General features: G+C 39.9%; 3 protein-coding genes and 2 pseudogenes across 10 annotated transcripts; 4 read left to right on the top strand and 1 right to left on the bottom strand.

The window, feature by feature from the left end:
• Positions 1 to 31,242: 31,242 nt before the first annotated feature.
• On the bottom strand, positions 31,243 to 32,337 carry LOC123817694 (annotated as a pseudogene).
• A 493-nt stretch (positions 32,338 to 32,830) lies between these two features.
• Positions 32,831 to 33,667, top strand: LOC123817686 (annotated as a pseudogene).
• A 25,959-nt stretch (positions 33,668 to 59,626) lies between these two features.
• MPZL2 (myelin protein zero like 2) lies at positions 59,627 to 70,100 on the top strand. 3 transcript variants are annotated; one of them, XM_045836518.1, is made up of 6 exons: positions 59,627 to 59,872; positions 60,847 to 61,013; positions 61,297 to 61,534; positions 65,022 to 65,169; positions 68,302 to 68,377; positions 69,899 to 70,100. In XM_045836518.1, exons 1-5 carry the CDS (start codon positions 59,821 to 59,823, stop codon positions 68,363 to 68,365), a joined length of 669 nt encoding a protein of 222 aa, XP_045692474.1. In that variant the 5' UTR covers positions 59,627 to 59,820; the 3' UTR covers positions 68,366 to 68,377; positions 69,899 to 70,100. The 3 variants fall into 3 exon arrangements, with proteins under 3 accessions (XP_045692474.1, XP_045692463.1, XP_045692481.1); XM_045836507.1 differs by having other exon boundaries at positions 59,628 to 59,872; positions 69,823 to 70,100; XM_045836525.1 differs by having other exon boundaries at positions 59,631 to 59,872; positions 61,297 to 61,507; positions 69,823 to 70,100.
• A 3,128-nt stretch (positions 70,101 to 73,228) lies between these two features.
• On the top strand, positions 73,229 to 98,360 carry MPZL3 (myelin protein zero like 3). 2 transcript variants are annotated; one of them, XM_045840392.1, is made up of 6 exons: positions 73,229 to 73,363; positions 80,541 to 80,707; positions 83,532 to 83,742; positions 87,123 to 87,288; positions 91,119 to 91,182; positions 95,588 to 98,360. In XM_045840392.1, the coding sequence occupies exons 1-6, from the start codon at positions 73,291 to 73,293 to the stop codon at positions 95,612 to 95,614; spliced, it is 708 nt and encodes a 235-aa protein (XP_045696348.1). In that variant the 5' UTR covers positions 73,229 to 73,290; the 3' UTR covers positions 95,615 to 98,360. The 2 variants fall into 2 exon arrangements, with proteins under 2 accessions (XP_045696348.1, XP_045696338.1); XM_045840382.1 differs by lacking the exon at positions 73,229 to 73,363 and adding an exon at positions 73,484 to 73,620.
• On the top strand, positions 73,262 to 132,881 carry JAML (junction adhesion molecule like). 5 transcript variants are annotated; one of them, XM_045840361.1, is made up of 10 exons: positions 73,262 to 73,363; positions 107,626 to 107,687; positions 110,798 to 110,952; positions 112,235 to 112,460; positions 119,605 to 119,717; positions 122,267 to 122,501; positions 125,202 to 125,340; positions 127,302 to 127,410; positions 130,609 to 130,695; positions 132,381 to 132,881. In XM_045840361.1, the coding sequence occupies exons 2-10, from the start codon at positions 107,645 to 107,647 to the stop codon at positions 132,462 to 132,464; spliced, it is 1,191 nt and encodes a 396-aa protein (XP_045696317.1). In that variant the 5' UTR covers positions 73,262 to 73,363; positions 107,626 to 107,644; the 3' UTR covers positions 132,465 to 132,881. The 5 variants fall into 5 exon arrangements, with proteins under 5 accessions (XP_045696317.1, XP_045696309.1, XP_045696298.1 ...); XM_045840353.1 differs by lacking the exon at positions 73,262 to 73,363 and adding an exon at positions 98,851 to 99,883; XM_045840342.1 differs by lacking the exon at positions 73,262 to 73,363 and adding an exon at positions 99,897 to 100,798 and having other exon boundaries at positions 127,302 to 127,362.
• Positions 132,882 to 140,991: the final 8,110 nt, after the last annotated feature.

Genomic DNA, 140,991 nt, shown 5'->3' with positions numbered 1-140,991 from the left:
TGGGCATTGTAAACTTTAAAGGCTATGTCCATCAGCTGAGAGGGATTCATTTCCAATGCCCCATCTAAATTCTGGAATTTCCTTCTAATATCCAGGGCACTTTGCCCAATAAAAGTCATTTTTACCATCACATTTTCTGGCATCTCTTGGTAAGGACATTGTCTTCTTCATTAGCCCTATTTATAATCAGCTGTCTCTCACCCATAGTTAGCAAGATATTTAGGAGAACCTGTACATCTGCCCAGTTTGGATAATGAGTGGCAAAAATGGAGTCAATAAAATCTGACATTCTCTGAGGATCACCCCTATATGAGGGGTTGGGACTCTTCCAATTCAGTAAGTCTGATGTGGAGAACACATCAGACCTATTGGGCCTATTAGTAGCCATTGGGCTGGCCTTGCTGATTTACTCCACCTATAGGATATTGCCTCAAAGGAAACTGTCTTGCTCCAGATAGGGATGCTCCCTGGCCAAATTAGGTGCCCTGATGGGTCTTTGAGGGGAGACCCATCCCTCATCATTCAGGGGTGAAGCTGTTTGCTTTGTGGTCTCTACCTCAGGGGCAAGCTCATGAAAGGGGTGGTGGTGAGAAAGCTCTTCCTGCCACCAACCCTGAGTCCTCTGGGTTCAGAACATTGATGAGGTTTATCTCCTCATTCTTCCTTTCTTCCTGTGTTTTACTATTGGGAAGAGGTTTTGAGTCTATTTCCCTTCTCTGTGCCAAGGGGTTCTCTGTCCCTGGAAAAACCCTATTATGCAATGACATACATGTATTGACTTAATGGATTCATCCCTTCTTTCTAACTGTTGGCAATACTGTTTCAATTGCATGATGGTATAATAACTTAGGGAGCCATGCACAGGGCACCTTTCCTCACAATCTGAAACATATGTAGGCCACACAGTATTATAGTAATTAATCAATACCTCCTTGGACATTGGATAATAACAGTACATCTTCCAGTCTGCCAAAATTCTCCTTTAGGAACCAGCACAGAACTGCCCTTACTGGTCTGAACACACAGGCCAAAAGCTATAACCAGAAAAATCCAAGAAACCTGAGAACATATAAACAAAACCAGTATCCACGAATCCATTATTCCAAAGAGTACTCACAAGCAAATCTTCTGCCAACCAATCTCACAAACTGGTCTCCACAGAATAGCTTTCCCAAGCAGTCCTCACCTGGACATTTTCCCCAGCCTTTTCCCAGATCTGTTTCCTTTTCACTAGGCAGGCATGTTTTAGGTGGTTGATGCCTTGAGCAGGTGTGCAGAAAAATTCCCAGAGAGTGAGAAATCCCATAGTCCCTCTCTTGGGGTCAACCAGCCACAAGCAGTTAGGGTTCTATCAGAGTCACCATTGCTGTTGCTGAACAGCAGCTGAGGTCCTGCTGCTGGCCACCGCCCTTTAGGCAAAATTCCAGAGACAAAGGTTTGGTAATAAAGGAAAGAGTCTTTATTAAAAAGCTTCACAATTTTAGAGTAACAGCTTTCCACATGAATCAGTCAGTTAAGCCTATCAATTAAGGCTAAACTTTTTAACACCTGAATTCTCCTATTATTTTCCCCTGTTAGTTTTAATTATCTTATTTCTATAGGATTAGTTTACAAACTAAAACAACATAAGATACAAAAGCAACACAATTTTGGAAGAATGACAGGCTTCTATCTCACAGCTCTTTTCCTCTAAAACACCCAGAGAAGAATAAACCTGCTACCCTTTGCAGGCCAGCCCAATCCTAGGCTGTGTGCAGAGTTCCTTCTCCCATCCAAAATTGCACTTGTTGGGGAATGGGAGCAGCTGCAGCATGATCATCCAGGCATCCTTGAGGAAGAAGAGAGAGCCCAAGAGAGCCACAAAGCCAGCACCCTCTGGGAGCCCCAGAGCCCTTCTTTTAGTTCAAACCTTCTATCCCATAATTCTATGCATACTGGAGGCATTCAGCTTCTCAGCCAATCTCATCCTAGACTGCTTACCATTACTTCCTCCTATAGCTCCTTCCCACTTCTCCCCAGTGATCTGATCAGATCTCTCGGTACCACAGGCATCCTCAAAGAAGAAAGCCTGAGAGCCAGAGCCTGCCTGCCAGTGCCCATCTGAGAGCCTGAGAGTGCTTCTTTTATTTCAAATCTTCTAGCCCATAATTCCATGCTCTCTGGAAGCATTCAGATTCTAGGCAATCCTGTCCTAGATTGTTTATCATTGCCTCAGCAAACTCCTCCTACAGCCCCTCCCTACTCCTGCCCAGGGATCTGATCAGATTTCTCTGTTTCAATTTGAAACAATGCTGCAACAAACATTCACATTCCTATCTCTTTCAGCAACCATACTTGTGGGATAAACTCCAACAAAACAGATTTCTGGACCAAAGCATATGCGCAGTTAAATTTCTGACATATATTTTCAAATTGCCCTCCCTAAACATAGTACCAATTTATACTCAACTAATATATGAATGCCATTTTTTTTTATCATAACTTTGTTAACACTGGGAATTTTTCTCCCTTTGAAAGTTTATTTAGGCCCTGACCAGGTAGTTTAGTTGGTTAGAGCATCATCCCAGTACTCTAAGGTTGCAGGTTCAATCCCCATTCAGGGCAAATACAGGAATCAGCCAAGGAATGCATAAACAAGTGGAACAACAAATTGATGTTTCTCTGTAAAACTCAATTTTAAAAGTTTTAAAAATATTTTAGAATTAACTTATAGTTTTTATCAAAATAACACAACAGTCAAATAATACCACAGACTTATAATAAAAACCAATAATTTCCTGCCTGCTTCATCCATTCCTTAAGTCATCTGGAGCTGACTTATGTTTGTGATATAAATAAGAGATTCCATTACTTTTTTTATACAACATTTTTCTAAGTTCCATAATTTTAAAGTCTTTTCTTTCTCCATTGATCTGACATGACATCTGTATTACATACCAAAGTTTCATATATTTAAGGTATAACTAATGGGCTATGCATTGTTTCACCAGCTAATTTTTTCATACCTACAATAATACATTGCACCTTATTTATTATAGCTTTATAATAAACACTGCTATCTAACAGAAGAAGTTCTCTGCCATGCTTTTTCATTTTGGAAGTGTCCTTGCTGTTCTTGGCTTTTTATTTCTTAATATAAATTTCATAATAATTTCTATGATTTCATAAAAACCCTGCTGTGATTTTGATATAAAATGGGATAAATGTTTAGATCAATTTGGGTAAAATCAATATCTTTGTGATAGTAAGTCTTTACATAAGCATGATATATCTCTCCATTTATTTAAGTATTTTTAAATGCATACTAAGACTGTTTTATAATTTCCTTTATCTAAGTCATATATAATTTTTGTTAGATTTTTATTGGATATACTCTGATATTATAGTAGATAGTATCATTTATCTTAGCTATGTCTTTAGTTGATTGTTGTTGGGGTATAGAAATATTTATTAATATTATGTATGTCATCTTATATCTTTATTGCTAAATTGTCCTATTATTCCTAATCACTTTCTTATATTCTTTTGTTTTGGTAGTGTGGAAAATTGTGTCATCTGCAGAAAATTACAGCTTTAGTTCCTCTTTTTGTTCCAAAGGTCTCTAATTTTGTTTTCTTCTTCAACTATACTTGATAGGGCCTTAGATACAATAATATTCTGAATAGAAGTGGGGATATTGGGCATTCTTCTCAATCCCTAATTTGGGAATGAATCTGCTATTTCTCCATTTAGGACAATATATGCTGTAGAATTTTAATAGTTACTCTTTATCAGGCTAACAAATTCCCTCTAATTCTAAGTTACAAAGAGTTTTTATCCCAAATAGGCATAGGATTTTATTAAAAGTTTTTCTGCTTCTATTGAGGTTGTCATATGGTTTTCCTCTTAATCTGTTTATGTAGTGAATTATATTTATAGGTTTTCTGATACTAAACCATTTTTTGTGTAATTGGATAAATACTATTTTGTACTGGTGATTCTTTTTCTTTCTTTCTTTGCATGCTTGCATTCAATTTGCTAATATTTTGTTTAGGATTTTTGCCCCTATTTTTATTAGTGCAATAGGCTTAAAATTTCTTTGTTATATAGTGTCTTTATCGAATTTTTGTATCAGGATTATTATGCTGGCCTCCATGAATAAACTGAATAGTATTTTATTTCTTCAATATTGTGAAAGAACTTAGTTTTCCCGGCATGTTAAACCATTTACTACTCTTTCACTTGTTGTGCAGCTTCTAAACTTTTGTCCCATTTCCTATCTGGTATTATCTTCATATTTTCCTTGTCTTTTATGGGTATATGCTATTTTAGTAGGACTTCAAGACATAAATGAGATAAATATGTATGTGTTCAGTTTATGTTTAATCCAAAATCTGATATCTCTATTTCCTTCCCTACTTATGCACTTATCTGTAAATTTGAGGTCTGGCTGAATATTTAATTTTAAATTATTCATTTTAATAGAAAAACTAAAAAGCCTGTGTAACATAAAACAGTACATAATTCAAAAAGTAATATACCAAACCAGTACCAGTAAGACACGCAATGCCGACTGAACCTGAAATACGATACTGTTTCCCACTAAAAGTAATTAGATATCCATCAAGGACTGTGGACAGTTTCAGGTCTAGGAGAAGGAGTGTACAAGATGAGCCTGGAACATCTGTGGAGGATCAGCTGTGCAGGGGCAGGGTGGTGGTTCTCTTAGGTGGTCGTAGTTGTCCACTAGGTGCATTGGCCTTGACGTTCCCTGGGTGATGCAGGCCAAGGTCAGTCCCCAACCTGTGTTTTGCCTGAACTATCATGTAATTTGAGACGGCTGCTACTTGTGCTGGGCTTGTAGATTACTAGGCAAAACCAAGCTGTGAATCTAGGTTGGCTGCTGCTAGTGCTGGGCCTGTGGCTAACTGAGGCCAGCTGTGGCTAATATGAGAAGATTTAGGAAGTTGTGCTGCATGAATCAACGCCAGCCATTCCATATGGAAAAGCAGCTTGGGTGGGCCCATAAATTAACTGGTCTTAAATCCTGGACCCATCTGTACTCCCCTGTCAATTTAAGAGTGCGGAGGATTGAAACATTGCAGATCGATTGACAGGGCACTAGTAGCCTGTGTGTTACAAATTTTTCTGTGATAGGCTGCAGACCCTCTAGGGTCATCTGTTTGATAGGATACAGTTTCCTGTGGGGATAGGCTGTTCCAGGCCTTAAGTGAATTTGAACTGGTTGGGCAGTCTTAGCCTTTTCAGGAACTCCAGAGTCCTAAACTACTTTCTGTAAAATTTGTTCTGGGATGTCATTTCCTAATTTTCTTTTATTGGCTAACATAATTTTAAAGATCTTAACTGCGACCTGCTGAAACAATGGGCCCTAATCTGGCCAAGAGATCTTGTCCTAGCAATGGTATAGGACATTGCAGAATAATTAGGAAAGAATGTTTAAAAATTTGGTTTTCAAATTGATAGCTGATGGGGTATATAAAAACAAGTTGGAGATTTTCCTTCAACCTCTGTAATATTAATTGAATTAGAGTTGAATTAATGTCCAGTATAAGAATTGAGGACAGAGTAAGAGGTCCCAGTATCAACAAGAAAGTTAATTTTCTTACGTGCCACATCATGGGTTACCTGGAGTTCCTTATTAGAGATCAAAATACTGGTGTATGTAGGCTGGGACCATTCTGTTCCCCAGGCACCCTCAGTACTCAAGTGCTGCCATAGCCTTAGGTGATAATCCCTTTCTGCTCTGGGAATGGGGACAGTCTATCTTTCAATGCCAGGGATCAAAGTTTGCACCTTTACACGTGGGACATGACCCTGGGGGTGGCCTAGTGTAATCCCTTGCCCAGTGTCCAGGGCATTTAAACTTAAAACATGTTTGATCTTTTTGCTCTTGACATTTTTGTGGCTTTCCTGGGTTACCTTGAGGTGGCTGGACATTATTGCCAATGGCACTGCTAACAGCTAGTGCTATTAACTTGGCTGCCTTTCCTCCCTCTTTTTCCTATGCTGGATCAGTTTCTTCCTTTCCTCAAGGTATTGATTGTTAAAAACCAAGAAGACAGTGTCTATTAGTTGGGCCATAAAAGTTTGTGGACCCATTTGTAATTTCCAAGGCTTTCTACAAATATCTGGTGCTGACTGGCTAATGAAATGCTGCCCCATTAATACTTGACCTTCTGGAGAGAATGGATCTAGATTAGTGTATTTCCTAAATGCCTCAACCAGCCTGTTACAGAAAAGAGCACAATGCTCCTCCTGTCCATGTGTTATATCTCTGATCTTGTCATAATTTACAGGCTTTCTAATGCATTGTTTCACCCCAACTACTAAACACTGAATCATTATGCTCCTGTTTCTAGTTCCTCCCTGAGTATTACAGTATCAAGAGCTTGATCAGGGACTATTTGAGTTGCCAGTTTTGAACATGTTTACAGACCAATTTTGTTGGTCTTCCCAAAATTTGTTGTTTTTATTCTACAGATCAACAGGTGGTCAGGATTATATGAAATTCTCTCCAGGACATATCAAAGGCAATGGTTAAGTTTGGAAGTTACTAGAGAAGCATGGGTGATCCTTAGAGAAGCTTCCTAGTCTATCTTTGCACTGCTGCAGGTTAGTTATTAAAAAGGGCACAAGTACTGTAATAGGGTCTTCTGTACCTGCTACTTTCCTTAGGGTGAGGCAGGCAGGAGCAGCGGGGAGATATGAAGCTCCACTCCAAGTATGCCCCACTGGACTAGGTTTCTGGTAGTAGGATGGAGGAGAGATTAATTCCTCTGAGGTAGGAACAGAGGCTTCAGGATTCTGGGACCCATTTGGTTCCCCCTGAGAGAGAGGCAGATGTCATTGTTGACCCCTAGAGGGGCTGTCTCCCTTGGCCCAGAACAGAGGGCTAGATTGTGACACAGTGCAATGAAGGCTTGAACATAGGAAACCTCTGGCCATTTGCCCAACCTTTAAAAAACAGGTCTGACTAAGGTATGGTGTTGTAATTGTTGCTCTCATTTTCAGGCCAAACTTCTGCATCACCTAGTTTATACTAAGGCCAAGCCATATTGCAAAAGAAAATTAGCCTCCCTTTCTTGAGATTTTCAGTTCTTTTCCCCCCAAATTCTAAGAGTGCATCCTAATGGGGATCCTGAGGGAATAGACGGTGGATTACTCATCTTGTCCATGGCATAAGTGACTGGAACTTCCTGGCTCCCTAGAGGCACCCCTCTTTGTGGCTCAAGGAGTTCCCTAGTGGGTTACAGGGCATCCCCCAGTATCCCACCATTCTAAGCTAGTGAGCTGCAGGGCACTTCCTGTTATCCCACTGTTTTAAGCTACCAGACATCTCTGGTGAAACTAGGATAGAAAACAAACTAGAGTTGCCATGGGCTAATAGTACTCTCTTTCCTGGTACTAATTCAGAGGCTTCAGTAAGAAAATTAACTTCTTCTGGTCCCCTTTGCTCTTAATTGATTGATTAACTTGGGCTAGTTTCCTCTGCTACTTAGCTTGGGCTAGTTTAATGGGCTAGTTTCCTTTGCTTTTCATAACTTGGGCTACTTTCCTCATAACTGATGATTAACTTGGAAATTGATTCTTTAAGTTGGACTCCTGCAAGGGGTTGTAGGAAGGGGACTGTAATTGATCAACTTGGGCTAGTTTCCTCCTTGTAATTTTTTAATTCAAACTAGTTTCCTCTGAATTGATGAACTTGAACTAGTTTCCCTGCTTAACTTGAATTAGTTTCTTCTACTTCTCTGCTTCTCATAATTGATTAAATCTCCACTTCATAATTGATTCCTCTGCATAGGGGGCAGGAGCATTGTAGTTTACAAACTTAACCTGGGTTGGGAAGCCCTCCAAAAGGATCTAAAGGGATTACAATCCTTGACATACAATCAGCAAATGTAGCAAACATGTACAGGGAAGCGGTACAAAATAGAGAAGCGGTAAGTAAAACAAGTTTTGGAAGGATCATTGTTGACTCGCAAAAAAGAGAGGTGGATCCAGCAACACTTTTCAAGAGTTACCATAGTTCTGCATGGAAAGCTTCAGGGAAGGGATGGTGTTATGTTTAACAGTGTGCCTTGTTGCGTGGATATTGTCTTGGGCCTGTTGGGGAGCTAGTCTCTCAACCCAATTCATGACAAGGTAATCTTCATGTGGGAGTCCTTTAATGCACTGGGAGCTTTATTGGCTTTTAACTGCCTGTCCCATGCCTGTGCAAAAGTGGCAAACTCTCTTCAAGGAGCCAGGGTGTCCAAAGCATAAAGGAGACAGAGAGAACAAAGGTCTCCTCCAAAGGAAACGGTTGTCTTACCACTCCAGTGTCTTCACAGCTCTTCTGATTGGCTCACCAAACTATTGCAGATGGAGATAGGGTGTAGGCTCTTGGTGGTCATGAACAAAGATTAGACCACACAGATATTATAAAACAAAGCAAGTGGGAAATTTATTAAGGAAACTACACTTCCCAAGACTTGGGAGCAGGCCATCTCTGATCAGGGAATGACACTCTTCTATTGAATGGCTACAGGCTTTATAGGGTTTTTATTTATGCTTCTACACATTGTAATTTCCCACAATCCTCCTTGATTGCCCACTCAGGGAGGAAACCACAATGCTAATTATTATCAGGTGTCACAAGGTGATTCTCAGAAATCAGGATGTTGACTGATGAGAGCTGCAATGTTTCAGGGTTTCCTATTCTAACTCCTGCCTCAATATGACCTGACCCACTTTAAAAAATTTTAATTGCAAGGAAATAAAAAAGAGATAAAGGGGGGCCCATAGATGAAAAGATATTTAGGAAACTTATGGATCAATTGCAAATTTTGGACCTTATTTGGACCCTAACTCAAATAAAGAAACTATAACAGTATGTAATAATATTTATGAGATAATTGAAAGTTTTAACATGACATTTTACATTTAGGAAATATTAATTCTTTTTAGGAGTGATAATGGCATTGAAGTTATGTTTATGAGTGAAATGATATGATGTCTTCAAGTTATTCAAAATAACATTGTATGGGTAGTTGAAAGTAAAATGGAAAAAGGTTGACAATGGTTGATGACAATTTGACTGAGTGGCAGGTATTTAGGGTTCATTATACTGTTTTGTTTACTTCTATACATATTTGAAGTTTTCCATAGTAAAAAACTTAAAAATTACCTTTAAATTTGTGGGGCTTTGTGTGAGCCTACAGAAAGAGCTTTAGATCTATATGTAGAATGCCCAGAATGAGCTCTAGTTCTATCATTTATTTTGTAGTGGTAGTTAGCTGTGTAGCTGGGTAAATGACTTCATAGCTATCATTCTCTTTTCTTCATCCGTAAAATAGAGTAATGAGAGTGAAATGATACAATGTATTTAAATGTTTTGCAAAGCACTTTGCAGATGGAAAGTGCTAGTTTCCACTAGCTCTTTGAAGCTAGATATGACATCTAATATTTCTTCAGCACGGTATTTGGCCTATAACTAGTGCTCTATAAGTGTTTAGCCTCAGTTTTATTATTCAGATAAATCATTATCTATTAAATGAATGAATGGGTACATTCAAAATTCTAGGTTTCAACCCTGGCTTTGTAGCTCAGTTAGCTGGAGCGCTATCCCAATGTGCCAAGGTTGCAGGTTTGATGTAGGGGTTGATGCACATACAAGAATCAATTAATGAGTGCATAGATAAGTGTAAATCAAAATTGATATTTCTCTCTCTCTCTACAAAAAGCTGGGACTCAGTTTTGGGTCTTCACTTTTAGAGGTTTTTTTTTTAAGGGGAGGGGGAGAGTTTCCAGCAGAGGAAGATCCATACTGTTCAGCTTCACTGGAGACTATAAATAAGCGTATATATATTCATTTAGCAAGTGTATATAGAGTGACTACTATGTGCCTAGTGGTTTTAGGTGCTGAGGATACAGAGATGAATAAGAAAGGGATACTACTGACTTCCACCCAAGATGGAGGCATAGGTGGATGCACTGTGCCTCCTTGCACACCCAAGATAGGGATGACAACAATTTAGAAACAGAATAACAGCCAGAACTGACAGAAAATTAATCTGAATGGAAGTCAGACAACCAAGAAGTTGAAATTGACCCGTTCATCCAGACCGGTAGGAGGGGCGGAGTCGGGCAGCCCGGCGCAGGGAGCAGAGAACGTTGGGACCAGCGCATAAGGCATCCGGGGGCATGTAAGGCATCCAAGGCGCACAAAACTGCGGTGGGTGGATCCTGAGTGCACAACTGGCAGCTGGCAGACCCAGCTGAGGGGTGGCAACTGGCAGTCCCAGTGAGGCTGCAATTGTGAAGCAAAGCACTGTGCACAACCCAGGATCCCAGCACTTGGAAATAGAGCCTCAGGACACTGATTGAGGACACCTGTGGGAGTTGAGGTGCGCGGAGAGATACCCAGCCTCACAGGAGAGGTCCTTGGAGGGTCCCACGGCATGCACAAACCCACCCACATGGGAATTGGCACCAGAGGGGACCAGTTTTCTCCGGGGAAGCAGCAGAAGGGACTGAGGTCCCAAGGAGAACAGAACAAGCACTATTGTTCCCTTTCAACCCCACCCCCACATACAATGTCACAACCCAGCAACTGGGGTGCTCAGCCCTGGTGAACACCTAAGGCTCCACCCCTCACCATAACAAGTGTGACCAAACCCCCTCCCCCCCAAAAAAAAAAGAGAGAGAGAGAGAGATGGCTCAAACAGAAGCCCAAATAAAAGCCCCAGAACGCATCCTTTTAAGCAACCAAGAGATAGCCAACCTATCAGATGCACAGTTCAAAACACTGGTGATCAGGAAGCTCACAGAATTGGTTGATTTTGGTCACAAATTAGATGAACAAATGCAGGCTACAATAAGTGAAATGAAGAAAATACACAAGGAACCAATAGTGATGGGAAGAAAGCTGGGTCTCACATCAATGGTGTGGACCAGATAGAAGAAAGACACAACCACACAGAAAAGAATAAACAGATAAGAATTCAAAAAAATGAGGAGAGGCTCAGGAACCTCCAGGACATCTTTAAATGTTCCAACATCCGAATTATAGGGGTACCAGAAGGAGAAGAGGAAAAGCAACAAGTGGAAAAGTTATTTGAACAAATAATGAGGAACTTCCCCAACCTGGCAAAGGAAATGGACTTCCAGGAAGTCCAGGAAGCTCAGAGAGTCCCAAAGAAGTTGGACCCAAGGAGGAACACACCAAGGCACATCATATTACATTAGCCAAGGTAAAAATGAAGGAGAGAATCCTAGAAGCAACAAGAGATAAGGAGACAGTCTCCCACAAAGGAGTTCCCATCAGACTGCCAGCTGATTTCTCAAAAGAGACTTTATAGGCAAGAAGGGGCTGGAAAGAAGTATTCCAAGTCATTAAAGGCAAGGACCTACATCCAAGATTGCTCTATCCAGCAAAGCTCTCATTTAGAATGGAAGGGCAGATAAAGTGCTTCTCAGATAAGGTCAAGTTAAAGGAGTTCATCATCACCAAGCCCTTATTTTATGAAATGTTAAAGGGGCTTATCTAAGAAAAAGAAGATTTAAAAAACATGTATAGTAAAATGACAGCAAACTCACAATTATTTACAACCACACCTAAAACAAAAACAAAAACAAACTGAGCAGACAACTAGAACAGGAACAGAACCACAGAAATGGAGATCACATAGAGGGTTAGCAACAAGGGAGTGGGAGAAGGAGAGAGGGGGGAAAAGGTACAGAGAATAAATAGCATAGATGGTAGGTAGGAAATAGACAGGGGGAGGGCAAGAATAGTATGGGAAATATAAAAGCTAAAGAACTTATGACACATGGACATGAACTAAAGGGGGGAATATGGGTGGGATAGGGTGTGCAGGATGGAGGGGAGTGAAGGGGGAAATCAGACAACTGTAATAGCATAATCAATAAAATATATTTTAAAAAATAAAAATAAATTTTTTAAAAAAGTGCAAGTGTAAAAAAATGGGTACTACCTTCAAGGGGCTCAGTCCAGCATGAACAAACTGTAAATAAGTAATGATGGCATAGTACAGCAATAGTATAACAAAGGAGGCACTCATCTCTTGTGTCAGGGGTCAGGGTAGCCTCCACAGACTATTAGCTTAATTGTGAAAAGCAAATAAGAATTCATTAGGTGGATGAAGTAGACAGAACAATACATACAGATACATATTTGGAGTTAAGAACAAGCATGTGATTAGTTTTCCATGGCCAGGAATAAAGTTCTAGGTGCCTGGAAAGTGGGGAGGAGGAGCTGGATAGTTGGCAGGAACCAGATCATGAAATGAATTAATCTGTGAAAAGAGAAGAGCTACTTAATATGTATATCCAACTCAATAACTATATAAGAGTTCTTAAAATAAGTTCTATAAGGAATTATATCCTTATCATAATTATACACAAAACAGTGCTTTAGGGTTTTTTTTTTCATCTTTTGAAGGATCCTCAGGGACCATTTACATACTTCACAGGATCATCATTCTCACAATTTTACAATCAGTGCCCAGTTTGGTCACTCATTTTCTTACTTTCTTCAGATTATATCTATATAACTTTTAAATGCATGCCAAAAAATAAAACTCACTCTCAAAAGCATGAAAATTTGCTGGGGTAGGGGGCACAGAGCTGGGGGGTAAATGCAGACAACTGTAATTGAACAACAATAAAATAATAATAATAAAAAGAATTATTGACCAAACCAAGTATTTTAGACACATGCACGCACCCAAACACACATGCGAACCTCAAGAACTCTGACAGATGTGGCTCAATTTGTTGGGCATTGTCTGCAAAGTGAAAGGTTGCCAATTCTTTGCCTGGTCAGGGCACATGCCTAGGTTGTGGGTTCGATTTTAAGTTGGAGCATGTACAAGGGGCAACCCATTGATGTTTCTCTCTCACGTCAATGTTTCTCCCCTTTTCTTTCTCCCTCCCTTACCCACTCTCCTTAAAAAAAAATCTCAAGAAAAATGATGGTTCAGTCCTCTAAGGCAATTCCAAAACAATCATTCTAGAAATGTTTGGAATAATGTAAGCATCATTATAATAAAAACTTGCACTCAAGGTGACAGCTTTGAATGATAATTTTTGCTCTTTCTTTAAAAGAATACATTTCTTCTGGTGTCTGCTAGTGTAGCAGACATTGACACTCAGGGGCACATAGAAGAAAACAGCAATTGTGCTAAGACTTTGCTCTGTCTTCCCATTCTGAGGCTGGGTTAGGAGTGCTGTCCCTCTGTTGTTATTACTCATCTTAGAAGACTTACATCCCATTTGCCTGGACAAGCAGCTGGCTGTCCTTGCCACACAGACATGCTTCTGAACCAACAAGTCCAACCTGCTTGCTCCCTTGACAGCATCAGGCCTTAATGGGAAATGGAAGAGAGGGTAGAGAGGCTGAAATGCCTTAGCTAGCTCAGCCCCTTTGCTTCTCAGTATCCAACAAATCTATAATGAAAAAAATTGGTCCTGAGGCCTGTGGCAGGCTTTTTGGTGGAAAAACAATCTGAAATTGTTTTGTTTCTGAGTAAGACTGAGTTTTAAGGATGAAGAATTTTTAATCAGAACAGAAGACTCTTAGAATGCAAAGAGCTGGAAGGTTTTGGGAAGCCATCTGGTCCAATTCCCTCATTTTATAAATGTGGAAACTGAAGACCTGAGAGTTTAAACTAGGAAACAGCAAGAATGGCAAAATAGTAACGACAACAATAACAAAACAGGGTTTCTGGGACAGACTTGGATTATGCTTGTTTTTCCAGTGTAAATATCAATAATGCCACTTTTACTCTCAAAAGTGTCCCAGTTTGGATGGTAAATTTTGTGGTCACTCACATCCCACCGTAACAGAAAAGAAAAACTGTAAACAGGCAAAGAGCAGTTAGAAGAAATGTCAGAGGGAAGAAAGTGTGAAAAAGGCATAGAGATGAAAATAAAAATGAATATAGCATATAATATCTCCTTTTCAGTGATTCTGTTGCTAAAATACATTTTATTTCATGAGTTTTTGCTTCTCAAGATAAATAGGGAATAATAAATATAAATTTTAAATCTTAGCTGATTTGGAGTTTCTTATTACTAATGCTATATTAAATTAATACAAATCCTTCATATAAAAATACTAAAGAAACAAACTAGATTAGGGAAAAAACTGAAATTGGTAGTGGTTTTTGATGGGAAACAAAAGAAACCTGATTTTGTTTTTGTCAAGAAGAAAAAATTTTTAGTCAAAAATTATGCTTCCACCATTAATCTAAAAATACTCACTTCTACTAACTCAAGATTAGTTTACTCCTTCACCAATGTTACTGAACAGCTAATGTTTTACATATTATAGTTTTTCATTCTTGTTTTTAATATTTATTGTTTTTTAGAGAGGGGGAAGGGAGGGAGAAAGAGGGATAAAAATATTGATGTGAGAGAGAAACATCCATTGGCTGCCTCTAGCATGTGCCCTGATGGGGAACTGAACCCACAACTGATGCATGTGCCCCTAATTGGGAATTGAACCAGTGACCTTATGCTCTGTGGGATGACACCTAACCAACTAAGCCACACCAGTCAGGGCTTAAGTTTTATGTTTGATCAATGAAACAGGACACTCTTTTCAAGAAGCTAATAAATTTTTATGTCTTTACTTTTAATTTTTAATATATTTATTTATTTATATTGTATTTTCCCATTACTGTTTGGTTCCATTATACCCACCCCCTACAATTACCACACTGTTGTCCATGTCCATGAGTCATTTTTCCCTTTTGCTCGATCCCTCCATCCTCTAACCTTCCCCCACCCAATAACTGTCATCCTGCTCTCTATGAGTCTGTCTCTATTTTGCTTGTTAGTTCAGTTTGTTCATTAGATTCCACATATAAGTGAAATCATATGGTATTTGTCTTTCTCTGACAGGATTATTTCAGAGTGTAGTGTTCTCCAGGTCCATCCATACTGTAAACAAAGAGTAAAATTTTCTTCTTTTTTTATAGCAGAGTAGTATTCCATTGTATAAATGTCCCATAGGTTTTTTTTTAAGATTTTATTTATTTACTTTTAGAGAGAAAGAAAAGGAGGGAGAAAGAGAAGAAGAGAAACATTGTGCAAGAGATATATCAATTGGTTGTATATTATACATCTACAACAGGGGACCTAGCCCACAACACAGGCATGTACCCTGACTGGGAATCGAACTGGCAACCTTTTGGTTTGCAGCCTGGTATTCAATGCACTGAGCCACACCATCCAGGGCCCATAGTTGTTTTATCCACTCATCTACAGATGGACACTTAAGCTGCTTCAATATCTTGGGATATGGACTGAACATAGGGCTGCTTATGTCTTTCAAATTAGTGTTTTAAGTTCCTTCAGATATATTCACAGAAGTGGGTTGCTGTCAAAAGGCAGATCCATTTTTACTTTTTTGAGGTATCTCCATACTCCTTTCCACAATGGCTGCACCAATCTGCATTCCCATCAACAGTGCAATAGTGTCTGCCTTTCTCCACATCCTCTTCAGATCTATCTGATAAAATATTGCTACAAGCTATATCTGAGGTTTTGCCGCCTATGCTTTCTTCTAGGATTTTTGTGGTTTCAGGTCTAACATTTAAGTCTTCAATCCATTTTGAATTTATTCTTGCATATGGTGTAACAAGGTGATCTAGTTTCAATTCTCTGAATGTACCTGTCCAATATTCCCAACATCATTTATTGAATAAACTATCTTTAGCCCATTGTATGTACTTGATTCCTCTGTCAAATATTAACTGATTATAAAGGTGTGAGTATATTTCTGGGCTCTCTACTCTGTTCCTCTAATTTATGTGTCTATTTTTATGCCAGTACCATTCTGTTTTTTAAGTATATTTTATTGATTATGCTATTACAGTTTTCCCAATTTTTCCCCCTTTATCCCCCCTCCACTCTGCACCACCCCACCCTCCAGCATTCCCCACCTTAGTTCATGTCCATGGGTTGTACACATAAGTTCTTTGGGTTCTCTGTTTCTTATACCATTTTTGACCTCTCCCCATCTATTTTATGCCTATGAATTATGCTTCTCATTCCTTATACCTCACCCTCATCCCCCCCCACCAAGAAATCTCTCCATATGATGTCCATTTCTCTGATTCTGTTCCTGTTCTAGTTGTTTGCTTAGTTTTTGCTTTCATTGTCTTTTCTTTTAGGTTCAGTTGTTGATAGTTTGACTTTGCTGTCATTTTACTATACATGTTTTTTAAATCTTCTTTTTCTTAGATAAGCCCCTTTAACATTTCATAAAATAAGGGCTTGGTGATGATGAACTCCTTTAACTTGACCTTATCTGAGAAGCACTTTATCTGCCCTTCCATTCTAAATGAGAGCTTTGCTGGATAGAGCAATCTTGGATGTAGGTCCTTGCCTTTAATGACTTGGAATACTTCTTTCCAGCCCCTTCTTGCCTATAAAGTCTCTTTTGAGAAATCAGCTGGCAGTCTGATGGGAACTCCTTTGTGGGAGACTGTCTCCTTATCTCTTGTTGCTTCTAGGATTCTCTCCTTCATTTTTACCTTGGCTAATGTAATATGATGTGCCTTGGTGTGTTCCTCCTTGGGTCCAACTTCTTTGGGACTCTCTGAGCTTCCTGGACTTCCTGGAAGTCCATTTCCTTTGCCAGGTTGGGGAAGTTCCTCATTATTTGTTCAAATAACTTTTCCACTTGTTGCTTTTCCTCTTCTCCTTCTGGTACCCCTATAATTCGGATGTTGGAACATTTAAAGATGTCCTGGAGGTTCCTGAGCCTCTCCTCATTTTTTTGAATTCTTATCTGTTTATTCTTTTCTGTGTGGTTGTGTCTTTCTTCTATCTGGTCCACACCATTGATGTGAGACCCAGCTTTCTTCCCATCACTATTGGTTCCTTGTGTATTTTCTTCATTTCACTTATTGTAGCCTGCATTTGTTCATCTAATTTGTGACCAAAATCAACCAATTCTGTGAGCTTCCTGATCACCAGTGTTTTGAACTGTGCATCTGATAGGTTGGTTACCTCTTCGTGGCTTAGGTATAGTTTTTCTGGAGCTTTGATCTGTTTTGTTTGGGCCATTTTTTTTGTCTTGATGTATCTGTTACATAGTAAGGGGTGGAACATTAGGTGTTTACCCAGGCAGGGCAACCCAGTCACTGGGTTGTAATGCTGTATGTGGGGCAGGGGTCTGAGTGGGATCAATGGCACTTTCTCTGCTCTCTGCTGGATTTAAGTTACTTCCCTCACTTCCCACAAGCAAATTGGGCTCTTCTGGTGTTGATTCCCATGTGGGTGGGTTTGTGTACATTCTAGGACCCTGTGGGTCTCTCCAACGAACTCTCCTGGGAGGTTGGGAGTTTCTCCCAGTACCTCACCCCCCACAGGTATTTTCAATCAGTGTTTTGAGGCTCTATTTCCCTGAGCTGGGACCCTGGGTTTCATGGTCTGTCTCACCCCCAGTTTCACCAGGTTTATCTGTGCATGAATGTGGGACCACCCGGTCTGCCAGCTGTCTTGCACCGCATACATTCCACAATCCTCTGCCTTGTTGGGTCTGCCAGCCTCCTCCTTGTGTGCCCAGGGTCTGCCAGCCACTGCTTTGCTGCAGGCCCTTTCTGTTCCAGCTGCCTGACTCCAGCCTTCCTATGGATCTGGATGAACATGTCTACTTTAACTCCTTGGTTGCCAGACTTCCATACAGTTCAATTTTCTGTTAGTACTGGTTGTTTTTTTTTGTTTTTAAATTGTCCTTCTTTTGGTTGTGTGAGGAGACACAGTGTGTCTACCTATGCCTCCATCTTGGCTGGAAGTCCTGAAGTTTCATTTTTCTTTTTTGCATGTAGTGTCCAGATCTCCTAACACCACTTGTTGAAGAGGCTATTTTGACTCCATTTTATGCTGCTGCCCCCTTTGCCAAATATTAATTGACTGTAGAGACTTGGGTTTATTTCTGGGCTCTCTGTTCTGTTCCATTGATCCATGTGTTTGTTCTTGTGCCAGTATCAGGCTGTTTTGATTACAGTGGCCTTGTAATACAGTTTGATATCAGGTATTGTGATTCCCTCCTACTTTGTTCTTCTTTCTCAAAATGGCTGCAGCTATTTGGGGTCATTTATGGTTCCATATAAACTTTTGAAGTGTTTGTTCTATATCCATGGAATATGCCATTGGTACTTCAATAGGTATTTCATTGAATCTATAAATTGCTATGTATAGTATGGACATTTTGGTGATGTTAATTCTTCCTATTCACAAACATGGTACGTGCTTCCACTTTTTTGCATCTTCTTAAATTTCTTTCTTCAGTGTCTTATAACTTTCCAAGTGCAGGTATTTTATATCCTCAATTATAAAATTATTTTTAACCAAGATATTTCTAGGTATGTAATTCCTAGGTATTTTACTCTTGTTGAAGCAATTGTAAATGGGATTGTTTTCTTAATTTTCCTTTTTGTCAATTCATTATTGGCATATAAAAATGCAAATGATTTCTGAATATTAATTTTGTATCCTGCTACTTTGCGGAATTCTTTTATCAGTTCTAGTAGTTTCTTGCTGGAATCTTTGGGATTCTCTATGTACAGTACTATGTCATCTGCAAATGAAGACAGTTTTACTTCTTGTTTTCTAATTTAGACGTATTTTATTTCTTTTTCTTGTCTGATTGCTGTGGCCAGGACTTCCAGTGGTATATTGAATAAGGGAGGTTAAAGCAGACATCTCTATCTTGTTCCTGATCTTAAGGGGAATGCTTGTAGTTTTTGCCCATTGAGTATGATACTGGCAGTGGGTGTGTCATATATGGCCTTTATTATGTTTATGTGTGTTCCCTCTCTTCCCACTTTGCTATGAGTTTTTATAGTAAATGGGTGTTGTATTTAATCAAATGCTTTTTCTGCATCTATTGATATAATTATGTGGTTTTTATATTTCATTTTGTTTATGTGGTGAATCACATTTATTGATTTGTGAATGTTGTACCAACTTTGTATTCCCAGAATAAATCTCATTTGATTGTGGTATATGATCTTTTTGATACATTGCTGTATTTGGTTTGCTAATATTTTGTTGAGGATTTTAGAATCTACGTTCATCAGAGATACTGCCCTATAACTTTCTTTTTTTAAGTACGTAAGTCTTTATCAGTTTTTGAAATTATGATAATTCTGGCCTCATAAACTGAGCTTGGGAGCTTTCTCTCCTCTTGGATTTTTTGAAGTAGTTTGAGGAGAGGTGTTAGTTCTTCACAAAATATTTGATAAAATTCACCTGTGAAGCCATCCAGTCAGGGCTGTGAATTATTGGGAATTTTTTGATTAATGCTCCAATGTCACGAGGTATAATCTGTCTATTCAGATTCTCTGATTTTTCCTGATTTAGTTTTGGAAGATTGTATGTTTCTAGGAATTTATCTATGTCATCAAGGTTGTCCAATTTGTTGGCATATAGTTGTTCATAATATTTTCTTACAATCCTTTGTATTTCTTTGGTGTCAGTTGTTATTTTTCCTCTTTCATTTCAGATTTTATTTTTTGGGGTTCTCTCTATTTTCTTCTTTATGAGTCTGGTTAAAGTTTTGTTGATGTAGTTTATATTTTCAAAGGACCAGCTCTTGTATTCATAGATCTTTTGTATAGATATTTTAGATCCTATTTCATTTATTTCTGCTCTGATCTTTATTGTTTCCTTCCTTCCACTCACTTTGGGCTCAAGTTCCTTTAAGTGTCAAGTTAGATTGTTTATATGAACTTTTTCTTTCTTTTTTTTTTTTGAGATAGGACTGTAATGCTATGAATTTCCATCTTAGGATTGCTTTCCCAGTGTCCCACAGATTTTGGATTGTTGTGTTCTCATTTTCATTTGTTTCAAGGTGTCTTTTGATTTCTTCCTTGATCTCGTCATTGACTATTTCATTGTTTAATAATATGTTATTTAGCATCCAGGTCTTTGTGCATATTTCAGTGTTCTTGTGATTGATTTCTAGTTTCAAGCATTGTGGTCAGGGAAGATGCTTGATATGATTTCAGACTTCTTGAATTTATCAGGACTTGTTTTGTATCCTAACATGTGGTGTATCCTAGAAAACATTTCATGCACACTTGAAAAGTATGTACTGTATTTTGCCATGGCTAATGTCCTCCCATGTGTAATGTACACCCACATTTTTGTGTGCATTATACATGAGATTATTATGTCCATTACTATACCCATTGTATGTAATCATTATACCTATGTAAAGTGAGCATCCTTATTTTTCTCTCAAAAATTTAGGCAAAAAGTGCACTTGTACACAGCAAAATATGGTAGATTCTGATGCTTTAGGGTAAAATGTTCTGAAGATATCAATTAAATCCACTTGATCTAGCATGTTGTTTAAAGCCCCTGTCTCCTTGTTGATTTTCTCTCTAGAAGATCTATCCATTGAAGTCAACGTGGTGTTAAAATCCCCAAATATAACTATTTCTGTTTATCTCTCCCTTTATGTCCATCAGATTTGCTTTACATATTTAGGTGATCCTATGTGGGGTGTGTAAATATGTACTGGAGTTATGTCCTCTTGTTGTATTGTTCCCTTTACCATTATGTAGTGTCCTTCTTTGTCTCTTTACTATAGCCTTGTTTTTAAAGTCTATTTTTTACTTCTGGCCAAGATGGAGACATAGGTAGATACACTTTACTGTTGGGAACCACCCTGCCTGGTATCAGAAGCTGTAACCCCCATCTAGGCTAAGGCTGAGGAGTGGCCTTGGACCATAAGCCAGCAAGAAGACAAAAGCTTATCTTCCCGGCAGGAGCGTTGCTTCTGCTACTTCATTCATAACTGAACCCCAATGCTTGGTCAGTTAGCCAAAGACAGGTAAGATTCCCCAAGGGGGGAATGACTTAAGACAGGCACGATCACGTGGGAGGCCCCCAAAAGAAGGACTTTGGGGGCTACAGCAAAAGGGGGTGATGGACCCTCGCTCCTCAGCTTTGACATAGCCTGAGTTCTCATCGTCTGGGAGAAAATCTCCTTATCTCTTGGTTGCCTTAGTTCCCTTGCTTCACCTAAGCCTGAAACAATGACAGGGTGGTGCAGCTCTGTGCTGAAAAGGGCAGATTTCCCGGGTGATCAGGCCTAAGAAAGAATATGTAAAATCCTGTGAAACCTGCTTTGTTTAGAATGCTCTCAGTTGAATGAGAAGGGTCCAAGGAGGAAGTTAGTTTATTCCTTAAAGTTTTACAGCTCTTTGACCCTGACTCAAAATAGGCCCTCAGACTTCCTTGTTATCTATTGTTTGATCCTTACTTCCTAGCAATGAGTAATGAACTTTTACCTGAATTCTTGTTCAAATGAAACCAATAAAAAGCCTCTCCGGAGGGTGAATGGCGCGCTCTCCCCACCAGGGAGGGTGGCTATGGCGCCCTCCAGGAGAGAGGGTGGCCAAGGTGCTCCCCACGTGAGGATTGGCCCTGCTGTTCCTATTCCCCCACAGGACCTGGTTGTCTCTGTGTATGTTTTTCTCGCGTTTCAACAAGCCATCCACAGCGTTCCGTGATCACTGCTGGCCGGTGACCCACACATCACTTTACCCCCTTGCAAAACCAAAAGGACAACAACAAATTTAAAAACAAAAAATAACCAGAACTGCCACAAAATCGAACTGTATGTGTTACAGGGTGCAGCCAAGAGGGGGGACCCCAAATGGGCATTTGAAATGGGGTCCAGAACTTAAGGTGTCCAGGAGATTTTAAGATGTCTCCACACCCCCTGCCCCCAGGGTGTGGGTTGGGGGAAGGGACAAATGGAGCAGGGCCATTGAGAACTGTTTTGCATAGCAACAGCCTTGCAGCTACCCTCTGGCATGGTCATTTAACATATCTATAGCCTTTGGCTGGTTGCATGGATATGTTAAATAGCTGTGATCATCTCTGAGCCAGGGGAATGGAAGTAACTTCCCCACCAAGACGTGACTGGGGGCAGATCCCCCCAAGCTACAGCGCCTGCGTGGGAGCTCAGAGAAGATTGGCTCCAGGACATGGGGCCATGCCTGCCCAGACTCAAGATGGCAGCCCAGTAAAGCTGGAAGGATATGAATTCTGGCAAGTGAAGCCAAGTGTGGGAGGAGTCGGAAATGAGGCTGCAGAGGAAGATTGGCTGCGGGGATTTAAAACCCAGACTTGGCGGCCATTAGGAGAGAGAACTATGCGTCTTTAACAGAGTGGAGAGAGCCATGCTCAGCCCTGAGAAGGAGAGAACCATGCTGCTTTAGGAGAGAGAACCACGCGGCTTTGGCAGAGTGGGGACTCTCCCCTTCCTGCAGCCCTGAGAGAGAGAACCACGCGGCTTTGACGGAGTGGAGACTCCTGCATCCCAAAGAGAACCATGCTGCTTTGAGAGAGAAAGCCATGCGCAGCCTTGGGAAGGAGAGCCATGCGCAGCCCTGAGAGAGAGAACCACGCGGCTTTGACGGAGTGGAGACTCCTGCATCCCAGAGAGAATGGTGCTGCTTTAGGAGAGAGAACCACGCGGCCTTGACAGAGTGGAGACTCCCGTGGCCCTGGGAGAGAGGACCACGTGCCTGTGCCAGAGTGGGGACCCCCACAGCTTTAGAAGGGGGAACCACCACCTGGTTTTAGCAGAGATCCTGGCAACTCAGCCGAGGGTGCTGGGAACCCAGGGAGGTCTCCCAGTCGAGATGGAGGACTAACTAAGAACCAGAGGACTGTCTGAGCCATGGACTTCGTTTTCCTTTCCTGAGATACGGTACTCTGGACTGGGCAAAGGGGGGAGGAAGGAAGGACTGTGTCTGTTTGTGGGTGTTTTAAGGGACTTTAAGATTTTTGATGAAGACATTAGGTCACTACTTGAAGTCTGTATAGCATTAAATAAACATTTCCTTTCCTTTTCACGAATCTCTGGCATTGAGAGACATCTTTCCTAGGGCGGTGGACATAATGGACCCGGGGCCTTCTTTCAATAATAGTATATGGTCCCAGGCCCCCCTTGTTGTGTTCTGTAACATATGGAAGTACAACAACCAAGGAGTTAAAGAAGAAACATTTATCCAGGCTGGTAGGAGGGGTGGAGATGGGCAAGGGTGTAGCTGGTGGACAGGGCAAGGCAGCAGCTGGTGGAGCTGGTGGTTCCACATTTGTGTGTGGATAAATTGGGGGGGGGGAATAACTGAGGAGCAAGATAGACCATACAACCCAGGGTTCCAGTGCAGGAAAATAAAGCCTCAAAACCTCTGACTGAGAAAACCTGTGGGGGTTGTGGCACTGGGAGAAACTCCCAGCCTCACAGGAGAGTTCACTGGAGAGACCTACAAGATCCTAGAACATACACAAACCCCCATTCCCAGGAATCAGTACAAGAAGGGCCCCATTTGCTTGTGGGTAGCAGAGGAAGTGACTGAAAGTGGAGCAAGAGCTGAGCAAGCAGCATTGTTTCTTCTCTGGCTCCCTCCACCACATACAGCATCACAATGCAGCAAAGTAGGTTACCCGGCCCTGGCAAATACCAAAGGCTCTGTCCCTTACAATGTAACAGGTGGGCTAAGACAAAGAAATATGGCCCATATAAAGATCAGATCAAAACTCTAGAAAAAGAACTAAACAATGAGGAGATAGCCAACCTATCAGATGCAGAGTTCAAAACACTCATAATCAGGATGCTCACAGAAATCATTGAGTACAGATGCAAAATAGAGAAAGAAGTGAAGACTATAGAAAGTGAAATAAAGCAAAATATACAGAGACCCAACAGTGAAGGGAAGGAAGCCAGGACTCAAATCAATGATTTGGAGCAGAAGGAAGAAATAAACATTCAACTGGAACAGAATGAAGAAACAAGAATTAAAAAAAATGAGGACAGTCTTAGGAACCTCTGCAACAACTTGAAATGTTCCAACATCTGAATGAGAGATACCAGAAGAAGTAGAACAACAGCAAAAAAACTGAAAACTTATTTGAAAAAATAATGAAGGAAAACTTCCCCAATCATATGAAGCAAATAGACTTCCAGGAAGCCCAGGAAGTTCAGAGAGTCCCAAATAAGTTGGACACAAAGAGGAACACACCAAGGCACATCATCATTAAGTTATCCAAAATTAAAGATAAGGAGAGAATCTTAAAAGCATTAAGAGAAAAGGGGATAGTTACCTACAAAGGAGTTCCCATAAGACTATCAGCTGATTTCTCAAAAGAAACCTTAAAGGCAAGATGGGGCTGGAAAGAAGTATTCAGTCATGAAAAGCAAGGACCTACATCCAAGATTACTCTACCCAGCAAAGCTATCACTTAGAATGGTAGGGCAGATAAAGTGCTTCCCAGGTAAGGTCAAGTTAAAGGAGTTCATCATTACCATGCCCTTATTATATAAAATGTTAAAGGGACTTATCTAAGAAAAAGGAGAAGATCAAAAATACAAACAGTAAAATAACAACAAACACAATTATCAACAAGTGAACCTAAAACAAAAACAAAAACTAACTAAGCAAACAGCTAGAACAGGAACAGAATCACAGAAATGGAAAGCACATAGAGGGTTATCAGAGGGGAGGGGGCTGGGAGAGAATGGAGTAAAAGGTACAGGGAGTAAGAAGCATAATTTGTAGGTACAAAATACGCAGGTGGAGGCTAAGAACAGTATAGGAGATGTAGAAACCAAAGTACTTATGTGTACAACCTATGGACATGAACTAAGGTGGGAGTATGCTGGTGGGAGTGGAGTATAGGGCAGAGGGGGATAAAGGAGAGGAAATAAATGGCCATAATAGTATAATAAAAAATACTAAAAAAGAAATAAACTAATGCTTCCCCCACCAAAAATAACATTGAATAAAATTTCCATTATTTATGTTATAATATTTTCTTCATATTATTAGAATTTAACTGAAAATTCTTGTAATACAGTGCATAAAAGAATGTAACCTTTAATAGCCCATTTCGTGCTGTTGTTCCTCTTACATCAGAAATTTGTTTTGTGGAGCAAAGGTCATAGACTTTAGAATTGAAGCCCAGCTATACCATTTTTTGGCTATGTGACCTTGACAAATTACTAAATCTTCCATCTTCAATTTCCTCATCTCTAAAAATACTCCCTAAGGTTGCAAGATATAAAGATATTAAAAGTAAGTTATGTAACAAATGGTAGTTATTACTATTACCACACTCTAGTATCCTACCTAGAGTTCCTGCACAAACTGATTTGTTTCACCCCTAACTTCAGACCTTGACCGAGAGTGCCCTGCCCTTTTGTGAAGTGGTCTTCATTTTTCAGGAAGCTTTATGTTTAACCTTTCCAAAGAAGCCCTCCCTTGTGCCCCCAGGCAGAGCATGTCCTTGTTCTTGCACTACCACTTGTATTTGGAAGCTACTTTATTACTGCATATCAGCCTGTATTGTGGCTTTTTTAAGCTAATCACTCTTTAGGGCTAAGATATTATCATTTTTTAACCCTTGAATTTCTGAAGACAGTGCCTGACAATAGGTAGTTGCTCACAAGTATATTTTTAATATTTTATTTGTTTATTTTCTGTGAGAGATTAAGGGAGGGAGAGAAATCTCGATATGTGAGAGAAACATTAATTGGTTGCCTATTGCACACCCCCAACCAGGGACAGCCAACAACCCAGGTAGGTGCCCTGACAAAGAATTGAACCAGTGACCTTTTTTTTTTTTCCGCAAGACAATGCCCAAACCACTGAGCCACACCAGTCAGGGCTAAACACTAGTTTTGAAAAATAAATCAGTAATAAGACACAGAAGGAACAAAATGAGATTGTGGAACAATCCAAACATTACCTTACACAAAACTTCCAAGTATTTTCTCATCAAATCTTTTATTTTAGGGGAGACATTGAGAAGATGATGTCTAAATTTTATTTCATTTTTGCTTCAAAAGTCTTTTATAGTTGTGGAGGTGGTAGTGGTTACGAGAGAAGGAAGGTACTATACTGGTCAGAGTGGCCTGTGCATATAATTAAGGGTTGACTAAAGATCCATTTGATAAAATTTTAATGAGGAAGGAAGACTGGTATTGTAGAAAGAGTTCAAGTTGGCTCTGAAGTTGACCTGAGAGTTAGGCAGGCCTGGTTTTGAATTCTGACCATGACACTGGGTAGGTAACCATGAGTTGGATACTTGATCTCTAAGTCTCAGACTTTGACTAGTTTTCTTTCTCATTCCTATTACCAACCCTGTCAGACCTTTCTTTCAGACTCCCCCCCATCTTCTTGCCTCTAGGACAATGACCCTTCGTCCTAAGTATAAAACTAAAGTAGTAATCCATCAGATGAGAACTCCCTGAAGTGGGGAAAGGAACTTTATAAACACACACACAGATAGAAAAAAAAACCAATAACCCTTCAATTTTTGGTCTCTTTTACCTTCAAAGATGGCCATATGGGTGCCCATCCTGAGGTCTCTCCTTATCTAGGTTGACCATATAAATGATTTTCCAAACTATAAAAGAGTGTGAAAGGAGTAATATTAATCATTATAGCAGGACAAGAGGTATAAACCAGCACTGTTGTGAACAGCCAGAACATCCTTAAGCTCTTGTTAACAAAGAAAGAGGTATACTTCTTCCTTTTCACTGGCTCATTTCTATAAGCATTTTAACATGACAAGACTTGCCCTTCTTAAAACTAACAAATGAGCCCCCAAACTAAAAATCTTCTTTCTGCCCATATCCCATTGCAGTTACCCCCTTTTCTGCTCCCTTCACACAAACTTTGTTCTTTGTAAACTACTTCCTCACCTCCTACCTACCCCTCCATCTACTGAAAAATGGCTTCTGCCTTCATGACCTGGTGAAACTGCTTTCACCAAAATCACCAACTGAAGGATCTAGTAGATACTTCCAGTCCTATTTTACTTGAATCTCGGCATTTGATATTTTGTATGGTTGTTCTGTTTTGAAACTCCCTTCTTCCCCTAGCTTCTGTTAAAACACTCTCTTATGTTATTTTCTTCTCTCCCTTCCTTTCTTTTGGACACACTTGTTTTTTTCACAGATCTCCTTTTCTTTCTTACTCCTTAGGTATTGTTCAGCCTGTAGATCTTGTCTTGGGACCTTATTCTTTCTAACTCTTCAGTGGTCCTGGAAAATCTTTATTCTCATTCCTGCAGTTACCTTCTAGAAGGGCTAAAGATCTCAAACATGTCCCTACAACAGGGGTCCCCTGTTAGGAACTGGGCTGTTAGCAAAGCTCACCTGAGCTCTGCCTCTTGTTCTGCACCTCCTCCCCACGAAACCAGTTTCTGGTGTCAAAAAGTTTGGGGACTGCTGCCCTATTGTCATTTTCTACCCTTACTTCCCCAAGGACAAACATTGTTATAATTTTTTTCTACCAAATATCAGTTTTATCTGTTCTAGACCTTCATAAAAATGGAATCAAAGGGTATGTAGTACTTCACATCTGGCTAATTTTATCCAACATAATACTTTTGAGATCCATTTATAGTTTGTATGTATCAATAGTTTGCTCCTTTTTATTGTTGAGTAGTCTCTCATCGTATGAGTATTACACAGGGTATTTATCCACTTTTCTGTTGATGAACCCCTAAGCTGTTTCCAGTTTGGAGATACTGTGAATAAAGCTCCTACAAGTGTTCTCACACAAGTCTTCTTTGTAGACTTATAACTTCATTTCTCTTGGATAAATACCTAGAAGTGGAATTGTTAAATGGTTAGCTTTACATGAATCAGCTTTATAAGAACCTGCCAGGCCTTTCCCAAAGTGGTCATGGGAACAGTTTTGAATATCTTAAGTATTGTATACCTACAAACAACTAGATTTACTGAACATATTCTATGGGCACTGAGCATAGAGCTATATTTAAATACAACATTTCCCTGATTATTATATGAAGCCTATGGGGCAGATATTATTATTCTCATTTTACATGGGAGATAATTAAGGCACAGAGAATTAAATCACACAGCTAGTAAGTAGCCAAGCTTGGATTGGGATCTAAGCAGGTCAGTCTCTAGCTCCTGTGCCTCCTGCCTCTTAATTACAGTAGCAAAAAAAGTTGGTAATTCTTTTCTCAGGAAATGAATTACTTTCCTAAAAATGAAAGTGGTCATAGTAACCAAGAGATGCTATGTCCAGCAATAAAAACAATATAAATGTAAACTCTCATCCATTATTTAGATATGGTATGTTTAGTGAATAGAAAGAGAGACAATTGTATCCATCAAGGGCACTTTATCTCCCAGGAGATTCAAAGTTATCTTCAAAGACACACCATCACCCTGTGCAAATCCATCTAACTTCTCTACAGAATAAGTGAAGGTTAAACTTCAGAGCCTCTTGAGCTGGTTAATGAGAGCATGATCTCTCCTCTATAATTAAGAAAAGCCTAAGGCTTTACTGGAGAGGTATATATGCTGCAGTGGGGTGAGGAGATAGGCCAGTGGGTCCTCCCATGGTGTTTCTATGCTATTAGAGCTCAGTTTCAGATCCAGACCTACTTTGGGCTATCTCTAGGAAATGTCAGGCAAGGAGGAGGATGAAAGAGAACACACATCTTTTGGGGCTGAAAGCCACCTCTCATCTAGGACTCACATCTTCACCTCTCTCATTTTTGAAAAGTTATTTAAACCAGAGAAAGTTTTTTTCAAAGGAGTTATAAATAGGAATTGTTGGTAAGGGAAGACTAGGAGTCTCTGAATCTTTTGAAAACTCATATTAAGTTTCTACCATGGACTTTATGAGAAAGCTGGTAGAGTAGGTGGTGGTTGATGTCTCAAGGCTTTCTTCATTATTTTCCCTCATTATTCGTCATGGTTAATGAGGATCTGTAACATCTCAGCTTGCCTCTCTCCTTAGCCTCCTGGCCTGCTACTCCTCTACATTTAAGGGATTATTTGCAGATCCCAGTGGCTATGACATTCCCACACATTTGTCCCAACAGAAATGACTTTGTTTCTTTTTTTTAACTTAATTTTCATTGTTGACCCTATTACAGATGTCCCCATTTTTCCCCTTTGCCCTCCTCTACCCAGTCACTGTACCCCATTCCCTAAGGCCATTACCACACTGTTGTTTGTGTCCATGTGTCATGCATATATGTTCTTTGGCCAATCCCTTCACCTTCTTTCATACAACCTTCTTGCCCCTCCCCTTTGACAACTGTCAGTCTGTTCCATGTATCCATGCCTCTGTTTCTGTTTTGTTTGTCAGTTAATTTTGTTCATTAGATTCCACATGTGAGATCATATGGTATTTTTCTTCCCTGATTGGCTTATTTTACTTAGCACAATGCTCTCCAGATCCACCCATGTTGTCACAAAAGGAGAGTTCCTTCCTTTTTACTGCCACATAATATTCCATTGTTTAAATGCACCACAGCTTTTTTATATTCTTATCTACTGATGGGCACTTGGGCTGTTTCCAGATCTTGGCTATTAAAATCAACACTGCTCTGAACATAGGGGTGCATATATTCTTTGGTGTTCTGAGTTTCCTCAGATAAATTCCCAGAAGTGGGATTTCTGGGTCAAAAGGCAGATCCACTTTTAATTTTTTGAGGAAACTGCATACTGTTTTCTACAATGGCTGCACCAGTCTACATTCCCAACAACAGTGTTTAAGGTTTCCCTTTTCTCTGAATCTTCTCCAGCACTTGTTTGTTGATTTATTGATGGTAGCTAGGTGTGAGGTGATATCTCAATGTAGTTTTAATTTGTACTTCTCTGATGATTAGTGACTCTGAGTATTTTTTCATGTGTCTATGGACCATCTGTATGTCTTCTTTGGGGAAGTGATTATTCAGGTTCTTTGCCCATTTTAAATATTGGATTGTTTGTATTCCTGGTGCTGAGTTGTATAAGTTCTTTACATGAGTTCTGTCCAAAAAAAGTCCAGCCATTGTTAGTATTATGAGAATGGTTTCCATGACATTGATGTAACCTAGCAGCCAAGGAGAATGGACTGGAATGTGCATGCATGAACAATGACAACTCTACTGTACTAGTCATTGGGAGTGGTAGATGACAACTGAGTGAGCATGTATACTGTGTTGCCATTGCATTCAAAATGACAAAGCAGGTAGAGCAATGAATCTGCATCAGATTTTTCATTAAGCTTGAACATTCCTCTGTGGAAATTATTCAGATGATTCAGAAGTCTGCAGCTGTGGGCACCTGGTGATTGGCAGCTTCATTATGACAACATGCCTACGTGCAGTTTTTTGGGGGAAATATGAAATCACCTGGGAGATGCAGCATCCCCCTACAACCTAGATTTGGCACCCTACAACTTCTGGCTTTTCCAAAAACTAAAATCACCTTTGAAAGGGAAGATTTCAGACCATCAGTGAAATTCAGGAAGATATGACAGTGAAGCTGATGGTAATTGGGAGAACTCTGTAGGTCCCAAGGTGCCTACTTTGAAGGGGACTAAGGTGTCATTGTTGTATGTACAATGTTTTTGTATCTTGTATCTTCTTCAAAAAAATGTCCACTTGTTATGTTACATGGCTGGATGTCTTTTAAACAGATCTTGTGTAATTTGAAAATTAAACCATTATCAGATATATCATTGGCAAATATGTTCTATATAGTGGGTTCTTTTTTCATTTTGTTGATGGTTTCTTGACTTGTGCAGAATAACTTGTAGACCCATTTGTCTATTTTTCCTTTGTTTCCCTTGTCCCAGGAGATATATTGGCAAAAATTTTGCCTCCCAAGATGTCTGAAATTTTCCTGCCTATGTTTTCCTGTAGAATTTTTATGGTTTTGTGACTTACATTTAAGTCTTTTATCCATTTTGAGTTTATTCTTATGTATGGTGTAAGTTGGTGGTACAGTTTCAATTTTTGCATGTACCAGTCCAATTTTCCCAACACCATTTATTGAAGAGACCATCTTTGCTCTATTGTATGCTCTGCCTCTTTTGTCGAATATTAATTGACCATAAAGGCACGGGCTTATTTCTGGGCTCTCTGTTTTGTTCCGTTGATCTATATACCTGTTTTTATGCCAGTACCATGCTGTTTTGTTACAGTGACCTTATAGTATAGTTTGATATCATGTATTCTGATACTTTAAAAAAATTCTTGGGAACCATGAAATCCTTACAAACATAGCTCATTTCTGCAGATTATTATCCAAACGTGTACAAAATGCAACCAAAATGGTAAATTCCTTAAGAACTTGAAGAAGTGCAACATTGAAACCTACAATTATCCAGCATCAAGTGTTCCAGCTTTCAGTTGCCACCTACTTCCTCTTCCTCATCCCAAGAGTTAGTGGGATGAAAATGTCTTCACATTGAATATTTTCATCTTCCTTCTTGGCATCTGGGCATGGCTGTCCAGCACCTTGAGGAAGTGGGATATTTTTGCCCACATACGTGTGTGAATGTAGGCCTTAAAGCACTTGATGTTGTAGTGCAGGTGGTCCCAGCATGGGTGAAACAGGTGGATGATATTGTCTCCAGCACTGGAATTGGTGTGGGGAGGGAACAGCATGAAGGTAATATAGCCAATGTTGTCACCCACAGCAGCATAATTGCCTTTCAGCTCCAGAGGAGTTTCTCTGTGACTTAAAAGGGTCTGTGGGGTTATGTGGCTGGCTCTATGTTCTTCTTTGTACTCCTGCGTGAACACCTCCCAACGACCACATCACTGTCATCCTTAAATACTGTGATAAAGTCTACTGTGATTCTGTCCTTTTTAGACTCAACATGCATGGTTTCATCATCCCTATTATGGATAACTACCCTATTCTTTCCTTCCTTGCCCTCTTCTTGGAATTGGAAGTATTTTTCAAAGATAGAGGCAAAACAATTTCAGTGTGTACAATGGAATCCTTGGATGCAGTCAGATTTTTTTCAAGGTCATATAGCAAAGAGGTGCTGTATCCTGATTCTAGATTTACCAAGAAACGCTGTATACTTTCTTTAGTAACTTATCAACACCATGTGCCTGAAGTTCCTTGTAGAATTTTAAAGAAATACTGATGAACACTTTTGTTTTATCTCTAGTAGGATTTGAAACATGATAGAGGACACCATCAGAATCTGTAAATGTTACTTCCACTGCTTCTGATTTGTTTCTGGTGGCTGTGTTCTTGAACTTGAGCACAAGTGTCTCTTCAGTGATGTGGTTTTATACCTCCAGCAGGATTGTGGCAGTGGCTGCCCTAGAAGCCTAAACTCACCTGAATCCACCTGCCACTGTCTCACCCACAAGTAGGAATGCCTTTTTTTCTTCTCTCTCATTCTAGAGTTCCTATTCATCCTTTAAGGGTTGAGTTCAAGAGTCACATGTATGGTAATTATTTATTACATATATACTTCTCTTTCTCTTTAGATTCTGATTTTCTTCCTTGGCAGACATGTCTCATTCTACTTTAAGTTGATTAATTTTAGAGAGGAAGAGAGAAAAACACATTGACTTGTTGTTCCTCTTATTTATGCATTCATTGATTGATTCTTGTATGTGTCCTGAATTGGGATCATACCCACAATCTTGGTGTATGGGGATGATGCTCTAATCAACAGAGCTACTTGGCCAGCACTTATTCTGCTTTATATGTCTAGCCCAGCATATAACAAAATTTTAATACAATTTTTACTAGTTAGAAAGACATGGACAAAAACCTTTGAGTAAAAGAATGCTTCATTTGAACTAACTTAAGAGCTAATTTGTTTCCCTTGCTTCACAGAATGCTAATTTTATCTTGTAGTGAGAAAAACATTTTTGCCTAGGATTTTAAGACAACAATTTTTACAAATATTGATACAGGCCAGTTGTCCTTTATGTCTTTTGGGTCATTGGTGACTTTCCTAATGGCCAACGTCTAGGTATCCACTAGAAATATTTTTGGGATATGTGTAGGAGGTTGGGACAAATTAAGTGCTTTCAAAAGTGTTGGTATGGAGATATGTTTGTTAGATCACTCCTTTCTGCCAGTAGACACTGCTGATTAAGCATCATTGGTCTCCCCTCCTGCAGCCTTTATGTCTAAGTCAGAGTATCCCAAAGACCAGAACAGCTGTGGAAGCTCTTTTTTTTAAATTTTTAAATTTATTTTTATTTTTATTTTTAGAGAGGGAAGGGAAGGAGAGAGAGAGAGAGAGAGAGAGAGAGAGAGAGAGAGAGAGAGAGAGAGAGAGAGAGATAAACATCAATGTGCGGTTGCTGGGGGTTATGGCCTGCAACCCAGGCATGTACCCTGGAAACTCTTTATTGGAGGTTTGAACTTTGAAACAATAGAAGAGAGCCCTAGGAGTCATTTTGAGCAATGGGGAATGCTCACAGATTGTGTGGTGATGAGAAATCTAAACATCATGCACTCAGAGGCTTTGGGTTTGTCATGTATGCCACCATGTAAGAGGTAGATGCAGCCATGAATGCAAGGCCACACAAGGTGGATGGAAGAGTTGTAGAATCAAAGATAGTTGTCTCAAGGAAAGATTCTCAAAGACCTGGTGCCCACTTAACAGTGAAAAAGATTTTTGTCAGCGGTATTAAAGAAGACACTGAAGAACATCATCTAAGAGATTATTTTGAACAGTATGGGAAAATTGAAGTGATTGAAATCAGGACTGACTGAGGCAGTGGCAAGAAGAGAGGCTTTGCTTTTGTAACTTTTGATGACAATGTTTCTGTAGACAAGATTGTCATTCAGAAATACCATTGGGTAAATGGCCACAGCCCTACCTAAGCAAGAAATTGCTAGTGCTTCATCCAGCCAAAGAGGTTGAAGTGGTTCTGGAAACTTGGAGGAGGTTTTGGAGAGAATGGCAACTTTGGTCATGGAGGAAACTTTCAGTGGTCTAGGTTGCTTTGGTGGTACCCATGGTGGTGGTGGATATCATGGCAGTGGGGATAGCTATAATGGATTTGATAATGATGGTGGTTATGGAGGAGGTGGCTCTGGCTACTCTGGAGGAAGCGGGAGCTATGGAGATGGTGGACAGGGTTATGGAAACCAGGTCAGTGGCTATGGCAGGAGTTGCAGCTATGACAGCCATAATAAAACAGGGAATGGAGATGGTTTTGGCAGTGGTATTGGACATAATTTTGGAGGTGGCAGAAGTTACAATGATTTTGGCATTCACAATATTCAACCTTCAAATTTTCTACCCATGAAAGGAGGAAACGTTGGAGGCAGAAGCTCTGGCCCCTTTGGTGGTGAAGGCTAATACTTTGTGAAACCATGAAATTAAGGTGGCTGTTCTGGTTTCAGCAGTAGCACTAGCTATAACAGAGGCAGAAATTTTAATTACTTCCAGAAAACAAAGCTTACTAGAAGAGGAGAGCAGAGAAGTGACAGAGAAGCTACAAGTTACAACAGATTTGTGAACTCAGCCAAGCACAGTGGTGGTAGGGCGTAGCTGCTACAAAGAAGACACGTTTTAGACAAACTCATGTGAATAGGCAAAAACAAAGACAAAAACAAAAAAAACCCAAACAGTTTTAATGTGTTTTTTTTTGTGCCCATGCTGTTGATTGTTAAATGTAATAGTCTGATCATAATGCTCAATAAATGTCTTTTTTAAAAAATGTGCTCTATAAAGTTAGTCTGCTCTGAAGCCATCAGGATCAATTACCCCAACAGTGTGAAGTTAGAACTCCTTCAGGGCGATGCCAGGTTCCATTTAAAATTTATTTACGACCTGCTTGGGCACACAAGCCACTGTCTTCAGAAATCTTTGGTGTAGTTGAACTGATTAGTTATTGTGTTGTGACCTTCAGTTCACCATTAAAAGGGTCCCTCAAGCAGTAAAAAAAAAAAACAAAACACAAAAAACCCTACTGGTATTCCACAAGTTTTAAAAATTATTTATTGTTGTTCAAGTACATTACCCCCCACCACTCCATTCACCCCCACCAAGCCATCCCCACCTCCCCCCCTGCTCCTTCTACCCCCCTTGGTTTTGTCCATGTGTCCTTTATAGTTGTTCCTGAACCCCCCCCCCCCCCCATTATCCCTTCCCACCTCCCCTCTGGTTACTGTCAGATTCTTCTTAATTTCAATGTCCCTTAATTATATTTTGCTAGCTTGTTTGGTTTGTTGATTATTTTCCAGTTAAAGGTGAGATCATATGGTATTTATCCCTCACCACCTGGCTTATTTCACTTAGCATAATGCTCTCCAGTTCCATCCATGCTATCACCAAGGTAGGAGCTCCTTCTTTCTTATTGCTGTGTAGTGCACCAAATGCATCAAAGTTTTTTGATCCATTCATTTACTGATGGGCACTCAGGTTGCTTCCAGCACTTGGCTATTGTAAATTGTGCTGCTATGAACAATGGGTGCATAGGTTCTTTTGGATTGGTGTTTCAGGGTTCTTAGGATGTAATCCCACCAGTGGAATTGCCAGGTCAAAAGGCAGATCCATTTTTAGTTTTCTGAGGAAATTCCATACTGTTTTCCACAGTGGCTGCACCAGTCTGCATTCCTACCAACAGTGCAGTAGAGTTCCCTTTTCTCCACATCCTCTCCAACACTTGTTGCTTGTTGATTTGTTTATGATGGCCATTCTCACTGGTGTGAAGTGGTATCTCATTGTGACTTTAATTTGCATCTCTCTGATGGCTAGTAATACTGAGCATCTTTTCATATGTCTCTGGACCCTGTGTATGTACTCCTTGGAGAAGTGTCTGTTCAAGTCTTTTACCTATTTTTTTTTAATTGGGTTGTTTGTCTTCCTGTAGTGGAGTTGTGTGAGTTCTTTTTATATTTTGGAGATAAAATCCTTTTCTGAGGTATCATTGTATGCCACAGATTTTAATGACAATCAGTATTTTTCTCTCTGGAAAACTTTAGAGAAAGTAATGTCTCTGAAAACATTCTTTTTTTCCTCTTAATCTCTACAATTCCTCTTCCTTTTCTTTCATTTGCCTAGACACTAACTATAACTTAGACCTTACCTAAATGCCTCCAGCTTTGATCAAAGTCCTGCTGACTGGCATCTGGGGCCTCTTATGGGCAAATGTCCTTTTTATGTAGTGTTTTCTCTACTTAGTCCAGCCCTTGGCCTTCTCCCTCCCAGCCTAGGGAGGGAAACTGGGTGGTTGAAACTACTTCTGCTAACTAGAAGGAATTGGGCATTGCTGGACACAACGCCAGGAATTTGAACTCTGCTGAGGAATGGAATGAGGGTAGCTGCTAACTCTCAGAGAAGAACTAGGAGCCTTCTCTCAGGGTGGCTGCCTACATGAGGGAGAGATTCTTCTGCTTCTGACAACAGACACCTTGTTCAGTTTTTGTCCTGATTCTTCTCCTGCTGCTTTTCACTGTATCCATGAGCTTTTTGGTAACTTTACTTCTCACCAAACTTTGCAATTTGCTGTAGATTTCAAAACTCAGGCTCCACCTCTCTTTCCTCTAAAGCTGCATTTCCCCAAAAGTTGAAAGCCAACAAAGACGATCATGTTTCCTTAACTCCTTCTTTCAGGGTCCTGGAACTGAACTTTTTGGACCCATATGCCAGAAAAGCTCTCTTTTATCCCATCACTAATATAAAGGTTCCCAAAGCATTTTGATTTTAGGTTGATCTCCAACCTAGAAGCTGAGAAAAGAGTTAAATACTCTTTTCAGAAACACTCATAATAATACATTCATGCTAGGGCACTGATGATCCTCCGTTTGGGATAGCCCCTGGATTTCTCAGTTTTAACAACTGATTTTTGATGTTGTTTACTTTTTTCTCCATTACCTTGATATTTTTGCCCCACTGTTTTTTTTCTTTCTTTTCTTTTCCTTCATGTCTGTAATCTGCTTCTCTCTTGATAGAATTTTCTCTTTTCTTCTTGATTTTTTTTTTTCTAGTCAGGCTTCCCTTTCCTCTCTCTTGTGGTAACCTCTCCATTCCAGGATTTAACTTGTAGAATTTTATGAATCACTAAAAAGTGATTGCTAATCAGGGATAAGGGCAATTCATTCTGTTTGAGTTTAGATTCCTGGTCAGGCCTAACTCTTAACTGCAAGTGTAATCTTTCTGTATCTCCCTCCTACTGCTGTTTCAGCGCTTCTTCTTAAATCTGTTACCCACACTTTTCTGGAGAGAGAGGCACCTTTTCTCATTTAAATTCCTCTACACTTTTGATTTCTCAGACATATGGCTGCCCTAAAAACGGCCCATAAACCCTGAAGCAAAAAACAGTTATTATGAAAATCTTTTCCTTGAGAGTCCTCTGTATGATTGCTCACATTAGCTGTTATTTTGTAAAAAAGAGCACTAGATTTAAGAGTTAGAAAAGTTCCAGTTTTGCTCCCTATTGGCTGTGCAACTGAAACCAGAAAAGTTGGCATTTGTGCTGCCTGTCACTACCAGAACCAATAAGTAGAGACAAGGATTGAATCTTTATGAGTGCTTTATTCAGGTGCCAGTGAGCTGAGAAGACAGTGGGTTATATACCCTATAAGTGGTCTTAACACCTCATCTCAAACTGACCTTTTTTATAAGGAGAAGAAAAGGGTAGGTAAGGGGTTTGGAATTTGGGGGAAAGGTTAATCAGATAAAAGTTGCAGACCAGTGATGAAAATCTAACATCCTTTCGTCTGCTGACCAGTGGTTCATTATCTGCATCCTGGTCAATGAATGTTCTTTCCCTGGAGTACAATGGCTCAGTTACCATTTTGATCATTTGCAGTCCTCCTGGGACACAAAGGTTGAACTGGTTGCATTCTAGTTCCTGGAATAAGAGCTTTCTATGTGCATTAATCACTAAACCTATTAATTATAACTACAGCTAAAAAAAGTTAACTCTTGTGTTTCCCCATCATTTCCCAGTTAGTTTTAACTATCTTATTTCTATTAGATTAATTTCATATGGAAGTAATCATTTTGCTTCTGAGCATTAGAAGGTCTCATAATTGCAGACCCACATAAAGGACACACTGTGTGCAACAAGAAGCTATGATACAGAAAAAGATAAAAAGGATAAAAACAACAAGTACCTCTCTAAGGCCAGTAATACTAGGCAGCTAGGAGGTTAGATTAGATAAACCAACAACAAAGAATCCCTCTCTTTATATTGAACACTACTTCATCTACTTGCTTTACGTTATGCTGTATGAGCTGTGGATTATTAGTCAGGTTGAAGCAGCAGAGTCCTTTAAATTCTTCACATTCATGATTAAGTCTTAAAAGGAGGTAGTTTATAACCACATGATTTTCTAATACTGCTTCTCTAACTTGTCCTAGTTCTTCAATAATGTCATGAATGGCTTGAGGGTGGCATTCAAAGATTTTACCACAACACAAGCTAACCTACTTTTATATTCAAAGAGGTTACCATGATTACAAGTACAGTCAAAGTATTACAAGTATTACAAGTATAATCAAAGGTATATATTCAGTGAGGCTAAAAAAGTGCAAACCAATGTTATAATCAGGTACAAAAAAAAGTTCACATCAAGCCCAAGTGGTGGGGGGCTTCTGAGGCATAAACACCATCAGTCTTCCCAGAGAGCATGGTCCCCTAGAACTTTTGCTGGAACATATAAATAAACAGTCCTACATATGTAGAAACCATCTTGCAGGCAATTTGATGTGACTAAAGGATAAGACACATTAGTGGTGGTGTTGTAATTCATCTCCCCATCTGCTGAAAGCACAAAACAATTTTTAGTATAGTTGACAAAAGTTGCACACTTTCCAGCTTGGGCTACATTAGTGACTTTTAAGAAAAATATTTCCCTGTCCTTTAGAGTTACCACAGGTCCCCAGTTATAAATATCAAAGCAGGTGATGGTCTTATTGATATGGAGAAACAAAGTATAATTTTGAAGGCTTTCCAGCGGGATACAAACACAAGATGTGAAATGAATGTTTGTTTGACATAGGTTCATCCTTCAATACAAAAATAGACATTTAGAACATTTTTTTGCTAAATGTGCCCAAAATACTTTTATCTCATTTGAAAGGAATAAGTTCTCTGCAACGTGGGATTAAACAAAAAATAAGGAAAATAATATAAGTCATTGTTTTCAAAAGATGACTTTCAGGTCTTCTTGTGGTTTGGTGGTCCATTGTTCTGGTGCTTTCTTTAGTTGGTGTGATGAATGCAAGGTTTTTATTTCTGCCAATTTCACCATGGTTGGGGGTAGTGAGGAGTACATTCCAAAGCCCAGTCCACTTTTCTTCTAGTCAGATTTCTTGGGATCCTATCTTCCAAGTCTTGAGTAGGAACTTATCTGAAGGCTCAAAGGAGTGTAGTGAACCTGTGTGGCAGATGTCTCTAATACAAGCTAGGTCATTAATTACAGCTAAGGTCTGACTTAAATGTTGTACATAGTTCTTTTTTTAAAGTATATTGTATTGATTATGCTATTACAGTTATCCCAATTTCTCTCTCTCCTTTATTCCCCTCTTCCCTGGTTTGCCTTTCTCACCTTCCAGCATTCCTTCTCCCTTCCCTCCACACTTCATGTCCATTGATTTTACATATAAGTTCTTTGGCTTCTCCATTTCCTATATTATTCTTAACCTCCCCCTATTTTGTGCTACCTACTATGCTTCTTATTCCCTGTACCTTCCCCCGTGCATTCCTTCCTCCCCCTTCCCACCAATAACCCTCCATGTGATCTCCATTTCTGTGATTTGGTTCCTGTTCTAGTTGTTTGCTTAGTGTTGTTTTTTTTTTTTAGGTTTAGATGTTGATAGTTATGAGTTTGTTGTCATTTTACTGTTCATAGTTTTTTAAAAATTGTTTTATTGTTGTTCAAGTTCAGTTGCCTGCATTTATCCCCTATCACTTGCCCTCACCCCAGCCATCCTGACCTCCCTCCCCTGCTTCCACCCCACCCCTTGGTTTTGTCCATGTGTCCTTTATAGTTGTTCCTGAAAACCCTCTCCCCTTCCCCCCAATATCCCCTCCCACCTCCCCTCTGGTTACTGTCAGATTGTTCTTAATTTCAATGTCTCTGGTTATATTTTGCTTGTTTGTAGTTTCTGGTCTTCTATTTCTTAGGTAAGTCCCTTTAACATTTCATATAATAAAGGTTTGGTGATGGTGGACTCCTTTAACTTGACCTTATCTGGGAAGTGCTTTATTAGCCCTTCCATTCTAAATGATAACTTTGCTGGATAGAGTAATCATGGATGCAGGTTCTTGCATTCATGACTTCAAGTACTTCTTTACAGCCCCTTATTGCCTGTAAGCTTTCTTTTGAGAAATCAGCTGATAGTCTTGTAGGCACTCCTTCGTAGGTAACAATCCCCTTTCCTTTTGCTGCTTTTAGGATTCTCTCCTTATCTTTAATCTTGGGTAACTTAATTATGATGTGTCTTAGCATGTTTCTCCTTGGGTCCAATTTCTTTGGGACTCTCTGGGATTCCTTGACTTCCTGGAAGTCTATTTCTTTTTCCAAATTGGGGAAGTTTTCCTTCATTATTTGTTCAAATAAGTTTTCAATTTCTTACTCTTCCTTTTCTCCTTCTGGTATCCCTATGATTCAGATGTTGGAATGTTTAAAGTTGTCCCAGAGGTTCCTAAGCCTCTCCTCATTTTTTTTGCATTCTTATTTCTTCATTCTGTTCTGGTTGGATGCTTATTTCTTCCTTTTGTTCCAAATCATTGATTTGAGTCCTGGTTTCCTTCCATTCACTGTTAGTTCCCTATATATTTTGCCTTATTTCACTTCATGTAGCCATCATTTCGTGATCCAGCTCAATCAATTCTCTGAGCATCCTGATTACCAGTGTTTTGAACTCTGCATCAGACAGGTTATCTATCTTCTTTTAGCTTAGTTCTTTTTCTGGAGTTTTGATTTGTTCTTTCACTTGGGCCATATTTGTCTCAGTGCACCTGTTACATTGTAAGGGATGGAACCTTAGGTATTCACCAGGGTGGGGCAACCCTCTTTGCTGCATTATAGGGCTGTGAATGGGATGGGGTCAGAGAGGGCACAATGCTGCTTGCTCCACTGTTGTCCCACTTTGCATCACTTCCCTTGCTCCCCACAAGCAGATTGTGCCCTTTCAGGTGCTGATTCACAGGCAAGTGTGTTTGTGTATGTTTTCTGTGGGTCTCTCCAATGAACTCTCCTGTGAGACTGGGACTTTCTCCTGCCACCACAACACTCACAATTTTTTTTACAGCTTGGGGTTTTGAGTCTTTAGTTTCCTGCGCCGAAACCATGGGTTCCACAGTCTGTGTCACTCCCTCATTGTTCCACCATGCTTGTCTGTGCACAAATGTGGGATCTCTTGTCTGGTCTGCCAGCTTCTGCCTTGCCTGCCCGGTCCTCCACCCACCACCTTGCTGCATGTCTTCTCTGCCCGGCTGCCTGACTCTGTCCCTCCTACCATCCAGATGAATGTTTCTTTCTTTCACTTCCTGGTTATTGGAGTTCCATGTAAATGTTTTTTCTGGCAGTTCTGGTTGTTCTTTGTATTTAAATTGGTTGTTATCCTTCTTTTGGTTGTATGAATAAGTGAAGAATTCCTGCCTACACCTCCATCTTGGCCAGAACTCTGTACATAGTTCTTTACTTTCACTTCTTGATCTACATACATATCTCCCACCCCAATCATAGTCTGAAATGGTAATCCATACACAATTTTATAAGGACTCATTTGAATCCCACTTCAAGATGCCACCCTTATTCTGAGCAGGTTACTAGGTAAAATTTGATCTCAATGGAGATGAATTCCTTGGCACAATTTGGCTATATATTTTCTTCAAGGTATGGTTCACCTTTTCTACCTTACCAGAAGCCTGAGGTCTCCATACTGTGTGGAGTCTCCATTTGATTCCTAAATATTTACTAACCTTCTGTGTAATTTGTGAAGCAAAAGCAGGTCAATTATCATTCTGGATGCTGCCAGGTAGGCCAAAGTGAGGAATTATTTCCTTCAGTAGATCTTTCATTTCTTCTGAGGATTTCTCAGTTCTAGTAGAATAGGCTTCTACCCATCCTGAAGAGGTATCAACAAGGACTAAAATATTTCCACCTCAGACCCTTAGCATCTGGTAAAGTCTATCTGTCAGTCCTCAAGTGGGCATTGTCCTTGGTATTATTTACCTTCTTTCTTTTGATGGGGATCTGTCTTGGGTTTGTTCTTATGGCACAGAACACATATAACCATTACTTTTCACATGGCTTTAAAAATTCCATGACATGTGAGCCACAATTTAATATAGGTGGTTAATGAATCCTTTCCATAGTGAATGGTCTCATGCAAATGCTTCATGACTGGCTCTGTTAAATGTTCAGGAAGGAGTATGACTCCTTTCTTATTCTTTCTCCATCTGCCATGGGGACATTCTGCATCAAAACTTCAGCCTAACTTTTTCTAAGTCTGTAGTCAAATATTCAAGATTGGATTGTGACACATCTATGACAGGTACCAAAGACATTATAAATCTTCCTTTAGCAACCCCTTTTGCTGGTCAATCAGCTAGATTGTTTCATTTAACCATTTCAGTGACCTCTTTTTGATGCAGTACATAACTACCACGTGTAAAGGTACATAGAGAGCTTCTAATAATCTTAAAATTTCTTCTGCATGCTTAATTTCTTCCTCATTGGAGGCTAATAGTTCTCCTTCCTTCCAGATAGAACCATGTACATGCAAAATTAGGAAAATGTACCTCAAGTTGGTATACACATTCACTCTCTTTTCAGGTGACAATTCTAGTGCTCTTGTCAGTGCAATTAGTTCAGCTTTCTGAGCAGAGGTTCCTGGCACTAAGGCCTTGGCCTCTACTATTCTTTCAGGAGTCACAACTGCATATCCAGCCTTTCTATTTCCTTTGTCCATATAATTGCTTCCATCTGCATATAGAATCAGTCTTTCTCCTCTAGAGGATGGTCCTGTAAATCAATTCTGTTTAGAGTAAACTTCATCAATTATTTCAGCACAGTCATGCATTAGCATGGCTGAGTCAGCCTCCAGGAGAGAGGAGGCAGGATTTAACTTAGAGTTTTGAGGGAGATGTTGGGATTGTTGAGAAGAATTGCCTGGTACCTGCCCATTCTTCCAGCAAATTTCCTTTTTGCTCCATTAGGTTCAACAATTGGTGGTGCATAAATGGTGATAGACTGTCTCAAGGAAACTTTCAGCTTCCTGTAAAAGCTTGTAGGTAGCTGCCTCAGCTCTCAAACAGGCTGGCCACCCCTGAACAGTGTGATCTATTGATAATTTCTTTGACAAGTATGCAATAGATTGTGGAATGTCACCAGGCATTTGGGTGAGGACTCCTAGGGCAATGCTCTGGCTTTCATGAACATGTAATTGTTCATGTAATGCTTTAGTAGGTTTGGAAGCCCCAAGTCTGGTGTAGAAGCCAGATGTGCCTTTAGGGACTCAAAAGCCTGAGTGCACTCTTTATACTTTCTAAAGGACATTCTGGTCCTTTCAGAGCTTCATACAGTGGTTTAGCAATGAGCCCAAAGTTTGGAATCCAAATGCAGCAGTAGCCTGCCATTCCTAGAAATCCTGTTAACTGTGTTAAGAACTCTCATTTGAGAATCCTGGTATTGGGAATTCTCATTTGAATTAGGTCTCTTTTCTTATTTATTTATTTAAATTATTTTCTTTTTGTTCAATTACAGTTGTCTGTGTTTGCCCCCCACAACTACTCCTACCCCAGCCATCCCCACCTCCCTCCCCTGTTTCTACCCCCCATCCTGGTTTTGTCCATGTATCCTTTATAGTTGTTTCTGAAAACCCTTCCCCTTTTCTCCCCATTAACCCCTCTCACCTCCCCTCTGGTTACTGTCAGATTGTTTCAGCACAGTTCTTAATTTCAAAATATAACTCTGGTTATATTTTGCTTGCTTGTGTGTTTTGTATTAAGTTTCTTTTCCATTTCAAATAAGTGTGCTTTTGCCAGGCTCAAGCAGGAACCCAAGAAATATTACTTCTTGCTAGAAAATCTGTGTCTTCTGTGCTGATACTTTATAGCCAAAAATACCAAATGATTTGAGGTAGCTATAGTATTAGTTAAATATTGTTAAAATAATATTTGGTAATTAAGAGGTCATATACATTCTGTAAATGAGTTCATCCTTCTAGTTTTAGACCCTCAAAGTCCTGTCTCAGGTTTTACCAATAAATCACGGAGGAGTTCTTGAACCCTTATGGTAAGGTTGTCCAGCAGTGCTGAACTTTGACCTGAGATTCTGGGTCCTACCATTCAAAAGCAGACAATGGCTGAGAGTCTCCCTAAACTGGAATGCAAAAGTAGGCATCTCTTAAGTCCAATACTGAATACCTGGATGTACTGTTCACCAAAATATAAGGATTTGGGACAGTGGGGTGAGTGTTCTGTTCCATTGAATTTATGACTCTTAAGTCTTGTAAAATTCCTCTCATTTGAGTGGGGTTTCCTTCTCTTTCTTTAAAAATTTTTTTCTAACCATTTTTTAATTTTATTAAATTTATTGGGGTGACAATGAGTAATCTAACCCTTTGTTTTATTGTTGTTCAATTATAGTTGTCCCAATTTTCCCCCTGTTGTTCTCTCATGACTTGCCCCATCCCTGCTCTCAGTTAACCCCTACCCTGTTGTCCATGCCCATGAGTCCTGTATACATGTTCCTTGACTTGCCCCTTCCCATTCTTTCCCCTGTTAATCCCTGTGCCTCCCCTATGGTTGCTCTCAGTTTGTTCTTTATTTCCATGTCTGGTTCTATTTGCTCATTTCTTTTTTTTGTTCATTAGGTCCCACTTATAGATGAGATCATTTGGTATTTGTCTTTTGCTGCCTGGCTTATTTCACTTAGCATAAAGCTCTCCAGTTCTACTCATGCTGTTGCAAAGGGTAGGAGTTCCTTCTTTCTTTCAGGTGTGTAGTATTCCATTGTGTAAATGTACCACAGTTTTTTGATCCCTTCATTTACTGATGGACACTTAGGCTGTTACAAGCACTTGGCTATTGTAAATAATGCTGCTATGAACATTGGGGTGCATAGGTTCTTTTAAATTGGTATTTCAGGATTCTTAGGGTACAATCCCATCAGTGGAATCACTGGATCAAAAGTCACTTCCATTTTTAGTTTTTTGAGGAAATTTAATATTGTTTTCCACAGTGGTGGCACCAGTCTGCATTCCCACCAACAGTGCAGTAGGGTTCCCTTATCTCCACAAATTTGCCAGCACTTCTTGTTTGTTGATTTGAATATGATGGCCATTCTGACTGGTGTGAAGTAGTATCTCATTGTGGTTTCAATTTGCATCTCTCTGATGGCTAGTGATGCTGAGGATCCTTTCATATGTGTCTGGGCCCTCTGTATGTCCTCCTTGGAGAAGTGTCTGTTCAGGTACTTTGCCCATTTTTTTCATTGGATTGTCTGTCTTCCTGGTGTGGAGTCATGTGAGTTCTTTATATTTTTGGAGATCAAACCCTTGTCTATGGTATCATTGTCAATTATGTTTTCTTCTATGGTTGGTTCCCTTTTCATTTGTTGATGTTTTCTTCAGATGTACAGAAGCTTTTTAATTTGATATAGTCCCATTTGTTTATTCTCTCCTTTATATCTCTTGCCCTAGGGATGTATCAGTGAAAATATTGTTGACATATTTGTGACTATGTTTTCCTCTAAGAATTTTGTAGTGTCATGACTTATATTTAAGTCTTTTATCCACCTTGAGTTTATTTTTGTTGTAAGTTGGTGGTGGAATTTAATTTTTTTTTGCATGTATCTGCCCAGATCTCTGAACGCCATTGGTTGATGCTTTTGATTTCTGAATGTTGACTTTGTATCCCACTGTTTTGCTCAACTTACTTATTAGGTCAAGTAGTTTTCGGTGTAGTCTATAGGGTTTTCTATGTACACTATCATGTCATCTGCAAACAATGACAGTTTTACTTCCTTCTTTCCAATTTTGATGCCTCTTTTTTTTCTTGTCAGATTGCTGTGGCTAGAACTTCTAATATTATGTTGAATAGAAGTGGCAGACATCCTTGTCTTCTTCCTGATCTTAGAGGGATAGTTTTTAGTTTTTGCTTGTTAATTATGTTGTTGGCCATAGATTTCTCATATATAGCCTTTATTACATTGAGGTATGTTACCTGTACTCCCACTCTGCTGAGTGTTTTTATCATAAATGGATGCTGTACCTTATCAAATGCTTTTCTACAACTATTGATAGGATCATGTGATTTTTGTCTTTCCTTTTCTTTATGTGGTGTATTATGTTTATTTTGAATATTGTGCCATCCTTGAATCCCTGGAATGAATCCCACTTGATCATGGTGTACGATCATTTTAATGTATTGCTGGATGTGGTCTGCCAACATTTTGTTGAGGATTTTAGTGTCTATGTTCATCAGCAATATTGGCCTGTAGTTTTGTTTATTTGTTGTGTCTTTGTTTGGTTTTGGGATTAGGATGATGCTGGCCTGCAGTTTGGGAGTCTTCCTTTTTCTTGGGTTTTTGGGAATAGTTTGAGAAGGATAGGGATTGCTCTTCCTTAATGTTTTGTAAAATTCTCCTGTGAAACTGTCCAGTCCAAGGCTATTGTGTGCTGGTAGTCTTTTGACTACTGCTTCAATTTCACTAGCTGTTATCAATCTGTTCAGGATTTCTGCTTCTTTTTGATTCAGCTTTGGAAGATTATATATTTTATAAATTTGTCCATTTCACCCAGGCTTCAAATTTCTTGGCACATAGTTGTTCATAGTAATTTGTTACGATCCTTTGTATTTCTGTAGTCTCAGCTGTAATTTCTCCTCTTTAATTTCTAATTTTGTTTATTTGGATCCCCTCTCTTTTTTTCTTGATGAATCTCTTTAAAGGTTTGCCAGTTTTGTTTTTCTTTTCCAAGAACCAGCTTCTGGATTTATTGATCCTTTGAACTATTCTTTTAATCTTTATGTCATTTAATTCTGCTCTGCTCTTGATTATTTCCTTCCTTCTACTCTCTCTGGACTTTGTTTGTTGCTTTTCCTACAGTTTTTGTAGATGTAGGGTTAGGTTGTTTGTTTGAAATGTTTCTATCTTTTATGGGTAGGCCTGTATTGCTTATAAACTTCTTTCTCAGGACTGCCTTTGCTGTGTCCCTTAAGTTTTAGGCTGTTGTGTACTCATTCTCATTTGTCTCCAGAAACCTTTTTTATTTCTTCCTTGATTGCATTGTTAAGTCATTCATTGTTTAATAGCATGCTATTTGGTCACCATGAATTTGAATTTTTTTGAGTTTTTCCTTAACGTTGGTTTCTAGTTTCAAGCCTTTCTGGTCTGCGAAAATGCTTAATATGACTTTAATTTTTTTTCAATTGCTGAGGCTTGTTTTGTGTCATATCATATAGTTTTTCTTGGAAAATGTTCCATGTGCATTTGGAAAGAATGTGTGTTTTTGCTTTTTTGAGATGAGAGGTTCTATATATATCAGTTAAGTCCATTTGAACTAGTTCATTGTTCAGTGCCACAATATCTTTGTTGATATTTCGTTTGGAAGATCTATTGTTTACATTGGGGTTTTAAAATCCCCCACTACAATTGTGTTGTTGTTTATATCTTTCTTGCAGTCCTCCAAGATTTTCTTTATATATTTGTGTGCTCTTATGTTGGCTTTGTATGCGTTTACAATGTTTATGTCTTCTAGATGGATTCTTCCCATGAGTATAATGAAGTGCCCTTCTGTGTCTCTTTTTATGGCCTTTGTTTTGAAGTTCATTTTGTCTGATACAAGTATTACTACCTCAGCTTTTTTTCCTGTCCATTTGCTTGAAACATTTATTCCAACCCTTTACTTTCAGTCTGTGTAGGTCTTTTGTTCTGAGATAGGTCTCTTGTAGGCAGCATATGTGTAGTCCATGTTTTCTTGTTGTTTTTTTTAATATTTAATTTATTTATTCTTAGAGAGAGGGGAAGGAAGGTAGAAAGAGAGGGAGAGAAACACCAACGTGTGGCTGCTTCCCATGTGCCCCCCACTCGGGACCCTGCTGGCCACCCAGACACGTGGTCCAACTTGGAATCAAACCAATGACCCATTGGTTCACAGACTGGCACCCAATCCACATAGCCACACCTGCCAGGGCACATTCTTATCTATTCAGCTACTCGATGTCTTTTGATTGGAGCATTTACTCCATTGAAATTTAAGGTTATTATTGAAAGGTACTTATTCATTGCCATTTACCCTCTTTCTCTCACTCTTTTTCTTCATTTTAAAGTAGTCCCTTTAGCATATGCTGGTTTGGTAGAGGTATATTCTTTTAGCCTTCTTTTGTCTGGGAAACTTCTTATTTTGCCTTCCATTTTAAATGAGAGCCTTGCTAGGGAGGGTAGTCTTGGTTGCAGGCCTTTGCTTTTCATTACTAGGAATATTTCTTGCCATTCCCTCGTGGCTTGTAGTGTTTCCATTGAGAAGTCAGCTGTTGGTCTTATTGGCCTCCCTTGTATGTTACTTCTTGTTTCTCCCTTGCTGCCTTTAAGATTCTCTTTGTCTTTGTCTTTGTCTTTTAATTATGATGTGTCTTGAGGTGGGCCTCTTTGGGTTCCTCTTGATTGGGACTCTCTGTGTTTCCTGGATTGGTGTGACTTTTTCTCTCATCAAATTAGAGAAGTTTTCCATCATTACTTTTTCAAACAGGTTTTCTATCCCTTGCTCCTCTTCTTCTCCTTTAGGTATCTCTATTATACAGGTATTATTACATTTCATGCTGTGCTGCAGTTTCCTTAACCCCACTTTGTTCTTTTTGAGTCTTTTTTTCCTTTTCTTGCTCTTTCTGAGTTTTTTTTTCCACCTTGTCTGCCCGCTTGCTGATTTGATCCTCTGCTTCATCAAGCCTGCTTTTGATTCCTTCTACTGTTTTCTCCAATTTGGAAACTGTATTCTTCATTTCCTCCTGGCTCTTATTGATAGTTTCTATTTCCTTTTTCATGCTGATGTAGTTTGCGGTAAGTTCCTTGGAGGTTCCCTGTAGTTTTTGGTAATTGTCACTGAGCTTTTTAAGTATCTTTATAACCATTGTTTTGAACTCAGTATCTGATAGTTTACTTGCTTCTATTCCATTTATCAATCTCCCTGGAGATTCCTCTTTTCCTTTCAATTGGGGGTTCTTTCTCTTCCTATTATTTGTAAGACACTTATTGTTTACTTCTGCTTTCTGAATTGATCTGTTTTGATTCCCTGACTTTATGGTGTGATCTTCTATAGTAGGAGACCTGTGTGATTCAGTGGTGCAGGCTCCATTACCTCCTGAACCTGATGTTCTTGAGATGCCCTTTATGCCATTTATGTTGGCTTTTTGGATATAACTGGGTTTTGACTGTTGAGTCATTGTTTGGTGGGCCCTTCCCTCTAGCTAGTTGACTGAGGGTAACTCCACCCACCCTATCTTGTGCATGAGCTGCCAGTACAATACTACAAAGCCCAGGAAACAACCCCATACTGGGAAAAATAACCCCCACCTGCAATCCCACTATCTATAGTAAATGAACCAGTATTAATAATGATATAAAAAGACTGAGACTATGATAAGAAAAGAGAGTGAATATGAGATGACCTACTGAAAGAAAAATGATTTTGAGAGGGTAGAGGGTGAAGCACTAATAAGAGTAGGAAATTGAAGCAATGCAAAGAGAGAAAGTAAAATAACATTATAATTAAAAAGGGGAATGAAGAAGACAGAATGGAGTAAGGGAAGGGAAGTGTATAGGATTAGGTTTAAACAGAAATTTAAAAAATAGGAGTTCTGGCCAAGATGGGGGCATAGGTAGAAACCCCTCTCTTCCTTGCACAACCAAAAGGTGGATAACAACCAATCTAAAATCAATAAAGCACCAGGAAATCAAACTGCAAGGAAGTCTGACAACCAAGGAATTAAAGAAAAAATTAACCAGAACAACCAGACCAGTAAGGTGTCAGACCATGTGGACAGACTCGGAAAAACTGTGGAGAGGCAGCTGAGGGGCCTGGCTGGCTGCTGAGCTCAGTGGCTGCATGGGAGGGGCTGACATAAGGAGAAAACTGAGACTCAGAGCTGACTGTAGGCTAAGGCTGGGGTTGCTGCGGTAGGAGTTTCTCCCAGTCTGACACAAGAGTTTGTTGGAAAGTGCACTAGAGACGAGCAGGTGAGCTGAACTGTTCCCTCTTTGGCCCCTCCCCTATAGGCAGTACTGAAGTGCAGCAAAGAGCATTGCCCTGACCCAGTGAATACCTAAAGCCTTGCCCCCTTATAATTTATCAGCTGCACTAAGACAAAGAAATATGACCCAAATGAAAGAACACAGCAAAACCTCAGAACTAAGTGATGAGGAGATTGCCAACCTATCTGATGGAAAATTTAAAGCCCTGGTAATCAAAATGCTCACAGAACTCATTGAGCTTGGTCAAAAAAATGAAGGAACAAATGGAAGATACCCAAAATGAAATAAAGCAAAATATTCAGGTAACCAACAGTGACAAGAAGAAAACCAGGATTCAAAGCAATGATTTTGAACAAAAGGAAGAAAAAAATCCAACTGGATCAGAATGAAGAAACAAGAATCTAAAAAAATGAAGAGAGGCTGAGGATTCTCTGGGACAACCTGAAACATTCCAGTATCCGAATTATAGGGGTACCAGAAGGAGAAGAACAACAGCAAGAAATTGAAAACTTAGTTGAACAAATAATGAAGGAAAACTTCCCCAGTCTGGTGAAGGAAATAGATTTCCCGGAAGTCCAGGATACCCAGAGAGTCCCAAAGCAGTTGGACCCAAAGAGGAACACATCAAGGGACATCATCATTAAGTTACACAAGATTAAAGACAAAGAGAAAATCCTAAAAGCAGCAAGAAAAAAGGAGACAGTTACCTACAAAGGAGTTCTCATTACATTACCAGGCGATTTCTCAAAAGAAATCTTGCATGCAAGAAGGGGCTGGAAAGAAGTATTTGAAGTCATGAAAGGCAAGGACCTACATCCAAGATGACTCTATCCAGCAAAGCTATCATTTAGAATGCAAGGGCAGATAAAGTGCTTCCCAGATAAGGTCAAGTTAAAGGAGTTCATCATCACCAAGCCCTTACTATATGAAACATTAAAGGGACTTATCTAAGAAAAAAGAAGATAAAAAAATATGAACAATAAAATGATGACAAACTCATAACTATCAACAAATGAACCTAAAAGAAAAGAAAAATAACAAAAACAAAAACTAAGCAAACAGCCAGAACAGGAACAGAATCAGAGAAATGTACATCACACAGAGGGAGTTCAGTGGGGAGAGGGAAGGGAGGAATGGGGGAAAAAGGTACAGGGAAGAAGCATAATTAATAGGCATTAAATAGATGGGGAAAGGTAAAAAATGGTATAGGAAACAGGGGACTCAAAGAACTTATATGTACAACCTATGGACATGAACTAAGGGAGTGGGGAATGCTGGAGAGTTGGGAGGGCAGGGTGGAGGAGGGAAAATTGGGAAAAATTGGGAAAACTGTAATAGCATAATCAATAAAAAATACTTAAAAATAAAAAATAAAAATAAATTAAAAAATAAAAGCAAGAGAAAGAAAAAGGAAAAAAAGTAAATAAATAATTTAAAAAATAGGAACCAAATTGGAGAAGAAGATTCAGCACAGCACTATTTACAACAAATGAGCTAAAATTAATGTAGGTGGGATTGGAATAAGAGGGGAAAAGGGAAGAAAGAAAAGCTTAGGAAATGTTTAGAGGAAAGGAAAGTAATTTTCATATGCTAGCAATGAAGTAAATACTAAGAATGAGGAATGAAATCCAGGCTAAGACAGCAAAGAATTAAAATTTGAGATGAAAAGAAAAAGAAAAAAAGGGCAGAATGAAAGAGAAAAAAGAAAAAATCAGGCTAAGACAGGTAAAAATTAAAATTTGAGACAAAAATGTAAGAGGTGGATGGTAAAATTTGAGAATTGAAATACAAAAATAGTGAATATCTAGAGGTAAAATTAGAAACATGCAAAAAGAACTACCCAATCCACAACCAATGAGCAAAGATTGCTGGAAGTGGAAAGAGAATGTGGGTATTTTAAAAGGGGGAAATGTGAGATGACCAGTGACAAAAAAATTGGTTTTGAGAAGCTGGACAGGGGAGAAATAGCAAGAGTGCTGAAGAGAAACAAGTTGTGATGAGAGAGAAAAACAAAATTTAAAATGAAAATAATAAAAGGAAGAAGGTAATATGGGGTAAGAGAAGGGAGGAGCAAAATATGTGAATTAAAATAAGCTATAATATAAAATCTGGTGACTTAATATGTACAAACTTGAGGGACAAGGAATGAATATTAAACAGCTATGCAGGAAAGAAAATATCGCAAATCATGGATAATACCATGGTGGATTTCATCGTGGTGTTATCTAGTATTTACCATTGTTTTTTCTCTCTGGATCCATCTCTGGTGATGTCAGATGGTGACATCTGACCTTCTGGCCTTAGGCAGTCTGTTTGAGACTTCCAGGGACTTACTGTCTGTGGCTGTCTCCTTCAGTTGTTAATCTAGTCACTCTGCACTCAGCAGTCAGGCTTAAGCACTATAGGGCAGGGCAGAATCCCTTCTGGGGTTGGGGCTACTGTTTCCCCTCAGGCTGCTGCAGCTCAGAGAGGAATAGTGTGCCTGAGCAGGATGGCTACTTCTGTATGGGGGTTGACTGAGCACTGGGGTCCTGATGGCTACTCTCTCAGTTCTCTCCCCAAAGCCTCTGTCCCCAGTTTCTCCTCAAGCATCTCTAGTTTACTCTGCCCCGACCTTTGTAGGAGCCCAGGGTAAGTGGCTGCATATGAAAATTTATATGTTGGTCCTTTAAATGGCTCTTTGCATCTCAAGCAGTCCATCTCTGGCAGAGAGAAACCACTTTTTGCAGCTGGATATTATCTGTATACTTTTTGAGCTCTGATGCTCTAGGCTGGGGATTCCAGCATAGGATTTAGACCCCACACTTCTCAGAGGGATCCAACTGGTCACTTAAATATCCCTCCAGCACTTCAGCTGCCACCTCTGGGTGCCCAGCCAGCCCTCTAGCGTGTCCACCACACTCGCTACCAGTCACATTGTGCTCAGTCTGTTTCTTTTGTGTCCATGGTTATAAGGCTTCCCTCTCGCTATTGTTCAGTTGTTTGTTCTGGATGCTTTCTCCACAATTTAGTTGTAATTCCAGATTGGTCCTGGGAGGAGATTAGTGTAAATTCCACTCACTCCTCCACCATCTTGAATCCCTCCTGCTTTCCATTTTAAATGACTGTCTTGCTTGGTAGGGTACTCTTAGTTGCAGGCCTTTTTCATTACTTGGAATATTTCTTACCATTCCCCTGTGGCTTGTAGTGTTTCTGTTAAGAAACCAGCTGCTAGCATTATCGGGTCTCCCTTGTATGTTACTTCTTGTTTCTCCCTTGCTGCCTTTAAGATTCTCTCTTCATCTTTGAATTTTGCCATTTTAATTACGATGTGTGTCTTGAAGTGGGCCTCGTTAGGTTCATCTTAACTGGGACCCTCTGTGTTTCCTGGACTTGCATGACTTTTTATCTCATCAGGTTAGGGAAGTTTTCTATCATTACTTTTTCAAACAGGTTTTCTATCCCTTGCTCCTCTTCTCCTTCACGTATCCCTATTATATGGTTATTTTTATTTTTCATGTTGTCCTGCAGCTCTGTTACCCCTCTTCATTCTGAGTCTTTTACATTTTGTTGCTCTGCCTGGGAATTTTTTTCTACCTTGTTTTCCAGCTCACTAATTTAATCCTCTGCTTCATTTAACCTGGTTTTAATTCATTCTACTGTGTTCTTCATTTCAGATATTGTATTTTTCATTTATTCCTCACTTTTACTAATAGTTTCGAGGTCCTTTTTCATGCTGGTGTAGTTTGCAGTAAGTTCCTTGAAGCTTTCCTGGAGTTCTTTGAAGACCTCAATGAGGTCCTTGGGCATCCTTAAAACCATTATTTTGAACTCGATGTCCGATAGTTTGGTTGCCTCAATTTTGTTTAGCAGTCTTTCTGGGGCTTCCTCCTTTCCTTTCAGTTGGAGGTTGTTTCTTTGTCTCCCTGTTTTAGGTGACTCTTTTTGTTTTCTGCTTTGACTCCTTGTCTCTGCGGTGTGAACTTCTATGGCAGAAGACCCATGGGACTCAGTGGTGCAGTCTCCTTGATCACTTGATCTTGATGCTCTTGGGCTGCTGTTTATGCCATTTATGTGAGCTCTCTGGTTGTAGTTGGGTTTTGGTTGTTGTGGGGTCATTCTTTGGTCGGTCCTTCCCTCTGAATGACTGACTGAGAGTCACTCTACTCACCACATCTTGTTTACTGTTGTGTAGGTGTTGCCAGAACAAAAACCAAACTACCCAGGAAACAGACCCACACCCAAAAAATATCCCCACCCCCAGTTACACTATCAACAATAAATAAGTCAATATTAATAAAGGTGTAAAGGGATTAAGACTATTATAAGAAAAGAAAAATGAATATGAGAAAACTTATGGAAAGAAAAGAGATTTTGGAAGGGTAGAAGGAAGGACAAGAGTAGGGTATAGAGAGAAGGCAAAGAGAGAAAAAAATGTTACATAAATAACAAGGGAGGAAGGGAGGTGGATTGGAGTAAGAGAAGGGAGGCAGGTAGGTTAAAGTAAAAATTTACAGAAAAATATGTATGTATATATCTAATGAGAGAAAAAAACAGATAACCACAACACAGACACACACACATTAAATAATATGAACCTAATTGTAGGAAAAGCTCCCCCACAGCAATATCAACAACCAAACCACTAAGATTTATGTAGGTGGGATGGTAATAAGAGAGAAAAATGAAGGAAGAGCTTAAGAGATGTCTAGAGGAAATAGAAGTTATTTTGAGAGGATAGAGGGAGAAGGAATACTAAAGACATGGGATGAAAACTCTGCTAAGACAGGGAAAGATTAGCATTTAAAAATAAAAAAAGGAAAGGGCAGGAGGAAGGCAAAATGGAGTAGTAGAGGGGAATGGTGAAATTTGAGATTTGAAATACAAATGTAGTAACTTCCTAGAAATAAGATTAAAGAAGTTGTAACAACAACCTCCTTATCCACAACCTATGAGTAAAGGTTGATAAAAGTGGAGAGAGAGTAGTGGTATTTTAAGAATGGAAAAAGAAATGTGAGATGACTAATGACAATCACAAATGGTTTTGAGAGTTTGGAGAGGAGAGCAATAGTAATAGTGCAGAATAGAAACAAGTCATAGCAAAAGAGAAAATAGAGCTTAAAACAAAAATACGAAGAGGGAGGAAGGAGGTATTATGGAGTAAGAGAAGGGAAGAACAATAAATGAGATTTGAAATAAACTATATTATAAAACCTGGTGCCATATTATTCCCAAACTTGAAGGATATGAAATGAATGTTAAACAGCTCTGCAGGAAAGAATATAGTACCTTGTTGCATCTGTCTCTATTTTCTCTGTTCTGCTGGATTTAGTAGATTGGAGCCTGAGGAAATGTATGTAGCAGGAAACTCCTGACCTTGGCCTAACTGATCTGTGGAGCTTGTAATCCCACAGGCGGGGTTTGGGTTCAAGTCTGTGAAAGGATCTGGCCGACTGCAGCAAATCTCAGACACTCAGTTCCTGTCTTCAAGACCCAGGCCTGCTGCTCTCTTGCAGGAGGTCCAGCCTGAGTTCTCCATTCTGAGCTGCGGTCCTCTCATGAGCCATGCTGGGTTGGGTCCTCCTGTTCCTTCAGTGTATTCTCTGCCTCTGAGTTTTTTTGGTTAGCAATGCTGCTGTGCCCCACCCTCACACACAGGCCTGCAAGATGTGGGTTCCTTTGAAGCCTTGGATCTCACCTCAGCTCTCCTTTTAAAAAAAGTTTCTGTATGGCCAGCACTGTAGCACTGGTCCCTGGGTGTCCTGTTCTCAATATGCTCTGAGTGGGTCTTCTTAATGGGCAATATGGGTATATTTTATGGGGAATAGCAGGGATAAATAAATCTATATTCCCAAAACTTCTAAATTATTGGGCATATTCCTTCTAGGGTCTCTTTTCTCAAGGGATATAGCCTCTTACCTGGAGTCCTCACCCCTGGTTTGAGGTCAACTTTAACAGGGGATGCTTGCTTAGCCCTCTCTGGCTTTTCCAGCAGTCCACACAATGGTGTTTACCTGATTCTCAAATTCTTCTGGCCACAATCGCTTTTCTTCTTCTTCCCGTGGTTTCATAAGGAACTGCCAGGTGTGCTCTGGAGGGACCTATAGGTGGAGCTGTTGTTCTTCTGGAGAGAAAGTGATTTGTGCACGGAGTTTGGACAGCAAATCCCTTTCCAGAGTAGGAATTTGACACTTAGAAATATATGAAAATTTATGAGTTAAAATCTTATCTCCCATAGCACATTCTAATGGCTTCAAGAAAAATTGGCTTTCAGAACTTCAGAGATTCCAGTTATAGTTACAGTTTGCCACAAGGACTCAGAGTTCTATTGACCACTTAATATGTTGCTCTGCTACCAATCAAAGAGTCTACAATTTGCCCCCCACCATTAGTTTACTTAAGGTTCCTGCGGGGGGTGACTTTAATAGGTTGTTGCAATTATTGAACCTCTGGGCTCCATCATTCATTGTCAGAGTAGTTTCCTTTCCTCAACATAACTCTCAAGTTCTCAAACTCTAACTTCCTTTTCCCTCATTTGGGGCACTCATTTTTCCAGTGCCCCATTCCTTTGCAATACATGCATTGATCAATGGCAAGCATTTTAGATGGGAGTTGGAATCCTCTTGCTTGCCAATGTAATTTCCCTGAGGCCTATTCCAGGAAAATAGTGGCTGCTTGGGCCCTTTTTTGTTCAATGTTATTATAAACTTTTAAGGCAATGTCTACTAATTGGGAAGGACTCTTGCCTATTCCTCCAGCTTCTCAAGTTTCTTTCTGATGTCAGGTGCATTTTGACAGATAAAGGTCAAATTCACCATTCTAATATTTTCAGGGGCTTGAGGACCCAAATCAGTCTACTTTCTGTAGGCTTGGTATGTTTTTTAAAAAAGAATTTTATTTATTTTTATAGTGAAGGGAAGAGAGGGAGATAGAGATGGAGAGAAACATTGATCAGTTGTCTCCCACACACCCCCAGCTCAAGACCTGGCCCACACCCCAGGCATATGCCCTGACCAGGAATTGAACTGGCAACCTTTTGGTTTATGGGATGCTGCCCAACTCAGTGAGCCACATCAGCCAGGGCAGGCCTCGTAGATTCTATCAAGAAACTCCAAGGGGTCCTCTGTGGGCTTTTGTTGTACTGCCTGAACAATATTCAGACTTTTCTGCTTAGGGACTCCTTTCTTCAGTCCCTCAAGAATACACCTCTTATAATGCTCTAAGAGAGGAAGGCCATTTTCATTATGGTCCCACTTGGGCTCGATTAAAGGTATTATCTTAGTAGGGTTGGGAGCCCCATCTGGATTTTCTTGATACAGTCTCCTCTGAACCTCTTCATTTGCCTATCCAATATCAACCTCTGCTCATCCTCCATAAGTAAAATATAGCAAGGCTTGTATATTTGACCAGTTGGGATGGTAGTAGCAAAAACTGACATAACTAAGTCAGTTATTTTAGTATGATCATTCCTATAAGAAGGATTTAAGTGTTCTCAGTTTAACAAATCTGATGTAGAAAACGGAGTATGTGCCCAATAATATCTAGTGAGCTGGCTCTCTGGTCCTACTCCCACTGGAAGTCTTTGTAAATGGTATTGTCCTGCCCAGGTAGGGGATTGTCCTCCACTGAATTTGGTTCCCTGATGGGTTTGGAACCGAGAGATTAGTTTAGGCTCACCTCCTCTGGCTCTCTCAGCTGAGACAGGAGAAAATCACCCAGTTGTGGAAGGGCTTTGGGAACCCTGACCATGCTCACAGCAGCCATAATATCCTGTTCTTCCTGGTTCCTCTCTTCTGAGCTTCTGCTGTCTGCCACAGGCAAATTCCCTTTTTTCTGAACCATTTATCTATTTATTTTTAATCCTGCATCTTTATTATGCAAAGCCATAAAGCCTGTACCATTTCCCTGATCTTTGAAAAAACAACTCTAATTGCAGTATAATATAGTAATTTAAAGATGATTTCAGAGTCCAGTACTTTCTTGAGTCCAAAATATAAATAAGCCAAACAGTATTACAATGAAAAAATCATTTTCTTTTTAGTCATAGGTTCATAAGCATATGTCAACCACTCAGTAAAAATTTGCCCCAAAGGGCTGTTTCCTAGCTCTTACTACACTCTAAAAGACAGAGCTCTGTAATATCACATAAACCAGAAGGCACTTTTATTCCTGATGACCGATCTACATCATGACCTGGAACTGTAATCCTGAACCAGAAAGCACAGCAATTCAATTGAAAGTAAAGGTGAATAGGGAGTGCTGAGAGTTGGAGAAGAGTTCCCAAGTAAAATCACTTGGTAGCTGCTAGGGGGTCTCCAAATCTGCACCCCAGAGGTCCTCCAGTGTAGGTAACCAACAGGAGTCCCTGTAAAATATCCAGACTTACCAGAGAATCCCAAACCAGTCCCAATACAGTCACCAGAATGTGAAACTGGAAAAGTTGGCATTCGTGTTGCCTCTCACTATCAGAACCAATAATTAGAGACAAAGATTGAATCTTTATGGGCACTTTACTTAGATGCCAGCAATCAGAGAAGACAGTGGGTTATGTACCCTAAAAACATCTTAACATCTCATCCCAAGCCTACCTTTTTTTACAATGAAAAGAAAAGTGTATGTAACAGGCTTGGAATTCAAGAAAAAGGTTAATCAGATAAAAGTTGCAGTCCAGCAATTTTCTTAGTATCCCTTCATCTGCTGGCCAGCAATTCTTTATCTGCATTCTGGTCAGTAGACATTCTCTCCTGGTAGCACAATGGCTCTGATAACATTTTGATCACTTGCAGTCCTCCTAGGGCATAAAAGTTGAATTGCTTGCAGGCCTCCTGGAGTCAGTATGTTTCTGGTCATGCATTGCAGTTCCTGGAACAACAGCTTTCTACATGCATTAATCACTAAACCTATTAACTATAACTAAAGCTACAAATTTTTAATTCTTGAGTTCCCCCATCACAACTTTGGGCAAATCACTTACCTCCTCTGGGGTCTGAGTGTCCTCACTGATAAAATGAGTATACCCCATAGGAGTATTATAGAGATGAAATAAACAGAAAAGCACTTTGCAAACTGTATTGAGATGGTAGGGTAAATAAGCATGAATATCTTGATTCTTTAAATCCTTCAAAAGTGAAGGCTGATTAAACTTTAAGATTTGTTTTGGTCAGTTTATTTCAGGTGTATCTTAGGGAAAGCTACAAGCTAGAAAAGGCTCAGAAATCCTCATGGTAATATTTGGTTAAAATTAGGGTGTAAACTGTAGGACGTTTTGTCCACAGAGGGTGCTAAGGAATCCTGATTTGAGTTGTTGTGAATCTGGCCCTAGGCTAATATAGCCTTAGGGAGGTGCTTTAGAAAGTTAAATCACTGCAAGTTAGTTTGAACATGCACTTTCCAAGCAAGGCTAAAGCCCGTTTTTTTAAAAAAGTTTGTCTGGGCTAAATCCAAAGCAGCATGGGACATTTCAGACTGGCACCACCTCTTCCCGCTGTTTCTGAGGCCATCCAGAGGCCAGAGGCCAGATTAACTAAAAAGTAAAGAGAGGACTGCAGAGTTTGGGACTTTGTGCAGACACGTTCAAAGCGTAGAGAGAGGGCGGGAGGGAGGAAAGGAAGGAGGGAAGGAGGGCGTTGGGAGCTGAGGCCCCACCTTTCATTCCAGCAAACTGCACCAGCCGAGCAGGAATGAGTCACAGACACAGGCGCTCAGATTCCCATAGGTGAGAGACTGACTTCTCTCTCTGGGAAAATTCGGGTGCTCACTCCTTGGGAACGGCCTTGAGAGGGTGTTGGAGCCCTCAGTCTGCCTTGTCTGGTCTCTCCGGTCAGGGCTGGGTTTCCCTCATGTATGGCAAGAGCCTTATGCGTGCTGTGCTTCTTGGCATACAGCTCACAGGTAAGCTCACTGGTGGGCTTCCCTCAGCATTTCCTCCCTCATTGACTATCCTGGAAAGTTAGCTAATTGTCTATTGAATCACAAGAGGTTTTTTGTTGTTTTGTTTTGTTTTTTGAGCCTGAGCCACAGTTGCAGTTCACTTTAGTTTTGAGTTTACAGAAACCAAGTTGGTGACTTGTTTTGGGGGAACTGCTTTTGGACAAACAGGTTTAGGTGTGTTTCAGCTGCCAGTGATTCAGGCACAGAGAGGGCTTTCAAATCTCAGATTACAAACCATTCTTTTGTGGCTACTTTCAATCTCTCACTGCAGGCGGGACTTGGCATTTGGATTTCTGTGTGTGAGTCTTTTATGAGACTCTCAGTGGCACTGGGAAGGCCAAAATTGTTAAGGAGAGAGCTCCACTGTGGTTTTGAAACTGCCCCAACATGTGCATTCTAAATGTAAATATCATGGTAAAAAGTGCCATTTGGTATGTTTCAGGAGTTCAGGCAAGCATAAACTCTCTGGGGTTGATTAATTTAATTTCTGCAGAAGAGTAGGAATAGTGCAAAATCCACATAACAAGAAACTTTTCTGGAAAACTTACCTGCTAAAGGACCATTAAACATACAATACAGAATGCTTAACTTGTATACATATGTAATTCATGTTATGATTACATTTTTGTTTCTGCTTTCAATTTTTATTTGCTGATGTTTGTAGTTTTGAAGTGGGCACCGTGAGGCTAGCATATCATACTGTGGAGAAAGTGAGAGCACTTAAAGAAGTTCACTGTGAAGTATTTTTAGTTGTTACACAGAAAGGGAGGGTCAAGGTAGTATATAGATAGGCATGCAGACTCTGGGTAAAAAGAAAGTATGAGAGCTGGGTCATTTCAGTTGTTTTATGCCCTAAACATTTACTTTGGTTGAGTCAGCAGTTCTCTTTCTACACACACCCAGGTTAACCCTTCTTTTCCTTTTCTTTATTGCAGCTCTTTGGCCTATAGCAGCTGTGGAAATTTACACCTCTGGAGTGCTGGAGGCTGTTAACGGGACAGATGTTCGGTTAAAATGCACTTTTTCCAGCTTTGCCCCTGTAGGTGATGCTCTGACAGTGACTTGGAATTTCCGTCCCCAAGATGGGGGATCTGAGCAGTTTGTAAGTAGATTATTGTCATTTTGTAGGGGATCTATAGTTAGGAAAACAAGCCGGTCTATTTCTCCTTGCCCTTCCTGCACTTTTTAGCAATGGAGGGTAAAGCTCGGAACAATTCTTGGGACAGAGACTGACAGAACTGAGACTGAGAGGCCAGTGAAATGGAAAGAAAGTTCTTGCAAGAGAGCTACAGATAGGGCAATGAGGCTTGCTGGTGTTTCTGCCTCCACCCTCTCAGCCTCGTTGCCCAGGCACTGAATGACCTTTTCCCAATTCTCCTTTCTAGGTATTCTATTATCATGCGGATCCCTTCAAACCCATGAGTGGACGGTTCAAGGACCGGGTAGTCTGGGATGGGAACCCTGAGCGCTATGATGTCTCTATCATCCTCTGGAAGCTGCAGTTTGATGACAATGGGACATATACCTGCCAGGTGAAGAACCCACCTGATGTTGACGGGCTTGTAGGGGAGATCCGGCTCAGCGTTGTGCAAACTGGTAGGTTACGCAGAGGAAACGGTTTTGGTAAGTGTAAGAGATTGTAGAAAAGAGAGGGGCATCTTTTGTGATGGCTGGAAGAACAGAGAGGAGGACTAAACCCTTCAAATCTAGAAACCATGGAGGGAAAGTGAAGAATCCTGGGGCAAAAAGAGAATGGCTTTGTTTGTGGAAAGAAACAGGAAGTAAAGCAAAGGGACCTAGGGAATCTGTTACAAAAATGGCACTGAGATCGTAAAAGGGAAAGGAAGCAACTTTCTGATAAAAGGGTAACAATAGGTTTGTTCATTCACTCACTTACTTACATGGTGCTTATTGAGTGCCTCCTCTGTAAAGTACTGTCCAAAGTGCTCGACATTACTCTCATTTAATCCTTACAACCACCCTAAGAGGCCAATACCAATAATGGTAGCTGTTGTTTATTGAGTTGTGTTAGGGGCTTTGCATATTTTATTTAATCTTTACATATCATGTCAGGTTACTGTGCTCTTAGTACCTCCCCCCAATTTTACTAAAAGGAAACTGAAGCTAATAGAGGTTAAGTCACTTGTCCAAAGTCATGTAGTTGATAAAAGGAGTCACGCAGGACTCAAATCCAAGCATCTTTGACTCCAGAATTGTGCTCCAAACTAATGCATTGTTATTGCCCATAGTCTATAAAGGACAACCTGGGAAGCTCTGCCACATAACAAAGTGCAAAGACCATAAAACTTCAGAGTTGTAAATTTGGATCTGTAAAAGCTACCATTTACTAGCTGTAAATACATCTTTTTTCTCCCTCTCCAGTAAAGTAAAAATAATATAGCAAGGATTAATGAGGATAAAATGACATAATGTAAAATTTTCCCAAACTCTGAATTGTATTGAAAATTGTAACAGCTACTATGTATTGAGTGTTTATTATGTGCAGGCACAGCATAGAACAATTTAAATGAATAATTTTAGTTTTTATAAGAATGCAAGAAATGGAGATTGTTATCTCTGTTTTATACATTGAGGAAACTAACACTTAAAGAAGTTAATTATTACCCCAAAGACACAGCTAAAATAGTGGAGCTGATATTTGAAATTAGCTTTCTCTGGCATGCACTCTTAACCAACACACAATATTATTACCCTTTAAAGTGGTATGATTTCCTCCATTCATTCTTAGTACTATCCTTCAAAGCCCTATCAACAGAGAGCTGTGACTTTGGAAAAGTGATCTGAGTGTTGAAAGTAATGTCATACCTTTGGACCTCAGTTTCTTCATCTGAAAAATGAACAGATTAGACAAGAACACATGGTTCTTAAACATGAGATCACTGCTCTTTGAGATCTCATGAAATTCATAGCCTTCCTTCCCCACCACCCCAAAATGTACACACACAAAATATGACATGGATTTTGTGGGCTTGTGTTCTCCTCTCCCCCCTCTTTCATGGTATCTAGGCTGGGAACCCCCGAACTAGATATTCTCCAATGTCTTTCCTGGTTCTGAGGGTTTATTGAAGTTTAAATCAAGCTAAAAGACAGGAGACCCAGGCTTCACAGACTCTAGCTGGTTTAGGGACCTTTACCTCTAGGTTCCCTCTTGCATCATTTACCCACTATACTATATAGTCCTGTGCCACTTAATGATGTTTTAATCAACAAAGGACCACATATACAATGGTGGTCTTATAAGATTATAATAGAGCTGAAAAATTGTTATCACTCAGTGATGTTGTAGCCATCATTACACCATAGCACATAGGTTGCAAAAAATAAGGCTGTGGTTGAGATGGCAAACAACTTTAACCTGAGTGTGGATAAGGATGACTTTTGGAGGTCCTAGATGTGGTTCCTAAGGAATTGACTAATGAGGCGTTGTTGGAGCTGGAACAGCAACACATGGTTGAAGAGGAGGCAAGAGAAAAGGAAACTACAGGAGAAGAATAAGAACCCACAAAAAATTTACAGTGAAGGTTTAGTGGAAGCTTTTGCAGACCTCAGTAAGCTCCTTAAAAAGCTTAAAAACAGGGACAACACTGAAAGGTTTTCATTAATAGAGAGGAATCTTCATGGCACATTATCTGTATACAAGCAAATTCATGATGAGAAAAAAACAAACCAAGCAAAATGCCATGGACATATTTCTGAAAAGAGTGATACCTCCTCAAGAAGAGCCTCAGGCAGGTCCTTCAAGAGGCGTTCCAGGAGAAGGCATGGTTGTAGATGACAGCTCTGTGTGTGTTATTGCCCCTAAAGACCTAGTGGGATGTGATGTAGAGGTGGAAAATGGTGATACTGACAATCCTGACTCTGTAGGCATAGGCTAGTGTGTGTTTGTGTCTTAGTTTTTAACAAAAAAGTTTAAAAAGAAAATAAAAATTTAAAAATAGAAAAATGCTTAGATAATAAGAATATACAGAAAGTACTTTTGTACAGCTGTACAATGTGTTTGTGTTTTAAGCTGTCTTATTACAAGAGTTGAAAAGTTAAAAATATAATGTTTATAAAGTAAGAAAGTTACAGTAAGCTAAGGTTAATTTATTGAAGGAAAATATTTTAAAATAAATTTAGAGTAGTTTAAGTGTCCAGTGTTTATAAAGTCTACTGTGGTGTATAATAATGTCTTAGGCCTTCAATGTTACTCACCACTCACTCACTGACTCACCTAGAACAACCTCTAATGCTGTGAGATCCATTCATAAGTGCCCCATACAGGTGTACCATTTTTAATCTTTTATACCATATTTTTATTGTACCTCTTGCATGTTTAGATATGTTTTGACACACAAATACTGACCATTGTGTTATAATTATCTACAGGATTCAGTACAGTAATGTGCTTTAGAGGTATGTAGCCTATAAGCAATAGGCTAATCCACAAGCCAAGGAGTGTAGTAGGCTCTGCTATCTAGGTTTGTGTAAGTGTACTCTATGATGTTTGCACAGTGATACAATTGCCTAACAGTGCTTTTTTCAGAATGTATCCCTATTGTTAATGATGGATGGCTGTAGTTACTGACTTACCCTTTCATCTTCCCAGTGGGTATAAGTTCCTTAAAGGTAATGTCCTTTTTTGGCTTGATATTTCCATTAGTGCCTGGAACATGGTAGGCCCTTAATAAATTTGAATAAATGACGAAATGAATGGCAAAGATAGTTAGGGAGACTTTGGGCACTGGATTGATTAGGTCAGCAATAACCTTACACAGCTGGCCCAGTAGTTCCCATAATTTTAGCTTGCATCAGAATCACCTACAGGATTTGTTAAAACAAATTGCCAGCTCCACCTGTCATTCAGTAGGTCTGGGGTGGGGCCTGATAATTTGTGTTTCAAAGTTCTGTTGCTGCTACTCCTAGGACTTTAGCCTGAGAACCACTGAAGTAGTCTGCATGACCTTCCTATTGCTACTAGAATTTACAAGGAAACATGTCAGAAGAAAGATTCCATTTAATGATAACAACACATCCTTATTATATCTTTAGATTTCTCATAATCCTTCTCTTTTATAGAACCCTAACTTGACCTTTTTTCTCCTTACAGTACGCTTCTCTGAGATGTATTTCCTGGCTCTGGCCATTGGCTCCGCCTGTGCATTGATGGTCATAATAGTCATTGTGGTGGTCCTCTTTCAGCATTTCCAGAAAAAACGATGGGCTGAAAGAGCTCATAAAGTGGTGGAGATAAAATCGTAAGGCTGGACAAATCTTTTTTTAACATGTACACAAATATTCACAGCAGCTTTATTTGTAACAGCCCAAAACTGGAAACAGCACAAATATCCACTGATAGCTGAAAGGATAAAAAACAATTGTGGTATATCCATACAATGGAATAACACCCAATAATACAAATGAACATACTATTGATATATGTAACAAGATGGATTAATCTCAAACTAGTCAAAGTTAATTTAAAAAGCCAGAGTCCCTACTCCCCAGATAGCATATTACATAAAATTTTAGGAAATGCTTGCTGCTGCTTGTGAATCATGAGAAACGAGTTTAGAAAGGACTGGGAGGAAAGAGTGCTAAAGGGACACAAGGAGTCCCTCGTGTTGTTGTTGGACATATTCACTATCTTAATTGTAGTGATAGTTTCTCAGGTACATACACATGCTGAAACATTTCACATTTTGCATTTGTGAAATTTATGGGAAAATCTTTTAATACTCTTGTATGGTGACACTTGGTGTTTTACAATGAGGCTAAATAATGAACAGATAGTCTTTCCTTTGAATAAATCTTATATGAAATAATTCAGATTCCCAGTATGGATAAATTAGGGTGTAAATTAGTAATTTTACAAAAGGATTCTTAATTTTACAGATTTCATTATAGCCTTTCTCTATTATAGAGGATTTGAGATTATTAAAATCTGTTATATCGGATGAGTACAAGATTTATTGGGATGATCATATAGTAAGATATAATGCCTAATCACTAGGGTGTACACCTGAAACTAATATAATATTGTATAAAAAATTTCAAAAATCTGTTATGTAAACCTTTTTTAGAATACTGCTTACTTTATTTTTACAGAGAGGGGAAAGGAGGGAGGAAGAAAGGGAGAGAAACATTGACGCACAAGAGAAACATTGATCAGTTGCCCCTAACTGGGAAACTGGCCTGTAACCCAGGCATGTGCTCTGACTAGGAATTGAACCCATGACCCTTTGATTTGTGGGATGATGCCCAATCCACTGAGCCACACCAGTCATGGCAGAATACTCATTAGTTTTATTGTAACACATACATTTCTAAAAATCACTGGCCAGTCAGCAAGGGCACTATGAGTCAGTACCTAGGAAAGTCAGCCATGTGGAAATAAGGTGCTCAATAAATATTTTTTAGAGATAAAATTTATATACTATAAAATTCACTTTTTAAATATTTCAGTTACCACTAGTTCCAGAATATATTCATCACCCCCAAAAGAAACTTGTGCATACCCTTTAGCTGTCACTCATTATTTTCCCCTCCCACCTGACCCTGACAACAACTAATCTGGTTTGTGTCTTTATGGACTGGCCTATTCTGGATATTTCATATAAATGGAATCATGCCATATGTGGCCTTTTTTATCTGGCTTTTTTGACTTAGTATAATGTTTTCAAAGTTCATCCATGTTATAGCATGTAGTAGTACTCATTACTTTTTATGGCTGCATAATATTCTACTGTATGTATATATCTCATTTTGTTTTATTCATTCAATTGATGGACATTTAGATTTTCCCTACTTTTTGGCTATTTTGACTAATGCTGCTATGAACATACATCTATAAGTTCTTGTGTAGGCATATATGTTTTCAATTCTCCTAAGTATATACCTAAAAGTGAAATCACTGGAATATATGGTAACTGTATGTTTACCTTTTTGAAGTATTGTCAGACTGTTTTACAAAACAGCTGTACCATGTTATATCGCCACCAGCAATGTATGATGGTTCCCATTTGTCCATATCATTGACAACACTGTTATTGTCTATCCTTTTGATTATAGCCATAGTGGGTGTAAAGTGGCTTCTCAGTGAGGTTTTGATTTGTTTTCCTAATGACTAATGATGTTGAGCATCCTTCCATGAGTTTATTGGCCATTTGTATATCATTTTGGAGATATATCTATAGATATATCTATTTAAATGTTTTGCCTACTTAAAAATTGGGTTTATTTTAAATAATTAAAAATTATTTTGGAGTATCTAAAAGTGCCTTATTAGATATATGATTTGCAATGATTTTCTCCCATTCTGTGGACTGTCTTTTCACTTTCTTGATAGTGTCCTTTGAAGCACAAAAGTTTAAAATTTTGATGAAGTCCAATTTATCTATTTTTTTCTTTTGTTGCTTCTAATATTGGTGTCATATCTAAGACACCATTGCCTCACCCAAGGTCATGGAGATTTATGCCTATGTTTTTTTTTTTTCTAAGAGTTTTATAGTTTTCGGTCGTACATTTAGGTCTTTGATTTATTTTGAGTTAATTTTTGTACATGGTGTAAAGTAGGAATCCAAATTCATTCTTGTGCACAAGTTGCAGTTTTTTTGGTTCTCCCAGCACCATTTGTTTGTTTTCCTTGAGAAATTTTTATTGAAGTAAGTAGAACTGATTTTAAGGAGCCTAATGAACCCATCTCTGAGGTCCTGGTTTAAATTGAACATAATCAATAAAGATGATTTATAGGTCAACACAAAACTTTTTCTAAAATTTTTCAACTACTGTTTACTTTCTATATTATTTTGTCTTGAATACTATGCTGTATTCAGGTATACAGCATAGTGGTTAGACAATCATATACTTTACATACTGTTCCCCTTGATATTTCCAGTACCCCACTGGCACCATACATAGCTATAGCAATATTATTGACTATATTCTCTACACTTTGTATCCTCTTGATTATTTTGTGACTGCCAATTTGTATTTAATCCCCTCACCTCTCTCTCCCAGTTCCCCAACCTTCCTCTCCTCAAAACTTTTTCTTTTTTGAATGAGGAGTAGAATTGGAGGTAAGATACTAGTGGTAAATTAAGGTACCTGCTTTAAATCTCTGGAGTCCCCAAAATATACTATTCCCTTCTAAAAATATTCTGAAAAATGTCTGAGTTCAGATACCCAGGGTCATGTTAAGGCATGAGTATTATTAGTTAGATGGCCCTAGTGATAGAGTTCTCTGTAAGCTTGGATCTATGGCCAGGTACATGTAATTCTTCCCAAAATATGGGGGGAAATATCTTACCTGAAGCTTTGTAAGAGTTGCCTCCCTTGCTTCCTGTACTGTTCATTTAACATTAGTTCCTGTTTTTTTGTTGTTGTTCCAGAAAAGAAGAAGAAAGACTCAACCAAGAAAAAAAGGTTGCCGTTTATTTAGAAGATACAGACTAACTTTCTTAGATGGTGAGGTTCACAAAAGGGTTAATTTCTTTCCCTAGCTTTCTGGCTCATCTCTAATGTAGACTTCCCAGATTATATGATTATTAGGTGTTTCCTATATGAAAATAGAGGAGCTGGATCAGGGAAGTAAAAGTCTATTAGTAATTATGGATGGCTTCCCCTTTGAGAGTGATTTGTACAAAGTTTTAGGAAGCTAGACCCTTAAAACTGAGAGAATTCTGATATTATTTGAGGCTTTTGGGGGCTATATTTCTCATCCAGAATCATAAATTAACTTTCAACATGTAAATAAATATTTTAAACAAAAGAATTAATATGTTTGTTTTGTTTTATTGTAAATCAGTCATGACATTAAGAGAGTGACTCAATAGATGTGCCTGACATTTTGGCAGAACTATTGTACTATATGGAATGGATTTCAATTCCTCTCATTTAGTTATTGGGACCACAAATGCAATTTTAGTAGTATATAATTTTGTTTTTCCAGTTTTGGGGTTTATCGGGCTTAAAAGGTAGGATGATTTAATTTTTTAATATAATCAGAATTTCTTCTATTCTTTGAAATAGGTCCACTATTATTATTTGCCAAAGAAGTCACCTTTTAATAGCCTAAAACTCCAGTGAAAGACCTTAAGGATTTATAAAATAGAATATGGGGAGAAATGATTCTATTGTAAACCCACGAAAACAAATTTAGCATCAGAGAGATTTTACCAAGGGCTATTTATTTTTAAAATCAAGGCAATTCTTTAATATGTGAGTCATGGAAAAATAAGATGGTGGCTCTTTTATGTTTAAAGAATTTAATGAACTAACAGAATCAAGTGTAACGTGTGATCCCTGGCTGGATGAATACTAGTTTGAATAAACTAGTTGTAAAAAGATTTAGGGGCATAACTGGGAAAGTCTTGAAAAATGTTTGAATATGGATAATATTGTGGAATTATGAATTTTTATTAGGTATAATAAAGATATTGTGGTTATACAGAAGAATGTTCCTATTTTTAAAATACATATTGGAGCATTTAGGGATAAAGTCAGTAATTTGTCAGCTAAAAATATATATTAAGGCAAAATGCTTTAAATTATGTGATGGGTGAATTGCTGCCTTCTCTACTTTTCTCTATGTTTGATTTTGCTTATAATAAAAGGAAGGGAGGAAGGGAGGGACGGAAAGAGAAGAAATGTTTGTATGAATGAGCTATGGATCATCCAAGTGTCCACACAAGGCAGTGACTATGAATTAAAGACACTGACTCTGAGAATAAGGATCAGGAAACTTCTTTTAAAAGTTAGATTAGGGGGAGAATAAATATGTTTAATAAATGAATATGTGTTCTCGTACACAATGAATAATAGATCTAATGATATGTATGTAATTCATAATGCTAGGTATTTCTAATGCACTCTGCCCAAATGCATTATCCATTTAAACTTTTGTATTTCAGGAGGCTGAAGATTTCTAAGAACCACAACCCTGGGATAAGTTGAAGTTGATGGAAGCTTTTCTTTGTCTTTTTTCAGTTGTGACCCATCTTCTAACCAGCTCTACAGTACCTATCCACCTAGACAAGCAATACCCCTCTGGAGCCAGCACAGGGCCACTCGTGAGCAGATACCTCCAGACTCACATCCAGGCTTATTACTAAGGATTTATTTAATTTTAGAGTGCAAATAATTTCAAATTAGCTTTTGTATATTATAAAGCAACATTTTTGCCCTTAAATACTGCTTTGTAGATTATGACTTGTATATACACATACTGGCAGCAAATGGGATAAAAGCCAATTTGTCTATCATGATATTTTCTTTTCCATATTAGTTTCTTTAGAACAGCACTTTTGCTACTAAATTTAATGTGTTTACTTTTTCGTCCTCACATTCTCAATTAAAAGTGAGCTACTTCTCCCAGCTGTTTGTGATTAACAGAAAATCTTGTGTTTAAACTGTTAAAGAACAGTTTGATTTTTATGGCTGTCCTTAAACCTGAGACAAATCTTGTATTGAATTTTAGTATCCTAGATGATATTTTCTTTTTTTTGGTCAGTTGATCTTACCACAGAGCCAGTACAAATCACAGAGTAACTAACAAGAGGTTACCTATATGCTAATAGATTGACAAATGCCACCCTCAGGATGAACTGCTTGTCACCTTTTTTTCTGTACTGCACAATGCAGGTCTTTTTTGAGCAGTGAATGACTGCTTAGCTTACTGTGTCCTCCCTGTTTCCCCCTGCCCCATTTACATTATCTATCACAAAAAAGCAAAGTCTATGATCATTAATTTGTAAGCTGGAATCATTAAGCAGTTTAAATAGAATTCTGGAATAGTATCTTATAACTTTAAGAACTTAGGGCTGGTGAAAAAACAATCAACCCTAAATGATAATAATTTTGTCCAGTGTTATACAGAGCTCTGAGGCTTGGAAGAGATTTAAACTTGTTTCTTTGTCTTTTTAATTTGCTTGTTTGGGGAGAGAATTTGGAATGGGGCAAAGAAATACCAAAACTAACAGAATGAAATGAACTTTATCCTTTTTTCCTGAAATGAACTTTATTCTTTTTTCCCCCGTATATCAGTAGATAAAGGACACTTTGTAAGTGGGCTCTGAAAAGAGCTTTTTTAAAAAAAATGTTTATTTTATTTATTTATTTATTTATTCATTCATTCATTTATTTATTTATTTATATATTTAGAGAGAGGGGAAAGGAAGGAGAAAGAGAGGGAGAGAAACATCAATGTGTGGTTGCCTCTCATGCACCCGCTACTTGGGACCTGGCCCGCAACCCAGGCATGTGCCCTAACTGGCAATCCAGCAGGTGATCCTTTGATTCACAGGCCTGAGCTCAATCCACTGAGCTACACCACAGGGTGAAAAGAGCTTTTTAAAAAGGGTCTAGTTTCCTGGTTTCTTTTCAAACATAAGCTATACCAGAATTTATTCAAAGGACAGAAAACATCTAAAAGTTTAGGCCTCCCAAAAATCTTTACAACATGATATTCTCAGCTTTAACTGACTGAGCTGAAGATGTATCTTTTTACGAACTGGAATTTTCAAATTTAAAGATGTTGAACTTTCATATTTTTTCTGGTAGTTTAAAAAATTGGCATAATTAACAGACAAACCTTAATTCTCAAATACATTCCATATATGTCTTGTTTTGCCTATTACACTGTTTAAAGAAATAAAGTTTCAATACCCAGTTTTGAAACAAAAAATTAACTTTCAGGTCTATATTACTTTCCATTCACATTTTCTATTTTTCTCGGTAATTTACCCTTTCAAAATATAAAAACTGGATATTTCTTCAAACAGATGGCTTGGATAATGTTCCATAAATATAGTGAAGAAGTAGTTAAAAACTCATGGAATGTCTTTCCTGAAAAATTTAATAGCTGTGTCTTTGCTAAAATACTCAAGGATTAATAGTGGCTCTTTTGTTCAGTGTCTTCTTCCTAAAGAGAAATTCTGTACTGTAATTTATAATTTTATTTTAATTTTTGAAAAAGATTTTATTTATTTTTAGCGAGGAGAAGGGAGGGAAAAAGGGAGAGAAACATCAGTGTGTGGTTGCCTCTCACTGGCCTCTTACTGGGGACCTGGCCCACAACCCAGGTATGTGCCCTGACTGGGAATCGAACCAGTGACCCTTTGATTTATAGGCCAGCACTCAACCCATTGAGCCATACCAGCCAGAGCTGTAATTTATAATATTAGTGTGCCTTAAACATTTATGTAAATACCTTGAGCAATAAAAAAATTAATAGTTACAAAATTTGCTTTATCTACAAATATAAATTTTACATAGCAGGTAACAGAAAATGGATAGGTACATATTTTTATCATCACCAAAAACTCTTCTCACCAGCAGCCTGGAAGTCAATAAAGGATAGAATTAATTTCTACTGGATAAATAAACCTATACGGAGTTTCACAGAATTTTCACTTTGCTTTGGATAACTCAGAATCTGGTACAACATACTACTTAGTTGGGGATTCTTTCAAAGGAACAGTATCATCTATTCCACTTGGTACTCTTATAATACCTTCTTAATGGTGAAAACTACCTGCTTTCAAATCTAGTCAAGGAATGGGAGTTGAAAAATGGCAAATTATAACTTTCTCAAAAGCTGAAGCAGAATTTTGTTTCCCTCTTATTTTCAGTAAATATACAGAGATGCCAGGTTCAATAATAATTAAAGTAGTGTATCATTCCTTTTTCAGAAGCATGACACCATCTCTTAATTTCAACCATTGTGAAAACATTGCTTTCTGTTTTCCAAGTAAACGCTATACAAATACCAGTTTCCTTTCCCCTCCATTACATGCTGTAATGATTATATCATTGCCAATGTCAACAGCAATTTAATAAACACCCAATTCAGGTCGGTGCTGAGCTGGAATATGTAATAGCTATATAAAAAAAAGCACATGGAGACTTAAGGCTCAAATTCGCCACAAAGGCCTAATACATATCCTGTATTATCTCCTAGGTCCTTCTGAACTCTAACTTTACAGAAAATCTAAATTTTGAATTCTAAATTCTGGGAGCATTCAAATAAAATAATCTGAAGGAAGTATAAAAAAGAAAAACCAACTTTCCGGAATAGAGTCAGAGAATAAGACTATTTTGTCCACAGGATTCCATAAAATTAAATAGTAAATTTCGCCAAGTCTGTATCCTATCTCATTTTCAAGCAAAAGAGAATAAACTCCTACTTGAGAACTAAATATTCGCGGGTCAGTGAAAATGTGGGTCTGGAAAAAAACCCATGTTCCCATGGCAACTTTGAATCACCATTTTAAGGGTTTCCGCTGCCACCTGTTTTACGTCGCCTCCGTCACTTCCGCTGTTACCTGCGACGTTACGGGGAGAGGTAAACAAGGTGTACAAGCATCTGGAGAGCTGTCGGGATGCGGCAACGCGGAGCGTCGCGAGGTCATGGCTGCATTCTGCTTCCACTGGTGGGCGTCCTGTTCTTCCAGCGTGAGTGTGCCGGCAGGGTCTGCCCCACTTCCGGCGGAGGGGGGGCGGCAGGGAAGATGGTCGCTATTCCGTTTCCGGGTGGGGGGCAGTAGCGGAAAGCCCCCACAATGCTTCGGGGAAGGAAGGAAGGAAGTGGGAAGGTGTGGGGAGGATGTTTTCTTCTTGTAATCACTACCCACTCAGTGGTGTCGGTATCTTGCCAGTGCTTTCCAGAGCCCCTGTGATCTCGACCACCTTGCGTGACTTCATGTGTTATGGTGATGGCTCAACTTGATAGAACCACGGAGGGCTCTGGTTTTGAGTGTATCCTGCATTATCTTGTGATTGACTCAGCTGTGGATTGTGGGCTGTATGTTATGATTTGGAAAGGGCAATTCTAGTGTTCATTTGTTTGTCTAGTATTTCGGGAAAGAGAAACATGATTATCAGTAATTTTATTTTTGGTAGGTGATTATCAGGGCCTATGAAGTAAAAACGTGTATTACATGAAAGATATGCTGTAACTTGGTTAGAATAGAGAAGCATTTTGTTGAAAAAACAACTGCTTCAGCATGTTAATAGCAAAATTTAAAAAATACAATAAAGGGCACATCAATTCTTTTAAAATTTTAATGTATACTATTAACTAATTTAAGAAGTATATATTCACACTATGACATACTCTTAAAATTTGAATAAGTTTTGCTTTCATGCAGTTTCAGATTGCATTGTTTCAGTTGAGCCTAATTACCTTCATTTTAGGGTGCAATTATTTGTTGGACTTTAAAAAAATGTGTATGTGTGTGTGTTTGTGTGTGTTTTTGGTAAATCATGTGTTAGTAGAGCTAGCATTAGAATGACTTGTTAACATCTTATAATTTCCCTGTGGATAGTGAGAATTTCTGAAGGGTACCTTTATTTTTTTTATTTATTTTTTTTTCAAATTATTATTTTTTAATTATTATTTTTTTAATCATTGTTCAAATACAGTTTTCTCCTTTTTACTCCCAATCCAGTCCCCCCTCCCACCCTCCCCACTTCCCTGCCATTACCACCCTCCCCTTAGTCTATGACCATGTGTCCTTTAAGTTTGTTCCTGTGAACCTGAAGGGTACCTTTAACATAAAGACTTTAAGTGTTCTAAATCTCAGCAGGTAAGGTGGGGAAGTTTCTATTTGTCTGATGAGTAATATTCATGCTGCCAGCACATTTTCTGATCCTTCCTAGCTGCCTATGTCATTATAAGTGTCCAGTTTTTCAGCTAAATTATTTTGCAGTAGAATAATTAGGTTGACCTACTGTCACTCCAAATAATCCCAGACCCCCACCCCACCCCCAATGGCAACATTCAAATATTGTCCCATTGAAGAAAACAAATGTAGAAATCATGGGTGATTTTTTAAGCTTGATGTCATTTCACATCTAGCATGCATCAAATCTAGCAGACCAAATAATTCAAACATTAAAAGTTGATTTTATGATCTATATACTTGTTGAATAGATTTATCTTTTTGCCTTTTAAAAAGAACATTTTTTTCCTGGAGATATAATTCACATGCCATTCAATTTATTCATTTAAAGTGTACACTTCAGTGGATTTTAGTATATTCAGAGTTGTGCAATCATTACCACAGTCAATTTGGGATCATTTTCATCACCCCAAAGAGAAACTCCAAACCCATTAACAGCTACTCCCCATTCCTCTCTTCCCCCAGCTCTTGGCATACATCAGTCTACTTTCTATTGTTATGGATTTGCCTATTGTGGACATTTTATATAAGTGAAATACTATAATATGTGGAGGGGGTGGCTTATGACTAGCTTCTTTCAGTTAGCATGTTTTCAAGGTTAATCCTTTTTGGGGGGATGTTGATTTTGAATCTGTTAGGTGATACCTTTGTTTCGTTCCAGTGTTTGTCTTTCTTCTTCAATGATAGGACCCATTACATTATTAGCTTGTTTGCTTTCTCCCTATGTTATAAATGTGGTTCTGCTATTATCAGTTGTCTAAGTATTAGAAACAATAGATTAGGCACCTAAGGTTTTTATACTTTTCTCTTTTTCATTTAAGTGGGTGATTTCTTTCTTTTTTTAAAAAATGATTTTATTTACTTATTTTTAGAGGGGAAAAGAGAGAAAATGAGAAAGAGAGAAACATCAGTGTGTGGTTGCTTCTTGCATGCCCCACACTAGGGACCTGGCCTGCAACCCAGGCCTGTGCCCTGACTGGGAATCAAACTGGTGACCCTTTTGTTTCGCAGGCTGGTGCTCAATCCACTGAGCCACACCAGCCAGGGCTAAATGAGCAATTTCACAAATCAAAGGCTGATAGATTTTTATTTTGGAAAAGTATACAAAATTGGAAGTTTTACCATTTTTTTCATTTCTTCCATGTTTAAATGTCATTTTCTTGTTTTCTTCCCAGATTAAAATTTTGATAATTATCATGAGTATTTCTATAGTTAGCTGTTTTTGCATGGAAAGAATGCTTTTTTACTCAGGTGATAAGAAATATTCATAAGCAGATTAGCCCTAGGATAGAAATTTATAAATGAATGTAACATTGGATCAATATCTTTTATTATTTATTTTTTGAGTGAGGGAGACAAATGATTTTACATCCCTTGATTTTAAAACATGTTCAGTTTTAGTATAATATATAGAGAAAAGTGCACATATCATAAGGGTACAGTTCAATAACTTATCAGAAACTGAACACACCTGGGTAACTGGCACCCAAATCAGAATATAGAATATTACTGGTACTCCAGAAGCCTTCCTTATGCTTCCTTCCAGTCATCATCCCTTCTTTCCCAAGGGGAACCAACATCCTGATGTGTAGATTAGTAGTGTAGTCTGATTCAGTGGCTGTGTCCCTCTGTGACTACTGTTTCTATCAGGTGGCAGTCTCTTCATCTCTTATCAGGCTCTGGTAACACCACTTCCTTCTTTTGTTACTTCAGGCTTGAGGGTGGCAAAGGCCTTGACTTTGGCTTCCTTGATCCTGAGAAAAGTTCCTTTGAAAAGTTGCTCATACACTTTTCAAAATCTTAGTTGGTTGTGCCTTCTATTTCCTGCCTGGGGTCTGTCTGATGGATGCATCTTCCCCTAAGCTCATGGGCTACATTGGAAACTGTGGATATCCAAAGAAAATCTGTGTATTGTTAGGGAAGGAGAGGAGGGGAATGGATAGAGCAGGCAACAAGTAAAAGTTCACTACATTCAATGTGAGATCTTATGGTGGTGATACTCAAGGATATATCTAGTAATATTTGAACACTCAGGGACAGTGATGGCTAGTAATATAGATTGGGGAATCATTAGTCTATTAAGAAATGTTAAATCTATAAAAGTGGATAGGATTGTCCAAGGAGAATGTGTTAAATGAAGGACAATAGGCTAAGGATGGAACTTGAAGGCATGCCAATGTTTAAGGGATAGGTAGGAAAGAAGGACACATAGAGATTTGATAGAAACTCTGAGAGATGTGGAGTGTGTGTGTGTGTGTGTAGAGTTGGTTGCCATATCTGCCTTAAATCAAAGTAGGTAAATTTTGGTAAAGAGCCAGAGAATATTTTAGACTTTGTGGGCCACATGGTCTTTTGCAACCATTGAGCTCTGCTGGATTATCACAAAGACATCCCAAGACAATATATCAATGAGTCAGCATGGCTGTATTCTAATAAAACTTTTTGTAGCTCTGGCCTGTGTGGCTCAGTGGCTGAAGCATCATCCCATATACCGAAAGGTCACGGGTTCAATTCCTGGTCAGGGCACATGCCTAAGTTGTGGGTTTGATCCCTGCTTGGGGCACATATGGGAGACAACCAGTTGATGTTTCACATTGATATTTCTCTCCCTTTCTCTCTCTCTCTCTAAAACAAAACAAAACTTTGTGTAGATGTGGGCTAGATTTGTCCTATGAGCCACAGTTTGCTGACCCTGCCCTAAACCAACTACCCCCTTGACATCATTCCTTATGTAACTCAAAGGCACCTTAAACTTACTCAAAGTAAAACTCATGTTGTTTCCTGCCAAACGCGGTACTTTTCTAGTCTTCCCTGTGTTCATTAGTGAATGGTATCACCAAGTTAGGAACTTGGGAATTATCCATGACACTTCTCTTTCTCTAACATTCCATATCTGATCTGTCACCAATTCTTGCTGATTTTAGCTTGTATTGTCTCCCTAGTTCTCTCCATGTCCACTGTCACCATCTTCATTCAAGCTCCCCTTATTTCTCTTCTTGACTATTGTAGTGGCCTTCTAAGTGATCTTAATATTTACTTGACTCCTCCTAATTGTCTTCCCTAGAGCAGAGGAGTTGACCTTGCATATAAAAAGGGACACCACACTCTTTGAGGTTGGAAGTTAGGATGAATGCAGATACAGGAAGGTATGTGGCTAAGCAGTTTGTATGGCCTCAAGTTTCTTGAAGAAGTAAGAGGAGAAATTTTCTGAGAATGAGGGATTTGTAGGTACACAGAGGATAAAAGAGAGTGGCAGAGTCTGAGGAATCAGAGGAGCTGACCAAGTCTAGTTAAAGGGCCATCAGTGTCATTAAAGGCTCAGCTGTGGGTGGAATTCACAAATTTCTTATGGTAACTATCTGTACAGTTGTGTGATTTTTCTCCTTCAGTGTTACAACAGTCACAGTCTAGGCATGGTCATCTAGGAGTGTAGGGAACTTAAGAATGTTGAAAATACAGTAAAAGGGGGATAGGAAGAGAGTGGGTGACCAGTGAGCACACTTTATTCCTACACTACAATTTTTGGTGACCTGTTCACTTCTCTGTCTCAGCCCTTCTCTGCCTGCTTCCTTCCTTCTGAATTTTGCCCTCAAAGTGGTACATTAATGGAAATCATCTTTTGAAACTGAGTGTAATCAATGATATAGGTAGAGTAGCATTACGTACTAAATGTAATGAGAACATTGAAGAAAGAACAATGAACTGCATCAGGGTATTTGGGCACACATCACAAGGGGCCTGATATTTGAGCTGGGTTTTGAAAGCATGTGAGCATTGGGGGATGGTACGTGAGGGAAACTCAGACAGAACTGATAGAGATGGGGAGATCCTTCCAGACAAAGACACATTCAAAAAAAGGCACAGTAATATAAAAGGACATAATAAATTTAGGAAATGGCAGGATAGTCAGGGCATGGTGAAGGGGATGGGATTGGTAGGTGGGTGGAGAAGCAAATGTTTGGGGCAGACTGTCACTATTTGTATTTTATTCTATAGCCCAATAGAGAATTATTGAAAGGTTTTGAATGTTTGTGGTATTTAATAATAATAGCTAACATTTATTGAAAGTTTCTATTTCTGGTGCCATGCTAAGCATTTTGTGGTTATTTAATCTTATTAGGTCCTCACAGTGATCCAGTGAAGTAAATCTTGTTATAATTCCCATTTACCAAGTGAGGAAATGGAAGTTTGAACAGATTAAGTAACTGTGATAAGAGTGTTACAGCTAGAAAGTAGCTGGACTAGAAATCAAAGTCCAGGTCTGTCTAATTCTAAACCCGTACTTTAAAATCTCTCTGCTATGCTTATTCTTTAGAATAAAGGGTATGGAGAGAGAGTAGTTAACCCATTCATTTCCACCTTCCATTTTTTAGAACTGGATCTTGGGTGATGAATAAGGTAGTTCAGGAGAGAGTAGGGACTGAGGGCTGAAGGCTTTTCAGGAAAAGGTACAGCATTCACGAAGGCATAGAGAAATGACAAGTTTATTCTGTCAAAGTCAGGATGCTATGAATGAACCAGAAGTAATTATCTTTGGGATGGGTCAGATCTTATTAGAGTTGTGAGGTCAGTCTTGGTCTCCTCCTTTAAGAAGAATGTGAACAGACTAGATTGTCTGGAGAGAAGCAAGAAAAATTATTCAAAGCAGCAGAAATAAAGTCAGTGGAATGGATGACTCATAACTGTCTGTGATAAGAAAGGTTGAAAGAGTGTAGGCAGAACTGAAGATGTGGCCATAATGATGATGAAGCTAACATATATTGAACATTCTCTCTGGGTTCAGTTTGGCTTCTCAGTGTTGTAAATGTTTTATCTCATTTACTCCTCACAGTGAACTTCTAAGATAAGTGCTATTATTATTATTCCCACTAGAGAGAAAAACTGAAGAAGTAACTTGCTGAGATCACAGAGCCAGCAAGTGATAGGGTTGGGATATGCATCCTGCCTCTACCAAAGGAACTCCTGGTTTTCAGGACAGTGTGTGAATTTGCTGTTCTGTTTGCCTTTGGCCCGCTGAAGCAATCATGGCTTATTGCCATAGAGAAGGAAGCAGGAAAAACAAAGTGGCCGGCGGCTTACTTCCCTAAAAAAAAATTGGCTCCCTATGGGAGAGAAATGTCTACTCACTGTTCTCTGAAAGCAGAGGGGGTTGGTCAGAGGGAGGTGCCAACTCTTTTAGGGTAGTAGAGTGTCAAAGTTGGACATATGATGTGGTTTTAGAAAGAGTAAGTCTGTAGAGATTTAAAAAAATTATATCATGTTCACATTTAGAATGGATTAAGTTGCTCTCTTTTCCTCCCCATGATTTACTTTTAATGAATATATGATTCATTAACCAGCTTTAAGAAAGGAAAAACCAAAACAACACTAGATAGAACCTTAGGGCAGTTTTACAAAATTATTTGAAAAAAATATCCTTTTCTTACTTTGCATTCTCATTTGGCTGGTAGTTGAAGCCGGAGTAGCTTCAGGGTACAACCATGCTGTAGTTGGGGTAAGTCCCTTAGACCACAATAGCTGACATATTCCAGGAGGGAGGGAGGGAGGGAGGAGATAGAGAGATAGAGAGATAGAGAGAGAGAGAGAGAGAGAGAGAGAGAGAGAGAGAGAGGAGTGGGTGGTGTTTTCTTTTAGCCTGCTGTGGGCTGACCCACTTGTTTGAACGTAATTTAACCAAGAGTCTGTATTTGGAAAACTGCTGGTGGAACCACTTTTAAATTTTACCCAAGAATCCATCCTATGATTTAATATTGTAAAATGACAAAAATACTATCCTTGATTACTGCAGACATCCACTCCTTGTCCTTTTGGACTTGCATGAGAAGATATTTATTACTGTGGTTTCTATGAGAGTCCTAAACACGATAAATAGCATCTTTATGTTCTTTAGTCATCTGTATTTCTACCCAAATAAAAACACTTTAAATATTTGAGCTTGCTTTGATTAGGTGTTTACACTGCCCTTTCCTTGGAGATTAAAGTGGATGCCCATGTTCGGGGTTATGTTGGAGAAAAGATCAAGTTGAAATGCATGTTCAAGTCGACTTCATCTGTCACTGACAAACTCACCATAGATTGGACATACCGACCTCCCAGCAGCAGTCGCACAGAATCAGTAAGTGTATACTTCAAAAATTTTCTTTGAGTCTCTGTGGTCTAAAGCTTAGGAATCCCTTTATTCCAAGTCCCAGGCATTCCTTAGGCCTTCTCATCTTAGAATAGAAGATGAGCTTCTATTTCAATAGGAGATGAGCTGCTGCCCTACATGACACCCATTTGGTCACGTAAGGATTTTTATTCTCTGTAAGAGTTTTGCAAATAAGCTATTGGAAAAAAAGTTGTCAGAAATTCAGAGGAAATGTGGTTTAATTTTGTTTCCCCTTTGTTGTTTCTTTTTGCCTGGCTGCATAATATCATTTTCAGATTTCCATGTACTAAGAAATGGTACTTCCAGGACTGTTGGATAGGAAAATCCTATAGGTGTCCAGTTCTAGTCATCCTTTCTTTCAAAGCTGCTCATTTACTGCCATATAAAGTTGTCTCTGGGTGTATCTGCCTCAGTATCTGTACTCTAGATTTATCTTGGCATCTTTTCCCATTGTGTAAACATCTACATTGATTTATATAGTACTCTTGGAAGGAATTAGTAGCACCTGATGTTGATGACAGATGCTGTTGGTGACAGATGGTCTTGCACTACCAGAAGTGATACACTTCAGTCACACATATAAAACAATTTATGATTCAGATCCCATTGTGGATGTCTGATTGAAGATTGCAGTGGTATTAAAAAAAAAACAAACCCTTTCTCTTGATGCTTTTAGCATTACCCTAGTTTGGAGTAGATACTCTCAAGAATGAGAATGTCAAAGCTGTATATGAAATTGGATTTTTGAAAGTATCTTTAATTTGTTTTTCCTGTTTCCTTCATTGGAAGAAACTTTTGATTTAATTTTAACATATAGCTCTGAATTTTTTTTAGGAGTCATTATTTAATGCCATGTAGCTTGGGGTTAGGTAGGTGACTCCAGTGAAGAAAGCAAGGCTGTGTGCATGGTCCTCTATTTTAGACTTAAAATAATTTACTTTATTTTGAGTGATTGGGAGCTATGGCTCACCTCATTTAGTTCTGCCTCCTTGGCCGGAGTAGGAGCCCTGACTGGTGTGGCTCAGCGGGTTGGGCATTGTATCACAAACTGAAAAGTTGCTGGTTCAATTCCTAACCAGAGCACATGCCTAGGTTGCGAGTCAGGTCCTGGTTGGGGGCATGTGAGAGGCAACCTACTGATGTTTCTTTTTCACATTGATTTGATGTTCCTCTCCCTCTCTTTCTTCCTCCCTTCCCTTCTCTCTAAAAATAAAATCTTTTTTTAAAATATAGAACAGAGAAAGCAATGGGGATTTTCTTGGGTTAGAAGCCTTAACTGCAAACAGCAGGCTGTTCTCATATAGTGCTAGTCTCTGTTAGTCTGGTTAGAAAGTCGGCTCATCCAAGTTGGAATTAGTGGCCGTTTAATGTTATATAACATGATATTGCAGTTATGTGGTCAGTCAGGGTTCTATCAGACTAATCAGTTAGCAAGGATTTGAGTATTACTAACTTGAGAGTTAGAAGTTAGATTCATCTCAAAGAAACACAGCCAGCCTTGTTCTGTCAATAAGGAATTTCAAACCCTGTCATGCTGATGCTGATAATCAGCAGTAGGCATTCTTTACCTCCCTTTTTGGAATATACATTGCACATATTATTTCTTAACATCTGTATCTCCCACTAGACTATAAATTCCATGAGAGCAGGGATTGTGCTCATTTGGCTCTCACTATATCCTTTTGCTTAACACAGTGCCTGGCACATAATAGGTGTGCAGTAAATATTTGTTGAATGAATACCTGAACAAATGAACCAGTAAGTGATTCAGCATCTTCTTTGGGAAGTTGCTCTTTAAAATTGGACATTTGTTCCTAAATGGGGAGGTACCAAGTAAACAAATAAAGAGGAAAGCCTTGACTCTTGCATGGGAGGGAGGGAGGCAGGGGTGGGGAGAGAGATGGGGGCAGAGATATCATATTGTGTTGTGGTACCTGAAGGGGCCTGCAGCCAGATAAAATTCCAGTAAGTGCTTTTGGTGATAATGTGTCTGATCACTTATCTGAAGCAGTTTTTTAATTCAGAATACATTCATTGAGTACTGATCATGTTTTTGACTTGGGATTTTTATTAATCATCAAGATAGATAGCTTGAGAGAGGCTTGATTATATTATACCCTCCTGGTGATTTTGAGAAAATAAAAAAATCTCCCCTTTTCCATTTATTAGCTCTGTACCTTTAGTAACTCAGTTGTTTTCTTTTTTTGGCCTCATTCCTCCTCCTATAAATATGAAATAATTATACTTGCCCTGTATATAGTTGTTATAAGGCTCAAATGGCAAATGCATAGAATTCATTTGCAAACCATACAGTACTATATTAGATGCTACTTGGGAATAGGGTTTCTTAATTTTGTCACTGTTGATATTTTAAACTGGATAATTCTTTGTTATGGGGGCTGTTCTATGTATTTTGGGATTTTTAGTAATATTCCTGTATTGTACCCACTAGATACCAATAGTATTCCCCCCAACTGTGACAACGAAAATTGGTGCTGGATATTGCCAAATGTTCACTGGAGGACAAAATTGCCCCTGGCTGAGAACTGCTTTAGGACTTTAGGAAGAATTTAGAAGAGGTTTGAGAGTTAGGGTACCAAGATTCTTTCATCAGGCCTTTTTCTGATGTTTCATTAACCCGTCTTTTAACCTACAGGATGGAGGTGAACAAAGCATAAAAAAATGCTCAACTGAGAAAACTGGTTACACATTTGTATTTTATTTTAGACCTACTACATTTTCATTGCATTTTCCAAATTAACTTTTTTTTCTCATGGTGTTGCTTTCTTAGATTTTTCATTATCAGTCCTTCCAGTACCCAACCACAGCAGGCACATTTCGAGATCGAATTTCCTGGGTTGGAGATGTATACAAAGGGGATGCATCCATAAGCATAAACAACCCTACCATGAAGGACAATGGGACATTCAGCTGTGCTGTGAAGAATCCCCCAGATGTGCACCATAACATTCCTATGACAGAGCTAATAGTCACAGAAAGGGGTAAGCTAACTGTCACTAACCTTTTTCTGCAGTACCCAGTGACTACTGTGGTGCTTTTTGGACAGATCAAAGACAAGCAAAACTACCTATCTTTGTAGTCCAGTTGGTCTTTGGAGGATTCTGCCATCCTGAATTGTCTATTAGGATGATTTTTTAAAGTATATTTTATTGATTATGCTATTACAGTTGTCCCATTTTTTTCTCCCCTATATCCCCCTCCACTGGTCCCCCACCCTCCTTAGTCCATAGGTCATACATGGCTTCTCCATTTTTCCTATATTATTCTTAATCTCCCTCTGTCTATTTTCTACCTATCAATTATGCTTCTTATTCTCTGTACCTTTTACCCCCGTTCTCCCCTTCTCCCTCCACTCAGATAACTCTCCAGGTGATCTCCACTTCTGTGATTCTGTTCCTGTTCTAGTTGCTTGTTTAGTTTTTTTTTTTCTTTTTAGGTTCAGTTGTTGATAGTTGTGAGTTTGTTGCCATGTTACTTTTCAGTTTTGATCTTTTTTTTCTTAGAGAAATCCCTTTAACGTTTCATATCCTAAGGGCTTGGTGATGGTAAAATCCTTTAACTTGACCTTATCTGGGAAGCCCTTTATCTGCCCTTTCATTCTAAATGAATGATAGCCTTGCTAGATAGAATAATCTTGGATGTAGGTCCTTGCCTTCATGACTTTGAGTACTTCTTTCCAGCCCCTTCTTGTCTGCAAGGTTTCTTTTCAGAAGTCAGCTGATAGTCTTCTGGGAACTCCTTGTAGCTCTGTCACTCCTTTTCCTTTGCTGCTTTTAAGATCGTCTCATCTTTAATATTGGGTAATTTAATTATGATGTGTCTTGGTGTGTTCCTCCTTGTGTCCAACTTGTTTGGGACTCTCTAAGCTTCCTGAACTTGCAAGCCTATTTCCTTCATTGGATTGGGGAAGTTTTCTTTCATTATTACTTTTTTAAAGTATTCTTTTCTTTTTAAAAATATTTTATTTATTTATTTTTAGAGAGAAGGGAAGGGAGGGAGAAAGGGAGACAAACATCAATGTGTGGTTGCTCTTGTACACCCCCAACTGGGGACCCAGCCTGCAACCCAGGCATGTGCCCTGACTGGGAGTTGAACCAGTAACCCTTTGGTTCAGAGACTGGCACTCAATCCACTGAGCTACACCAGCCAGGGGTTCATTATTTCTCTCAAATAGTTTTTAATTTCTTGCTCTTCATCTTCTCCATCTGGCATCCCTATGATTCAGATGTTGGAACATTTAAAGTTGTCCCAGAGGTTCCTACGCCTCTCCTTATTTTTTTGAATTCTTGTTTCTTCATTCTGTTTCAGTTGCATGTTTATTTCTTCTGCTCCAAATCATTGATTTGAGTGATACAGGGCACTGTTGGTTCCCTGTATATTTCTCTTTATTTCACTTTGCATAACCTTCACTTCTTCCTTTATTTTGTGTCCTTACTCATTTCTTTAAGCATCCTGATTACCAGTGTTTTGAACTCTGCATCTGATAGGATGGCTATCACCTCGTCACTTAGTTCTTTTTCTGGGGTTTTGATCTGTTCTTTCATTTGGGCCATATTTCCTTGTCTTGGCACAACTGTTACATTGTAAAGGGCGGAGTTTTAGGTAGGGCAGGGCTACCTACTTTGCTCCATTGTGGCACTGTATGTGGGGGAGGGATCAAAGAGGGAACAATAACATTTGCTTAGTTCTTGTCCTGCTTTCAGTCACTTCCACCACTACCCACAAGTGAATTAGGCCCTTCTGGTGCTGATTCCTGGGTGACTTAGCTTTTGTACATTCTAGGAGCCTATGGGCCCCTCCAATGGACTCCTGTAAGACTGGAGGTTTCTCCCACCTCTACCCCCTTAGGTTTTTATAGCCAGTGGTTTTGAAGCTTTAGTTTCCCACACTAGGTCCCTGGGTTGCGCAGTCTGTTCCCAACTTGCTCCCCACTTGTTCCTCCTGGTTTATCCACATGAGAATGTGGGACCTCCAGTCTGCCAGTCACTGCCTTGCCGAATTTCCTGTCTGCACCAATTGCCCATCTCCACCCCTCCTGCCAGTCTGGAAGAACGTTTCTTCTTTACCTCCTTGGTCATTGGACTTCCATACATTTTGATTTTCTGGCAGTTCTGGTTGCTTTTTGATTTTACATTGGTTGTTGTCCTTCTTTAGGTTGTGTGAGGAAGTGAAGAATACTGACATCTCCATTTTGGCCAGAAGCCCCCCATTTTGGCCAGAAGCCCCTCTATTGGGATTAATATTTTAATCTTTATTTTGCAAGCTGAAGTTTTTCATCAAATACTGTCATAGTTTCTTCATCTCCCCCACCTCTCCTTTTGTTAAGTCTTCGTGTTGCCAGAGGTGTGTGGGATGTATGACAAATCCTGTAATAAATGAGGGTTGTTGTCTCTGCCATAAAGAAGTCATTCTGGTTTCCCTAGTATGTTCATGCCTTAGTTATGAGACAGTGTTCTTACCTGTGTCTTGAAAGGGTACCTCCCACTCCAGTAATAGAGGCGGCACATTTCCTTGGTGTTGCAAAGACCAGCACTTTCCTTTTAGTATGAAACAGAAGGAGAGTAGGTTAAGGACTAATCTTTATTTTCTGTGTTATTTCCTGATGACATTTGAACATTCTAGTCCTTAGTTGGATTTGAACCAAAGACTTAGAGATACAGGACTATATTATGGTTTTTTTTAAAGATAATAACCCATAAATTTCAAAGACATGAACACATTCACACTGGTGGGGGGAGTAGAAACTAATATAGTTTTTCTGAAAGACGGTTGTATGAATAGATGCCTTAAAAAGATATACCCTTTAATTTAGAATTCTATTTAAAAATTTTATCTTAAAGAAATAGAGCTAAGCATGAGGATTTATGTACAGTGATGATCATCATAATATAACTCATAAATTCAAAGAATTGGAAGTAATTTGTATGTTCATCAATAGAAGACAGTCATTAAATTACTCAATATGGTAGAATACTATGCAGCTTTTTAAAAAATCACATCTGGAAGGAACTTTTAATGACATGGAAAATACTTATCATATATTAAGTAAAACAGGAGGTTAGGAATAATATATAAAATATTATTCGTAACTTTTAAAATATACACTGTCCTCCCTATATGCAGACCCATATTCACATATACTTAGAAAGACAATTGAATAGATAGATACTAATGTGTCAGTCCTAGGTAGTAGGATTATGGGTAAATTTTTATTATTTTTTATATATTTTCTACATTTTCTACATCCAATTTATTCCTTTTGTAATGTGAGGAAATGAAAAGGTGAAAGTAAAACCTATCTCATATCCAAGGAAACATTTTTGAATGTCCCTCTCTTTTACCTTCTCTTTTCCTTCTCTAGGTTTTGGCACCATGCTCTCCTCAGTGGCACTTCTTTCCATTCTTGTTTTCATTCCCTCAACTGTGGTGGTGGTTCTGCTGCTGGTGAGAATGGGGAGGAAGTCTGCAAGGCTGAAGAAGAGGAGCAAATCAGGCTTTAAGAAGTCATCTATTGAGGTTTCAGATGAGTAAGTCCAGTAAATCCATTTCCTCTTCAGATCCCTGCTTTGTGGATGGTACCAAGGTCACTGCACCCATGCCTTCCTTTCTTCCAGGCTGAGACTAGTTCTGCTGTGGAAATTTCCTTTTTTTTTAAGATTTTATTTATTTATTTTTAGAGAGGGAAGGGAGGGAGAAAGAGAGAGAGAGAAACATCAATGTGCGGTTGCTGGGGGCCATGGCCTGCAACCCAGGCATGTGCCCTGACTGGGAATCGAACCTGCAATGCTTTGGTTCACAGCCCACACTCAATCCACTGAGCTACGCCAGCCAGGGCCCTTTTTGTTTTTGTTTTTTTTAATATTTTATTTATTTATTTTTAGAGAGAGGGAAGGAGGGGAGAAAGAGAGGAGGAGAAACATCAATGTGTGGTTGCCTCTTGCATGTCCCCAACTGGAGACCTGGCTCACAACCCAGGCATGTGCCCTGACTGGGAATTGAACTGGTGGCTCTTTGGTTCATAGGCTGAAGCTCAATCTACTGAGCCACACCAGTCAGGGCGCCTTTTTATTAAAAAAAAATTTTTTATCCTTACCTGAGGACATTTTTTTCATTGCTTTCCGAGAGAGAGGAAGGGACAGAGGGAGGTAGAGAAGGAAGGGAGAGAGAGAAACATGGATGTGAGAGAGATGCATTGATTGGTTGCTTCCCGTATATACCATGACTGGGGATTGCACTTGCCCAGACTGAGAATCATATGTGCCATGACAGATCAAACACACAACCTAGGTATGTGCCCTGGCTGGGAATTGAACCTGCAACCTTTTGGTTCCCAGACAACACCCCAACCGAGTGAGCCACACTGACCAGGGTTGAAACTTCTTTTGAAGAAAAGAGTTCTGCTGAGCAGTACTACAGGGAAAGTTGAAAGTGAAACCTGTGGATATTAATTTGGAGAGAGATGGAAGGGTTGATTGTATGGTCCTTGTTTTCTACTTTGGAAATCAGACTTTATGATTCTTTGGTTCTGAATGTAAAATCTGATGTGGATATCTCATTAAAATGGATAGGAAGTTCGAAAAAGTCATGTTGTTTTCTACCATTTCTTCTCATTTGATCCATATTCCAGCTACAGTGAGCTTACTTTCTTTTCTCCACATACTATACCTATTCAGGTCGTACTCCATCCCCGCTCCACATCCTACTCTCTCACCTGGAATCCCCTCCTTCTTTCCTTTTTTTTCACCTAGCATACTGTTCCTTATCATGTAAGACCCAGCTGAAATGTCCCTTTCTGTTGAGTTTTCCTGGGTCCTGCAAGGAAAATTAGTCACTCCCTCTTTTTTGCTGCCAGAGAAGTTTGACCTTAACTTCATTAAAACATTTATATTATTGTATTATATAATAATGTACTTGTTAAGTTTCAAGAGGTCTCTCACCCCCAAGAGACTATGAACTCTTTTTTTAAAAATATATTTTATTGATTATGCTATTACAGTTGTCCCATTTCCCCCACTTCATTCCCCTCCACCCTGCACACCCTCTCCCACCCACATTCCCCCACTTTAGTTCATGTCCATGTGTTGTAAGTTCTTTAGCTTCTCTATTTTCCATACTATTCTTGCCTTTCCCCTGGCTATTTTCTACCTACCATCTATGCCACTTATTCTCTGTACCTTTTGCCCCTCTCTCCTCCTCCCACTCCCCTGTTGCTAACCCTCCATGTGATCTCCCTTTCTGTAGTTCTGTTCCTGTTCTAGTTGTTTGCTCAGTTTGTTTTTGTTTTTGTTTTAGGTGTGGTTGTTAATAATTGTGAGTTTGCTGTTATTTTACTGTACATGTTTTTTATCTTCTTTTTCTTAGTAAGTCCCTTTAACATTTTATATAATAAGGGCTTGGTGATGATGAACTCCTTTAACTTGACCTTATCTGAGAAGCCCTTTATCTGCCCTTCCATTCTAAATGAAAGCTTTGCTGGATAGAGCAATCTTGGGTGTAGGTCCTTGCCTTTCATGACTTGGAATACTTCTTTCCAGCCCCTTCTTGCCTGCAAGGTCTCTTTTGAGAAATCAGCTGACAGTCTGATGGGAACTCCTTTGTAGGTAACTGTCTCCTTATCTCTTGCTGCTTCTAGGATTCTCTCCTTCATTTTTACCTTGGCTAATGTAATTATGATGTGCCTTGGTGTGTTCCTCCTTGGGTCCAACTTATTTGGGACTCTCTGAGCTTCCTGAACTTCCTGGAAGTCTATTTCCTTTGCCAGAATGGGGAAGTTCTCCTTTATTATTTGTTCAAATAACTTTTCCACTTGTCGCTCTTCCTCTTTCCCTTTTGGTACCCCTATAATTCGGATGTTGGAATGTTTAAAGATGTCCTGGAGGTTCCTGAGCCTCTCCTCATTTTTTTGAATTCTTGTTTCTTCATTCTTTTCTGGTTGGATGTTTCTTTCTTCCTTCTGGTCCACTCCATTGATTTGAGTTCCAGGTTTCTTTCCATCACTAGTGGTTCCCTGTGTATTTTCCTTCATTTCACTTAGCGTAGTGTTCATTTCTTCATTTAATTTTCAACCAAATTCAACCAATTCTGTGAGCATCCTGATCACCAGTGTTTTGAACTGTGCATCTGATAGGTTGGCTATCTCTTGGTTGCTTAGTTGTATTTGCTGTGGAGCTTTGATCCGTTCTTTCATTTGGGTCTTTTTGTGTGTATATGTGTGTGTGTGTCTTGTAGTGCCTGTTATGTATGAGAGTTGGAGCCTTAGGTGTTCACTGGGGCGGGGCAACCCAAGTTGCTGGGTTGTGACACTGTGTGTGGGGTTGGGGTCCAACAGGGAACAGTGGCACCCGCTCTGCTCTCTGTTGGATCCCAGTACCCTCCGCAGCTTCCCCCAAGCAAACTGGGCCCTTCTGGTGCTGATTCCCATGTGGGTGGGCCTGTGTACGTTCCAGGACCCTGTGGGTCTCTCCATTGAACTCTCCTATGAGCCTGGGAGTCTCTCCCTGCGCCTCAACCCCCACAGGTGTTTTCAATCCATGTTTTGAGGCCTGCGTGGTCTGTCTCACTCCCCAGTTTTGCCTGGTTTATCTGTGTGTGAATGTGGGACCACCTGGTCAGCCAGCTGCCTTGCGCTCAGTGCCTTGCTTCACAATCCCTGCCTTGCTGGGTCTGCCTATTGCCACCCCACACTTGAGTCTACTAGCTACCACCTGTGCACCCAGGGTCCACCTACTGCCATCTTGGATAGCTGGGGTGGGGTGTCTTGTGTGCCCAGTGCCATCACTTTTTGTGCCTCGACCCCTCTCTGCCGGCCCTCTGACTCCACCCTGCCTACCAGTCTAGATGAATGTGTCTATTTTAGCTACTTGGTTGTTGGACTTCCATACAGTTCAATTTTTTGTCAGTTATGGTTGTTATTTTGTTTCTAAATTGTTGTCCTTATTTTGGTTGTGCGAGGAGGCACAGTGTGTCTACCTATGCCTCCATCTTGGCCGGAAGTCCAAGACTATGAGCTCTTTATCCCCAGCCTACCACAGTGCCTTATACATACTTGGTGCTCAGTATATTTCTAAATGAATGACTGGGACTAGCTCCTATTTATTGAACCCTCACTATGTGCCAGGCAGTGTGGTATATATTTTATGTGTTTTTATTTTTTCTTTACTCCAAACCACTATCCTCTATCTACATTTTATAGGGGAAACAGGCTCCTGGAACTTAAGTAATTTGCCCAGTTACCCTGATAATAAGTGGCAGAACTGGAATTTAAAACCAGATCTGTCTGACTTTAATGCCTGTGCTTTTAACTGCTCTAATACACTGACCTTGTGATTGTTCTTATTTGGTTTGTCCCTTTTTACAGCACTGACCAAGAGGAGGAAGGTGACTGCATGGCAAGGCTTTGCGTCCGTTGTGCTGAGTGCTTGGTAAGCTTATGCCATTTCTTCTGTCCCCTGTTCATGTTTCACTCTTTTGCTTACTTCTTTTCCTTTGCCCTTAGAGGGAGCAGAGGTCATTCCAGCAGGCCCAAAGCATGGTATCAGTCAAGGTCTTCCTCCAAAGCATTTTGGTTTCAGGGAGTCCCCTACCCCCAAACTCTAATTGTTATTTTGTTTTCTCTTTCATGGGCAGAGAGGGGTGTCTTTGGATTATAGAAGGGGACAGTGTAGAGCTTTCTCTGCTGATTGACAGAGAACATCCTGAACGTGGTGTGTTCTGCCACTGAAGTCATGCTAGGAGACTTTGACTGGCTGGACCCAGAGCCCTGAATTGAACTTTTCTGCAGAGCCTCAGTTTTTTTTCCCCATGGAATTAGAGTGATATAACCATTTAGGTGACTTAATGGCTTTGTCAGTAAGAAATGCTCAGGTTGGAAGGACTGAATTTTGATTTAAATTTCAAAAGGTTGCCATTTCTCTCCTTTCAAGCACTTGCTGTGACTGATAGGTTTGTGTGGCTATCCCAGGATCCTAGGATAAAGAAAGGCTTTCCTTATGTGGTCCAGTTGGAAACAGCTCAAAAGTAACTGATCTAATATGAAGCATACCTGTCATTTTATGGTTTAAACCCGGGCCCTTTTTGTACTTACTATAGCCAAACTCAGCACTTAGCCAGATGACCACAGCCTAATTACTCATTGCAGTGTTCTTTATTCCTCTTTCTCTGGTACTTCAGTGTAATAGGTAAGATGAGGGAAAGTGCCAGTGGAAACAACAAGTGTTGGAGAAGTTGTGGAGAAAATGGGACCCTAGTGCACTGTTGGTGGGATTGCAGAATGGGACAACCACTATGGAAAACAGTATGGAATTTTCTCAGAAAACTAAAAATGGATCTGCCTTTTGACCCAGCAATTCCACTGCTAGGATTATATCCTAAGAACCCTGAAACACCAATCCAAAAGAACCTATGTACCCCGATGTTCATAGCAGCACAATTTACAATAGCCAAGTGTTGGAAGCAACCTAGATGCCCATCAGTAAATTAATGGATCAAAAAACTATGGTACATTTACACAATGGAATTCTATGCAGCAGAAAGAAAGAAGGAGCTCCTACCCTTTGCAACAGCATGGATGCAACTGGAAAGCATTATGCTAAGAGAAAGAAGCCAGGCAGTGAAAGACAAATACCATATGATCTCACCTTTAACAGGAACCTAAACAAGAAAACAAAGAAACAAGCAAAATATAACCAAAGACACTGAAATAGAGAACAGACTGACATAGTTCAGAGGGGAGAGGAGAGCGAATTTCAGGGAAAAAGGGGAAGGGTATACAGGAACAAGTATAAAGGACACATGGATAAAAACTAGGGGTGGGTGGAAATGGGAGGGAGGTGGGGAGCACTGGGTGGGTGGGTTGGGATGGGAGTAAAAGATAGAAAATTGTACTGCAACAATAATTAAAATAAAATTTTAAAAAAAGAAAAAAAAAGAAAGTGCCAGTGGAGAAGATCTAATACCAACCCTTTAGAGTTTGGATATTTTGATAAGTTATTGATGGAGCATTTGATGCGTGCCAGATATGACTCTAGGTAGTTAGGAAATAGCAGTGAACAAAACAGACAAAAATATCTGCCGTCAAAGAACTTTTTCTTTTTTACTTTCAGTAATTTTTTATTGTTCAATTACAGTCGACATAAAATATTATATTACTTTCTTGTGTGTACCCCAGTGATTAGACATCTATATAACTTACTAAGTGATCCCCCTGATAAATCTAGTACCCATCTGACATAGTACATAGTTAGTACAATATTATTGACTACATTCCCCATGACTTTACATCCCCATGACTGTTTTATAACAACCAATTTGTACTTCTTAATCCCTTCACCTTTTTCATCCATCCTCCCAGCCTCCTCCCAGCTGGAAACCATCAAAATGTTCTCTGTATCTATGAGTCTGTTTCTGTTCTGCTTTGTTCATTTACTCTGTTTTTAAAATTCAGTTGTTGATAGACATGTATTTATTGCCATTTTATTATTCATGTTTTAGATCTTATTTTCTTTTTAAAGAAGACCCCTTACATTTTTTATAATACTGGTTTGGTGGTGATGAAGTCTTTCAGCTTTTTCCTGTAGAAAGCTCCTTATAAATCCTTCAATTCTAAGTGACAGCTCTGCTGGGTAATCTTGAATGTAGGTCCTTGCTCTTCATCATGTTGAATATTTAATACCTGCCTCTCTGGCCTGCAAATTTTGTTGAGAAACCAGTTGACAGTCTCATGGGAGCTCCCTTGTAGGTAACTAACTGCCTTTCTCTTGCTGCTTTTAAGATTCTCTCTTGGTCTTCAACCTTTTGTATTTTAACTATGATGTGTCTTGGTGTGGGCCTCTTTGGGATTTGGTGTAGGACTCTGCTTCCTGATGTATGTTTTTAAAGGGTCATCTGGCTTCTGTATTGAGAATAGGTGGTAAGGGACCTTGACAGAACCAGAGAGCCCAATTAGGAGACTCTAAAAATGCAGGTGAGAGGGGATAGTGTTGGTTTGGGTCAAGGTGGTGGTAGTAGAAGTGGTATAAAGTAGTTATATTCTTATTATAGTTTAAAGGTAAAGCCAGAGGTTTCACTTATAGGTTGCATGTAAATATGAAAGAGTGAGAGGAGCAACTAGTAGAATAGAGTTGCTATTTTCTAACATGTAACAAGTCTGTGGGTACAACAGGTTTTTGGAGGAAGATTGGGAGCTGAATTTGGATGTATTAAATTTGAAATAGTTGTGGAGATTGGAGTAGGCAATTGGTTATATAGGTGTGGAGTTCAGAAGAGAGCTCTAGACTGGCAATATAAATTTAGGAATCATTAGCAGGTAAGGACTGGTAGAGCCATTTCTACTAGGGAAATGAGTATAGATAGAGAGGAGTCAAAGGACTAAGTCCTGGAGTTCTCCATGGTTGATAGATTGGGGAGATGCGGGGGAATTAGCAAAGGAGGCTAAAAAGAAATGTCCAGTGAGGTAGGAGGAAAACCAGGAGAGTTTGGTATCCTGGGAGCCAAGTGAAGAAAGTGTTTGCAAAAGAGAAGAGAGAATGAGTGTGCCAATTGCTGCTGGGTCAGGTTGGGTAAAATGAGCATTGATTATTGGATGATATGATAATGTGGAGGTTATTGGTGACTTTGGCACAGCAGCTTCAGTGGAATAGTGGGATGAAAGCTGAACCAGGGTAAGGTTAAGAAAGAATACAAAGATATTTGCTGGTGACAGTGGGTATAAACAACTCTTACAAGGAGTTTTTTTTTTTTTTTTTTTCCTGTGGAGGGATGCATAGAAATAGGGCAATAGTCAGAGGGAAGTGTATGTCAAGAATTGCTTTTCTATTTAATATGGGAGAACTTAATAGTACATTTGTATGTGATAGTAGATGAGCCAGTAGAGAAAGAAAAATAGATATCAGAAAAGAGAGAGGTGAGGATCGCTGGATTGACTCCAGGATCTAGTGCACAAGTGAAGATGTTGGCCTTACATAGGGCAGGGAGAGTGTATCTATAAGAAGAATAAGGAAGGCCAGGTAGATGGGCCCAGATGTAGATGAGTAAGTAAATATGATGATGGGAGCTTGTGGAAGTTCACTACTGACTGGTTTTCTATTTCCATCATGGGAGCAATCAAGATCATCAGCTGAGAATGAAGTGAGAAGATTTTGGAGGTGGGGAAAGTGGGAAAGGTATGAAATAGTCATCTAAGAGAGTAGGAGAATGAATGGACTAGAGAAATGTGCCACGTGGTGGTAATGGCCCACTTGAGGCTTGAAGCAATGAGTACAAGTTTGAGTAATAAAAATAATGGTAAGATTAGCTAATCTTGAATGAGTGCTTACAAAGAACCAGGCACAGTATTAAGTGATTTACATACATTGTCTCATTTAATTCCCATAGCTGCTGTATGCAGTATTAGTATTTTTATTATCCTAGTTTTACAGATGAGGAAACTGAGGCTTAGAGAAGTTAAATAATTTTACTCAGGGTCACACAGCCAGCAAGGGGTTAAAACTCAGAGGTAGACTGACTCCTAGCCTAAACTCCAAGCTACAGTCCTACACATTCTGCAGTAGACAGGCATCTTTTAATGAGTGTTCAGGTTTTTAAAAATCACCAAGGAAAAGGGAATGCTTAGGGTTTCAAAGCAGGAATTCACCCAATAGTTGCCAATTATATTGAGGCCCTGGGATGCTTCATGGGAATTTAGGTGTATTGAGTCATTGCCACCTCACAGTAGATACTGCCCCAAACTAGGTTCTGTTTGGGAGATCCTGATGTTTGGCCTTTGGCTAAATTCTGGCTGTTGTATTATACTTCACATATATACCACAACTACTGTTTTTTCCCCTCTAGGATTCAGACTGTGAAGAGACATATTGATGAAAGTCTGCATGATATGAGAAGAATCACCTAATAACCGAAAATATCCCATTCCACTGGCAGCTAAAGCCTCTCAGAGAAGTGGAGCTGACCTGGAGACTAGTGATAGAAGATTCTTGAATTCATCAGTCAAGACTTTAGGAACCATTTATTTATTGAAGAAATGATCTTTTTGTATTTATAAACTGTTTGGAAACTTTCAGAAGAGACTCATAACTACCCCTTTTAATATCATACTCTAATTGAATGAAAGAATTCTTCTCCTGAACACAAAGATACTTTTTATTTCACCTTTGCTTTTGAATGTATTACATGTTTTATTCCAATTTGAGGGAGAATCCTAAATGTTGACCACACTGCTGATACCAAATTTTTTTAAATGAAATAGAGCTTTGTAGCTTCCTGATATGCTACCAGACAAAATGTTTGGGTTTTTTTGCTCCCTGAACATTTTCAACTGTGAATTAGCATGCAGCATATTACTCACTGGTTTAATTATCTCATCATCAATTATGTTTGGGTGACTTGGAGCATATAACATTAATTTCCATAGAGTTGATAGGCTCAGGAGTAAGTGCTTTGAGTGGGTTTTTAAAGTGTTATCAATTTACAGTCAAGTAAAGGAATGGTGAGATAGAGGGAGTCCTTTTTTTTTTCTTGCCAGGTACAACTTGTTATTTTACTTTCTTAGGATTGGTTTCCTTCTTGACATTAAAATCAGAGGCAAGAAAAACTCTCCAAAAGATTTTGTGGGACTATATAGAGTATATTACCAGTTATTTACAAGGAAATATTCTTTTAACCTGTGTTGCCTTGAAAATGTTTTTTGATTTATAAAATGAACCAAATATGAGTGAACTGAGGTATTTACAAACTGTTTTTATATAATATTTGAGATAAGGAAGTGATGTTGTCATAACCTATACTTCTCCCTTCTGATCTCTCTCACCCTTATATCAACTTCCTTCCCTTACCTACAGCAGCCTATTTTAAACTTTAATTTACATGAGAATTTCTATAAGCCATTAAGAAATATGTATGACATGTCAGGAAGGACTGACAGTGTAGTCCTCTGTGATAGAGTGATATAGTTCTCTTCTCAAGTATGAGAGACAAAAATTACCCCTTCTTTGTTTTTTCATCAGGATAGTCCCTCCCCATGCTCTTCACTAGGTGGCTCAGCACATTGCCATTGTACATACATTATACACTGTATATGTTATTAAATATCACTTTTATATTCTTTGCCAAGATCTATTTTTAAAAATTTGATTTGTTAGCTATGTCTCATAGATTTGGCCTGGCCTCTTTTGTTAACCTTGTCCATAGATTAGAGCCTGGCTAGTTAATAGACATTATGATTTACCTCTGGTCCTGTAAGGAAGTAGAAGTGACAGGATACAATTAGCAGTTTACATTTCCAGTGGTTAAACCTCACAGTGTAGGACTACTTCTTAAGTATGTGGTTGTCTGGGGCCAATGTAGTGGGCCAGTCTGGCACCTCAGTAGAGAGAGGGAAACAGTTTGGGCAGTAAGAGTAAATAATTTAGGCTCTAGAGGATTTGAAGATGGTGATGTAATTGTGAGGCACACTTTTTGTAGGTCCTCATTTCTTTGGTAAAGATGATATTCTGGGAACCCAGTTAAAGCCACATCCCATTAAATGAGGAACTAGTTTTAGCTGGATTTTCTTGTAATTTTCTCTCAGCCATGTTTTCAGGATTAATCCTGTGTGATATGTTTGTCACTTCAGGCAAATGGTGCTCTATGAATCCTTAGTTGTGTTGTTTTGTAGCTCTGATCATGATTTGAAGCAGTCCCTTGCTTTTGAAATGAATGAGCAACAGAGTCCTTCATAGGAAGAGAGTACGTTGGTAATTGAGTCAGCTCCATGGGTTTGTGTTCACATCACAGTCATAAGGCTGCTATCAGTTTTCCTTCTTCATTTCTTATTTTGAGGTCTGGGTTATAGCTTTCTTCTTCAAAGGAGCACAAGGCAGTGTTTGAACACCTGCTTTCTTTAAGGAAGGAAGAAAAAGTGTTTTTGTTCCTCTGTTCTAATATATTCTAGGTGCTATTCTTTATCTTGTTGATGTTCCATGAGTTTTTATCACACTCTATGGAGACCAGCCTTGTCTAGAAAAGGAATTTAATTCTGAAGTCTTCAGAAGGGGTTAAAAGCCTTTGAGAATTTTTCTTTGGCTGCTCAAGTATTTATTTCTGGTTATATTACTTTATGAGTTTTGTGCATCTAACTCTTAATTCTGTTTCCAAATGTGAAGTTACAGAATGCTTGGTGTTTTTCCCATGTGGCCTGTTGCCTTAGGCTTTTTGGGGAACAGCTTAGTTCTCTGCAACTCCCAAATTAGATACTGGTACTTCAAGGGGGAATATTGCATGTCTCTGCCTTAAATACTGGAGGCCAGATCCTGAATCTGAATATTCTGATGTGCCACTCTGTTATGGTTCCAAAGGGGAGCTTTAAAAAGATCCACAGGGGGTGGACCAAGACTACCATTTAATTGCACATCTCAAAACTTGGCTGTCAGGAGAGGCAGCTCCATGCCTTTGACCCCAGTGCTGTACTGTTAGACTGTTAATTGCTGCATTTCACTGTATTTTATTATTTTTGTCTTTAGGTAAGAGAACATGTACCTATTGGGCCATGTGCACAGACATTGTCAGGCTTGATCTCTTTACCACATCATAGTTAATAAACTTCTTTGCACTTTCTAGTGTATATCTACATATAAGATGAGAACTGTCATATGTAAGAGGGGCAGGTTTGTGGTTTTCAGCACCAAGTAACCCATTCATCTCTGAGCTGCACCTCACTGAGAACTTGCATAAATTCAGTGGTGTGCTGGATCCAGCTCACATATCAAGAGCCAATTGTTAATTTTTTTAAGATTTTATTTATTTATTTTTAGAGAGGGAAGGGAGGGAGATAGAGAGAGAGAGAAACATCAATGTGTGGTTGCTGGGGGGTCATGGCCTGCAACCCAGGCATGTGCCCTGACTGGGAATCAAACCTGCGACACTTTGGTTTGCAGCCCACGCTCAATCCACTGAGCTATGCCAGCCAGGCTTAATTTTTTTTTTTTTAGATAATTGGAGTTGCTATGTTTTTTTAAGATTTTATTTATTTTTAGAGAGAGGGGAAGAGAGGGAGAGAAACATCAATGTGTGGTTGCCTCTCATATACCCCCAACTTGGGACCTGACCTGCAACTCAGGCATGTGCCCTGGCTGGGAATTGAACCTGCAACCCTTTGGTTTGCAGGCCAGCACTCAATCCACTGAGCCACACCAGCCAGAGCTAAATTTTTAAGAATATTTCAATTCCTCATGCTACATTGCTGGTAGCTTGAAATAGGTCATGGTGGGTATATTTAGGTAAACTGCTGACTTACCAGGACATGACTTCTCAAGAACCATGGAGCATAGTCCTTGAAAAGAGCAAGTATTCAACAACTTTTCAAATGATACAGGACAAATTGCAAGTGTGCCCATGTGTAGGTCAAGCCAGTCCAGCCAATGTGGAAGGCGTGTACATTGGGAACACTTATTTTGAAGTGGTGACCTAAAAGCAAAAGATACCTTGAAGTGAAAAGTCTTGACTTCTTATCTAGGATGTCCAAGACACCCAAGGGATTCTCTGGGGGAATGAAATGCTATCTGTTTCCTGGAAATACTTATATCACAAGGTCAGAGGAAACTGACCTGTCTAGGTGGTGAGTTGGAGGACTGAGCAGGCATAGCTTGGAAGCAGGGATTGGGGGATTGCCTGCCTGTATCACACCTCTGTGTTGAGAGAGAAAAATAAGAGAGGTTGCTATATTTTTAAAAAAGACATGATGTTTTGTGTTTATCTTAAATTTATTGTGTTTTGTTTGCCCAAGTCTGATTTTTCTCTCAGCAAATGTTTGCCCACTGCCACCCAAGATTCCACTCTCAGAGAGTTGGTAATCTTGCAGGGGAAGGAATGCCTGCAGAGGTCAGAAATATGAAGTTCTCCTAAGGAGGTTGAATTTATTACCTCTTTTTACATTGAAAGTACAAATACAAATTGAGTAATGAGCCAAATGACTGAAATGAGAACCTACATTCAGAGGTTCCTGTCTGTGTCTCTGCAACCACCTCAGGACTCACGCATTTGGTTTCTCTGAGCCTGACCTTCTTTGCTTGCAGCGTCTCTTCAGTCAGAGTGGAGAACCGCAGTTGTGGCAGAGCTCAGTGCATTGCTGCTCCTGGGTGCTCCTCATCTTGGGTAAGCAGTTGCTTTGTATTTTTAAGCAGTGAGTTGAACTTTTCTCTCTCAGAAGAAGGTTCTGGAGGTTTTAATTGCATTCCTTTTGGATTGTGAGGCCACAATCAGAACTCTCAACCTCTGTGGGAGGACTGTGTAAGCTAGTCTAGTGGCTGGGTGCCATTTCCCCTTCTATAGTGTAGAGTTACTTATGTTAAGATCCTCAGAGAAAAGAGTAGTAAGGCTTGCTCTTAATAAAAGAGTAAATGATGATAAAGCTTTAGTTTTTAAGTCCAGCTTGATGCTGAAAACCGCAAACCTGTGAGTTTAGGCAGAGCTCATGGCCAGACCCTTCCTTCACTGTTCCTCTTCTCTCAATCCTCAGCAGACTAATATTTAACCATAAGAAGTCAGGACCTGAAACCTCACAAGAGAGCTGGGCTATTGTCCATACTTGTCACACCTTTTGTGTAGCCCTGATCCCAGGAAGGACTGATGTAGTGTGGTTTAGGTAACCTGGTCAGAGGGTGCGAACAGGAGTAATGACTTCCAAGGTCCCCTTCTGTTATGGGACAGGGCCCAGGCTTCAGGCCAGCCTGTAGGGTGTGTGCTCTTGACTTCATGCAGGAAAGATTTCACAACATGACTCCAGGTGGTTTTAAGAGAATGTTTATTAAGGCTAGAGGTGGTGAAACAAAGGAAGGACTTAGGGTAGAAGAAGCAATAGGAGAGAGTCTAGACTGTGCTCTGCTTTGGCTCCCCAGAAATGATACAGGAAAGAAGTGAGCCAAGGCAGGGCTGCTATTAGCTCATTGGAAATTCAGACAAAAAGGGAGCCTTGGAGACAAGTTCAGGGGGTTAGCCTAGGATGAACTGCCACTCCCTGCTGCTCCCCTGGTTGCAAGTTTTGTGGGGACCCTTAGAGCTCAGGAGAAAGTAAGTAAAATGTTCATGCCCAAGAAAAGGCATGGATGTGCTCCAGAGAGAGCCCACACGAAGTCTTTGAAGGGTTTTTATCTTTCTACAGGGCCGGAATCCTAGGGGAGATCTCAGGGGAGTCTTAATAGAACATTCATTAGTTTTCCAGGTGTGTTCTTCAATATGTTGATTTGTGAAAATGAGTGTATAAGGGAGTTTGGGATTATTCTCTGGTCACTTTCACTACTTTGCTCTTATCTTGGGTCTGTCTGGCTCTAATTGTTTTTTTGTTGTTGTTGTTGTTATTTGTTCCCCTTACTTCACCCATCCTTTAGTTTGGCTGGCATAAATGGCATTAACTGAGCCTTTGTTACATATCTCCCAGTCCAGGGGAATTTCAGCTATGTATCTCTGGTTAGCAAGGAGTGGTATAAACCATTTGCTCTCAAGTGTCCTTGGTTGGGGAGGTAAGGTCTTGCTGGCTGTAAGTTGCTCAAACTGTTTGGCCTTGTTTAGTTTTCTTGTCTCAGTTTCCCTATTCCATTTGCCCAGGACTTTTCCTAGCTTCTTACTATCCTGCCTCACTTTTAGTAGAGGGTTGACTGGTGTAACCTAGACTGTGTTTCAAGAAGCTTTGTAACCTATCAGTCTGCGTTAAGTGGTCTTAGAAGGAAAAACAAGGACGTATTTTAAGAGGTTCATTCCTCAGAATGGTTATATGGACTTACATACCTAAAAACATCTGAAACCCCAGAGGTGCACAGCCATGTGTAAATTGAGGGAGCATAGAATTGCAGGTGGAGCTGGCTGTGTGAGTAAGGGAAGGGTGTGCCATTGTGTTTGCTCAGTGGTTGGTTTTCCTTACTAGGGGCAAACACTTTGAGACAGCACCTCTCCCTATTTTGTCTTGTAATAGTGTAATATGTGGGGGTTATTTTCACATACTGTGTGGTGGTCTCATTGTTATGAGTCTCTTATCTAAGGATTTTTTCTGTCATAATTGTGTCAAGGATAACAATTCCCCCACACAATTAATAATTGGAAAGCAGATCTTTACAGTTATAACTCCCCAGGAGTGATCGAAGATATTTGCTAGGTATTATATAGTGAAAGAGCCATAAGCTCAGTCAAAACATTTAGCCAAGATATGAGATAACTTACTACATAAGATTATCTCAAGAATATCTGCCGAGAAGATAAATTAGTGTCTGGAGAAGTAAGCAGAGTAGAAATTGAGAATTCAAATAGAGCCTATTATTATTAAGGTGTTTTAAGGTGCATCTGAATGCTTTGGTGGATTTTTAAAGATTGAGATTTATTTTATATACTGTATGTCCTTATATTGTCAATAAGTTCTTTGAAACTGATGTTAAAGCAGGGGTGAAACTACTCCTTAACTGTTAAGGAGTTGAAATTATATTTGGCCCTTTGAAGGCAACTGTGAGGCTGATGTGGCCTCTGGTGAAAATGAGTTGGACACCCGTGCTTTAAAGGAATCAGTATATACGGAATTGGTTTTACCATAGATTGATGTAAACAAGAGTTAAGTTCTTATAGCATATTTCTAGTCACAAAAGCATCACTAAATTTCTAAATAAAGACTTCAAACACTAAATAAAGACTATAAACACCAAAATAAAAGTGAGCTATACATACAATTAGGGAAGATTAATAAAAGCTAGTAAGATAATTATTTTCCAACCCACTTTTTCCACTTTGTGGTTGCAGGTGGCAGGAGTCTATCCTGCAGCTCAGGGGGCAAGGTGGGACCCCACCCTGGACAGGACACCCTTCTATCACAGAGCCATTCACACCCACACCCTCACACTCACTCAGCTTGGGACAGTTTGGTCACACTAGTTAACCTAACATACACGTATTTGGGATGTAGGAGGAAACCAGACTCCCTGCAGAAAACCCACACAGACATGGGAGGAATGTGCAAATAGACAGTGACCCTGGTTGGGAATCAGTTTTTTTAAATCATTGTTATAATGAAATTATACTGAAAAAATTAGGTTATTTGAGGACCTGATGTATATAAATACAGTTGACCCTTGAATAACATGGTTTTGAACACATGGTGTGAGTCCACCTATATGCAGATTTTTTCAATAAATATATACAGTACTGTAAATGCAGTTTCTTCCTTATGATTTTTTAAAAGATTTTATTTATTCTTAGAGAGGGGCAGGGAGAGAGAAAGACAAGGAGAGAATCATTAATGTTGATTAATGTAGGGGGTGGTTGCCCTCACACACCCCCTAACTGGGGACCTGGCCTGCAACCCAGGCATGTGCCCTGACTGAGAATCAGAGAGGCAACCCTTGGCTTTGCAGTCCAGCACTCAGTCCACTGAGCCACACTAGCCAGGGCTCTTCCTTATGATTTTTTAATGGCATTTTCTCTTCTTTAGCTTACTTTATGGTAAGAATACAGTATATAATACATATAATATACAAAATATGTGGTAATCAACTGTTTTTGTTATCAGTAAGGTTGTGGTCAGTAGTAGGCTATTAGTAGTTAAGTTTGGGGGAGTCAAAAGTTATACTTGTGATTTTCGACTATGTGGGGTCAGCACCCTTAGCCTGCATGTTAAAGGTCAACTGTATTATATATAAAATTCAGAATTTTATCATTCAGATGTATGTCAGAATTTATATATACCCATATGTATATTCAGAAATTCCTATCATATACATATGTGTGTGACTATTGACAATTTGGTGACTATGTATGTATATGATAGGGAATTCTGAATAATTGCCACTAACTAGGACATTGAAACTTGACTAGAGTGTTCTGAGCCCTGTTAACTCATGGGACAGGTGGTCACTGGGCTTTCACACCCTGGGCCTTACTCCATGCTGGCACTGGAGGTGCAGTGGCCCATCGTGCAGTTCTTGGCCACATGGAGCTTACAGTCTTGGAGGGGTGAGGATGGGGAGAGCAAGACTTATACAAGCACACAGATAAATGGACAATTAGAAACTGGGACAAACCATAAAGGAAATGATCAATAGTACTATTAGAACATGTGCCTCAGTATCTGGCCCAGGAAGGGGATTCAGAAGAAGTTTAACTTGAGATCTGAAAGATGAACAGGAGTTAACTAGGTGAAGGGGTTGTGAAGAACATTTTAATTGGGGAGAAGGTTGATTTTGTTTTGACAAATGAAGTTCAGAGAAGCTTTGCCCTAAAACATTGGTTACTATCACAAACATGGAGGCGCAATACAAAGTAGTAAGGAGAAAGGCTCTGGTCCAGAATGCCTGGGTTTGAATCATGGCTCTGCCACTCGGTGTGTGTTATTAGGCAAATCACTCACCAATCTGTGCCTTAGTTTCCTTATCTATAAAACCTCATGGGGTTGTTGTGAGAATTAAATGGGTTAATGTGTAAAGTGCTCAGACAATACCTGGTGTATAACCTTCTCTGGTTTATTACATACCAACTACTGATTTCTAGTGTGGTGACACATTAACTAGGGGGATAAAAAAAAGTCTGATCCTTTAATGTTAGGGAGTCTCCTAGTCTCCAGGTAGATTGAGTGATTTCCTGAAGCTTAAAGAATAGTTACGGGAAGGTCTGAAGTAGGGAAGAGAATTTTTTAAAAAATTCTATTTGTTCTTTTTTGTTTGTTAAATTATTGCTTATCTATTCATTTATACAGTTCTAATGGAGCATTTGAGCACTTAGAACTGAAAATGGGTATCTTTTATTCATCATATTGTTTGTGCATTCTTAGAATTTGTTTGAAAAATAGTTTGGGTGTGGCTCTGAGCAACTTGAGTTTGGTGATCACAATCAGGGTCTTTTGGGGGTTGCTGGTTTCCTCTTAGAATAGAGTGGTTCAGTTGCAGGATATCTAAGTTGATTTTAATTTGATGGTCATATTGACAGCTGTCATCAATTACCTAGTATATGCTGGGCGTTTGACTAGTACTGTAGCACAGGCATGGGACACTCATAAGTAAGACATGTATGGTTATGCCCTCAAGAATGTAGACTTAATGTGGTTTGATGTTAGACATGTAAATCAATTATTACTTTTCTGTGCAAATTGTGCACTGCTTTGGGAAATGTATAAGAGCTGTTTTCTGGGCAGAGGAGGGAGCACAACCAACTCCCTGGAGAAGAATTCATCCAAAACTTGCCAGGAATCTTAGGGGTCCCTGATATGATGTATTAAAGTTCTGACATACTATAAAGTGAGCCCCTTATTATGCTCACCCATGTAAGTGTTGGGTAAGGTGGGCATCCTGGAGCAGGGATAGGGCTGTGGCTATCTTAGAGAGTTCTGTATTTTCATTAGATGTACTTGGGGAACTTAATGTTACTTTTGGTACATCTGAATTGGTGTAGTAATTATCTACATTGATGTGATGGGATTCAAAAATTGAAACAAAAGTTTTCTAGTTCATTATGATTACTCATTTGCTATTTTTATAAAGGTAGATACTCTGAATCACAATCTACCCTGAAAGCTACACACTCTATTTCCTGTCTGATTTTCAGATTATAAAAAATAGGATATTAAAATGGAGTAAAAATATCCTCTTCAACAAATGGTGTTGGGAGAGCTGGACAGCTATCATCAAAATATGAAACTTGATCACCAACTTATACCATACACAAAAATAAACTCAAGGTGGATAAAAGATTTAAATATAAGTGGAAACACCATAAAAGTCCTATAGAAGAACATAGGCAGGAAAATCTGATACTCCACACAGCAATATTTTCACTGATATGTGCCCTAGAGCAAGGGACATAAAGGAAAGAATAAATAAATGGGACTTCATCAAAATAAAAAACTTCTGCACAGTTAAAAAAATCAGCAAAATGAAAAGGGAACCAACTCTATGGGAAAATATATTTGCAAATGATACCTCCAACAAAGGTTTAATTCCCAAAATATGTAAAGAACTCACATGACTCCACTCCAGGAAGGCAAACAAGCCAATTAAAAAATGGGCAAAGGACCTGAACAGACACTTCTCCAAGGAGGACAAACAGAGGGCACAGAGACATATGCTGAAAGGATGCTCAGCATCACAAGCCATCAGAGAGATGCACAATGAAACCACAATGAGATACCACTTCATACCAGTCAGAATGGCCATCATAAACAAATAAACAATAAGTGCTGGCAAGGTTATGGAGAACAGGGAACCCTAGTGCATTGTTGGTGGGAATGCAGACTGTTGCAGCCACTGTGGAAAACAGTATGGAATTTCCTCAGAAAACTAAAAATGGAACTGCGTTTTGATCCAGTGATTCCACTGATGGGTGGAGGGGGTAAAATGGAGACAGCTGTACTTGAACAACAATTAAAAAAAAGAGAAAATAGGATCTTATGCTTTCTATTTTTCAAAGCACTGTTATCTACATTATCATATTTATTCTTGCATTATTAATCCCCATGTTATAGGTGAGAAACTGAGGTTGAGCAAAATCAACTGACTTCTCTGCATAAGTTGGGACCCAGGGCAGGACCTTCTTGAACAGTTTGACTCTGGTTTTCCAGATGGAGGATTTTGTTGAGTAGAATACAGATAAGGAATCTTTTAAGAAATCATTTTTCATAAATTAAATGGCTACCATAAGTTCTGGATTTCCCAGCAGAGCTGGGTAGAATACTGTGATGTTAATGCACACACACACAAAAACCAACTTTCCTCCTAGCAGGTTCTGAGGTGGAATTCCTCCAGTGGCAGGTTGTTATGGGTACAGGGATCATGGCTAAGATCAGCCACAGTAGTAGATAGGAATACAAGGCTTGTTGAATTGTGACTCGGAGTTGTGTCCTTCTGTTTCATTAAGAAAATTGGGAGGCACTGTGTAAAACAGTGATTCCTTTCCCAGGAACTGATAGATGCAGTGAAATTAATACCACAGAGATAATATAGGCATTTAAAAGATAACTTCACCCAATTCTTATTCTACCCATGCTGCCTTGCCTAAAAAAGTTTAAAAAAAGAAAAGAAAAAAGCTTTCGTGTGGCTCTTCTTTATGTCATAGAGCTTGGTAAATGCCTTAACTGTGTTGAAATATTTCCCCTTATTTGTGTATCTCCTTTCTCACATGTCCTGAATATTCTTCATATGTTTAAAAGTAGTAGTTTTCATTTAGTTGGAGGGATAGGTAAAAATTTCAGGCTGAGAATCCTGTAATCTTTTGTTTATGGGAAACTTTCAGGTTACAGAATAATGTCTCGGGTTGTCATCTCAAGGGTATTCTGAAATTATTTGTTTTTTTCCTCTCTTTGTTTTTAAGATTTTATTTATTTATTTATTTAGTTAGTTAATTCTTTCTTTCTTTCTTTCTTTCTTTATAGGGGAAGGGAGGGAGAAAGAGGAAGAGAAGTATCAATGTGAGAGAGAAACATCAATCCGTTTCCTCTCCTGGGGACCTAACCTACAACCTAGACATGTGCCCCAACCAGGAATAGAACCAGCAACCTTTTGCTTTGCAGGACAATGGCCAACTCACTGAGTCATACCAGTCAGGGCACTTTTTTGTTTTTGAAAAGCAACTTTCACCTAATCTTCCCTTACAGCTAATCTAAAGCAGCCCCCAAGTGACTCACCCAATACTACTATTTTGTTTTATCATGGCAGTTACCAGCATCAGCTGTTTTATTATTCATTCATTTGCTTCTTTTTTTCTCTATCTCCCCTACATGCACACTGCAGGTGAGCAGGGGCCTTATCTTTTTTGTTCAATGCTATATCCTAGAGCCTCAGGCAGAGGCTGGACTTTGGAGGAACTCACTGTTGGTTTGTTTAATTAATGAACTGCTCCTGAAACTATTTTCTGATTTTTTCTTTTATCCTAAGATTGAAAATTGAGTGCAGCATGTTTTGCCTATGGAAACTCATCCTAATGCCAGGATTACTGGGTAAGTAGAAGCCAAGGGAGCAAGTGGCAGTGGGGGTGGGGGAGATGTGATTTCTCATAAGTCTCCTGCCTTTTGAAAAGCCAGTTTTGTGTATTTTCATTTTGCTTTGGTTTGTTGGAAACAGAAACCCTAACCTGGAACTTCACAGTTTTGTGGAAACAGTTGTTTTGCTGAAACAGCTGTTTTAGAAGCTATGTAGGCAGACTCTTTATTGGAAGGCTGAATCTTCCTCTGTTTCTAGTGAAAATAATGCCTTGGGTCCTTACTGGGTGTTCTAGGACCCTCCTATGTGATACAAAGAAAACATCCTTCTGGCATTCCTGCCCTTTAAATTGTCATCTTTGAAACCATAGCTAGTGTCAGATCAGTAAATGAAATTATGAAAGCAAGTCCCAGAATCCCTGTAGTTGTTTTCATGCTTTAGCCATTCCAGTCTTCTTGTGGTTCCTCCAATGCACTGAGCTCTTTCTTAATTTTAGGTGGTTTCTTTTGCCAGGAGCCTTCTCTCCCTATCTTACTTTAGCAAGCCTGCCTAAAGTTTCGTTATCCTTAAGGTTTCCCCTTAAGCTCCACTTTCTTCTAACAAGCCTCCTCTGGCTGTCTTTTCAGACCATGCTGGAGTCTCCTGTTCATAGGTAACCTAAGTGCTTGTTGCTCATTTCTCATCTTCGCTTCTTTCTAATTTTTCATCCTTTTATACTATTTTGTCTTTCTCTGTATCCTATTAATATATCTCTGTGGAAAGAATAAATTAATTAGATGCTTTGCTCTCATAGCTTTTTACTTTCCTCTTTATTAGTTTTTTTTTTAAACTGTGGATGGTGACCTAAACACCGACTCACTGAAGTACACAGAAGAATTGCCTTTGTTCTAGTTCCAGGCAACATAGAGTATGCACTAACATACACACAACACACACATGTGGAAATGGTATGTATTAGAGAATTTTTTAATGAATTTTTAAATGATTTAATGGTTAAATATTTTCCCAGCAGTCTGTAAAGTAGTCTGCAGGTTTTTGCCCTTCTACACATAGAGTTAACAATCCAACCCTGGCTCTTGCTGGTGTGTTGCTCAGTGGATTGAGTGCCAGCCTGTGAACCGAAAGGTAGACAGTTAAATTCCCAGTCAGGGTACATGCCAGGTCCCCAGTTGGGGGCGTGTGAGAGGCAACTAATCGATATTTCTCTCACATGTTGATGTTTTTTTCCTTCTATCCTTTTAAAGATTTTATTTATTTATTTATTCCTAGAGATAGGGTAAAGAGAGGAGAGAGAGGAGAGAAACATCAATGTGTGGTTGCCTCTCTCACACCCCCAACTGGGGACTGGCCTGCAACTCAGGCATATGCCCTGACTAGGAATTAAACCAGTGTGACCCTTTGTTTTGTAGGCCAGCACTCAATCCATCCACTGAACCGTACCAGCCAGGGCACCTTCTCTTCTCTCTCTAAACATAAATAAAATCTTAACAAAAGAAACAATCCCCCCCAAAAAAACAACAACAACAACAACAATCCAACCCTGTATGTCATGGCTTGGTGGCATCAGAGTTTCCATACTTCTTTGTAGAGGTTTTCCTCCTGTAGAAAGTCTCATTTTCTGTAGTCATTTCTCTGCAAAGGTTATCTGTCAAGTATAACTTTCTCTTTGCTTTAGTTGCTGCTCTTGCTTTCTAACATACCTTCATTTAATTCTCCATATAGCATGCTTAATGTTAAAAAAAATAGCTTCCTATACCTTTAACTGCATATAAATTTGCTCAGTTCTTCCTGACAGGAAAATTCCAAATTGGTTTTAGAGCTAATTTTGATTTATTTTAAAGTAATTTCCTCCAAATTGTTTAGAGTTCATGTTTTCTTTTATGTCTTCCCTGTGATGTGTGTATGCCTGCTCTTGGGCAGGAAGTTATCACTCTTCTCTCAGGGCAGCAGCTCGGATGAAGAGACTGGCACATTATCCATTTTACTATATGTGTTCACTTCGCTCCTCTTTGATATAAACTAGCCAGTATTTAGACATGTTTTTCTTTTTTTTAAATATTTTACTTATTTATTTTTAGAGAGAGGGGAAAGGAGGGAGAAAGAGAGGGTGAGAAATATCAATGTGAGAGAGAAACATCGATTGGTTGTCTCTCTCATGCCCCCAGCTGGAGACTGGCTCTCAACCCAGGCATGTACCCTGATCAGGAATCAAACTGACGACCCTTCACTCTGCAGGAAGACACCCAACCAGTGGAGCCATGCCAATCAGGGCCCAATTTGTACTTCTTAAACCCTTCACTTTTTTTTACCCAGTACTCCCAGCCCCTCCTTTCCTCTGGCATCCATCAGTCTCTAAATGTGTCTTTTTTGATGTTTTTGTCTTTGCATAAAGCATATCTTGTAAAAACAGAAATAGCTGTATAATGGTTTTCTCTTTTAGAGAAAAGAGAAATTACTTGAGTGACCTACAGATAGTGGAGTGGTACCATGTGTTCAGACACCTAGAGACTGAAAAGCCAGGGCTGTTGGCAGAGCTGGAGGGGGACATAAGAAGTCAAACACAAGACAGATTCAAGGGAAGAGCTGTGCTCTGTATTGGCCCAATTACAAGGGCCTTCAGCACAGCCAGAAGATTCAGAGATAAGCTTCTGTAAAGGAACTAAAGAAAGAGAAAAGAAGAAGGAAGCAGAAATACCTGTGAATTCGTTTTTCAGATAGGGAACTGATGGTAAACTAAGAGTGACAGTTATCTCAATTCCTGTTTATGGGTATTTAAGCACATGATCTGAAAGTAGGGACTTCAGGGTTCTTTTTTTCTTTAGAAAGGAGATGGGGTCAGAGAGGAATTCTGGAAAAGGGGAAGGGACTAGCTAGGAGAATGAGACCAGTTTAGTATTTGTGTAGTGTGAAGATTGCAGAACCTCCTGGTTTGAGCCACATAGGTAACTAGAGGGTATTTTTCTTATCCTTGGGAAGGCCATGTTGGTTTGAGGGAGGAGCCTTTGAATACTTTGTCCATGTTTGGACATCTGGGGAGGGAAGATGTATGGTACTTGGTGATTAATACTGATGTTTGTTGAGGGTATTTGTCTAAATGATGTCTTCTCTTGTCTTTTGACTTCTGTAGGTTATTTCTTGGGTCTGAATGACTTGATTGTTTCCTCCCTTGAGCTAATAGTCCACGTGGGTGATTCAGTCCTGATGGGATGTGTTTTCCACAGCACAGAAGAGAAACGTATAACCAAGGTAGACTGGATATTCTCATCAGAGGAGCATGCCAAGGTAACTAGGTGGAAATATCACAGTGTAGTTGAAGCCCTCGTGATGGTGTCAGGACAGTGGAGGAGAGGGAGAATCAGGTCTTCTGCTATGAGGTGGTGTTGTAAGAGCTTGGACTCTGGGGCTTGTCAGAACTGTTTTCAGTCTGGATACTTGGTTGTGTAATCTGCTGCGCAAGTTATCCAACCTCGCTGAGCTTCTACTTCTCCATCTGTGAAGGTGAAGGTGATTATAATAATGGTAATGCTTAACTGTTCAGGTCATTTAGAAGCTAATGGGAGTTGTTAGCTTCTAAAGTTATAAAGTTCTTTTACTTTCTTGCCTCAATTTCTGCACTTTGTAGAGGAGCATAGGTGCATAGGCTGTGAGATGGTAAGAGCACTTTGGCTGAGTAGACAGAAGGGTTATGGTCTAAGCATAAGAATGACATCACAGCAATAGTGTTTTCAGTGTTCCATTGCCCCATTTATATGCTGGAGAAGCTTCTCTTCTTCACAGCTGCTTGAAATGCAGATGTAGCATAGCTGAATGAGGGTATTTCATGGGAGCTCTTTGGAGTAGGAAACAGTGTATTAAGCCTTATTAGAGATGTTGCAAAGATACTTATATGTCAGGATCATTCATGAAGTATGCCCTAAGTAGTGTGTTACTAACAACAGCTCCCAATGTTTGCAAATGATCATGTTATTCTTATAATGCTACTCTCACTGAACTTATTATTATAAGAGGGATATTCCCATGGTGTAAGTAGAAATAGGAATTCCTCAGGGCTTTCTCTCCAGCCGCTAAACCACTCCCTGTTGATGACTTCTCATGCCCTATGATAAGTTACCTAGAAGAGGACAGAGAGCAGAAGGAGTGATGACAGCCAACATTCTGGAATTCTCACAGCAGTCTGCTGTGGAGTGCATTATGCCTCTGAATGTCCTGTGATCTGGGGACCATAGCAAAAGTTGGGGCAAAGATGGCAGGTGGTTTTCAAAAGTTGTGAGTTTGAATCCCCAGAGTTATCTTCAGAGTGGGTATTATGTTTTACTTTACACTGTTCCAAAGGAAAAGTATGGACTCTATTTCTCTACTTGTTTTTGTATAAATGAGCCACAGAGCCTTGTGCAAGTTAGATTATTGCCCGCATGTTATTACTGTTAACTGGGTAACAAATACTTTTTGATCATGATAATGATGATAACCATGCTGCCACCATAGAACAGGGTCTTTTGAATCCAGGCTCCTAGGTGTGGTATCACTGATATTACTTTTTCCCCAATGTTGTGTTGCCCTCCAGGATGATTATGTGCTGTACTATTATGCAAACCTCAGTGTGCCTGTGGGACGCTTCCAGAATCGTGTGCGCTTAGTGGGGGACATCTCACACAATGACGGTTCTCTCCTGCTCCAAAATGTGGAAGAGGCTGACCAGGGAATCTATACCTGTGAAATTCGCCTTGAAATGGAGAGCCATGTGTTCAAAACACCAGTGGTACTGCATGTACTACCAGAGGAGCCCAAAGGTACATGAAATTTTACTTAGAAAAGGGAGAGGGGCTAGAGATTTGTAGAGCAAAGAGAGGGAAGGGAACTGATTGTGTGAGTATGCCAACCTTTGGGCTACATACACACTGACCACAGAGTGAGTCCTCAGTAAATAGTGCTCTTTATACTAAAATGATGATGATTATTATTTTATTGTTACTTTAAACATATTTCATCCTCTTGAAAATTCTGTGAAGGAAGTACTGTTCTTTTTATTTTACAGATGAAGTAACTGAGGCTTAAGGAAGTTAAGTGACTATGCCTAAGGACCTATATTTATAAAATGTCATATCCATTACTTGAACCTTGTCACCTTTGACAATAGAGTTCATGTTCTTTTTACTATACCTGATACCTCCCTTAATTTATCCACATTGATGCTACATCCATATTTTATAAGTACCTATGTTAAGTGCTCTGGGGGATATAAAAGAAATGAGCAGATTTTCCATACTTCTTTGGTCCTCATGTTCCCATTTGTAGATGGAGGGAGTGGCTTCAGTAGATTGGTGGTTTAAAAACTGCTCTATAGAACCTCAAAGTCCAAGGGATCTGGTAGGCCACACAAAGGGTGAAACAGAAGGAGTTGATAGAGGATCTAGTCAGGCAGGACCTCTAGCTTCCACCTCCACTGCCACCATAGTCCTTCATCTTTTTCCTGATTTATTATTGGGCTGCCAAGTAAGATTTTGTTTAAAGAAAGAATTCTGCTGCTTAAAAATGTTTGAAAACCACAGAATTTGAAAAATTCTTTAGTCTGTGGCTTCAGGAAACCTTGCAGTCTAGATAGAGAGCTAGAATCTGTACCCTCCCCTCCCCATCAGTTAGTTTAGTTCTACTCTTTTAATGAGCTCCTCTGGAGCACCCTGTCCTTCTCTTTGGTGGTACTCATCATACCTGTTCAGTTGTGTCTTCCCTGTTTGCCTGGGTCTGTGTTCTTTGTTCCTGACTAGCTGTGGGCACAGTGCCTAGCACAGGATAAGCAACCAATAAACATTTGTTGAATGAATGAAATTTTTGAATTAGTGTCCCTCACTTGAATTTAACTCCTAAAAAATGGAGTTGTAGAAGGTAGCTTCTGGCCTCTCCTAATTTTTTGTACTCTTTTTTCAGTTGACATTTTTCTCTTGATCCAAAGCTGTGGTTCTCTAGGAAGAGGAAATGAATCAGTTGCCAGTGTTCCCAAGGATTACCTCTGGGCTACATCTTTTAATGCAGTACCCAAGCGTTTTTCCATATAAGCATGGCCTACAAAATGAATGCCTTTTCCTGCTTAGAAGAGACAGACACACAGGGAACAAACCAAAAGGATCTGATTTCAAAGAAATCCATGGAAACAGGCTAGAACAATTTTAGGCGTAGTTAGATATTTCCCCAGTAGTCAGTGGGGCAAATTGTATATATTTTTCTCTGTAGCAGGAGTGGGAATAGATCCAACTCCTAACAGTTTGCCTGGTGACCAGTGCAAAGTTGTCCATCTTGCTTGATGGAGGTTTTCTCCCATGTGAAAACTCCATTTGTGCAGTCATCTATAATTTTCTCTACAAAGTTTACCCTTCAGCTTACAATTTTTATGATTCTATTTCCTTAACTCTTTTTAAATAGTTCTTATTTAAATATTGTAGACAATATTCTTACAAATAAAAATGACACTAACTTCCTGCACTTTCACTCTGGAGTCAGCCAACCTTCCACTAATAAGAGGTAGCAGAGTACAGTAAGTGAGAAAGCTTGTATTTTTTATCACTCAGGCCTGTGTTTGAGTGCCAGGCCTATGTTTTATTGGCCATGTTGTTTTGGTCTCTTTTATTTTCTTCCTCTGCAAAATAGGAGGGTAATAGTGAATATATCAGAATATTATAATGACTAGCTGGTAGACGATACAAGGTATCTCTGATATGCCTGGTGCATTGAAAGGACTCAGAGGTTTAGTTATCATTATTGCATTTAAAAAATAGAGTTCATGTGATATATTATGTTTCTTGATTTGTGAATGTTGTACCATGCTTGCGTCCCTAGGATAAATCCCACTTGATCACGGTGTGTGATCTTTTTAACATACTGCTGTTTTTGGTTTGCCAATATTTTGTTGATGTTCATCAGCAATATTGGCCTGTAGTTTTCCTTCTTTGTTGTGTCTTTACCTGGTTTTAGAATTTGGCCTCATAAAGAGAGTTTGGGAGTCTTCCATTTTCTTGGATTATTTGGCATAGTTTATGCAGGATAGAAGTTAACTGTTCCCTAAATGTTTGGTAAAATTTGCCTGTGAGCCATCTGGTCCAGAGTTTTTGTGTGCTGGGAGTTTTTCTTTTTGATGGCTGCTTCAATTTCACTAGCTGTTATCAGTCTATTGAGGCTTTCTGCTTCTTTTTAATTCAGTTTTGGAAAATTATATGAGCTGGGCAGATATGTATAAAAAAATGAAAGTAGGTCACCAACTTGCACCATTCACCAAAATAAACTCAAGGTGGATAAAAGATTTAAATATATGTGTGACACCATAAAAGTCCTAGAGGAAAACGTAGGCAGTAAAACGTCAGATATCTCATGCAGCAATATCTTTGCCAATATATCTCCTGGAGCAAGGGATATAAAGAAAAGAATAAATAAATGGACTACATCAAATTAAAAATCTCCTGCATGGCTAAAGAAAACATCAGCAAAATGAAAAGGGAGCCAACTCTATGGGAAAATATATTTGCAAATGATACCTCCAACAAAGGTTTAATTCCCAAAATATGTAAAGAACTCACACGACTCCACTTCAGGAAGACAAACAAGCCAATTAAAAAATGGGCAAAGGACCTGAACAGACACTTCTCCAAGGAGGACAAACAGAGGGCACAGAGACATATGCTGAAAGGATGCTCAGCATCACAAGCCATCAGAGAGATGCACAATGAAACCACAATGAGATACTACTTCACACCAGTCAGAATGGCCATTATAAACACAACAAGTGCTGGCAAGGTTGTGGGGAAAAGGGAACCCTAGTGCACTGTTGGTGGGAATGCAGACTGTTGTAGCCACTGTGGGAAACAGTATGGAATTTCCTCAGAAAACTAAAAATGGAACTGCCTTTTGATCCAGTGATCCCACAGCTGGGATTATAAGAATCCTGAGACACCAATTCAAAAGAACCTGTGTACTCCAGTGTTCATAGCAGCACAATTTACAATAGCCAAGTGCTGGAAGCATCCGAAGTGCCCATCAGTAAATGAGAGGACCAAAAAACTGTGGTACGTTTACACAATGGAATATACTACATAGCAGAAATAAAGAAGGAACTCCTACCTTTTGTGACAGCATGGATAGAATTGGAGAACATTATGCTAAGTGAAATAAACCAGGCAGCAAAATTCAAATACCATATGATCTCACCTATAAGTGGAACTTAATGAACAAAACAAATAATGAGCAAAATAGAACCAGAGACATGGAAATAAAGAACAAAGTAACCAGAGGGGAGGGAGACAGGCATAACGGGGGAAAGAAGGGGAAGGGTCTAGTCAAGGGACATGTATAAAGGACACATGGGCCCTGGTTAGTGTGGCTCAGTGGGTTGAGTGCTGGCCTGTGAACCAAAGGGTGGCTGGTGTGACTCCCAGTCTGTGCACATGCCTGAGTTGCAGGCCAAGTTCCCAGTGGGCGGTGAGTGAAAGGCAACCACACATTTATGTTTCTCTCCCACTCTTTCTCCTTCCTTTTCCCTGTCTCTAAAAAGAAATAAAGTCTTTTAAAAAAAAAAAGGACCAGACTTCTGGCCAAGATCGAGGTGTAGGTAGATACATTTTGCCTCCTCACACAACCAAAAAGACAACAAATTTAAAAACAAAAAATAACCAGAACTGCTAGAAAATCAAACTGTGTGGAAATCTGACAACCAAGAAATTAAAGTTAAAAAACATTCATCGAAACTGGTAGGAGGGGTGGAGACGGGCAGCCAGATTGGAAAGGACTCATGGCAAGGCGGTGACTGGAGAAACTGTGTGGGTGAGGCGACGGCTGGCAGACCGGGCGAGGCGGTGGCTGGCGGAGTGAGTGGTCCTATATTGGCATGTAGGTAAACCAGGAGGAACAACTGGGGAGTAAGACAGAGTGTGCAACTCAGGGTTCCAGTATGGGAAAATAAAGCCTCCAAACCTCTGACTAAAAAAACGTTATGGAGGTTGAGCTGGAAGGAGAAACTCCCGGCCTTACAGGAGAGTTTGTTGGAGAGACCCACAGGGTCCTAGAACATACGCAAGCCCACCCACTTGGGAATTAGGACTGGAAGGGCCTAATTCACTTGTGGGTAGCAGGGGAAGTGACTGAAAACAGGATGAGAGCTGAGCAAATGTCATTGTTCCCTCTCTGATCCCTCCCCCACATACAGTGCCACAATGGAGCAAAGTAGGTAGCCCTGCCCTACCTAAGGCTCTGCCCCTTACAATGCAACATGTGCCAAGACAAGGAAATATGGCCCAAATGAAAGAACAGATCAAAACCCCAGAAAAAGAACTAAGTGACGAGGTGATAGCCATCCTATCAGATACAGAGTTCAAAATACTGGTAATCAAGATGCTTAAAGAAACGACTGAGTAAGGACACAAAATAAAGGAAGAAGTGAAGGTTATGCAAAGTGAAATAAAGAAAAATATACAGGGAACCAACAGTGCCCTGTATCACTCAAATCAATGATTTGGAGCAGAAGAAATAAACATCCAACTGAAACAGAATGTAGAAACAAGAATTCAAAAAAAATAAGGAGAGGCTTAGGAACCTCTGGGACAACTTTAAATGTTCCAACATCCAAATCATAGGGGTGCCAGAAGGAGAAATGGAAGAGGAAGAAATTGAAAACTAATTTGAAAACATAGTGAAGAGGAACTTCCCTAATCTGGCAGAGGAAATAGGCTGCCAGGAAGCTCAGAGAGTCCCCAGAAATTTAGACCCAAGGAAGCACACACCAAGGCACATCATAATTACATTACCCAAGATTAAAGATAAAGAGAGAATCTTAAAAGCAGCAAGAGAAAAGGTGACAGTTACTTACAAAGGAGTTCCCAAAAGAAACCTTACAGTCAATAAGGGGCTGGAAATTTGTATTCAAAATCATGAAAGGCAATGACCTACATCCAAGATTAATCTGTCTGGCAAAGGTATCATTTAGAAGGGAAGGGTAGATAAAGTGCTTCCCAGATAAGATCACGTTAAATGAGTTCATCACCACCAAGTCCTTAGTGTATGAAATGTTAAAGGGCCTTATCTAAGAAAAAGATCAAAACTATGAACAGTAAAATGACAACAAACTCACAACTATCAACAACCAAACCTAAAAAAATAAAAACAAATGAACTAAACAAACAACTAGAACAGGAACAAATTTACCAAAATAGAGATCACATGGAGAGTTATCAGCAGGGAGGGAGAGTGGGGAGAATAGGGGAAAAGGCACAGGTAATAAGAAGCATAAATGATAGGTATAAAATGTTTATACCTGTTTAGAGGTATAAACATTTTATACCTGTTTAGAGCTATGTTTAGACGGGGAGGTTAAACATAATATGGGAAATGGGGAAGCCAAAGAACTTAAATGTACAAACCATGGACATGAACTAAGGAGTGGGAATGATGGTATGGTGGGTACAGGACAGAGGGGAAAAGAGGAGAAAAAAATGTACCAACTGTAGTAGCACAATCAATAAAATATATTAAAATTACAGAAGGACCCATGGTAATGGACAACAGGGTGAGGACTGACTGAAGGATGGGCAGTGGATGGGGCAGGGGATAGCAATGGGGGGAAAATTGGGACAATTGTAATTGAACACAACAAAAAAAAAGAGTTCAGTTTTTAATGTGTTGCTGAATTAAAGGGTGTTCCTTTTCTACTGGTATTTGGAGTGAATTTTTATTACTTTCAAAATAATTCCCTCTACAGAGTTTCTTTTCTTTTCCGTGTGTGTGTGTGTGTGTGTTGGCTGTTGTCATTTAAACATTTTTTAAACTTTATTATTGTTTATAGAGTTTCAAGTTCATAATATTTTCTTTTGCTTTCCTCCCATTATTCATTTTGCCTGCTGGGCAGGAAGTTAATGTTCTCCCAGGGAAACAATTTGGATGGAAAGTTCAGTTTATGCACTGTGTTTGTTTCTTCATGAATTTTTCTTAATGGTCTTTTGAAGGAACTTTGTCCAGTTAAGACCTAGGGTTATGACTCCCTAAATACCATCCACTTTTCATTTTGTAACTGATTTTGTGGTTGATTTGTGTAGTACATCATTGAAAAAATCAGAAACATCTTTCTAGTTGTTTCCTTTTTCAAGGACCTCCTGAAATGACTTATACAGTAAACATATGATGGGGTCAGCTACTTATAAAATAAACAGAAGAGCCTAGGACTTGAGAATCCAGAAGCAGGAGAAGGGGGATCAGGTGGGGAGTGGGGGCAAGGATTGAAAAAGAAACTAAATTCAGAGGAAAATTCTCTCTTGTCTTGGCCTAATTAGCAAGGAATCTTGTGACCTGTTCTGTAGCCAGAACTGTCCTAAGACAACTTATAAAAAGAATAAGAGAAGCCGAGAAGAGTCACCATGATTCATTTTTTCAGCCACAAGATCCAGTGGATTATATATATAAAATCCATTGGAATATATATATAAGAGAGAGAGTCATGTAACTTTCTACTTCCTGTTTATGTAAAGCAGATGTGGGTATCTAAGTAGGTGAACAGAAAGTAGTAGGCTTCAAGATTTTCTCTACTTTCTTAGTATAAACTGGAAGTGGAATTGAGGCTCATAGGAAAAATTCTGCAAAGGGGAGGGAGAAGAGCATCAAAGAAGACCAGAAAGTGTTTGTTGTAGTATGAAGACAACAGAACCCCTCAGACTTGATGTATGTAGGTAGCTAAAGGGTATCCTCTTACCATTGGTGTATCTTGCTGGTTTGAGTGAGAGGCTTCTGAATACTTTGTCCATACAGGGTCATCTGAATCATCTGTGGAGAGAATGTGTGCCGTATTGGTTGGTAATGTTGATTTTACCGTTGAGGATTTTTGGCTAAACATTATCTCTTCTAGAAGTTCTTTGGCTTCTATAGATTAAATCTTGGTTTTAACTTGATTTATCATTTTATCCCCAGAGCTCACAGTCCATGTGGGTGATTCAGCCCTAATGGAATGTGTTTTCCAGAGCACAGAAGAGAATCTCATGACCAAGGTAGACTGGATGTTCTCACCAGAGGAGCACACCAAGGTAATGAGGAGGAGCCATCTGTGTAGAAGAAGCCCCTGGCCGAGGTGTCAGGACAGTAGGGAAGAAGGAGAATCTAGGCATCAGGTGCCATGTGGTGGCATTGAAAGTGCTTGGGCTTTGGATCTTGTCAGAACTGGGCCTTCTCCTAGCTTTGCTACATGGCTGAGCAACTTTAGCTTCCTCTTGGGAAAAATAACTCTAATGAAGATAATGAAGAAGAAGGAGGAGGAAGAGAAGAAAATGCATAACTTTTAGGGTAGTGAAGACACATATATAAGTCCATGTAAAGCATTTGTATATGACTTGGCCACTGCATTTTAGTTTCCTCCCTCTTTTCCTTTCTTCTCTTTGGAGAGTTCGTGGGAGAATGAGGGAGATTTTTGTGGCCTAGCCAGAAAAGCTATGGGCTATACATAAGAACGATTACATCTTTATTCTTATTTGGGTTATTTTTGTGAGTTTTCTTCTGTGCTCCCTTGCCCCATTTATGTGATGGAGGGAATGTCCTCTGTCTTTATGGGTGCTTCAGATACTGGGATTAGTACAATAGATCCCAGGGGGTCAGGGTGAGTAGTTCATGAGAACTCTGAAGCAGTAAACAGCACGTTATTTCACTAGACCAGGGATATCAACTATGACATGGTGATGTACTTATGGGTCAAGCTATGTTTTAGGGACATGCCAAATAACTTTCTGTTCAAAAAGTTAAGGTGCAAAGTTTATAAAAGTTTTAGCTTTTATAAATTAAGATGTATTCCAGGTAATCCCTATAAAAAAAGTCATTTAAACTTACTTGATTCCTATATGCTGTCTGAGTAGGTCAGAATGGGTGGTATCATGGTGGATCATGGGCAATTATATACAGTCTCAGGTTCACCTCTGGGGACTTATCATGCATTGAAATGTCATCCACTAAGTGAATCACAACAGAAAATAGAATAAGAATTGACATTTTGAGTTGTGAATTGAATCACAAGAGACAAGAGGTTAGGGGCTAGGTCTTTTTATTCATCTTTGTGTCTCTATTCCCATCCCATTAACTTTTCTTAAAAGCTTTTAAAAATCATAATGTTCATATACCTTAATTTAAAAATTCCAACACTTAGTCCTTAATAAGTATTTTTTAAGCATCTGATATGCAGTGAAAGCCCCTGACCCTGATGGGGGATTTACAGTCAAGATGGAGGAAGATACACAGTAAAACAATGAAGAAATAAATACAGAATGTGTTAGGTAATAGTAACGGCTATGGAGAACAAGAAAGCAGAGTCTTGTTGCTATTTTATAGAGGTGGTTAGGGAGGCCTCACTAAAAAGGTGACATCTGAGCAGAAGTCTGAAGGAAGTAAGGGAACCACAGGTATGTCTGGGGAGAAGAGTGTTCCAGGTATAAAGAGGAACGAACAAATGCAAAGGCCTTGAGGCCAGTACTCAAGGAGCAGCAAGGAGGTCAGTATGGCTGGTGTGAAGTGACCCAAGTAGGTGAGGAAAGAACAAGTGGAACAAGTAGAATTAAATCATAGAGGAAAAGTGTCTGTACTTTTAGTAAATATGGAAGTGCCATTGGAGGGTTTCAAGCAGAGGAATAATGTGATTTAACTTATATTTCTTTTTTTGTTTGTTTTAACCTTTTTATTTTTTAAATTTATTTTCTTTTTATTTATTTTTTGTTTAATTGTTGTTCAAGTACAGTTGTCTCCATTTTACCCCCCACTCCTCCCCCAACCCCAGCCATACTCAACTACCACCTTGATCCTACCCTCTTTGGTTTTGTCCATGTGTCTTTTATACATGTTCCTGAAAACCCTGCCCCCTTCCCCCCATTATCCCCTCCCACCTCCCCTCTGGTTACTGTCATTAGAAATATGTTAAATAAATATGGTCAATTTAACTTATATTTCTAATGACTTATCTTCTGAAAATAGACTGTACTTGAGAGTAAGTAGGGAAACAAGTAAGGAAGCTCCTTGCAGGAATCCAGGTAAGAGATGGTGTTTGGACCCGTGACAACCATGGAAGAAGTGAAGTGGCTAGATTTGGGATATATTTTGAAGGTAGAGGTGATAGGATTTTCTGAGGGATTTTAGATATGAGTTGTTCAAGAAAGAGAGGAGTTAAGGATGACTCCAAGATATTTAGCTTGAGCATCTGGAAGAAGGCATTGCCATTTACCAAACTAGGACAGACTAGAAAGAACTGGTTTTGGGGAAAAACTTGGAGTTCAGTTTTAGTTATGTTTCAGATTTCCTATTGAAAACCCAATTGAAAATGTCATAAAGAGTAAAGGTATACTTCCACTTTTTTTTTTTACTAGAGTAGTGTAAGAAGTTAAGCTCCCTCATTCTTACTTCCTCATCCCCCCCTGCAGATGGAACAGTTGTTCATAACTACATGCCAGCACAAACATGTGTGTTCACACTGTTGTGTTATCTAATATTTTCTGATAATACCTATACTGGCTACACATTCAGGGGCTCTCAACCTTCCCCACTCCCAGCACCTCCCTGCATACCTTGTAGCAGTCTCATACATTTTGCCTTTCTCTTCTAGGAGGAGATTATGTTGCGTTATTACACCAAAAAATTACCTAGTGGGTACCACCAGTATGGGGGCCGCTTCCAGAACCGTGTAAACCTGGTGGGGAACACTGCCCGCAATGATGGCTCCATCAAGCTCCAAGGAGTGAAGGAATCTGACAGAGGAAGCTACACCTGCAGTATTCACCTGGGGAACCTGACATTCAGAAAAACCATTGTGCTACATGTGATTCAGAAAGAGCCCCAAAGTATCTAACATTTGGTTGGGGAGGGATGAGGGACCTCATAGCTAGTAGGTATGGCCCAGAGTAGGGTGAGGTCCAAGAGGCTTTTAGTGTGCAAAACTTAAGGGGGCATCACTCTCAGATGCTGACATTGTACTTGCATGACCCTGAGACTGATGTCTCCTTAAATTTGTTGCCCTGGGCACCTTGTTTGCCTCACCCTAATTGTGGTCTTGCTAAAAGTCAGTGAAAAGGGGGCTAATATTTAGTGAACACCAGCCCTTTGCCAGATGCCACTCATTGTCAGCACAACCTACCAACTTAAAGATACAGGAACTCAGAGATGAACTGGAGTTGATGTTCAAAGTCATTTTTAATTAACTTGAAAAAAGAGGCTGTGTGCTCTGTAGTTGAGGGGGAATGATCCTGAGCTGGTGAGAGACAGCAAAGAACAGAAAAAACAGGAAGGGAGCAGCACCAGAAAGAGGGGTTTTCTGAGCAAAGGTTCTGTATTCTGGGAAACGCTATGCATTGAGGCCAGTTTGTAGGCAAATAAAGACTCAGTTGTGTTGACTGAGAGAGGTTAATAAACTATAAGTCAGTTTTAGCAGTCAGGATGTGGCCTGTGGACTTTGCCTTACACTGGGGCCCTCAGGGGTTGGCTGTGGTTGGTTGAGGGTGGGGGTGGGGGTGAGGATGGAACACATCTCAATACCTCTGGCCAGAGACTTAAATCTAGGGAGGTACCTTCTCGTTAAATAGTAAAGGGTCCCAGCTGAAGACAGAAGCAAAGCAGATAGATTTCTTCTCTCTCACAAATCTGAATCTTACAGATAAAACTGAAGCCATTAAATGGGAGCTCATTCAACCTCCAAGTCTTCCCCACCCACAAATATGTCTATAATCTGCCCTCATCCTTATCTCTGCCTTGCCATCCTTTCTACTTGGGCTTATCCAAATCCCTGTGCTCAGGTGCATTCTCTGTTCCTTCTCACTCACTCTCCATTGGCTTCTACCATTCAGCATATAAATATGCTCAAGTCTTCCTCTCACCTTGTGTCCATGTCTAATTTAGCTCTCATCCTATATCTTTCTTTTTCTTAAAACAGCTTTCTTGAGATACAACCTACATACCATACAATTTTCCCATTTAAAGTGTACAACTCAGTGATTTTTAGTACATTCAGAGTTGTGCAACCTTCATCACAGTCAATTATAAATTCTTTCTTGACAGCCAAATAGCTTGCAAAGGTACTGTATGTAGTGTCTCTCATCTCATTCCTGGTAACTGCTCAGTGCACTGCATTCTGGCTTCTACTCCTATTCTAGCTTGGATATAGAGATGGTACTCTGGATCTCATATCCTCAGCTGTCTTTACCTCAATGGTACTGGATACTACAGTCTATATATTCAGCATATTCTATGCTGGACACAATTTATCTGTCTCTATATATCTGCGTGAGCTCCACCCAGATATACCACAAATATTTCAAATACCACATATCCAAATCTCCCCTGGCATACCTCTTCCCATCCCATCACCTCAACCTCAGTTAATGCCACCACCATCTATGTAGTTCTCTAACTGGGTGCCTGGGAGTTGTACTTGCTTCTTCCCTTTTCCATGACCCCCAGACTAACAGATCAACAAGTCCTGTCATTTCTGCTACTGACTTTGAATCTCCCTTCTTTCCAGGCCATCCCTACCACCTTAGTTCTGATTGCCTTTATCTGTGTTTTAGACTGTAGGCCTCTAACTAGTCTCTGCTTTCATTCTCAGCTACTGTTCATTCTTCATGCATCTTTCTAAATCATGCATCTCAACATTCTATTCCACTGCCTATAATTTTTTCATTGCCTACAGAAAAAAAAGCCAAATTCTTGATTGAGATCATCAAGGTCCTTTATGACTTAAACTCAGTTTCCTGTCCACCCACCAGTGCAACTTTTGAGCCCAGCGCATGGAACTGTTTCTAAAAGCATCATCCTATGTTCCCTTTAAGACTTGATGTTCCCTTTAAAGCTCAGTTCAAACTTTAGAACTTTGGCTAACAAATTGTCATATCCACATAGAATTGGGTACCCTTTTCTCTGTGTTCCTCTGCACCCTGTATAGACTTCTGTCATAGCACCTAGCAGTCTGGTTTTCTGTTTACATGGTTTTCCCTCTCCTTGGCGGCAAGGACCAGCATTTTCATGTTTGTGTCTTCCATGTCTAGTAATATCTGGTGCCCACGAGGTCTGTGATGTATGTATTTAGAGTGAATTGAGGAGTTAGTGAAGGGTACCATATGGGTGGAAGTGTCTCCAAAGATCTTACTTGGTATCATGTCCATGGGGCTGAGTGTTGAATCATAGATCCATTTGAAAGAATCGCTTCCCATAAAAAGATCAGTAGCCTCTAAGATGTCTGTTATTTCTATGTCATTTGGTAAACCACATTTTAAGATAGAATTGTTAATGCAAAAGAAAACTCTACTATAGGTGAGGTGCTGTTCCCTTCTCCTGCCCACCTTAATCTATACTTCAGGAGTAAGAAAGGGGGCCAGACTTCGGCTCTCAGTCTAACAGTGACAGGAGGAGTCCTAGTGTTTCAACATGGAGTAGAGTCTGGCCTTCTCCCCTAACTTCCTGACCTGACTGTTGCTACTTTGTATGTAGCTGGTGGGGCTGTCAGCTGTTGGAATATTGAGAACCTCTCATTGCTTTTCTCCTTTCCTAAGCATTGGTGACTCCAGTAGCTTCCAGACCTGAGATCCTGGGTGGTAATCAGCTGGTAACCATTGTGGGGATCGTTTGTGTCACTATCCTGCTGCTTCCTGTTCTGATATTGATTGTGAAGAGGACCTATGGGAATAAGAGGTACAGGGCTACTCTCACCTCTGGGGCTGGGAGGCTAGAGGTGCAGGACTGCCTCTAACCTGAAGTGGGAGAGAATGATAGGGCCCTAACTGTGCCAGTTTTACAGAGGGTGACATCAGTTAGATGTCATCTGTATAGTGACCCTGCTGTCTTTGCTCCTGGAACACCTTGCTGCACATTCCCACATCATCCTCATTCACTTTGTTATTTCTTACAAACATTGCCAGCTCTTTTACAAAGGGTGGTCTAAGTAGAGCATGATTAAGAATGTAAGTCTTAAGCATGAATTATAATGGTACCATTCAATGCCTGAGAGAGATGATTTTTAAATTGTCTACTATATATGTTTCACACAGAAAACCAGATCTTGAGGGCTTTAGTGGCTTTATTTAAAAGACCACATTCTAGTTTGACAGCCTATTTTTGAATGGATGCCCTGAAGTCCTAAGTTATTTATTGTTGAAATGTATGTTTAAAGGCTTTAATTTCATCTAGTATCTCAAAAATGCCCAGATGCTCTGGCCTGGGCACTAGAGTTTCATTGGCTGTTGGCAGGTACATTCCTCAGTTTACCCAACTGTTGATGAAGTATTTTGCTAGGATAGATTGACTAGCTGTCTTGTTGAGATAGTGTCGATGGGAAAGGGCCCTCATTAAGATTAAGTAATGCTGACTTTTGAGTCTCTTTTCCCCATGGAACATGGATTCTGCAGAAAGTGCATATGCCTGCCACATTTGCACTCCCATTTCTAAGGGTCCTATAACTTGGTTTTGAACTTGGTTGGCAGGGTCTTTGCTCTGGGCATGCTGAATTAGACAACCTGGGTTTCATATCAGATCACTTCTCCCTATGGACCTCAGTTTTTTTTTTTTCAAAATGAAGAGCAGCACTTCCATGTCTACTTGTTTATTCTAAAGAACTAATCAGATTGATATGTCATGTGCATGAATATGCTTGCTGTATTATTGATTATAATTAAAAGTTGAAATCACCTTCTGTGTCAGAACAGTAATGTTTTAAAGAATTGGTATTCCATTCAATGAAATACCACACAACCCTGTATCTAATGACATGGTTAGATGTCCAATTCCATGTTATAGACTATATAGTATGATCTCATGTTTATAAAGAAGGAAATTATATTGCGCTCATTTCAGCAGCATATATTTTAAATATATTTTGTGGGGGTGTACCTATGCTTACACTGACAAAGTTTTGGAAGGATATTTCTTAAATAGTAATAGTGATATTTAGGATAAAGGAGAAGGTGGGTCCCATGAAGGTAAGGAGTTTACTGGAATTTCAGCCTCCAGTAGTCTGAATTTCTGTATTATTTGAATTATCTAATAATGAGAATATACAACTTAATAATCTGCAAATACAATAGAAATATTTCTGCTTGAGACAAAAAAATATGGGTTTTTTTTCCTGACTTTAACCCTAATTGTTTTTTACGGTCTACCTTAAATAGATATGGTCTACCTCAAAATAGATAAAAAGGAAAATGTATTCAGTAGCAATTTAGAAGGCAAATGGTCAAGATATCAAAGGCTAAGGACCAGGAAAAAAGAGCTCACAGTTTGGGATGTTTGTGTGGATAATTCATCTTGGCCTTTTGAAATGATGTCTAGCTGAGTTTCTGCTATCCCCTGCTAGTACAGCTATATCTCCCTAGTACTCAGAGATAATAAAGTCTAATAAAATGGCTTGGCTCTGTTCACCTTACATTGTTATAGACAGAAAGTTCTTAGAGTGATGATGGAGAAGTGGAAGCTGTAATTCAGCCCAAACTATCTCCTGCTCTCCATGAAAGATATGCTCCCAGACTTCAAGTAGAGTTGAGTAGGAGTCTAGAGAGAATAGCTTCTGCTTTGGTGATTCTCTCTTCACAAAGCTCTGTAGATATAGCCTTGAATATACAGTGGTACCTGGTTAATTTCATGTGTTTCATGTCTTGCAGCTCAATAACTTCCACAACCCTGGTAAAAAGTCTGGAAAACACAAAGAAGGTTCATGCAGAGGTAAGAGAAGAACTCTGCCATTTTGCTGCTGTGGCCAAGGAGGGTGAGGTGAATACTGCTTTGTATCAGGATGGTAGTGTTATTATTCCTCTGCGACCCGTATCTTACTCACTGTTATCTCTCAGCACTTAGGCTAGTGGCTGGCACAGAGCAGGGGCTCAGGAAGTCATCACCACTGGAGTAAAAGCCCTTGGGGCTTTTCATGTGGAGGGCAGGTGAGGCCAGCCCAGGATGGTCAGGCCTTCCTGGGAGGGCCTGAGCAAAGAGCTGGACTTTTAGTCAGAAAGCCCCAGTTCAAAAGATGAGTGTGGGACTTCTGGCCAAGATGTAGGCATAGGTAGACACTCTGTGCCTCCTCACACAACCAATATAAGGACAACAATTTAGAAACAAAATAACAATCAGAACTGACAGAAAATTGAAGTGTATGGAAGTCTGACAACCAAGGAGTTAAAATTGACTGGTAGGAGGGGCAGAGTTGGGCAGCCGGGCAAAGAGGGGTTGTGGCAAAAAAAGGTGGTGGCTTGTGGACCCCAGGTGCTCAAGGCAGCAGCTGGCAGACCCTGGCATAGGGTAGCAGCGGGCAGATGCAGTGAGGCAGCGATTGTGGAGTGGGGCACGGCACAGGAGGCTGCTGTCAGACCAGCGGTCCCACATTTGCTCACAGATAAACCAGGCGAAACTGGGAAGTGAGACAGACCGTATAGCCCAGGGTCCCACTGAGGGCAAATAGAGCCTCAAAACACCAATTGAAAACACCTATGGGGGGTTGAGGTGCTGGGAGAGACTCCCAGCCTCACAGGAGAGTCTGTTGCAGAAGCCCACAGGGTCCTAGAACATACACAAGCCTACCCACACGGGAATCAGCACCAGAAGGGCCCAGTTTGCTTGGGGGAAGCAGCAGAAGTGACTGAAATCCAACAGAGAGCGGAGCGAGTGCCATTGTTCCCTCTTGAACCCCTCCCCCACATACAGCATCACAACCCAATCCATCACAACCCAGCAACAGGGGTTGACCCGCCCTGATGAACTCCTAAGGCTCCACCTCTCATTTGTAACAGGTGCAACAAGACCAAAAAAAAAAAAAAAAGTGTAAATGGAAGAACAGATCAAAGCTCCACACAGTAAATACAACTAAGTGACAAAGAGATTGCCAACCTATCAGATGCACAGTTCAAAGCACTGGTGATCAGGATGCTCACAGAATTGGTTGAATTTGGTTGAAAATTAGAAGAAGAAATGAAGGCTATGCTAAGTGAAATGAAGGAAAATACACAGGGAACCAATAGTGATGGGAAGGAAACTGGGACTCAAATCAATGGAGTGGACCAGAAGGAAGAAAGAAACATCCAACCAGAAAAGAATGAAGAAACAAGAATTCAAAAAAATGAAGAGAGGCTTAGAAACCTCCAGGACAACTTTAAACATTCCAACATCCAAATTACAGAGGTACCAGAAGGGAAAGAGGAAGAGCAACAAGTGGAAAAGTTATTTGAACAAATAATAAAGGAGAACTTCCCCATTCTGGCAAAGGAAATAGACTTCCAGGAAGTCCAGGAAGCTCAGAGAGTCCCAAATAAGTTGGACCCAAGGAGGAACACACCAAGGCACATCATAATTACATTAGCCAAGGTAAAAATAAAGGAGAGAATCCTAGAAGCAGCAAGAGATAAGGAGACAGTCTCCCACAAAGGAGTTCCCATCAGACTGTCAGCTGATTTCTAAAAGAGACCTTGCAGGCAAGAAGGGGCTGGAAAGAAGTATTCCAAGTCATGAAAGGCAAGGACCTACATCCAAGATTGCTCTATCCAGCAAAGCTTTCATTTAGAATGGAAGGGCAGATAAAGTGTTTCTCAGATAAAGTCAAGTTAAAGGAGTTCATCATTATCAAGTCCTTATTATATGAAATGTTAAAGGGACTTGTCTAAGAAAAAGAAGATAAAAAACATGTGCAGTAAAATGACAGCAAACTCACAATCATTAGCAACCACACCTAAAACAAAACCAAAAGAAACTAAGCAAACAACTAGAACAGGAACAAAACCACAGAAATGGAGATCACATGGAGGGTTATCAACAGGGGAGTGGGAGGAGGAGAGAGGGGCAAAAGGTACAGAGAATAAGTAACATAGATGGTAGGTAGAAAATGGACAGGGGACGGCAAGAATAGTATGGGAAATAGAGAAGCTGAAGAACTTACGACACATGGACATGAACTGAAGGGGGGGAATGTGAGTGGGAGAGGGTGTGTAGGTTGGAGGGGGGAAAAAAAGAAAGCCCCAGTTCAAGCCTGGCTCTGCTGCCTCCCTGAGCCTCAGCATTCTCATCAATAAAGCCAGGATAAGGACAAACATATTTGCCCTGTTGTGTGGTTCAAATAACATCATAATATGCAAGTGTTTCATAGTCTGTGAGACAATGTGTAACTGCAAAGGAGAATTGTGATACATTTGGGAGTTAAGTGAAGGAGTTAATGGTCAAGATTAAGTATTCAGGGGCCTTTAGAAAGAGAGGATCAAAAAGCATTTTCTCTTCCACATTAGTTTGTAATGGAGCTATGAATGATTACTACTAGAAATTGAGAAATGGATTCATTTCCTTGAATTCCTTTTTCTTTCTTTCTTTTCTTTCTTTCTTTCCCCTTTTGGAACATTTACCTTTCCATCTTTTAGTCTATTTGTGACCCAAGAATAGGATGTTCTCACAGCATAATGCAGGGCCTCCAGCAGCCCAAGAATTTTTCACTGGATAGCATTACTTCCCCACATAATGACAGAAGTGGGAATCACAAAGTACCCCCATCCCACAGAACTGAAGATCAGAGAGGGCTGTTCCTGCCATATAAATACTCTGAAAGAGTTGACAACAAATTAGCTGCTGATTAATGCCAGCCATCCTGCCATGACTCTAATTAGTAGGAAATAACCACAGAGTAGATATAATTTGTCAAGATAAGGATTCCTGCTGCTACCCAAACACCTATCAAACAAAGACTGTTTGGCTTTTGAAGCAAAGAATTTGGTTCTTAAGATAAAGTGCTCTTTGCTGACAAGTTAATTTCCCTAATTTTGTGGAACACTGAGGACTGAATTATTGTTATTGTTGATAATTCTCTGGCTTTCAGTATCACCCTGAACCTGCCAGTTTTGGTGGCTGATGCCCTGTGAATACTAGCAGATGGCCTTTTCTCTGTCATAGAAGATCTGCTGATTTTTAGGAACATTTATACCATTTTTTCCCTTCTAGAACCATGTTTATTCCTCAATAACTACACGGGAGGTGATAGAGGAAGAAGAACCAAGTGAGAAATCAGAGGCCACCTACATGACAATGGTGAGATGATTCTGGGCCCAGCTGAGCTAGGTGTCTGGAGGTTGGGAGGACCTGGGAAGGATGTGGCAGCCTCTCGGGAGTGGATGTGGCTAGGTCACCTGGGGAGGTAACTGCTGAGGGCAGAGATTTTTCTAAGTGGTAAGAAAGTCAGAAGTTGAAACTTGGCCAGATGTAAGAGTAATTCTCAAATTGCCTTCCTGCCCAACTGAAGTATTATGGGGATTTAAGGCTAGAGGTGATTGATTTTAGTGGTGAAAGTGGGACCTTTACTGTGGGGTAGGCAAAGGGCCTCTGCCTCATCAGTAGAACCTAGTGAAGAGGGCACCCTAGATCCTTATATCCTTTCTTAGGTTAAATACAACCTAATAAAGAGGATGCCATAGACCCTTGGTTAATCGTTGTGTTGCAAGGGATTGTTTTCTATCAAAAGGTCCCTTCCAACTCTTAGATTTTTTTATTCTGTGACTTATTATGCTTTGACATAATCCAACTGCTAGGAAGGCTGCATGCAAAATTCCATATCATAATGTGGGGTCTGATTTCTTCTTCCTCTTTGCTCAATTCCCCAGAGAAGTACAGCACCTAGAAAAGGCACCTGGAGTGTCAAGAGCAGGGGTAAGGACAAAAGAAGTGAGCTGGCAAGGGACACGATGCTATTTGTAGACTATAGGCACCAGACCTTGAAGAGTGCAGTGTTCTGCTGCGTTCAGGAAGGCCAGCCTCCTCTGTTTGTAGGGGCAGGCGATGGCTTGTGTTTGTTCCTGTTGAACCAGCAGTGAGGACACATGACTCCCTGGTGACTGCAGCAGAGAAAGGTTCTGCCAGGGAAGTATAAGGTCAGAGACCTGGCCTGGTTCCACCAAGTGAAACAGTATATCCACTCTGAAGTTGTAGTTGAATATATTCATTCCCTCCACCATCCCTCTCCCATTATTGCCATGTGATACTACAGTAATACTCTTCCTGCCACTCAGAGACCTACTGACACAGCTGCCTTGTGGCTACTGCAGTGTTCACCCACCTGGGTGATACTTTTGGCAGAAAAAAAGCTACCCTCCCCATGTTTAGTGCTAGGTGCTTGTGATTTAAATTGCAGAAAATGGCACCTCTGTCCTCTTGAAATGGATCCAATAAAGCAAGTGCAATGAGAGGCCAGGGCCACAAACTCAAAGACCTTCCGGGCCTGGTCAAGTTATTTTAAAACACTGTGTATCAAATTAATAAGTCTGTGGGTGAATTCTGGCCTGTAGGCTACTTGTTTGAGACCTCAGGTATAGAGGTGTTATCTGATAGGGAGCAGAGGTAGCATAGAATCTTTGATTTTTTTCCTGGAATTAAGTTCACTTAAATGAAGAGGCACCATGCTGTGTCCCCTTTCTTTGTACAGCACAGTGGCCAAGATCACAAGCTTTGGAGTTGGACAGACCCAGGTCCAAATCCTGACTCTGAATTAGAAGTTAGATGAACTTGGGCAGGTAGTTTAGCCTCTCTGAGCCTCATTTTTCTCATCCTTATAAGTGGGAATGATAATACCTACCTCTCAGGTACTGAGGATCAAAAGAGATGATACATATGAAATTGAGAATTGGGCCACATAGATGCAAAGAGCTCAATAGGTGATAACTATTATGATTTAAATACTTTTACAAATGTGTTTCGTGTTTCTTCCTTCCCTTTCCCTGTAGCACCCAGTTTGGCCTTCTCTGAGGTCAGGACCGAATAACCCACTTGACAAAAAGTCAGCTGGGGAAATGCCAAAACCAGAGTAAGCCTTTTAAGAAGAAATGAGAGTTCCCTTCACCTTTAGGAGTGGCAGAGACCCTCCTCTGTGTGTCCTGAGTCGCTGCACCAGTTGTTACAGACCCCCCACCCTCCAGTTGTCCTCCTGCCTCATCTGTTGGTCAAGGGCTGAAGATGGAAGGCTCATAGCCTGGCAGAAAGATGGGGCAACTCTGCAAGAATAGGCCTCAATGAGAGGAGCATGGACTTGACGCCTCTGCAGTGGGACACTGGCTCTGGGGACCCTGGCTGAGCTGCCATAGCAGTGTCAAGCATGCTATCTGATCAGACCCTCAGCTTGAATGGTGTTCTTTGTGGATGAGTTACTGGAAAGAATCACAGAAATAAAAACCAACCTAAATGATTCCTTTGGCACATTATCCCTGAATAAATGTGGTTTATGGAAATCATCCTGTTTTTATACACTGGCTGAGGGTGAGTGGTGCGTTGGTCAGGAACTTATCCTCGAAGAGCTGAAGTGACTGGAGGAAAGCCACAGTGACTTAACCTATTGGGAACTGTTTTTGGCCCTGGGAAAGTTTTGGAGGGGTTGGAAGTGGGGTAGGAATACATTCCAGGATTTAACCCAGTGCTTCTTAATTCTGGCTGGGTATCAGAATGGCTGGTAACTCTACTGAGGCACACCAGAGGCATCTTGGAATTCCTGGGTGGAGCTTGGGCATTTGTCTTTTTCAGAAGTTATACTCATGGATTGCCAAAGTGGATAGCCATTGATTTAACTCTTGGCCTGAAATGTGAGGTTCATATACTTTTGATTACTATTGTCAGGTGTAATAGGGTTAGTTTTTTAAAAATCCTTTGGTTCTGTGCTCCTGTTTCTAGCCTGGGTTCAGCTCACTTCTCCTTTCCTTGACTACTGTAGGCCTTTCCTCATCCTCTGTATCCCATCTTTCCCATTTAGCTGCTCAGCACAGGATAAAGAGGTCTTTCATGGTTCTCTCATTTGTGGCACAATTTCTTTTTTTTTATTATGTTTTATGGATTATGCTATTATAGTTATCCTGATTTTTCCCCCTTTGCACCCTTCCGCCCAGTATCCCCCACTCCCTCAAGCAATCCCCCCTCACCATTGTTCATGTCCATGGGTCATACATATAAGTTCTTTGGATACTCTATTTCCTATGCTGTACTTTACATCCCCACGGCTATTCTGTAATTGCCTATTTGTACTTCTTAATCCCCTCACCTCTTCACCCACTCCCCCACACCCCACTCCCATCTGGCAACCATCAAAATGCTCTTCATATCCATGATTCTGTCTCTGTTCTTGTTTGCTTAGTTTGTTTTTTAGAATCAAAATTGTTAATAGATATGTATCTTTTTGCCATTTTATTCATAGTTTTTATTATTATTTTATTATTTTATTATTGTTTAACTACAGTTGTCTGCATTTACCCATCACCATATTGTTCATAGTTTTGATTTTTTTCTTAAATAAGTCCCTGTAACATTTCATATAATAGTGGTTTGTTGATAATAAACTCTTCTGGTTTTTTTTTTTTTTTTTTTAATCTGGGAAGCTCTTTATCTGCCCTTCCATTCTAATGATAGCTTTGCTGGGTAGAACAATCTTGTTTGTAGGTCCCTGCTTTTCATGACTTTGAATATTTCTTGCCAATCTCTCCTAGACTGCAAAGTTTCTTTTGAGAAATCAACTGACAGGCTTATGGAAACTCCCCTGTAGGTAGCTAACTGCTTTTCTCTTGCTGCTTTTAAGATTCTCTCTTTATCTTTAACCTTTGGCATTTTAATTATGATATGTCTTGGAGAGGGCCTCTTTGCATCCACCTTGTTTTGGACTCTCTGTGCATCCTGGACTTGCGTGTCTATTTTCTACCCAAATTAAGGAAATTTTCTTTCATTATTTTTTCAAATAGATTTTCATGTCTTGCTCTTTCTCTCTCCTTCTGGCACCTGTATGATGTGAATGTTGGACCTCTTGAAGTTGTCCCAGAGGCTGCTTATAGTATCCTCATTTTTTTGGATTCTTTTTTCTTTTTGTTCTGATTGGTTATTTTTTTTCCTTATGTTCCAAATCATTGCTTTGATTCTCAGCTTCATCCACACTACTGTTGTTTCCCTGTAAGTTGTTCTTTATTTCAATTAGTGCATCCTTTGTTTCTGACTAGATAGATCTCTTTTATGTTGTTGAGGTCCTTACTAAGTTCCTTGAGCATCCTTATAAACAGTGTTTTGAACTCTGCATCGGACAGATTGCTTATCTCCATTTTGTTTAGTTCTTTTTCTGGAGTTTTGATCTGTTCTTTCATTTGGGTAATGTTGTTTTTTGGGGGTTTTTTTGGTCCCCTTATTTGGGCAGCCTCCTTATGTTTGTTTCTACATACTAGGTAGAGATGCTCTGACTCTGTGCCTTTTTTTAAAAGATCTTATTTAGTTAATTTTAGAGAGAGGGAGAAAGAGAGGAAGAGAACATCAATGTGTGAGAGATACATCGAATATTTGCCTCTTACATGCCCCCAACTGGGAGGCTGGCCTGCAACCCAGGCATGTGCCATGACTGGGAATTGAACCAGTGATGTTTCACTTCTCAGGCTGGCACTCAGTCCAATGAGCCACACCAGCAAGGGCTGACTCTGTGTCTTGGTAGGGTGGCCTAATGTAGTAGGTGTCCTGTAGTGTCCAGTAGCATAACCTCCCCTATCACCCAAGCTAGGTACTTGAGGTGTGCCCTTCGTGTTAGCTGAGTACACCTCCTCTTGCAGTTGAACCTTGGTTGCTGTTGGGAGATCAATGGGAGGGATTTACCCAGGGCAGTCAGCTGCAAGGATTAACTGTGACCACTGACCACCAACCAGTGCCCTCCGTGGAGGATGAGCTGTACAGGGGCAGGGTGGTGGTGCCACAATGTGGTCTGTAGCTGACCACTGTGTGCACTGGCCTGGGGGTTCCTGGGTGGTACAGGCCAAGGTCAGCCTCCACCTATGTTTTGCCTGGGGCCACCCTGCCTGAGCTATAAAGCAATCTGAGATGGCTGCTACTTGTACTGGGGTTGGAGATTCCCAGGCAGAGCCAAGCTGTGAATCTATGTTGGCTGCTGCTAGTGCCAGGCCTGGGGGGCGGGGGGGGGGCGGGTCACTGAAGCCAGCTGTTGCTTATTTGATAGGATTAAGGAATTTGTGAAGCATGAGCCAAGTCCAGCCATTCATATGGAAAAGCAGCTTGGGTGGGCCCATAAGTTGGGTGGGACAGAGTCTCTGGTGATCTCCAAAGTTGGGCCAAACAGTGTTAGCCAGGTTGATGGAATCCCAGATAAGGCACCAGCTTGCCAGCTCTGGCTCTGTGGGGGGAGGGTTTAGAAAAGGGACAATGGCCTCTGTTTACCTTGATACCAGATACTTCAGTTTCTCTGTTTATACCAATGGTGCCTTTCAAGCTGCTGTCCTGGTGCTGGAGCTCAGAGGGAATGAGTCTGAGTAGATGAGTCTGTATCTGGGTTCTTTAAGAGGATCTGCTTGGGTTTCTTTCACAACTGAGTCCCTGCTGGTTTTTGTAGCCAGATGTTGTGGGGACTCATCTTCCTGGCACTGGAACCCTGGGCTGGGGGGCCTGATGTGAGGCTGGCACTCCTCACTCCTGAGATATTCCTCCCCAATTTTTATCGACCACATGTAGGTGAGGGGCCAGCCTGTTCTGTGCCATGTTCTTCCTACCAGTCTGGTGGATGTGATTTCTTTAATTCCTTCATTGTCAAACTTCCATTCAACTTGATTTCTGACAGTTCTGAGTGATGGTTGTTCTACATTTTAGTTGAAACTTTGATGTGGTTGTATGAAGAGGCAAGCCACGTCTGCCTACGCCACCATCTTGACCAGAGATCTCGAGTTCTGATTGTGATTTCTGATACAATTCCAAGTCAAGCTACATTTTTTATAAGATTCCTCTAACTCTCTAAACATCAGGACCCTCTCCTAAAATACCCATTATAAATTAACTCTCTCTCTTTACCAACTGTTCTTGGGTCTCTGCTTAGAGGCCCAGGGCCTCTTTTTGTTCTTCTTCAGCCATAACTAAGAGTCATTAAATATTTCCTTCTTACCTTTTAGCTCTAAATAAGGAATATGTCAGTTATTCACAATATGTGTATTGAAGGCAAAATCCTGTCCAAGACATACCAGAGAGGGGACACATAATGACACGAGGAAGTGGTTTCATTTCTGGGCTATTAAGTAACATGCTGTCTTTGGCTAAGTGGCCCTTTCCTACTTCCTCAAATATTGTCTGCATAGGATGAGGACCTTCAGGATACAGAATTAGCTAGGTGGATGGCAGTTTCACATCTTTCATTCTGGGTAGAAGAGAATAATTGGGATAACAGCTGGAGGGTAGGCTGAGAGCTTATCCACACCCTCCTGCAGAGGGCATTTTAATCATAGAAGTGTGGGCACACCCAGAGTTTGACTTGCCCACATTTGAATTTGATTCAAGGTTTGGCTCCCATTTTGTGTTCAACAGTTGTAACTGAAGAGGAAGAAAAGGAAGCCCACTTTTCTTCCCCTATCCTACCTCCCCATGAACCTTCCTTTTGTACACAGGTTGAGAGTGGAAGCCCAGAGCTGTTAAATACTAATTTTGCCTAAAACCAAAACAACCCTGCTGCGGCCATGAAAAAAATCTGCATGTCCTTCTCCTAGGGGTGATTATTATATTCAGGAACATAGAGGCTTATGGTACAGGAATGGGCTTCATGGTCAAACAGGCCTGGTTCAAATCCTGGCTCTGTTCTCTGTTCAGTATTGCAACATTTACTTCAATTCTTTGAGGCTTTTCCCCCCTACATATGAAATGTATACTCATAGGAATTTTTGGGAGGACTAAATGAGGTCATTTAGGGACTAGTGTCTGGCCTAAGCCCTCCATCCCCTTCCGATGTGTTTTCCTCAGTTGGATTTGTCTTCTGGTGATTCAGTCCCCATCTCTCATTAAATTTTTATTCTATGTGCAGGAAGCCTTTTAACCCCAAATACTGGAGTCCCTTTTCCCCTCCAAAGAGTATTAGGAAGCTGAGCTTAGGGGAGAGGTTTGCATAACCTTGAGGGGTGACATTCTGAAGGGCAGAAAAGCTGCTGGAGATGGAGAAAGATAGAGCTCCTTGGAGTAGATCGTTTAGCAAGCAGTTTCATTACATGAATTTGCTGTATTTTAAGTCCTCAGAACACCAGATGCTGTCATATTCACAGGCGTCCAGAAGCATTCAGATTTTTGCCAACAGGAAGCAGGCTTAGGGTGTAGGGAGTGGGGCCACCTATGAATAATGAAGAATCTAGTAGCATCAGAGTTTGGCTATTGAAAACAGTTCAGTTTCTCCACTGAGGACCTATAAAAGACGTGTCTTCTTTAAAAGGCTGCAGCTTTCCACCAGCCCTTCAGTCTTTTGTTCCTCACTACCACCGACTCTCTCCTTTTGCCTGGTCGGTATGCTTACATGTCTACATTGGCATTTTTTTTTTTTAAAATAAAACACTGTTTGTGTTTTGCAGGGGTCATACTGCCACTGAATTAGCTCAGTTTTGTAGAACCAAAGAATGTTAGGTTGCAAGTTTTAGCCCAACAGAGACCACTTATCTGCTTACTAAGAAGAAACAAAATTTCTCAGGACTTCTGTCTGTCCTGGCCAGTTGGTTTGCAAATGTGGTCTGGTCTTTCTCAAGGGAGATCAAGCAATCCATTACCACTTCTGTAAACCCAGCTCTCAAAACATCTTTTTTTTTATTAAAAAATAAGGGAACTTGGAGCTTTCTCAGAAAGCTAAGACCTTTGTGGTGAGAGCAATAGTGATTTGCCTGTCCCAGAACTTTCAAAGCACCTGCCAGAACTCCACATTGTGTGTTCATGACCTTCTGAATTCATGTACCATCTTGTCTAGCCATCCACACCTTCCTTTTTTTTTTTTTTTTTTTCATGACAGGAATCTTCTGCTACATACATCTTTGTCTTTCCTGCTTCTGAGCCTTTGCTCTTGGTGTTCCTTCCTGGAATTCCCTTTCCTTTCTTGCCTGCCCAAATCAATATTCCTTCATGGTGCTGCTTGAGTCCTGCCTTGGTGATCTTCTATTTCTCATGTCTTCCTAGATGTCTATACACTTATCAAATTTTATATTCTGATGTTCTCTAATGAACATCAGAATATTTTATTGGTGTTAGGCTTTAATTTCTTCCAGAGCTCCTAAGCTCTTAGAGATCCTTCTTCAGGTCTTCTCTGTGAGCTTTGCAGCATCTCACCCCATGTGGGAAAATCTGTTGTTGAATAAAGTTCCTGGGGAGGGGAGTGGAAGAGCGTGTGCTGCTGGGATCCAGTCCCAGTTTGACTCCTGTGTGTAAGGTCAAGCCAGTGGAGGTTCTGCCCTTTTTCTGGTTGTAAAACTGAGTCATTCACTGTTCTTAAAGAGCTATAGTCTAGTTAGGGAGGTAGGAAGTGTAAACAAAAATGACAGTACTCTCTGGCTCTTGTAAACATGGAGACCCAGAAATACCAAGTATACCTCTGTTCCCATCCCTCAGTAAGTGGGATTGTTCTCATCATGCTATATTAATAGTTTATACATTTGTCTCTCAAAAGGTGGATTGCATCTCATTCACTTCTGAGTCTCTAGTTTCTAGCTTAGTGTCTGGTACATATGGGGCATTAAATAGATATTTGAGTTTGTTGAGTGAGGGAATTGATGTGCAAATGAGGGAATGTACCCAGTGTCACAGGAGCAAAGAGAGAAGAGGTATGTAGAATATAGGAAGTTGGTGATGTGGTAGGAGATTTCTGAAGAAAGACTAGGAGCTTGCTGAGCAAACGAGAGGAAGGGCATTTCTGGAAAAGGGAACTGCAAAGACAAAGACAATAAGGAGTGAAGCCCTGTGTGGGGTAAGAGAAACCTCACCTGCTTTGGAATGGCTGGAGATGGGAATGGGACAGAGAAGAAAGCGGAATGAAATAGATCCCTATCTTGTTACTCCTGAGCAGGCTGCCAGGTATTCTGCAAATGACCTGAGGCCAGCACTTAATCCTAAACTTGCTCCTGCTTACTAGTCCCTTTTCTCCAACACCCCCTCTCCCAAACCTGGTCCCTTGTTCATGGGATGCAAACCTTTTAATATTAGTTGAAGGTAATACTTCTCAAACTTTAATGTGTCCAAGAATCACTGGAGATCTTGTTGAAAATGAAGATTCTGATTTCTTGGGTCTGAAGTGGGACCTGTGACTGTATTTCTGAGGAACTTCCAGGTGATGTTGATGATACTGATCTGAGGACCACACTTTGAGAAGTGAGGCTTTAAGGCAAATATGATCAGGGAGTTTTTCTGTGGCTCCAGCCAGGCCAAAGACCAAGTAAACTATCTTCCTTTGGATTATTTGTTCTTCTCCCAGCAGGACAGGTAACCATTACATAGTAAAAATTTGCAGGGATGTATGGTACTTGGTAGAAATGCCACAAATAGGGCTTCACTCTTCAAGTAGCCTATTTTTGATATTTGTGTTTTCATTCTGCAAATTAACTCTTTGAGTTTCTGCTTCCCTGTTTCTTTTTAGCTCCCAGGGAAGACTTACTTTTTTGGATTAAATGGGCATCTGGAGGCCCAGGTGAGCCATAGGGAGGTCCTGGGGTAGCTCTCCTCTTATTTCACACTGTGAGGGTACCTCACCCCTGATTTGGTATCTTTTGAGCTTTCTGTGTAAGAGTTACATACCTGGTTTCTCTTAGTCAAATATTGAATAGAAACAGAGAAGCTTCTGGATCTACTTCTTATCTCAGATGTCCCCAGACAGAAACTTCTGGACTTAGTGTGAGACCAAGTGGGCTGGATAAGTGGCTTCCCTGGGTTTCACGGGCATCCTCAGCAACATTACGAAAAAGGAGCAGGCCGGCTACGTCAACCCAAAACTCTCCAGCTGACGTGTGCCTGCGGCAGCCTGGGTGGCTGTACTGCACCCTGGAACCCATCTTGAGGGTCTGGAGCAGGAGCTGAGCCCCTGATTGTGCCTGTCTGCCCCTCTCCAGACTCACTTGAGCACTGGCCACTGCTGACTGTGAAGGAGGCCTGGGCCCAGGAGCAGCAGGGTGGAGCCTGGCTGTGGTGCTGGAGGACACTTTTCTTCCAGGTTGCCCCTTTTCTCCTTCCCTGATTTTCCTTCTTGTGGACTGTACATCTTATGGATGAGCCAGCCATAGTCAGACTCTAACGAATTGACAGAGGTCCTTTGGCAACAGAGTCTGTGCAAGATCCAAGCATGATCTTGCCAGGCCAGAACCACCTGTGATGTGGGGAACCATAGCCATCCTCTTACCAAAATCTGGCCCACTTCACTCCAAATTCTTTTATCCATTCAAGGGTGCCCTTCTGCAGCTAGGCATCACCTGTTTACTGAGTGTCTGCTCTGAGCCAAGCACTGAGCTGGCATCCTATTTTTTCCCCCTCCATGTCCTGCCCTTGGGACCTTCTTTTATATTAGAGGCAGAGACCCCTTGCTTATCTATTCCATTCTTC

Source organism: Phyllostomus hastatus, unplaced genomic scaffold, assembly GCF_019186645.2.
Source record: "Phyllostomus hastatus isolate PE091 unplaced genomic scaffold, TTU_PhHast_1.1 phas_contig_113, whole genome shotgun sequence".
Lineage (NCBI taxonomy): Eukaryota > Metazoa > Chordata > Mammalia > Chiroptera > Phyllostomidae > Phyllostomus > Phyllostomus hastatus.
This window is presented reverse-complemented; position numbering and strand designations above follow the sequence as displayed.

Bases quoted from the DNA above. Each gene is read 5' to 3' on its own strand.
- MPZL3 (XM_045840382.1), top strand. From the start codon at position 73,515: ATGTTTTCTTCTTGTAATCACTACCCACTCAGTGGTGTCGGTATCTTG. The intron at 80,708-83,531 runs GTAAGTGTATAC...TTGCTTTCTTAG, and splicing joins GCAGCAGTCGCACAGAATCA to ATTTTTCATTATCAGTCCTT. The intron at 87,289-91,118 runs GTAAGTCCAGTA...CCCTTTTTACAG, and splicing joins TCTATTGAGGTTTCAGATGA to CACTGACCAAGAGGAGGAAG.
- MPZL2 (XM_045836518.1), top strand. From the start codon at position 59,821: ATGTATGGCAAGAGCCTTATGCGTGCTGTGCTTCTTGGCATACAGCTC. The intron at 61,014-61,296 runs GTAAGTAGATTA...TCTCCTTTCTAG, and splicing joins ATGGGGGATCTGAGCAGTTT to GTATTCTATTATCATGCGGA. The intron at 65,170-68,301 runs GTAAGGCTGGAC...TTGTTGTTCCAG, and splicing joins AAAGTGGTGGAGATAAAATC to AAAAGAAGAAGAAAGACTCA.
- JAML (XM_045840333.1), top strand. From the start codon at position 100,731: ATGAACTGCCACTCCCTGCTGCTCCCCTGGTTGCAAGTTTTGTGGGGA. The intron at 107,688-110,797 runs GTAAGTAGAAGC...TGACTTCTGTAG, and splicing joins CCTAATGCCAGGATTACTGG to GTTATTTCTTGGGTCTGAAT. The intron at 125,341-127,301 runs GTACAGGGCTAC...CATGTCTTGCAG, and splicing joins AGGACCTATGGGAATAAGAG to CTCAATAACTTCCACAACCC.